Source organism: Xenopus tropicalis, chromosome 5 (genome assembly GCF_000004195.4).
Source record: "Xenopus tropicalis strain Nigerian chromosome 5, UCB_Xtro_10.0, whole genome shotgun sequence".
NCBI classification, from domain to species: Eukaryota; Metazoa; Chordata; class Amphibia; order Anura; family Pipidae; genus Xenopus; species Xenopus tropicalis.
Genome location: NC_030681.2, coordinates 44,887,456 through 45,031,634, shown reverse-complemented (window position 1 = coordinate 45,031,634; position 144,179 = coordinate 44,887,456). Strand labels below are relative to the sequence as shown.

Here is a 144,179-nt window from a genome sequence, read left to right as displayed (position 1 = left end):
CTTCAACTAATATTTGATAGTTATTAATATATTAACTTTTCTGCACTAGAGCTTTCATTGAATGTGTGAGGGGCAAATTTGTGTCACCTATAAGTTACAGAAATAATAACATTTGGGGATCTGCTAAGTAATCCTTGTATCTATAAGTTGCTTATCATGTAATTATCATGAATTATATCATGTAACACATACAGTAAAGATGTCATGAGTGGGTGAAGCCTGAATTTTAAAAACATATAAATGGATAAATCTAATATTTAGTGTTTCACTGTAACCAGAAAAACCCAGAATGCTCTATGAAACAGAGCAGATGTTGAGAATAACAGGGGCTGTGTTCACTTAGGCTAAAAGCCAGTAAAGGTGTTGAAATAATTAGCCATCACCTGTGATAAAGATGTAGGGCTGGGAGGGAGCTCTCTGTCCAAACAGTGAGGGCAAGCCAGTGCAGCTTGACAAGCTGAAGAGAAAAATCAAAAGGACTATGATTCAAATTTTTTTTATTTTTTTTATTTTTTATTATTCATTAGATTAAACAAATACAATTAACACTGAAAAAACAAGCAAATCCCAGACGGGATTAATAAAGTACAAGATATGAGTAGAATAGTGATTCAAATTTGAATTTACCAGACTGTGTTGCACTTATACTGGCTCTATCAAAAAGTGGGTTTCCTAGGCTCACTGCCGGAAAAACAATCTGTTAAGTTTTAGAAGGATGAAGTTTATGTTTTTTGTTTGCATATACTGTTTGTGACATAAAGAATGCCTGATCATGTGGAAAACCCTGCTATGGATAAATTACAAAGGCATACCTGCTTTTTAAACTGGGTTTCTTCCTTTAAAGGAACAGTAACACCAAAAAATGAAAGTGTATAAAAGTAACTAAAATATAATGTGCTGCTGCCCTGCACTGGTAAAAGTTGTGTGTTTGCTACAGTAACACTACTATAATTTATATAAATAAGCTGCTGTGTAGCCATGGGGGCAGCCATTTAAGCTGGAAAAAAGGAGAAAAGGCACAGGCACATAGCAGATAACAGATAAAACACTATTGTATTCTACAGAACTTATCTGTTATCTGCTATGTAACCTGTGCCTTTTCTCCTTTTTTCCAGCTTGAATGGCTGCCCCCGGGGCTACACAGCAGCTTATTATATAAATTATAGTAGTGTTAAGCTGGCCATACACGTGGCGATCTGATGATGTTTCGTGATGTTACTGTAGCAAACACACCAGTTTTACCAGTGCAGGGCAACAGTGCATTATATTTTTATTACTTTAAAGCGCTTTCATTTTTTAGTGTTACTGTTCCTTTAAATAAGGTATTGCCACTTCTGCCATTTTATTTTATCTCTCATATTTAGGTATGAGATCTGTTATCTGGAAACCCTTTATCCAGAAAGTTCCAAAGAAAGACTATCTCCCATAGACTCTATTATAAGCAAATAATTCTAATTTTTAAAAATAATTTCCCTTTTCTCTTCAATAATAAAACAATACATTGTACTTGATCCCAACCAACATATAATTAATCCTTATGGGAGCCAAAACAATCCTATTGGGTTTAATTTCAATGATTTCTTAGTAGACTTAAGGTATGGAGATCCAAATTACTGAAATACCCCTTATCTGGAAAACCCCAAATCCCAAGCAGTCTGGATAATAGGTCCCATACCTGTGTATATATTCCATAATAGAAAATGGCATGCTCCTAAAACAAAAAATGCCTGGGTGCCAAGTGTAGGTAACAAAGCGTAGGCATAGAGATTTTTTGAACTTTTTTTTTGCTAAGTCCTGTGTCAAATCTATGCCTATATATATATATATATATATATATATATATATATATCAGTCCTGATGGTGTCTGCACTCCAATACTCCATACTGTATATATATATATATATATATATAGCAGGTTTGTAGAAAGCACTCACGGCATCAGGATGTAAAGTAAAAAAATTTTTGTTTATTTAATCATCGCATCAACGCGTTTCGATCCTCACAGGATCGTCATCAGGATGGGGAAGGGAAGTGAGGTGCAACCATAAATACAAATATCAACCAATCAGTGCTCCATACTGTATATATATATATATATATATATATATATATAAAACATGTAGATACCTGTTACAGTGCCCTTCATTGCAAATGTAATGGCTTGACCACTATAGTGCTCTCAGGGAAATCTTACACAGTTAATTTACCTTACAAGCTTGGAGATACGTCATATTCATATGAATGAAAAACATTCTGCCTTTGGCAGATGCTGGCCCTGCTCAGCCGGGATTGCACAGCAATGCTCAGTTTGGCATTATGAAGAGGTCACACCTATTGTGTCCTATGCATATAAATGGGAATGGCTGAATATGGTTCTTCCTAAGGGTACCATTGCAGTTAAAAAGCAGTGTGTACCCCTTCATGTGGGTGGGGAACATTCTTGTATAAGGATTAACTATTGCATAGCTAGTTAATCATGAGTTAAAAAGCCAAACAACCCTCAGCCCCACTGAGTAATTAGCCAACGGGGGATGTGATGAACAGGTGAGAGGGGGAGGAGGTGATGAATGGGGATGAGGGCTGGCTTGGACCAGCGCTGAAGCTTTTGTGTGCCGTACCCATCTTTTTGGAAAGAGGTTGCTATCACCAGTTTATTTCCTCACCTGCAGCCTCTTCCCTGAAAAGAAGCACATCTGTGGGGGGAACGCTATTTCCTTCCCTTTAATAGAACTCAGCTCAGCTGGGAGCCCTCCTAAACCAGCTCTGATTTTATGTACTCCCTGTGTGTTCTAGTGCTAAACAGGATGATATTCAGTGAGAAACTACCCACGGCATCTGCAGGATCTCTCTCTTTGGAAAATAAAATACTGTCTCTGGCTTGTTCAATAGGTTTCACACTTCATGCTTCTCTGAATGCTTTTCCTTGTTATATACCAATATTTAGAAATATGCTGAAATGAAATAGGAAGAGCAGGACATGGGACCTTTCAATAAGACAATACTGTACTTTACACTGGACACTTTTTAGGAAAGTTAAAACACCAAGCACAAGTGTTTATTCCTATAACCATATTACCTGCCTCCATGTAATCTCTTCAGGATGTCTTATACGTATGCACACAAATGTCAATGATATGCATTCATCTGCACGAATTCCCAGAGTGGTACATACATGTTTAAACTTGCCAAACTGTATATGGAACAACTGGATTTCAATGATAAATTACATTTCTTTTTCTCATATGGAGCTAAAACATTTGTTGGAAATAAAGCACAGAACGCAGTTATAAAATAGACTCTACACATCTCTGGAAACTGCTTAGGTTTGTGGGCAATGCAGATGGCAAATAAATAAATCATACCTGTCATGATACTTATTTTAAGCATGCACTATAGGCAGAACTGCTGGGAAAAAACTAGTAAGTAGGTATTTGCTTTTCCTGTTATGGACTTTCATAGAAAGTGGAAAAGGAAGGGTATAACCAGCTGTGGCCTCTGCTATGACATCTTTCTTCATGTTTGTACCTGCAGTTTTATTGCAAGGGTCACTGACAGTGAAATACAGTACAGGATGTCTCTGGCCGTAAAATGTTGAGATTTATATTTGAGACATTCCTAGTGCTGGGGTGGATCTACAGGTGCATAGGTAGGTTTAGTTAGGTTTTTGTTTTGCAGTCCTAGTGTTAACTACCTATTGTTCTTAGCCAATAGTATGCTTTTATTCTGCACTGCTGACCAGACCCATTGTCAAAGAAATATGGTTTAAATGCATGCAATTTGATATAGTTTTCAGTGCAAGCTTTCCTCTAACAATTTTGTATCCTTATAATTCTTTATATATTCCTGCTTATAATTCTTTTTCTTGCTCCCTTCTGTGACTGACCAAGCCCATATATTGACAAAGTTCTGGCTTCAGGTGGTTGCTAAGCCACCAGTACAGCAATGTATTGACCAGTTACAAAATTCCCCTCTCGTTCTTCTACCAGTCATGAATTGTATCCTCTTGTAGCCTCAGCTCTTCAAAAAATCATGTGTTAATTCAAACTATTCAAATATATACATTCTACTGAGCGTTCCAACCACCAAAGATAATAAGTCACAATTATTATTAATCAGGGTGTACCTCTTTGTTATATATATATTATACAAACCAACAAAAATACTGAATCTTATACCAATAAATATTCAATATCAATATAGATAAAAGGCAATATTTATTCAAATCCATGCTGGCAGAATATTTTTTTAAAATCAACCCCTAAAACCCCATCAAAAGTCCAACAAACGTCACAGTTCATATGTCTTAAAATATGTTCAGTTTATTGGTGTTTTTATTGACCCAGCCTAAAATATTCTTTTTCAACAATTTTATTAGTTTTCAATATAAACAAGTAAAATTTAATGCAGACAAATGAAGGTAGCATTTCAGAAACAAAAATACTAGATGAGAATGAGAATTAACTGTTAGTGACATACAATGCAACACATTAAATTATACAATCCACAAACAAAAACTGGATTCTCTCTGCTCATAAAACTACAATACACTAGCCATTAATGTTTGCAAATCATGGAATGTAAATATTAACGTTCTTGTTATGGGTTATACTGTATTATATTCCTAGCAGTGCAAAGAGCATGAAGGAGATTGAAATATATCATTTTGGCAATTTGCTGGCAATCCACTATCTTGCTTCTATCCTTCCCTGATCAACATTAATTAATTTCAATATCATTTTTGCTTTCTTTAGGAATGAGAGGGGAGTGTGAATGATGAAATGGACCAACCCCCAGACTTTAACTTGAATGGTTTCAGTGAGTTATAGCAACAGCTGGTTCCATTATCAAGTGTATGAAGTTTCAACATAGCCTAGAATTTCATCCATCATTTGTCTTCCAACAGCCAGACAGGCTCTACTGCAATGCAAAAGCCCACTACCAGTAGCCACTTGCTACCCTAATTGTTTAGCATGACCTTTTGTTGCATTTAATACAGTAGTGCCTGAACTTGCTTTTTATTTTGACCGGTCATAGTAACATGTGATCTTATGCATTATCATTTGAATGACATATTTTACAGCATATTCCAAATATTTTTTCTTTTTGTCTATTCTATATTAACACAAAACTATATCAGAGGCTTGCTAATGTTTTAAGTTCAAGACTCACCATTTGGTTAAACTCTGTCTTATATCAAACCAAGGTTATATTTATACAAAAGGACTATAATATACTGCCTTTTATTATTCCAGTTATTTGAACATCAGTACTTCTCCTTTGAATTTGCCCCTCATGCACAGCACGGGTGCTCTAGGCTGGGTTCTCTACACTAAATGAACAAAACTGCCCCATTTTACCAAATGTATTACAGCCAACGGATGTTTGTCTCTAATTTTTCTTGTGCCAAAGGCATTGGAGTTAAAAGGAGTTTTTTCTTGCACCAAATGCATTGAAGCCAATGGGCTTTTTTTCTTGCGCAAAATACATTGGGTTCAGTGGAAGTTTTTTTCTCACAGTTCTTTACTGTATAGAAAACTGAAAATTATCTGCAATATATTTGCTTTAGGGGTAAGAATAACTTATGAGAACTTGTATATTTACACCACTTGAAAATATTCTTCTTCTGTATATACTTTCAGAGTATATACGCACACACACATACATACATATATATATATATATATATATATATATATAAATATGCAAGGCAATAATATAAGTAAGTTGTCTTGATAAATGTTCTTTAAAAATCCCAGTTCTAGGACTCTGTTACTGAGATCCTGCAGCAGATGGAAAGGTTTCAAGCTATTAGCCGGCCCTTGCAGCATTATGCTAATAAAACTTATTAGGGGCTGTCATGCAGATGGAGTCGCAGTAATGAAAAATCTACTGTTTGTTCTGCTTCTGGATACCGCACGATCAAGTTTCCTTAGTATTATGGGCCAAGTGCCTGTAGTCTGTCGCAATCTACTCTGATGAATCTGGTAGACCAAATTAAATTGTGTCAATCAGATTGATACAGCATAATATTACCTGAGGCAGAGTCCATATAACGCACCATTTGTACCATTTACAGCTGACTAACAGGCTGTTAAGTTTGACAGTTTTTTTTGTCTATACTTGTTTTATTTTAGCCATCCAAATCCACCATACTGCACTTTCATTTCCAATTATCTGCACACTTTGGGATGAGAGTCATTTTTAATGTGACATGAAAAAGAATGAGAGTTGTCATGCCTGGTGGTCTCTATAGAAACAAGCCAAGGATTCACTAACAGTCTTGAAATGTAGGCATCTGTGAAATGTAGCATTTCTTCAGCTTTTCCAAAAGTTTAGGGGGTTATCTAAATGTTGGGTGGAAAGTTGAAAGCTGTCAGCTGCAAGTGGAAAAAACTCAGAAAGAAATAACAAAGGCCAACTGAAAGGTTGTTTAGAGTAAATCAGTAGCGTAACTATAGAGGAAGCAGATCCCACGGTCACGGTTAGGGGCAGAGATCTGGACCACAGGGGTCTGCTTCCTTCACTGCTCTCCTACTTGAGAGCTAGCGGGGGGGAGGGGGCAGTGAGGGAGAAGAGGGTGGGGAGTTGGGACATGAGGGAGAAGAGGGTGGGGAGGTAGGATGTGAGGGGTGGACGTTGAACATAAGGGGAGGATGGGTAGTGCTTGCATTGCACCGTGCCCCTTCAAAAATGTTTTTTTTTTGGGGGGGGGGCGTGTAGTCTATGAATGCTATTGGAATAAATTAATATATAACTAATATAAAAATTAGTACAAATAAAATTTCCACTTTAAAGGAGAAGGAAAGTAATTTTGGCATTTTACTGCCAATAGATTCGCCACATTAGTGCCACTTAGAACACTATATTTATTCTGCAGAAAGCTTTACCATACCTGAGTAAAGAGGCCTAGAAGCTTTCTCTGTTTGCTTAAGATAGCAGCTGCCATTTTAAATAGCTTTCTGTTTGCAGTCTAGCTGTTATATCTCAGATTATACATTCCTAAGGGAGGGGGGAGTGAGTTCTTAGCATTTCGGTGGGAGGGGGGAGCAGGAGAGGGGAGAGAGGAGAGAACTGCGCAGACTCTAGCCCCAGGAATGAAGGGGTTCAGACATCTGAACAACATGTTTACAAAAAAGGACACAAGAAATCCCGTGTTTCTCTCGATAGAGGACTCTGTGAGTGCTTATGGCTGTATTTACATAGACCTTTCTGATAAAGCTTACTTAGTTTTTACCTTTCCTTCTCCTTTAACTATCACTTGTTTATTTATTCACATTATTTCCTTAACGTTTTCAGCAGAATCTAGTTTTTATTCTGTAACCCTTGTTTGTTAAATTACTGTAAGATCCCGTGTCAATCAATGTAAAGCACTATGTAACATGCTAGCATTATATAAATAAATGATGATGATACTATGTTCTCCTTAACATAAAATTTGCAATATATCCCAATTTTCTGGTGCATATCAACTTTTTCGCATTTATCTATATTAAATTGTAGCTTAATTTTTCTTTATGATTTGTATATATAAAATAGATTCCAGCAAGAAGAACCAAACCTAATTATGGATGATAAATCAGCCAGTGTTTCCTCTTAATTATATATTCCCAAAATATGGAGCTGGTTTGCTTGGGAGTCAGGGGCCAAGGCTGAAGGAAAAGTAGGGTGAGATTTGGGGTTACTATTAATTTGCAAATACGCATTATAAACAATTCTATACTTGTTTAGGACCCAAACACTAAACAATAACTTCTTGGTCAACTGAGTATTTCTTTTAGAGCATATTGCATACAATTTCGTGTTCTTAAAATGGCTCAAGTGCCTTTTAAGCTCCACCCATTAGGTAGGGGAGTCACTGGATACATCAATAATATTATTTATTTGACTCCTACTGCATTTTAAGATGAGGTAAGAGGGTGCCATTGACATAACCCATGGCACTGGCAAACACAAATAGTTTTTCTGTTTATATCCACTCTACCCAATCTGTAGTCAATGGGTGAATCAAGCAACTTAAATGGATTCATTCTTTGAACTCATTTAACACTGTTAAAGTTATGGCACAAAGTACTTAATAGTTGATTTAACTGACTCTTAATGCCTTTGACCTCAGGAGTTCAATCAATCAATACTTTCCTTGAGCTACTGTTTGTGTTTAGCCCCCTGCCCTCTTTTGGGTCAAACAATTCAACCTGTGGCCTATGTGTCACTCTAAAATTCATTTTCCTGATTCGGCACGTCATCGTCAGCATTGCTTTTCAAGCAAGTTTGGTTTGCCTTTCATCTGCTGGCAACTTTCCCCAAGAATCACTCAGAGATGTTCTACAAATTATGCTCAGAGTTCTAGTTTTTCACCAATTATGATTGCTATGTTCATTTTTCATGAAGGAAGAATAACAGGGAATTTCCCTACCAGAGTAGTGCACAAATGATTGCACCTCTTTCTTTAAGCAGATCTCTATATGCTTGGCAGCACTGCATACAGTAAGAGTGGGACATGGGTGAGACATGGAAGTCCACTGGCATTCACTTACTACTAGGGGGACTCTAGGTGCTAGTAAAATGAGATTGTTTTCAGCTAGGTGGCACCAACCACTAAGGTTGACCTGTTTGGGGAGTCCCCTTCAGGATCCTATATAAGGTGATGTATTAGTAGAACACCTCATTTTTTTGGCCTGCCCACATACCGAGTCAGACCATGAGGGCACCAGATCCTTGCTAGGCTAGACAGAAAGGTAGGAGCTTGTGACTAGCTCACTCATGAAGTGAGAGGTAGGCAGAACATCTAGCAAGGACAGTCTGAGTCCCAACAAGGAGTGAGTCTGATTGCATGCAGGTGTAGGTTAGGAGTATGTACAAGGCAACTGGAGTGAAGCTTGGGCACTGTAAGGAGACAGGGGTGCATAGCAAGGATGTAATTAGTGGGCCTGCAGCTTCTCCATGTGGCAGTACTATCCTCTGCCAGGTGAACTTAAAAATAATTAAGCACTAGATAAAGGAATAGTGTGAGCTTACTAAAAATGATGTTGTGTCCAGGTAAGCTGTCCAATGTTCATCAGGGAGAGAAAGCAACCCAGAGATATTCTGATGATTTTAAATAAACAAGCAGAACATTAGAGACCACCTTCCTGTGATGTGTGCCTTTCAGTTTTATGGCCCTAGTCCTTGATAAATGAGGCCAACTATGTGTTTACAAATACTGTTGACGTAGCGAACTAATACTGTAAGTTGACCTGTGGACTAAAAGAGCTTGCAGCAAATATGACTCAAATGCTGTAGATTGCAATCTGCAAAGGCACGTTGATTTTTAGAAAATGCTGTCAGTACATCAAACAGCCAGGTGATACAAGCAGATAGCAATCAGATACGCACTTCTTTTAATTAAATTACCTGTGTTTGGGCAAGGATTTCCTACCCAAATCCTGCCCTATTCGATTTTCGCTTCAGGTAATACTGAATGATTCTATTCTGAAAAATCATTGTCTGGTAAAAATGGAAACTTCTAACAAGGTATCTGCTCTAAAATTCCATAGTAACTGAGGCATGGAAAGAACTGATAGCAACCTCTACATACCCGTTTTAACACCCAGACATTTTGTCTCCTGTTCTTGAATCCTTGGGTTTCTGTAAGTAGGCATAATGTCACCAATGGAAAGAAAAACATTTTTCAGTGTTCTATAATGGTTTTTGCTCTACTGAAAAAGTTCTTTCTACCACTTTAACTTGAATAGGATCATTTTAAATGGGAATAGGGTGTAACAGTATTTATCTTATACATTACTGAAGTAACCAGTAGCAACAGGTCCATAGTATGACAATGTAGCACTCCCATATGTTTAAATTGCCCTCCAGCTTATAAAATCCCCTATTAGTTTAAATGACCTCTGTTTTGCAAGTCCTGGTTCCTGTAACCTAGATACCTTGATAGGATAGTTTTCCCAAATTGGCCCAGGGTAACCTAAATACAGTAACTGGGAGCCCATGTGTGTTCCTCGATGGCCCCCACCTGCTGAATAGGTTGATTGCTGCTGGGGAGCCTGGGACACAAGGTCCCGGTAAAGAAGATTACCCTAAAAGAGTCATGCCTTTGGCGTAAGGTAGGGATCAGGGACCCCGTGAAAGACATAATAAGGAAACAATGATTAGCAGCTGTTATAGTACAATCTAAGGCTGATGCCACACGTGGCGTTTTTACGCTGCGTTTTTTCCCAGCCTAAAAACGCCGCACAAGCCACACAGCCCCTGACTTTGGCATTTTTCAGCCTAGTACTGGTGGCATAGCAAATCCCGTTTCTATGGTGCTAATAGTGCAAAATAGTAAAAAACGCTGCGTATTTCTGCTAGGTCTGGCAGCTGCCTTTGTGTATACATAGGAATAGCTTGCAGTGCAAATACTGGTGTATTTCAGCCAACGCTTGAAAAATCCGTGCTAAGGCGTTTTCTTGCGTATTTCCGCATTGTGTGGTTTGCGTCGAGTCTTTTCAAGTTATTTCTATGGATGATGATATCGGGCGTTTTTCAGCCGCTGAGAGAATTAGAAAATACGCAGTGTAAAAACGCCACGTGTAGCATCAGCCTAAGAGTTTTAGCTACAATGTAGAAAGAGCAGGACTCGGAATGGGTCATAACATAACTGTGTTCTAAACCAAGATAGGGATTTCATAGTTTGGTGTTTCAAACAGTTTTGTTGGTATGTGTGTGGGTGGATGACCAACTTTATCCCCTATTATTTACTACTTTAACTTGGTTGTAGTCATCTATAATAACAGTGCCGTAATGAAACATAACATGACTGCAAAAGTTCTGTATGATTATTGTCAGATAACAGTACTTTCACATTTTTACTAGGGATGTAGCGAACCTCAAAAAAAAAGTTCGCAAACCTGTTCGCGAACTTCCGCCGAAAATTGCGAATATTCGCGAACTTTGCGAACCCCATAGACTTCAATGGGAAGGCGAACTTTAAAACCTAGAAAACCCATTTCTGCCCAGAAAAGTGATTTTAAAGTTGTTTAAAGGGTGCCACGACCTGGACAGTGGCATGCAGGAGGGGGATCAAGGGCAAAAACCTCTGAAAAATTGACACACGCCGTTTTTCGAAATGATTGGTAATTTTGCGACTTTTTCGTATTTTCCGGCGCTTTCGTACCGTTATCGTAAGTTTTGCGACTTTTTCGGATCTTTCGTAACGTTATCGTAAGTTTTGCGACTTTTTCGGAGCATTCGTACCGTTATCGTAAGTTTTGCGACTTTTTCGGAGCATTCGTACCGTTATCGTAAGTTTTGCGACTTTTCGGAGCTTTCGTAACGTTATCGTAAGTTTTGCGACTTTTTCGGAGCATTCGTACCGTTATCGTAAGTTTTGCGACTTTTTCGGAGCATTCGTACTGTTATCGTAAGTTTTGCGATTTTTTCGGTGCCGGCGAACCCAAATTGCGAACATCACGAAAAGTTCGCGAATTTGCGGACTTGCGAACACCCGATGTTCGCGCGAATTAGTTCGCCGGCGAACAGTTCGCTACATCTCTAATTTTTACATAGGATGCAGTGTGTATTCTATCCCTATGTATTTGTTGCACGCTAGAAAGCCATTCAATGGCAAGTAAGCCATGGGAAAATGATTAGATGTACAGCAGCAATAATGGGGGTCTGAACGGAATCACACAGAATAGCCATTTGTTTGGCTGCGCATTGGGCATTGTTGTAAACAGAACATTGTGTTCTTTTATATAAAAATAATGGAACATCCCCTCAGTGACTATTAAAGCAAACTGATGTGTTCATCACTGGAAAAACAGTGGAACAGGAAAATAGCTAACACTGTAGACAAAAGGAAAGCTGTTCTGTTTGTGTTAGCTTTAAGGGCATGGAGAGAAATTTGTGTCAGAACCAGAACTGAACTACATCTGTAAACTTTGATCTGTCTGTCACACATGCTCGTTAAAACTGAATAATAATCATTAAGCCACCTAGCTTTAAATCTAATTAGTAGTTAAAAGTTGCCAGTTTATGTTGTCACAGGTCAAATGCCTCCCAATATTAATACAACTGCACATGCAGTCATTTATCAAGACCAGGAAGCCAATGGCATTAATATGAATTTGGAGTAAAATTGGAGTAAAAGGTTCATTTATGCAAGAAAAGGGTTAAACTAAATCTACAGTCATCTGAATGCCGAATTTTTTTATTCTTCACTTTGGTGAATTTCTCCTCACATTATAAAACCAATGTCAGATGTCACTAAAGATCTATGGCTCTAGGGTAGACGCATAATACAGTCGGTACCAGGATAGGTAGGCAGGGTACTATCTAAGCAAGAGCTCAGACCTCAGGATTCCGAGGTGCCCCAGGATCCTACAGATATTTTTCTCTGGTTGGTTAATGCTTTGCATGCTACAGAACATACTTACTGACATAACACTTTAAAGACTCATTTTTATGAAAAGTATTCAATTTGTTAGAGTGGAACTGGAAAGGTGGGACACTGGGAGAAAACGTGGTGGCACCCAGCTCTCATGAGCCCTACTGACCTAGGCCTGCTCCCTGCCAGGACCAGTAGGCACAGGTTTTCAGGGGGAGGGGAAAGGCACAGCAAGTGAGGCATTGGGTGTGTGTAATGCATTGGTCGGCCGGGGAGGTGCATTTGGGTGGGTGGACAGGCGGGTGGGAAATGCAGTGGATGTTTAGGTGAGCAGTTCAGGCAACCAGAAAAACTTTACATGAACCTATAATGGTGCAGCCTTGTTCTATAACTCTCCTAGACTCATTAGATAAGAACTTATTTTACCTTCAAGAAGGTTTGGGATCAGTCAATGTATATTATGAACAGAAGCAGGGTAAATAATTATTTTCTCATAAGAAATCACACCTGAATTTAAAATGCACAAGGAAATGACAGGGAAGGCATGCATTTGATGTATTTGCATTCACAGTCCTACATTGACCTGCTGATGCATAAACATAAAACTGCTGTGATACAGGGGTAATGTGTTTTGCTCTTCTCAGATTACTGGCTTCCCTCTTGTTTATATTTTCCTAACATCATCCCAAAAAGGCTGATTTCCTTACTTGGCCTAGAAACAATGTTCCATTTATTGTGCTGAATATCATGCCAAATCAAATCATTTGAACATATTCTCCAAAACAAGAAGGTGGAAACATAAATAATTAAACATCTGTTTTAATTTCACCAGTCATCCTTCCTTTGACATAAACTCCAGAATTCCCCTTTCTTGAATGCATCTGCAGGTATCGAATCTGTAGTAATGAATAGCTGGGGTTGAGGGTTTTCAGCCACGTAGGGTTTGGGCCAAAAAATATGCATGAAAATGAATTTAACATTAAAGGGGTCTAGGGGTTGTATAGTGTAAGAAAATATAAGCAACTTAAGGGGGGGTTGTAATAAAAATCACAAGTGCTGTGAAAATGGTGTTTTTGCAAATGTTTAACGTTGTTCACAATGTAATACTGTTCACTAAACATTTATTACATTGCGAATGTTTAACGCCTGCGTGAAGATGATGTTATTGTGACCATGACTTTTTTATTAAGAAGTTTAATTACATTCACTGTGCGCGTGTACAACCTAAAACATTTGCGGTCACAAACGTTCTGTCGCTAACAGGTTTTTTTTGCTGTGGTCCCGTTGCAACTGTTAGTGATAAATATTACATTCCCCATTAATATAATATATATATTTATTGATTCTAAATGTTTTCAGTCTTTTTTAAGTTATTTGTAAATGCAATTGTTAGTGAAAGCAATGCAGATATAGGACTTTAGTAGGCTTAATTAATTTTTTAAATATTAAATAAACCCAATAGGATTGTTTTTTTAACTATTTAATCAATTTTCAAACACAGATGGGGGGTGCAGAAGGCAAGAAGGGCAGGGGATTATGTTTGCAACAAATTTTGACCAGCAGACAAAACCAGTGACAAGTCAATACAGCAAGTTTATTTATGTTAAGAACAGGATTGTTTTGCCTCCAATAGGGATTAATTATATATCTTACTTAGGATCAAGTACAAGGCACTGTTTTGTTAATACAGAATACAAGGAAAGCATTTTTAAAAATGTGATTTATTTGATTAAGATGGCCTTCCTGTGAATGGAGCTATCTGGATAATGAGTTTCTGGATAACAGATCCTATACCTGTATCTGCAATTCTCTGTACCCTTGAGCCTATTTGCTTTAGCCCCAATAACGCTGGGTAATACTTGGGATACTAATCCTCCTGCTCTCCTTGTGAGATCTCTAGGTTGCTTTAACAGCTTCAATATGCCTAATTCTCGCTCCTAGAATGAGCTATTACAGCACCTAGCCCAAACATACCTACCTAACCCTATGGTGTTTTTCATCCTGCCTCAAGCTCTTCCTTTATAAATTTGGGTCAACCATTTGATATGCCTGGGCTAACAGGGAATTCTCATCCCCCACATCACAAGCTTAATCTGAATTGGAGCACCTCGCCCCACCAACACCTTACAAACACAACCAGGATGAGTAGACTGGTGCCGGCCTGGACTGACAATCTGACAACTCTGGCAAATGCCAGAGGAACTACTGCAAGATGCCATAGAGAGTCACTCTTTAGTGGACTCGTACGGGCTGGTTGGGCCTCTGTGTACTTTAAATGCCGATGAGAAAAAGAGCTAGCAACCATACCAAATGAATCAGCTGAACTAAGAAACACACAGGTTCATGGGAGAGTGGACTACATGGTTATATTATATCCATGCACAATGGTTGGTTTAGATGGGAGCAAAAAGGAGGAAAGAGCTGTATGAAAGACTGAGTGGCTCAGCTCCACTATGGCCCCCTATACCATCAGTTCTACTAGAAAGCCTTCTGCTGCCCACACAGGTTTTTTTTTTGAGTGTCCAGAAGTGCTTTAAACACTTTACATGTTGTTTCCAAAAACTTGCACAAAATTTACACACACAGTGTAGAAAAACATAATAAAGAAATCATGGTTTATAGTATTAATAGCTGTGACAGCACAATAGTGTATGGGTAGGGATAACTGGTCACTCTGGGATAGGGTGTCAGCTGGAGGGCATCTTTCTTTTGAAAAATAAAAAAATTTTATTATTGCCCTATAACCAACATTATGTATGTCCCTTTTAACTTTTCAGGGGCCCCATGTGAAGACCCTCTAATGTTTTCCATCACCGCTCTACGTGACCCAGTGGTACAGTTACCTTCTATAAATTTCAAAGTTTTAAACGGTGATGGATTTCATTTGCATAAAGGAGGATTTTCTGCATGAAACTGGTTGGTGAATGTGATTCAAAATCAACAGTCTGGAAATTTAGCATAACTGATGTTTTTGGACTTCCAGGGTTGTTTTTTTCCAGTGCAGTGGACAGCTGCAAATACGTATGTCTTCGGAAAGCAAACTGTGGTTTGGGTTAAAATAAGGTGTACATTTATTCTTCTGCAAGCCTGCCAATGTAGTTTTATTTCAGAAGCTGAGCAACCACGCCATGTGTTAGTTACTATTCATTTAATATCTAATATTGTTTATTATGTACAGAAGTTTAACAGAAGCAACGCTGTGTCCCAGAATGGAACTCCATTACTCCGTACCATAAATCTGCTATAGCTTGAAACCATATGAATAGTAATAAGGTCTGTGTTTATATGGAGGCAAGGAAATAATTTAGCTACTTCACAGCACAAATATTGTTTCTGTCAAAATTGAGAAAGCCTACAAAGTTAAGTAGCTATGGAAGTAAAGTGGAAATGTCAATTATTTAATTTAAATGGCTTTGACAGAATTATTGCTGGTTGACCAATTACTAGACACAAGCACATTTTTTCATCTGGTATGGTTTGCATTTTACGTGCAAGTATTTCTACATGCATTTCTACATGCCCATTCATTTCAAAGCATTGGGAGTTAGAAATACCCCCACTGACTCCAATAAATGTGGGGGCAAAAAAAGTATATTGGTTCTAATGTATTTGGCAAAGTTTTGATGAAGTGAAATGGGGCAGTTTTGCTTATTACTAATATTTACATAGAGAGGCCTATATTTTACTATAACTATGCTTGCAGCATATAGATAAACTGCATGTGTGGAAACATATTTAAATCTGCCCAAGTGAGTGGAGGATGATATTGTATATATCAAGCGATGCCTCAAGTTGGCCTCTCTCCCTGAAAGGGTTGGTAGGAGAGTCTCCTCTTAGAGGAGTCATACCAACTGAAGACCCCGTTTTTAAGCAGCCTGTGGTCAGATTCCAGCACACATTTGGACTAATCAACAGCTCTCACTCCCTCTCTCTCCCTTGTTTCCTCCGGGACGCGTGTGTGTGGAGTGCATGTTAGGTTAGCTATGCGCACCAACATTTTTTCAGTGGGCGCGCGTTTTTGCATAGGGTCACATGTGCAATGACGCGTTTCCGGTGCGCTTAAATCAGGAGAGAAGATTTGGCATGCTGGTACCGGGATAAGGAAATATAGTGGGAGAGAGGGGAAGGGGCATATTGATAATGCATGAGATGTGTATTATTTGAGACTCAGCTTTGAGTGTCAAAAGGTAATTCCTTTCTTTTTGCTAGATTGCTCCAATGGAGTCACAAGTGCCAAGTAGCCCAGAAAATGCTGCCCATGATGTAGGAGGTAAGCCATGGTTAGAAGGTAAGTTGTTTTGTCGGTTAGGAAAAGAGTGCAATATTGAAAGGTCATTTTATTTTGCAGTGTGTCTTCACCAAGGAAGAGGAGCAGTAAAGAGAAAAACAGAACATGTATAGCATGTGACAATCCTGCTCAAAAGCATTCAAAAATATGTGACAGATGTTCAAGAAGATTAGCAGGAGATGCAGCTGCAGATAAGGCAGATATTATGAAATGGATTAAAGATGCGGTCACAGAGGGAGTAAAGGCTGCCACTAAAGCTGGCCATACACGTGGCGATCTCACGATGTTTCGTACGACCGTCGGTCGCACGAAACATCGTCAGATCCGCCACACACCATTCAGGGCTGAATCGGCAGGTAAGGAGGTAGAAACAATAGGATTTCTACCTCCTTCTGCCGATTCAGCTCTGAAGGGAGAATTTTGGTCAGGCGCCTTCTATGGCGCCCGATCAAAATTTTCTAACTTGGCCGATCGGCGAGCCGACCGATTTCAGCAGCTTCCTGCGATATCGGTCGGCTCGCTGACATGCCATACACGCACCGATTATCGTACGAAACGAGGTTTCGTACGATAATATCGGTGCGTGTATGGCCACCTTAAGGGAATCAGAACAGAAGTAAATTCAGAACCATGTGGCAGTTATTGGGATACAGCAAGTCCATCTATTGCGGCTGAAGGATCAGATGTATCAGAGGATGAAGATATGAGAGAGGAAGATAGGGCCACTTATTTTGTCTTGTCATTGGTGGAACCATTAGTAAAGGCTGTCGGAATGCAATTGAAGTTGCAAGAAAAAGCAGAAGCTCAAACTTCACTGTTTAACCCCTTCAAGTCTCTAAAAAGGAACAGAGTGAAATTCCCTGTTCATGAGGTGATAAAAGAGATAATTGGAAAAGAATGGGAAAAAACAGATGGAAAGTACCCAATACCTTCCAGAGTACTTAAAATGTATCCTTTTCCTGCAGAGGAGGAACAGGTGTTAGATAGACCCCCAAAGGTAGATTCAGTGGTGGCATGTTTGTCACGGAAGACAGCTTTACCAGTGGAGGATGTGGTCTCATTTACCAATCCTATGGATAGGAAGATGGAGGCATCCCTTAAAAAGTTATATTCTGCACTGGGAGCTACAGTTAAAGGAAAAGTAACACTAAAAATTTTTAACTAAAAAATCTATTCTACCCTCCCCCAATAATTGCCCTATCCTGAAAACCATTTGTTATTTTGAATGCTTTAGTAGAAAATACCTGTAAAAAACTTGGCTTCCTGTCATTTGAACAAAGGCGATATGGCGATGCCGGGGAAAGTATCAGGAGTGCATCAACTATGCGGTGATCGATTGATCGAGCCTAGCCTGACTTCTGTATAGAAGGAGTCAGGCTAGGCTCAATCAATCGATCACCGCATAGTAGATGCATCTCCCGATACTTTCCCCAGCATGCCGTATCGCCTTTGTTCAAATGACAGGAAGACGAGTTTAACAGGTATTTTCTACTAAAGCATTCAAAATAACAAATGGTTTTCAGGATAGGGCAATTATTGGGGGAGGGTAGAATATATCTTTTAGTTAAAAATTTTTAGTGTTACTTTTCCTTTAAACCAGCACTGGCATTAACATCAGTGTCTAGGTAACTTCAGTGTTGGATCCAGAATGTGGAAACAGCCTTAAAAGAAGGTGTAGACAGAGCAAGCATAATGGATGCGTTATCAGAGGTCAAGTTGGCATCAGATTTTATAGCAGAAACTTCGTTAATCTAGTCAGATCATCATCCAGAGCCATGGGGCTTTCTGTGGCAGCATGCAGAGCCTTGTGGTTATTCTCATGGAATGCAGACAAAGCTTCAAAGAAGAGCCTTTGCAATCTGCCATTTGAGGGGTCTATGCTATTTGGCCCTTAATTAGATGATATCATTAAGAGAGTGACGGGAGGAAATGTTCTTGCCATAAGAACGTTCTTCTGCTAGAACTGCTGAGGGCAGTGCAGGAAAGTCATCTTTTCAAGACAAAAGATTTCCTAAGGAGAGACGACAGTTTAGAGATACAAGGCAAGGTGGAAGAAATAATCAATGGAAAGTGGGTCAGAGTTCACTCTTTAAGTGCCAGAAGTATGGAGGAGGTGCTAGACAATCCAAGAAGCCTTTCTGAAATCAGGGCAGCCCAGTCCTCATTGATACCCAGAAGGTTAGAGAGATTTGTGGAGGGTCATGGTCAATAGACGACCAATGGGTATTAAAGACATTGGAAAGAGGATATTACATGGAATTCGAGGAGATTCCGAAACACAGCCTTTTTCAGTTAGCAGAAGTTCCATATCACAAGCAGAAAAAGAAGATCATGATGGATTATATTCAACATTTAATCCAGGATGGAACAGTTGTACTGGTTCTGGAACAGTTCAGAGGAAAATGTGTTTATTCAAAACTTTTTTTACTGAAGAAGAAGACAGGAGATTTTCAGCCAATAAACTCATATTTAAAAGTGGAAAGCTTCAGGATGGAGTCGATTCAGTCTATCATAGCACAGATAGAACAAGAGGATTGGATGTTGTCGCTGGATTTAAAAGATGCGTATCTTCATATACCAATTGCAGGGACTCATAAAAAATTTCTAAAGGTTCTAAAGGTTTGCGGTAGGAAAAAACCCACATTTCCAATTAACATGCTACCGTTTGGTTTAGCGACTTCACCAAGAGTGTTAACAAAGGTCCTGCAAGTCTTAATAGCAGAAGTAAGGAAGTTTGGAATCCAGATTTATCATTATCTAGAAAACATACTTTTAAAAGCAAATATCCAAATATGCTAGCAAGTCACAGAGATTTCATCATTCAGTTTCTTCCCAACAGGATTTGGTGCATTTGGGAGCTAGATTCTTAACAAAGAATGCAGTGAAGTTACCAGAACTGAAGAAAGAAAAGATAAGGAAGGTGTTGATTTGCTACCCTTAATGAAATCTTTGAAAACCTATACAGTTTTGTTTGCAGAGTTCATATGGGCTTTCTATACCAGCACTAGTAGGTACAGTGAAATTGTTATTATTATTATTTATATAGCGCCATCAATTTACGCAGCACTTTACAATGGAGGGGTACAAAAGACATAACAGTTAACATGTACATACAGTGGTGTGAAAAACTATTTGCCCCCTTCCTGATTTCTTATTCTTTTGCATGTTTGTCACACTTAAATGTTTCTGCTCATCAAAAACCGTTAACTATTAGTCAAAGATAACATAATTGAACACAAAATGCAGTTTTTAAATGAAGGTTTACGTTATTAAGGGAGAAAAAAAACTCCAAATCTACATGGCCCTGTGTGAAAAAGTGATTGCCCCCCTTGTTAAAAAATAACTTAACTGTGGTTTATCAATTTCAATTTTCAATTTCAATATCAATTTCTGTAGTCACCCCCAGGCCTGATTACTGCCACACCTGTTTCAATCAAGAAATCACTTAAATAGGAGCTACCTGACACAGAGAAGTAGACCAAAAGCACCTCAAAAGCTAGACATCATGCCAAAGAAATTGAGGAACAAATGAGAACAAAAGTAATTGAGATCTATCAGTCTGGTAAAGGTTATAAAGCCATTTCTAAAGCTTTGGGACTCCAGCGAACCACAGTGAGAGCCATTATCCACAAATGGCAAAAACATGGAACAGTGGTGAACCTTCCCAGGAGTGGCCGGCCGACCAAAATTACCCCAAGAGCGCAGAGACAACTCATCCGAGAGGCCACAAAAGACCCCAGGACAACATCTAAAGAACTGCAGGCCTCACTTGCCTCAATTAAGGTCAGTGTTCACGACTCCACCATAAGAAAGAGACTGGGCAAAAACGGCCTGCATGGCAGATTTCCAAGGCGCAAACCACTTTTAAGCAAAAAGAACATTAAGGCTCGTCTCAATTTTGCTAAAAAACATCTCAATGATTGCCAAGACTTTTGGGAAAATACCTTGTGGACCGACGAGACAAAAGTTGAACTTTTTGGAAGGTGCGTGTCCCGTTACATCTGGCGTAAAAGTAACACAGCATTTCAGAAAAAGAACATCATACCAACAGTAAAATATGGTGGTGGTAGTGTGATGGTCTGGGGTTGTTTTGCTGCTTCAGGACCTGGAAGGCTTGCTGTGATAGATGGAACCATGAATTCTACTGTCTACCAAAAAATCCTGAAGGAGAATGTCCGGCCATCTGTTCGACAACTCAAGCTGAAGCGATCTTGGGTGCTGCAGCAGGACAATGACCCAAAACACACCAGCAAATCCACCTCTGAATGGCTGAAGAAAAACAAAATGAAGACTTTGGAGTGGCCTAGTCAAAGTCCTGACCTGAATCCTATTGAGATGTTGTGGCATGACCTTAAAAAGGCGGTTCATGCTAGAAAACCCTCAAATAAAGCTGAATTACAACAATTCTGCAAAGATGAGTGGGCCAAAATTCCTCCAGAGCGCTGTAAAAGACTCGTTGCTAGTTATCGCAAACGCTTGATTGCAGTTATTGCTGCTAAGGGTGGCCCAACCAGTTATTAGGTTCAGGGGGCAATTACTTTTTCACACAGGGCCATGTAGGTTTGGATTTTTTTTCTCCCTAAATAATAAAAACCCTCATTTAAAAACTGCATTTTGTGTTTACTTGTGTTATCTTTGACTAATAGTTAAATGTGTTTGATGATCAGAAACATTTAAGTGTGACAAACATGCAAAAGAATAAGAAATCAGGAAGGGGGCAAATAGTTTTTCACACCACTGTATAAACAATACGCAAAATGGTTGGCAGTTACACTGGATGAGGATCGGAGACACTAGGGGGAGGGCCCTGCTCGCAAGACCTTACATTCTAAAAGAGAGGGCTGAGACAAAAGGACAGGTTAACTAGCATGGCGTTGGAGTTCATGTAGGTGTGTAAAGTGACAATAAGTGCGGAGTGAGAGGAGGAAACCAGTGGTTAGCGAATGTTTGGGGGTATTAGGTTATAGGCTTGAGTGAAAAGGTGAGTTTTAAGAGACCGTTTAAAGGCTTGGAGAGTCTGGCAGTGCCTAATGGGACGGGGAAGGGCATTCCAGAGGATGGGTGCAGCGCGTGAGAAGTCCTGGATGCGAGAGTGAGAGGAGGTGATGAGTGAGGAGGAGAGAAGGAGGTCATATGTAGAGCGAAGGTTACGTCTGGGGGTGTACTTGGGGATTAGGGTGGTTAAATAGAGCAGTGCGGCACCAATGTTCAGTAAAGTGTTGGTGCTACATCAGCAATGTACTATTGTCTAAAGACACAACACTAACAGAAAACAATGGTTGAAATGGAGCAAAAATCTAATTCTTTAGAGAATGACCATAAGGAACAAGCATAATTTAGAAGATTTCAAGGGTTTCAATTCTCGCAGAAAGTAAAAAGGCAGAATAGGATGGTGGCAGTAACGTGAAGTAGCTATGATGTGAAAGATGTGAGAGAATCAGAACCTTCAGTTGACAATCACATATATGAAAAGTTATAGCGTAGGAAGTTGCAAGAAGCACCTGAAGCCTAAATATCTGATTGCAGGATGATACATAGACCACAGGAATGAGCATTGTGCCATTGTTGACAGTGATGGGAATTATGGTGATGGGAAACAGCCTCAAGGGATTATGCAGAAGCAGCTCAAAGTGCTGATTTTCAGGTATCTACCAGCTATCTGGGATGTGACTAGCCTGGGGTGAATGTAATATCTGAAATTACAAATAAGTATGGGTCAGTAGGGGTCCCCAAACTGTCCAGTGTCGCCTTAGGTGGGGGGGCAAGCAGTTAATGGAGTCAATGCTCAGTTTTATTTAGGATTCTTTAGCAAGGAACTTGTTATGATGATATTTCATATACATTCAGCCTGTAGGACTTGTACTGACAAGCGTTCCTTCCTGCGCTTCCCTGCAGTGGTGTTCGCATTTCGCCCTGGTGGAGTGCAGGAAGAAAAGCATTCCATTTTTCCTCATTTGGATGTTCTAACACAGGTGCATGTACCGCTTTAGGAAGGATAGAATGCGTTTCCTTCTGCTCTCCCCTAAAGTGGAATGCATGAGAATGCCACCGCAGGGAAGCGCTGGAAGTAATGCTTGCCAGTGAGGTGGGCCAATACTAATGTTGGACACAAGGGGGGCCTTGAACACAAACAGAACTAACACCTCTTTCCTGCAAATTAAGTGGTAGGTTACCTTCACATTGGTGGGTTCAAAAGTAAAAACAAAGCACTATGTTTTACAATAAGATGATAATGGCATATAGACCCATAAGCATAATATCCAGGGTTGAAATTACATAGTTACTTAGTTACATAGGGTTGAAAAAAGAGTCCATCAAGTTCAACCCATCCAAGTAACCCCAGCACACACAACCCACACCTACCAATCTATACACTCACATACATAAACTATATATACAACCACTAATACTAACTGTAGATATTAGTATCACAATAGCCTTGGATATTCTGATTGTTCAGATTCAAAAAAGAATAATAATAGTAGGGAACTAGCAGAGAATCATAGATAATAGTAGTATGAAGACCAATCTCCAAAGGATCAATTGAGAGTAATGGAATATTAAAGGTATGATATCAAGATAGTTTATAGAGTTATACTTCCTTCTGTTCAGCAGAAGTTTAATTGCGTTCTCTCAATTTAAAGAAGAAAAATTACTGGAGTTGTTGGATAACTGTGGATCCATTTTTACCTCACAACTCTATAAAATTATTCTACTCCAAACTAAAGGTAAAGCCTTGGATCCTAGGCTGACAGCCCAATGGATGGGAATGTTATGTTTCCTATGCACGTCCTGGAATAGAGAGAGCACAGTGAGTATTATTACTAAAACTGCTCTTATATTCTATTGTGCAGCAATAAAAAAATTCTATGGTCAGACAAGCTGCTGGCATCAAAAACACCTTCCATATGTGACTGCGCATATACCATTACACAGTCTTCCAAAAGGTCATCTCTAACAAGACAAAGAGTCCTATAAAAAGTACTTCCATTACATTTTATATACAGTAAAACCAAAACGTTGCAATAATGAGACAAACTTTATGTAAGTTCTGGTAAACACCAGGCAAACAACAAATGTGGTTTCCAAACTGTGAGCCTAGTTTCCTTAAGGGGATCATAGAGCTGTAGCAGAGGGGCACAATCTGAAGGCCAATTATGGTGAGATTTGTGGATATTACCCGTTTGCTTTTTTAGATGCCCCTAGTCCAGTTGGAAAATCAGTTTGGATAAGATTTCAGGAGAACACATATTTACTTTTATAGATGTTACTGAAACAATGGCAGAAAGGTTGATACACCAATATATTATTGGTAATCTTGTTATGTGATAAGGGGAAGCCTGGGAAAGTCTAGTTCTTCATAGGAGGCTTGAACCCAAAAAACCCAACAATCACTTCTCTAAGCTAAGTGCTTGTACTTATTTCTTGAAATAATATATACATGTATAAACTCATAATAGCAAGTGCAATAGAACATGATTTAGAACATGATTTGTTCCATAAACATTTGCCTAGGACTGGGTAGACTTTTGTTTAACTTGTTCATTAATGACTTAGGGGAGGGTATTATAAGGAATGTATCAGTGTCTGCAGCCCAGTCAATTTTATCCAGGCTTCCTTGCAGCAGGATCTTGACAAACTAGCAATCTGGGCGGCTGAGTGGCAGATGAGATTTAATGTGGATAAATGTAAGGTCATGCACCTGGGATGTAAAAATATGCAAGCCACTTATACCCTTAATGGGACTGCACTAGGCAAATCCATAATGGAGAAGGACCTTGGAGTCCTTGAAGATAATAAACTTGGCTGTAGCAAGCAATGCCAGGCAGCAGCTGCAAGGGCAAACAAGGTTTTGAGCTGTAGTAAAAGGGACACACAGCTTTGTTGGAGGAGGGTGTTAGGCCCCATCTAGAATATGCCATGCAGTTTTAGTCTCCAGTGCTCAAACAGGATATTATTGAGTTAGAGAGGGTACAGAGAACTGAGGCAACTAAGCTGGTAAGTCTCAGCTATAAAGAAAGACTGGCCAAGTTGGGTCTGTTTACACAGGAGAAGAGGCGCTTAAGGGGTGATATGATAACTATGTATAAATATATAAGGGGGTCATATAATAACCTCTCTAATGCTTTATTTACCAGTAGGTCCTTCCAACAGACACAAAGGCACCCACTTCGATTAGAATAAAGGAGGTTTTTTTACTGTGAGAGCTGTGAAGTTGTGGAATTCCCTCCCTGAATCAGTTGTACTGGCTGATACATTATAGCTTCAAGAAGAGGTTGGATGGCTTTTTAGCAAGTTAGGAATACAGGGTTATGGGAGATAGCTCTTAGTACAAGTTGATCCAGGGACTGGCCTGATTGCCATCTTGGAGTCAGGAAGGAATTTTTTCCCCTCTGCAGCTTCAGATGGGGTTTTTTGCCTTCCTCTGGATCAACTAGCAGTTAGGCAGGTTATATATAGGCATTATGGTTGAACTTGATGGACATGTGTCTTTTTTCAACCTAACTTTCTATGTTACTATGTATGTAACTATGTTACAAGTCAATTCAATGGGGGATTGAGCAAAGAATCAGTGTGGGAGCGGAGAGACCACCTTTGTGTTATTTTGTAATCTTTGTGGGCTTATTCATGATTTTGAAAACATTAGTACAATTTATAAAGATTAGTACAAAAGCATCACTTTAACAATGGAAGATTTTCCTTATATTGTGACTCTGGCCTCTAGCCGCCCACATCATGCTGCACTATTAGCATATATTATCATGTGAAATAAAGCAGGGTTTCCTCTCCATAGACCCCTATTATATCTTTCTAATAGGAAAATAAGCAGCCATGCAGGGTCAGAAGCCACCTATTCTTTTGGTCATACTACAGAACAGCAATAAGGAAACAAAGATGTGGTTAGTTTACGATACAGCTGACAAGTTCATTCCATTGCTTTGTTTCATCTGAATGTGGGAGTTGCCATTTAACTTGACCTGTTTACCACTGCATGCTTTATTAGCCAAGCTTTGGGACCACCGTTACTGCATCAGCAATCTGCAACCTCACACGTCTGCAAACGTTTAATTATGTCAATTTTACACATTACACATGGGCAGGGGCTTGCACACAAAAGAGTCTTTTGCTACATACATTTAAGGGTGTGATGACTGTGTATTGAAAGACATATGGTGTCATTTGTGCTTGTGCACACACGCTTGTACAGGTGTGTTTCTGCTGCATTTCATTGCTTTTTATGGATTAAAAATGCACTGCTCTTTGTAAAGACAGATTTTCATGATGTTTTATGAAGAGGAAACTCATGAGCTAATAGAAAAACACATGAAAAAGGATTTCAGGCAAACACCAAGCATTCCAAGCACCGTCATTAACTTTAAAGTGTCTAAAGAACCAGGACAATACTAGCACAGGCGTATCAGGCATAATGACTACCCTAGCAGGTGCCTAACTGCTTACTAAGGGGGCCATATACTAATGCTCAGAATTATTTTTTCATATTCAGATTGTGTAATGCTAAAAGTTGCAGAAAAAACACATGAATTTTTCGAGATTTACTATGTGCAAAAAAAGGCTAAAAACCCAAATCTAACAATTCGGCAGCTAACTCTTGGCAAGATCATGTTGAAGTCAATGGCAGATGACGCTTCCTTTGCCTGGAGGATCCTTCTTTTGCTTTGAGATTTTGGATTTTTGACTCTGGAGTTTTGCAACTTTTCTCCAACTTTTTCCTGCACAGACTTTTTCAGTTCAAACTTTTAGTAAATGTAAGATATTCGTGGAAACAAGTTAATTCAAATTTTTAAATGAAAAAAATTAGAGATTTTAGAGTTTTAGTAAATCTTCCCAGGGTCGGACTGGGGGGTGCAGGACCCACCGGGGCTGCTGCCCCATGGGCCCTGCAGGTACCCCCACCGGCCACGTCCCCCGCAACCCCTAACCCCCCTGCAGGGGCGCCCGCTGAGCCTCCATAACCCCCCCGTCAGGTAATCATTGGGTCTGGGCCACCGGGGCCATCCAGGCTTTTTACTGGCATCCCGGTGGCCAAATCCGACCCTGAATCTGCCTCCACGGGTAAGACTTGTAGGGCGAAGCGTCAGAGCCTGGACTGAAAGAGGTGGGAGCCACAATTAGCTGTGCACAGTAACTTTAGAAAGGTGACTCACTTGGTGTTTTTTTCATATACTTTATTTTTTGCGCATTTATGCTGAGCTGAACATATGGTAACAACCTCCTCCACCATTGTTTTTTATTTTCACCAAAACGTTCACCAGCATTGAGGTGGCAAAAACTTTCTAAAAACTTGCTACAAATTCAGCTGAATATGGTAAAAAGTTCAAAAAAGTGTTTGAGCTGTGACATTTCATTTCATTGCAATATAAATTTATGGGAAATTTGTGCAGCTTTAGAGGAAACTTACATTTGTTCTGTCCCAAAGTCTAGTTAGATTGCTTTTGTCTTTGAAATCATATACCATTCTAAAGGCCAAAAAAGCAGTAATTCCATTCCTGATACCCTTCTGCCTCCAGGGGCCTCCAGCGGCTAGAGGTCTCTACACCCCCCAACACACACAGACACAGGGCTGGAAATCTAAAGTCACTAACTGAAGTGCAGTGTTTGCCAATAAGGTGTACATTACTGCCACCTTGTGCAAAATTTGCAAATCTCACAACAAAACAAAAGTTGAAGAAAATTACAAAAATAATTACAAATAAAATTACAAAATTCAATAAAAAAAAAATTACAGAGAGAAAAGTCCCTCAGAATAGGAATAATTCAGACAATCTAATCCAAGCTTGTTTTTATTCACATGGGTTTTACATTGTTCTATTTTAATATCTGTTTTGAGAAGACTGACACAACTTTGTCAATGGTTGGTTGAAACTTGCCCCTCGATATGCTGCGTTTTTATGGATTTGCTGCTAACACCTTGAATGTCAGACCTTTTGCCTCATAGACTCCTACATGTTTGACTGAGTAGACTAAGTAGAAATGTTTTCTGTTACTAAGTACAGACACATCTGAAAATCATGTGGCATTGTTAAACCAGTATTAGTTTGTTTATAACTTGTCACAACAGCCACAGCAGCAGCAGCAGCAGCACTGAACTGAACTAACATGGCTGCATTGTCACAACAGTCAAAAGGTGTTTGGAAGGTGCAGCAATAAAAGAACTGGTAGCAGGGGCAATTCTAGGGTGCTGCCAGCTAAGGCAGAACCTCCAATGATGGTTTCCAATGCTCTTGTGTCCAGATCAAGGGGGGGTACATCACTAGAGAAGATAACCTAACTGCAGAGAAGGGGGGCAGATGGGGAAGACTAGATGGAGGATAGAAACGGACAAAAGAAAAGAAAAGGAAGAACAAAGGGGAGGTGTCTGATACTGAAAGTGAGAATTGATAGGAAAGAAATTGTTAAAGGAAAGAAGAAATGGAAGCAGTCGGGAAGAATAGAAGAGGGCGGTAAAAGAGAAGAGCAAAGGGAGGCATGAAAGAAAAGAGGGAGATCTATGGCAGAAATCTGCATGCCACAATCATGGGGAAAAGGAGGTAAAAAGATAAAAAAATGAACCCTTAGAAGTGGAATTGATGTTGGCAGTGACGATGTTGCAGAATATTTAGCCTTCAGTGTCTTCAGTCTCCAGCTAATAAGAAAATGAAGTGGCCCTAGTTAAGATGTACAGTTCTTCCAACAATCTGTAATCACCTGTACAGGTGTTATTTTTCACAGACAGCCTACTATCTATAATAGTGTGATTGCTGCCATACGCAATCTAATTTCACAGTATCATAGTAACATAGTAAGTTGGGTTGAAAAATAACGTAAGTCCATCACGTTCAACCATAATGCCTATATATAACCTGCCTAACTACTAGTTGATCCAGAGGAAGGCAAAAAACCCCATCTGAAGCCTCTCTGATTTGCTGCAGAGGGGAAAAAATTCCTTCCTGATTCCAAGATGGCAATCGGACCAGTCCCTGGATCAACTTGTACTAAGAGCTATCTCCCATAACCCTGTATTCCCTCACTTGCTAAGAATCCATCCAGCCCCTTCTTAAAGCTATATAATGTATCAGCCAGCACGACTGATTCGGGGAGGGAATTCCACAACTTCACAGCTCTCACAGTAAAAAATCCTTTCCGAATATTTAAACGGAACCTCCCTTTTTTTAAACAGAGTGTGCCCATTGGAAGGACCTACTGGTAAATAAAGCATTAGAGAGGTTATTATATGATCCCCTTATATATTTATACATAGTTATCATGTGACCTCTTAAGCGCCTCTTCTCCAGTGTAAACAAACCCAACTTGGCCAGTCTTTCTTCATAACTGAGACTTTCCATACCCTTTACCAGCTTAGTTGGCCTTCTCTGTCCCGTTTGGACACTGGAGCCCAAAAGTGAACTGCATATTTGAAAATTTTAGTCGGATAACAATAAAACCTGCGCATGTATTGTGTATCTGACGATATCCTTGGGGGACCTAGAGTGGAAGTCACTTTCGTACGATTGGTGTTTGCCAACTATTTCATGTCCAGAACATCCTCAGATTTTAGAGCTTTATCCTACAATTTCAGGCTGAATGTTAGTGTCAGATCATTGCATTTAAATGTATGAGTGATATCCAAAAGTTTGTTGAAAGAAGACTAAAATCTCAGCCTGAATGATGATGTTGACAAGCACATACAAAATGGCGAAGCTTTGGGGAAAACTAAGTAATAAATGCTGTAATAATGCCATTGGTGACTAGTACTACTAGTGTGGTTTGATTTACAATATATCCCCCCCCCCCCCTTTTCTTTCCTTCTTATTCATGCTACTGCTGCCAAAGACAGGCTTAATTATAAGCACAGGACTAACTTGTAATTTATGCAATATGAAAAATGTAGGTTTCAGATATGCACCCTGCCCCCTAGAATGATGCTTGTGTAATTTTCAGCATTCTTGTATGCCGGCATTGTGACAATCACACTGTTTGTACTCACAACTGATGGCCATGCACAATGTGTTTAAATAGACACCCAGGCCTCACTAACTTTGTAAAGTTATCATAGTCATATCATAGTTTGACTCTGAGCCCTTACTTTTACTAACTACTTTTTGTATCTGTAATCAACCTGCATCCTGACTCTCTCTCTCTTCCTACCATCTAGCCTATATTCCCCTGTCTCTTAAAGGAGAAGGAAAGGCTAATAAAGAGTTAATCCCAAGCTGCAGGCATACCTTCAGTTGTCTCAATAGTGCCCTTAAGTCTCCCCATACTTCACCTGTTCAGAAGATCAGAAGCCAAACAGGATAAAAAACGCTGAGCAGGGTAGAGAAGATTCCCATAATGCATCGCTCCTTCAAGACTTGGCGACTTGTTACTGCAGGCGGCGCATGCGCACAAAGCAGGAGCGTCTGGTTGCTATGGTGACGCAACATTGAAACTCTGTGACAACCAGGTGGGGGGACCGGGGAGCTTGGGGGGGTTTGTGGAGCTTGTGGGGGTTTGTGGCAGGAGTGGGGAGCGGCGGAGGCTTTGTGGCAGGAGCAGGGAGCGGAGGGGGAGCCGGCTTGTGCTTTTCAGCCCATACAGACATGCTGGACAAGATGGCGGCGCTGTTCACTGAAACAAGTATGTAAGTTCTAGTATGTGTATTTCTGTAAATCTTTCATTAGGCAAGCCAGGAATATAGCGTTTTTACACAGCAATAGTAGTACTATTTAATAGTGTGCTTAATAGATTTTGACTTTCCTTGTCCTTTAAAGTAACAAAATTTCATTGCTAGTTATTCTCCCTATACACTCTGTTGGGAGATCTCACACACCCCTGCTGCATCCTTCAGCTCCCCGCCCCATCCTCTCTCTCTTTCTCCCTCCCAGCTTCCCCGCTCCCCACAGCATCCTCTCACTCCCCACTGCGTCCTCTCTCTTTTCCAACTCCCCCACTCCCTGCTGCATCCTCCCCCTCCCCTCTGCATCCTCTCTCTTCCAGCTCCCCTGCTCCCTGCTGCATCATCCCACTCCCCTCTCCATCCTCTCTCTCTCTCCCAACTCCCCCACTCCATCCTCTCTCTCTCTCCCAACTCCCCCACTCCCTGCTGCATCCTCCCCCTCCCCGCTGCGTCCTCTCTCTTTCTTTCAACTCCCCTGCTCCCTGCTGCATCCTCCCCCTCCCCGCTGCGTCCTCTCTTTTTCTCCCAGCTCCCCTGTTCCCCACTTCATCCTCTTTCTCTCTCCCAACTCCCCCACTCCCCGCTGCATCCTCCTGCTCTCTGCTGCATCTTCCCACTCCCTGCTGCATCCTCCCCCTCCCCACTGCATCCTCTCTCTTTCTCCCAGCTCCCCTGCTCCCCGCTGCATCCTCCCACTTCATTCTCTCTCTCTCTCCCAGCTCCCGCACTCCCTGCTGCATCCTCCTCCTCCCCGCTGCGTCCTCTCCTTCTCTCCCAACTCCCCCACTCCGTGCTACATCCTCCCCCTCCCGCTGCATCCTCCCTCTCTCACCCCGCTCCCCGCTGCATCCTGCTGCTCCCCACTCCATCCTCTCTCTCTCTTCCAGCTCCCCCGCTCCACGCTACCTCCTCCTGTCTTTTCATCTCCTTATGTTTTCTTTTTTGTCTTTTTCTGGCACTATGAAACCAAGAAGAACCTCTTTGTTCTTTTGATATTGCAGGGGCCATGTTGTTTAAGTCTGAGGTGCTACCCTTACCATTATGATCTTTTCATGCTCTCTTCCTTCTGGAAGAGCTGGTCCTTGGACCTGCATTGGAATTACTGGGCAAATTTGCACTGGATGATTGACCAGTCACAATGCCAGCATTGGCTGAACTTTAACTGTCACCCATTAATAAATACGCTTCTAAAAATCCCATAGGAATGAATAGAGGTAATTTTACACTGTGATAACTGTCCCAAAGCACTTAGCTTTCCAAGTTATGAATAAACACTTGGATAAACCCCAGGTCCCAACCATTCCGGGTAATGGTTCCCCTACCCATATATATGAATTTTAACTGCTGCCATTGTTACACATTTAATGTCAGGGTCCCCAAACTTTGCAGAGCTCATTACTTGGTGACTATGTTTCAAGTTTAGAAAAGTGGGTGGAGCCAGAAACAGCCAATCACATTTCATCTATAGACTTAAATTGTTTAAAGTTAAACTGGTGCCATTCTGTAAATATTAATACCAAGGTCCCTAAATGCTGCAGAGTTAGTCCCCGGGTAACTATGGTTTAAGGTTAGAAAAAGTGGGTGGAGCCATCATCAGCCAACCAGATTTAACCTATTGATTTTGAATGAGGAAAATAAACCTGCTGCCATTCTTACAGTATTAACACCAGGGTCCCCAAACTCGTCACAGTTGGTCATAGGGGACTGCAGTTTTAGCCACTAACTGCCAATCACAATTCACTTATTGATATTTATTAATTTAAATTTAAACTGCTGCAATTCTTTAAATATTAATGCTTTTTAAACTTTGCAGAGTTAGTTACTGGGTAACTGTGGTTCAAGGTCAGAAAAATGGACGGAGCTACCAACCATGGGGAAATTTAAATTGCTGCCATTCTGACACTATTAAAACCAGAGTCCCCATAATTTGCAGTTTTTTTTTACTATATAACTGTGGTCCAAGGCTGGGTAAAGCTAACAACAGCCAATCAGATTTCATTCAGAGATTTCATGTTTTTCAAACCAACATGAAGTTTGTTCTCGAACTTCCCTTTCTAGTTACTTTTATTATCTCCACAAGTTATTTCTATCTTTCTGTAACGTCCCATTTTATTGCTCAGGAACACTTCTCTCTGATCTAACAGTATATGTGTTGTGCCATTCCAGCTTTCATTTGTTTTTTGCCTGACAATGGGGCCTTAGAGCTCCGAAAGCTTGCAATGTATTTTTATTGTTAGCCAATATAGGTATCATTTCTACAATACTCTTGTGTTTGTGTTTTTTATTTATTATTTTTGTAGTTTCTTAAGAAACAGACAGACTAGATTGTCATTAATTAGCTTGTAAGCATGCATAATAGTAAACAGGCAGTGACTGGAGCAAGAAGGCAAAGGTGTAGTTAACTTTCAATCATCATGGATCAAAAACTACAGTTATAATGCATTAGAAAAATGTTCCATTTTGTCAACAATTTTAAATGATACACAATATTTTTTGCCTTTTTTGACTCTTTTTTAAAATTACACAAGTTCAACAGAATCAATACCCTGTGCTTTAAAAGATCGAGATATCCCTTTTACTAGCCAGGAAGGAAGTGTTCCTATCAGCAGAACTCCCATCTCTGATCTCCGCGTACCAGTCAATATAAGTGACGAATAGATGCCACAGTGTAAGCAGTAGCAGGCCTCCAACGTTACAGAAAGCCAGCCATATTTACTGTCAATGCTTTCAACTGAGCAATTTCCCCTTTGATTCTATAATGCAAAGTCTTGCGTTTTCATGCGTATATCGGCTACATGTGCCTGCACCGGAGCGTATCTCATTCATTCGGGTGCAGGCACATGTAGGAGGCGTAGGGCGCTTTTCCGCTTACCAAAAATATCCGCCCTACGCCTCTTCTGGCTTTAGCCTTAATGCCACTTTCCTGCCTAGAACATTTTCGGGCCAGGTCAGAGCAAGCTGTCTACAATGTGGGGCACCTGTGCCTGCAAATATATGATTTGAAATCAGAGGCTTTTTAACCCCTTCAGTACCCATTACTTATTCAAATAGGCAGAATTGCAGAGATGCTCACTTTCAAGCCACTTTTACTGCCCATAATGGGTTGCATACAATGCAGGGACCCCTACCTGCAAATATACGGGTTAAAATCAATGAGCCAGGGTAATTTAACCCCTTCAGCAACTCTGTTACTTATTCAAATAGGCAGAATTGCAAAGATGCCCACTTTGATGCCACTTTTCTTGCCCAGAACCTTTTCAGGCCAGGCTGGAATGGGTTGCATACAATGAAGGGCACCCTGCCTGCAAATATATAGGTTGAAATCAGTGATCCAAGGTCATTTAACCCCTTTAGCAACCCTGTTACTTATTCAAATAGGGAGAATTGCATGGATGCCCACTTTGATGTCACTTTTCCGTTTCGGGCTTAGTTGGCTCAATATAATGTCTCTGTAAATTATATTTTCTTGGCTTTTTTTATCAAAAGGATCCTTTTGTTCTTTGAGTTTATGGGACATGAATACAATATTGAGGTTTTTATTATTTTATTTTTGTCTTGAATGCTTTAGTTAAAATTCCCCTATTTTTTTTTTTTGCTCTTAGAATTTGATATAAAAGTAACAGTCATTAGGCCTCAGGGTAAGGCAGGTGCAGCCAGCAGATACAAGCTACACTAATGGGTTGCCTGAAGCATCAGTCTGTGCTTCTTTCTGACAGAATGAAATGGCTTATCAGGAGCATGTGAAGTGGATTTTGATTGTGAGACATGAGATTATTTTTGTCCTTAAGGCTGTTGGTCCATAATTTAAGTAAGAAGGCTGTAACGTGTCATTTGACTTCCACTTCTGGTTATACTCACTGTGCTTCAGATTCAGACCAACACATAAGAGCACCCTAGGCAAGCCCCAGCTGTCACATAGTCCAACCCCGTCCCCCTATGGCAACTCTGCCCTCAGTCTGCCAAACCCCTATGATCCCCCTCTCCACCTTCCTGCGCTTGGCACCTCTTATTCTGTGTAAAACTGTCCTATTCATTTACAGCAGGAAGAGGCATTGAGGGTTCATTTATAAAATTTGTGCAGTTATTATTATTAACATTTATTTATAAAGCGCCAGCATATGCAGCGCTGCGCTGTACAATAAGTGGGTTACATACATTGGACATACAGATTAACATATAAAGCAATCAATAACCGATACAAGAGGTGAAGAGAGTCCTGCCCAAAAGAGCTTACAATCTACAAGGAGAAAGGATTGAGACACAAGGTGTGGGAATGGGCATGAGTTGTGAGAGGTGTGGCACAGGGTATTGCTTTTAGCAGCACACTGAGGTTATGTTAAACTAGATTAGGGGAAGCTTCTCTAAATAAATGCGTTTTTAGAGATCTCTTGAAGGCAGAGAGATTGGGAGAAAGTCTGATAGTTTGTGGGAGCGAATTCCAGAGAACGGGGGCAGCCCTTGCAACAAGCAGGTTGGATGGTCCCTAGAGATAAGTTCAGAGATGTAGGGTGGGGCAGAGTTATGAATTGCTTTAAATGTGAGAGTCATTAGTTTGAATTTTATCCTGGATGGTAGGGGAAGCCATTGGGGATTGGCAGAGTGGCATGGCAGAGGAGGAGCGGTTGGAGAGGTGTGTGAGCCTGGCAGCAGTATTCATTATGGACTGGAGAGGGGACAGTCTTTGGAGGGGAAGGCCAATTAATAGGGAGTTACCGTAGTCCAGGCGAGATATTACAAGAGAGTGAATAAGAATTTTGGCAGCATCTTGGGTGATAAATGATTGTATTTTGGAGATATTTCTTAGAGGAAAGTGACATGATTTGATAAGTGACTGGATATGAGGAGTGAAAGACAGGGCAGAATCAAGGATATCCCCAAGGCACCGGGCCTGGGAAGATGGGGTGATGGTAGAATTGTTAACTGTTATAGATACCTCGGGAACAATGTGGGCGTTCGATGAGGGAAAGAAAACCAATTCAGTCTTAGAGAGGTTTAATTTAAGGTAACGTTGGGACATTCAAGTGGAGATAGCAGACAGGCAGGAAGAGACGCGAGTTGGAAGCTCTGGGTTGAGATTAGGAGAGGAAAGATAGATCTGAGTATCGTCAGCATAGAGGTGGTACTGAAAGCCAAAAGAATTGATTAATCTGCCAAGTGAGGAGGTATAGAGAGAAAATAGTAAGGGGCCCAGGACAGAGCCTTGAGGAACCCCGACAGAAAGAGGCAGGGGAGAAGATGATTCCACATTGTAAGAGACACTTAAAAAGGATCGATCTGAGAGATAAGATGAAAACCAGGATAAGGCAGTGTCACGAAGGCCAAGAGAGCGGAGAGACTGGAGGAGAAGAGGGTGATCCACAGTGTCAAAAGCAGCATAGAGATTGAGAAGTATTAGTAGCGAGTAGTGTTTTTTGGCTTTAGCCGATAGGAGGCCATTCTGCAGTGCAGTATTATTTGCACAGTGACCATATTTGCCCTGCCCATGTTTATATTTATTAAGGTGGATAAGACTGGTGCATTTAATGTGCAAAAAAAAAAAATGCTGCGTGAACTTTATAGGTGATCCCCTCTGTATTTAAGCACCCTAGGCAGCTGCCTCTTTCCCATTCACTTCACCCAGAATAGCACAGAAATAGCATTGCCGTATTTACTATGGGATGATAGAATTTCTAAGTTCAGTAGGGCTCAGTTACTGTACTACTTCACCAGAAATTCCCTTTTAGAATACAGGTATGGGACCTGTTATCCAGAATATTCCGGACCCAGGGTTTACCGGATAAGGGATCTTTCTGTAATTTGAATCTCCAACACTTAAGTCTGCTCAAAATCATTTAAATATTGAATAAACCCAATAGGATTGTTTTGCATCCAATAAGGATTAATTATAACTTAGTTGGGATCAAGTACACGGTATTGTTTTATCATTACAGAGAAAAAGGAAATACTTTTTTAAAAATTAAAATTTGCTTATAATGGAGTCTATGGGAAATGGCCTTTCTGGATAACGGGTTTTCGGATAAGGGATCCCATACCTGTATTATGAAAAATAGCATTAAGCAGTAACTGGCAAGTGGTCTTTATTTTTGTGTGTTTTTAATTTTTAACTTATCAGTCTGCAGCTCAGTCCAGTTGCCAGGATCCCACTTACCCAAACAACCAGGCAGCAATTTTGAAGTTACACTGGAAGAGGGATAGAAAAGGCCTCTATAGAAAGATAAGCAATAAGAATGAACAATAACAATAAAAATGAAGCCACATGGACCATAGATTTTTAGCTTTCATGGGACAGTGACCAAAACAACATAGCCTCAAAATATTTACCAAGGAGAATTTAGTGTAGAGTTTGGAGCTCCACCTGTATCTGGGGTTGATACTGTGCCTATAACAAAATAAATATATTTTACCTTACCTTATGTTTCAGGTTTCCTTTATTACGTTTTGTGGCAAGTACAGGGTTAAACTATAGCAGCAGAGTGGTTTCCTGAAAGTATATTCAAATGTTCTCTCCCTGGCCTGAGGGTTACTTTGACATCTGTCAGAAACATTTGCTTATTAAAAATCCAAAAGGCAACGTTTGAAGAGCATTGCTTATTGCTGGAACCTTCACAGGCAGTGACTCCCAGGAATGAAAATATTATAATTCTTGACATTTTTCTGCTTAATAGAAACACCTGGAGCAGAGGTCCTGCATATCTTTGGCTGCCAGTGACCTAACAGCTGTGCAGTCATCTATTCCCGTATCCACATACAGCAGGGGTTTTAGTGCATGGTCTGGGGCCATACTGTTTAGGTTGGGTCTCCATGATCCCTTTGTGTAATGTGAACATTTTACCTCCAGTTAAACACAGTGATTTGGGTTGTGTGGCTGAATCTGCTATACAATTTGGATCCCATGAGAAAAAAGGTTAAGAACCCCTGATGTAATGGTTAGACTTGCTGATTGTTTCCTTGTAACTGAAGTAGGAAATCAAATTAGTCATGGAAATGCATGGAAATATTCGTAGATCCTCTTACAGGAATATGTGAATCACAAGTCAATCTAATTCCATTCTTATTAGCGGGCGAGACATTCTAGAAATAACCAGATTCTGTTTTTCAGGTCAGGTGAGAATGTGATGTCATGGAATAGGGGCGGAAATTGTAGTTTGTATCCCCTTTGCCATAAGGGCAGCTGGGTGGAACAGGACATTTGTACTAACAATTTCACTATGGGCTGACGTGAGGGGTACTGAAATAAAGCTGCAGTCCAACTTAGCTTGTTGGAAAGAGTTCGTAAAAGGAAGGCAAATGATTTGAAAACTATAAAAAAATTAACAAACAATTGAAGCAAATAATAGAAAAGTTGCTAGGAATAGGCAATTCTATAACATACCAAGCTAACATTGTGGAGTGCCCATGCCTTCCTCCCACTATATGTCATTTTATAATAGATTTTAATCAACAGATTGTAATCAACCAGTTAAATTATTCAAATAATGCAATTCTAATGTGCAATTCAGCTGAAAAATGAGCATTAAATTAGTTATACTAATAGAACACTGGGTAGAAGGCTTTATCCGATTTGCAGCAAAATGCAAGAACAATTGCATGCATTTTATTGTATTGGTCACAAGTGCGTCTGGTTCATCGCCCTCTTCATCGCCGTCTTGACTGATATTGTGTTGGAATTATGAAAAAAACACTGCATTGCACATTTTAAAAAAACGGCATAATTACCCTTTGCACACTGCACAATGCTACTACAATTGTCTGTAAATCAACCCTTTATAAGGCAATGCTCTGATTCTGACCCATTTATTTGCTTTTATCAGTTATGCAAACATGCATCTCCTTATATCCTAGTTTTAACTGGTAACTCTCATTGGCTTATTTATCGATTTTCGAGCTTGTGAATTTGAGTTTGTTTTTCTAAATCAAATAAACTCAGATACTTTGAATTTTCGAGTTTACAAACTCAAATAAAACTCGAAAACTGGAATATCTGGAAATGAAAATATGGCTTGACTTTGCCTGGGACAGCTCCCAACGACTTCTATAGAAATTTGCAAGCTTTTCGATGCCGGAGTTTTACATTCGAGTTTTCACATTACTGAACCATAATTCCATTTTGAGTTTTTTTTAGCTTGTTTAGATAAATCACCCCCTTAAATTATTGTAATACCCTGGTTTGCTATAAATTAATGTAAGCGATGTACAACTTGCTGGTGCTGTGCTAGTGATAATGGTGATGATTGCAGCTGCACTGAACCATTAAAAGATAATTGTTGGTTGGTTGAAATAGTTGGTTGCACTGTGGGCTGAACTGTCTGAAAGTAATACCAAGCTGCAAGCACTGGGGAGGGAAGCACAGTGAATATTAGTTAAATAAATACATCTTTTCTATATATGGAAATATTATCAGCATTAAATAATAATGCATCCCTATATGCATTATAATTGTTTATGCACCCATTTTGTGTTCTTTTATATTCCGGCAAGTTTGAGTTTTTAAAAAAAATCCTTCTCCTCCAGATTTACTGTATCTAGCATTCATGTTATTCTGTCTAACTCATAAGTATGCAGATTTTTTAGAAAATTTGCTGCGTAAAAACATTTTTTAGTGACTTCCAGTGTCAACATTTCAGAGATCTTTCAATACATAATAAGAATGATAAGATTCCTCCCTTTGGCTATAATGGTTACTGCCGCCTCCAGGCAGGGGAACAAATGTAAGTGTACAAAAGCCCTCGGGGGGGAACGATTTTAGATACATATCAGAAAGTAAGTAAATACCAGAAAAATATATGTTCTTTAGAGTTCAATGTTTCACAGGGATTGTTTTATTATGATTGAAGCACATTTGATTTATTGAATCTATGAAGTCTAATAATGAACTTTACAGTTATATGGAATTTATAACAAAAGAGAAATACTTTGGTGCTTATACACTAATTTGCAAATAAGGGGAAAGGCCATGTTAATTAACTGAATTGCAATTTTGACTATTTACATGTTAGTGAATGGAAGCATAGAGAGTGTTTATTTTACCAATATTTGAAGCAATTCCCTAAATAAATATTTTCTTTTACAGGCCAGTCTTCTACTTGCATCAATCAAATCATATGGCATAGAATATCCTCTGGTAATCACTCTTATCCCACTAATATATACAGTATATTGTATCCTCTACTGAAATATGTTCTGGTCTTTGGCTTTGAATGTAGTTGTTATATGGTGACACCTTGTGACCAGAATTGGTTATTACAATGCTGTTACATGAAAAAAAGCTACTTGGTTCAAGTGCATTGGTTAATAAGTTCTAGAATCAGCTGAGAGCATGGCAGCTATATTTACTCAGCCGCAATACCTGTCCAAATGGGTCTGAAGTCCTGATGCATCAGAACCCAGGGAGCCTCCTGTTTGGTTGGATCCAATGCTGCCTCCTCTCCCAATCCCTCAATTCTCTTTAAAGTCACTACACAAGTGCACTGTTATAAGTGCAAGAAATCATCTGAATGTCTTACCTTTTGTACATTCTGTCGCACACTCTGCTCAGTTTACACAGACAGTGGGCAGATAGCTGCCCTTTTGCTAGAGCATTGGTGCTAAAGTAAATTTGACCGCAAGGAAGGGGATGCACTGTACCATTACGTGATTGGGGCCACTGTCCTCTTGTATGGAGGGGATACTTTGAATTATTTCATTCTTGGAGGGTTAGTGTATTTATATGTTGCATCTTGATGTAACAATATATGCTGGGAAGAAGTATACCATTATATGCTTGGAGTATTACTGTATTATTATATGGGTGTAACTATATGCCTTGTAAGCTGCACTCATAGGGGCACATTTACTAATGGGCAAATTGTCTATTTTGGGTGAAAATTCACTAAAAAAGCAATTTGTAATGTATTTTCGCTTAAGGAATTAAAGGAAATCCTGCTTTCCCCAAAAAACGTCATATCTGGTGTCAAAACACATGCATTTTTTATTATTTACCGAAGTTTCCTCTCAAGGCAACTTCGGGGAAATCGTATGCCATCCCACCGGCGATTTACATTTTCGCCAGTGGGATGGCATTTTCGGGGAGATTGTTTGGGGTTAATTAAAATCATATGCTGTTTGTAAAGGTATTTAGACAACACAGTTCATTTATCTCTAACATTTTAGGTCATGGTTCACAAAGGGTTAGTTGATATTGTGATGGTCATTAGTTTTTAATTGTTGTTACTCACAATGCTTGTATATCCAACAGTTTTCTGTCCCTGCTAGGGTTAAAGTACCATCGCAACAACACACTACATTGACTCATGTCTAACAAAAGTGTCAAGGTAGGTAAAATTACTGATAGATTGGCTGATTTAAAAATGAAGGGGCTTAATATAAATTGGACTAAACATTGGAGAAGGGCAGCAATGTTAACACAAAAGAAAAAAGCATTTTAGAATAAAATAATGTTCCATACACCCACTGTTTAAAATCAGCCAAATGTTTCTGACATGTCTTTATGGGTTGATTTTGACATCCCACAGCATTGACTGCTGATTGGACTTCAGTCCATAAGAGTGTTTTGCGAGTCATGGAAGTGCATTGGGAATCCTTACCGAAAAGCTTGGCCTAGTGCTTTACAACGTTATGGACTAATGCAGTGTTTTCAGCAAAAGAAAAACAAATACTCCTATGGGCCTTTTCAGAAAGATGTGGATCAAGGGATACTGCACAAGGAGTTGAGGCACAAGAAGTTGCTCCTGAACTGGGTCCCTTAACAGGGTCAGAGGTGGCACACACATGTCCTTTATATACCACACTAATTCATTCAGATTGACTTTAAGACTTTTAAGAAGTCTTTTGCTCAGGCGAAAGATCGCTGACGTTAATACTTCTGCGTTTATTTTCTGTGGCGAAGATTCACATTTTGATGAATTAAGTGAAGTCACTGCGAATTAACACCTCTGGAGTTGTATGAAGTATGGCCAAGCTTTCCGAGGCAAAGCTTCACTTCTTAGTAAATGTGTCCCATTGTGTGAATATGCTGGGGAAGACTGTACCATTATATCTATTTGGTGGGAGGAGTCACTTTATCCCTATAGCCTAGATAGCACTTCAACATATTATGCCTGTGGCCATTGTACTATTATATACTGAGGGTTACTGTCTCATTATATGCTTTTGGCCAGTGTACCATTATGCGTTGAGGGGCCATAGTACCAGTATGTTTAGTGGTACTATGGCCCCTCAACGCATAATGGTACACTAGCCAAAAGCATAGAAGTGTTAGAGTTAGAGTTAGTGTGTCATTATATACTGGGGATGGTTGTGGCTAGAGCAGATGCAGAAACAAATGGGTATATCCTGCTGATAATACTTTGAGCCAGGGCTACTTTGTTTCTCCAGTGCAGCTCTGACTCCAATAAGATGATTACTGTACAAAAATGGCCAAACTAGGAAAAAGTTAATCAAAATAAAGTTAGTGTTAAACACAAGTGCAGACACAACCCTCTAGTGGCTAGAAGAGGGAAATATTACAATGTTTAAAGATTAAGTCCGCAAAAGATCAAAAGTTAAAAATACAAATCTTTATTATAATCCATTAAAAAATCATACCCCATGTATGCAGCCTCCAATAAGATGATGATGTACAATCTCTAAAAAGTGCTGCAGAATATGTTTGCACTATAAAATAAAAAAATAAAATAAAATCAAAGCATAGGTTCCCCCCTTCCCAGGTTCTATGCATAATTCAGTAGGAAACCATAAGGCTATAGTGACCCCTTCAGATAGCAGGTATGGAAAGTGGCACTTAGCGTGTATGTTAGCAGATAGGGTTCCTTTGTGATAGAGAGCTAGGTTTAAGCAGGCTGGAAAAATACCAATTGTGTTGGTATTCTGAACTGGTTTATTTTATAGTATATGCTTCCTAGTCAACAGGTACCAGCCACATATCATATATTAATCAAACTGTGCAGCATGGGATCATATTGCAGTAAGGACTACATTTTTATCCTACATGCAAAAAATATTACCAACGGGGAGAAGGTTCAAAGCTACAATATAAGGATGGTATAAATTAAGGAAGCTGCTTGAGGCCATAGGACACTTTATGTCCAGTGATAATAGCTAGCTAATGAAAGCTGCATTGTTTGCCAACATTTTTTCTACAAGAATCTTACAGAATTCAGAGCAGTGATGGTGCCTACATTCTGCGCACAATGACACACTTCACTGTAATAATTAAATGTGATGTGTGCGAGTATGAGATCTATTATCATGAAATCCACAATATAGAAAGCTCCAAAATACAGGAATGCCATTTCCCATAGTAGCCATTGTAATGATTTCCATTTTCTCTGTGATAACTTAGCAGTACCATGTGCAGCTAAAGTAGCATAAAGCCATATCATTGGCGAAACTATCCTACTGGGTTTTTAATGTTTACATATTTTTAATAGTCTTAAGATGTGATGATCCAAAATATTTAGCATTCCAAGTATTCCAGATATTACAAACCATACCTGTAGGTATACCCACTGGGCCTCACAAGAATTATGATCTATCCACGGACCTCTTGATCCTGTGGGATTTGGGCAGCCTGCACTGGTGCAATGCAATGTGGGTGTACGGCAGCCCTGTGCTTAATCCACCCCCCATGCAGGTGTTTGTTCCCCACAACAGGCAGAAACAAAAACATGGTAAAAGCAAGGGCTTTATTTAACCATATGGTGTTTATAAATCACAGCTGAGCAATATGTACATAAGCAGAATGAAAACACATTTTTAAAACCTGTTGGGCAGCAAGAGGGGTCCACTCAGACTAAACATATTCTGTAAAAACTAAAGTTTGCAGAATTTTCACATTTTGTAAGAACCAGATGACAGTAAAACATATAACACGTTTAACAAAAAAAAGTAAAAGAAAAAACAAAAACAAGTCCCCTCTATCTCATTGGTTTGTAGGGGAAACCGAACGCACACAGTTCAGGTATGTGACCTGTTACAGAAAAGAAAAGCAGGTGTCTTAATAAACTTTATAGTGCACTTAATATAGGTGTATTATTTATAGTAATTTTGGGTAATAATTTAAATGTCACGGTAAACAATAACTTCTACTTCTATTTCCTTAAACCAGAAATTTTGTTAATGGAGGAAGAAAGGCAGCAAACGTTTTTGTTAGGCAAATAAAGTCCAATGGTATATTTTGCTAAATATAAACAGAGATGTTCTAGGGACAGTGGTGGTAATAATACAAAACTCATGCGTATAGACTCTGCTAAACTGCATTCACCTGTTTGCTGTGTTCTTCCTCCTTAATATAACTGAAAAGAAAATATACAGTAAAATGAGATATACACATAAATACATATCTTTTCCCACTCCAGTTTTGGAATAATCATTGGACCATTTCAGGTTTTTGACACCCTACAATCTTTTTATAGCCTTGACTGGCTAATGATTATTCTTTTGATCACTCCTTACATTTTGGCCCTCAAATAAAAATTGTATTTAGGAGTAAAGAACAATTCTGTCTGAAGCTCCTGATGACACCTCAGGATTGTCTAAACAATGTACATTCCATTAAGGGGAGGTCAGATGGATGGTGTTCTTATAATCCAGGATCTTTGGAAGACGCCTTTATCTGGTTACACATTCTGTGTTAATGGCAACACAAGCAGCTTTCAGGTTCTGGTTTCATCAATGTTACTTGATGTGGGAGAGCTGGAAGGGAAAGAGAATAATGTCAGTTTAGTGCTAGTACCATTTAATGTGATTTCTTTGTATTCTAAAAAGTAATTATTTTCTAAACTATAAACATTACATTTGAGATACTTATAATGGGAATAGTACAACTATATGTGAAACTATATGTGAAACATAGTTGTGCAACAGGGAACAGACCAGAGATTCAGAAGCCCTATAACAGCAAGACTGTGGCCCATGGTGCTTGTATATATATATATATATATATATCAGTGATTACATAGACAGGGTTGTAATTACAGGGGAGGAACCAGCAGGATCCAGTAAGGCCCTAATTAATGAGCAATTTAAATATATCTTGGTAGAATGGGTCAAGCCCTTAATTTAATTTTCTGTGGGGCCCAGTAACATTTAATTATGTCACTGTACACAGAGCAAATTTTGACACGAAAAAGATAATGTATGCCTATTTTCTATGAAATACACTCTGACTATTTACAGATGTGCTGGCAGTAACTACACATACAAGGTATAGAAGGAAACAAATCAGCTTTTCTCCACTTGTGTAAATGGCAGAGGAAAAAATGCCCTATGTGCCATTACCCTAAAGTCATGACTTTCCATAAGACTCAAGCCCTCTGAGGACTTTGTATAACACACTATGCTACTAAATTCCCTATGAACCTATCCTTTAGAGGGGACTTTGTAATTAATAATGTCTATTCTTTTTGATAAATACAGGTACCAGTCTTAAGCAGAAGCCAACATGTGTAGGCCCAACAATTGTCATGTTGCTCCATGACCCACTACACTGGTTAGGCTGTTAGTAAGTCTGGTTGTGTGCAGTCAAACCAAAGTTTGCTGATTTGGCCAAACAGCTTGATGGAGGGAGGCAGACATGAGCAAATGATCCTACAGTTCTATCTAAATTAAATGAAACCATATGCACATGTAGCAGGTGACATGCAGGAGGTGGCAGAGGGTGAGGTGGCAAGCTGCAGTAAATTCTACTCACTAATGGATAAAGTACACACCTCAAACAACTAAACAGTTTTCTACTGGTAGATATTAAAATCAAGCTGGAAATAGGTTCTGCTTGTTCCTTCCAGGGTTTTGATTTACAGTAATATTCTATAATAGCATAGCTGTCAATTCTTGATAATTAAAAAATGCCAAGAAAGGACTGCTAACTGGTAAAGATCTGCAACACAAATCTGTAAAATGATTGGTGCATCTGCAGTGCATTTGTAACCTTGGGACTGCACAACCAGTAATCAAATCAATCTTAAAATATAAGCTATTTTTGTACCTTGAAGTGGTATCATTAAAGCTGAAAAAAGCAATACCTGGGACTGGCATAATCTCAAAGAAAATGAAACCATAGAAAGTGATAAGTCACTAGCCTATAAACATCAGCAAAACAAGGGTGTTAAAATTGATATATTCTAATTGTAGGCTATATTGATATTAAAAATGTGCTCATTGTATATAAACACCCTGTTTATATACATAGCTGAATACATTATTAGATATCTAGATCACCTTTATACAGGGGGGAAACTAATTTAGGTGTAGGGAAGCCATCTTGGGGTTAGGAAAAGGAAGGACATTTACCAAAATGCACTACCTGCAAGGTATATTTTGCTCAAACTCTGGGCAATATTTTTTATAAAAAGTGAAAATGGGGTTGCATAGTATTTTTAGGAACATGTTTGTCAAAATGTTAAAAGTGAACTCTCTCTCTGTTTCCTCCTTGATAAATATTCCACTACAATTCACATACAAACAAATAAAAAACTATAAAATGGCCCTCTGGTGAACTGTGGGGAGCAATAATTTCAGCCTTTGATATATATAAACCCTATAGGATTATTTTGCCTCTAATAAGGATTACTTATATCTTGGTTGGGATCAAATACAAGCTGCTGATTTATTATCATGGTGAAAAAGGAAATCATCCTTAAAATGTTAGAATTTCATTAAAATAGAGTCTATAGGAGGTGGCCTTCCCGTAATTTGAGCATTCTGCTCACATGGCTCACTGAAACTTGTATGAGGACATACTTGTTGAAGTTCCATGACCTGTATAAAAGCACTCACCTTTTGCCCGTTGTGCCTTTGAATAGTCATTAAACTCCTCTGTGAATTATAATATCCTTATATTTTACAGAAGGGGGTAGATTATTTACTATATCAACAACCCTTAAATTCCATAAGTTGCATTGCATGACCCACTGACACGTGCGTATCATAACTAATAAAGTACTAGCTTCCATGAAATATGAGGATATTAGAAGTCACCTCGATTTCTATGACCTGTATAATAACCTTTATTTATTTGTGAAATTACTTGGTCACTTTGAATATCCTTACTTTTTTACAAAATGGGGTATTTGTACCATTGATTAACCATTATGAAAGAAGAGAAAGAAGTGGGTAATACCTTACCTTTTGTCTCAGGATTCCACAGTCTGTGAGTCTGCTTGTGTGTTCAACTCAGCACTGTCCTGAGAGACAATTTCTTCTACAGGTTTGCTGATGGACATACTTAATTCACTTTCAGTATGTGTAATCTGCACAGTCATTTGCTCTGTACACTCACTGTCTGCAGGTTTTAAAGATTCCTCATGTGTGTGTACAGGTGTGGTTTCTTTATGCTCTTCTTGCAAGGCACAGCCATCATGTAACCCAGTAGCACTGGCTACTGTGGTGGGTTCAGATTCAGGTGCTGCTGTTTCCTGCAAACCCTGTCTCTCTTCAGCCGTCACTACTACTTCTGTACCCTGAGCAGAAACAGGTACAATCTCTTCAACCTCTAAACTATGCTTGTGTTCTTCATGCTGAAATTCCTGAACTTCATCCCCAATGTGAACATCCTCAGTTATTTGTTCAATTTTTTCCACTGATGTTTCAGTAATCTGTACTGTGCTGATAGTGCTGATAGTAATGGTTTGAACAAGGTTGTCCTCACTAGCATTTTCTTCTGTGCATACCGAGACAGCTTCTTGAATGGAAACACCATTTTCTGCTATATTTTGCTCTAAAGTAGTGGTGGCAGCCTCTACAACCAAACAGCTTGCAGCTGCTTCAATTGCGGCATCAACAATAGCTGCTGCTTTCTGAGATACAGACTGTACCACTGTATGTAGAGCCCCAGACGTCTCACTAAGGTCATCTGCACCTTTTGCGGTTTCACAAGCTTCTGTGGTATCTGCTGAAATCTCAATAGGCACAACAGTTTCTGCTAAAATCTGCTCTTGTACAGCTGCAGTATTAACTGTCTCACATGCTTTGATAGCCTCAGAACTTTCAAACTCTGGGATATTTGTGATCACAGTATCCTCAGTCACAGTGGTTGATTGTTGTTCAACAGGCATTGAATAGATTGTTGGTTCTGGCACAGTCTCTTGTTCACACACTGGGACTTCCTCCTGTGGCACGTGAAGAGCAGTAGATTCAAGGCTCTCTGCCAACACAACAGAGTCTAGGGTTAATTCCTCTGATATGTTTACCAACATGTTTTGCATACTGTGCTCCTCTGCAACCGAAGGGATGGTTTCATTAACAGTCTGGGGGACTTGATATGCAAGATCTCTTCCATCAACCATTTCTTCAGGTGTCTTTTCCACAGTCATAACAACATTGTCCTCTTGCTGTTCTACAACATCATTCAGATCTACAGAACATGGAGCATCCATATCAGCACTAAAAGTCAATGCTTTATTATTTGCGTTAGTGTTTTCTTCATCTAGGATAATTACTTCCTTCTCAGTTGCATCTTTTTCAGGGGCAGCCTCTGAGTAATTTTCCACTCTCTGTTCCATATCTGAAGACTGCTCCTCAGTGTTAACAGAGGCACTTTCTATTACCTGTACTTCAACTTCAGCAGAGGCATTTTCTATTACCTGTACTTCAACTTCAGCAGGGGCACTTTCCTTAGTTACATTGGCAGTGACTTCTACTGCCTGTTCCTCTGTAGGAGTAGTGGCATTTTCTCCAGCCTGCTCATCAGCAACAGCAGTAACAATTCCTACAGCCTGCTCCTCAACTGGAGCAGCCATGCATACTGCAGCTGGTTCCTCAGTTAAACTGGTAACACTTTCTGCAGTCAGCGCCTTTGTACAAGAGATGGTACTTTGGTCAGTTTGCTCCTCAGAACCAGCGGTAACATCTTGTGGAACTTGTTCCTCAGTAGCAGGTGTCTCAGTGTCTGTAGCCAAGCCTTCAGCAGTACTCATGGCATTTTCTGCACCTAGTCCATTATCAACAACGGTAGCACTATCAGTGGCCTCCTCCTGAAATGCAGCAGAAGCAGTTTCTTCAGCTATTTCTTTAGTCACCAAGGGAATAGCTTCTGCAGACTGTTCCTCAACACTAAAGTTTTCTTCAACCAGCTCTTCAGTAGCAGCAGCAGGGATCATTTCTTCAATATGCTCCACAGCAACAGGTGTTACACTTTCTGCAGCTTGCTCTTTATCTACAGCAGTGGAACTTTCCTCAGCTATAGTAGAGGTACTTTTCTCATATGATTCCTTAGCCACACTGATTGCACATTTTGCAGTCTCCTCCTCAACAGCAAAAATAGCACTTTCTGCTGTGTCTTCTACAGTCGCAGGGGTGATACCTTCTGCAGTTTGTTCATCAGCAGAAAGGGTGACACTTTCTGTAGCCTCCTCCTCAGCTTCAGCAGAGACACTTTCTGCAGAGTGCTTTTCATCTACTGAAGCTGCAATCTGTCCGTCAGAATCAGAAATGGCAGTTCCATCTGCCTGTTCCAATTCAGCAACACAGACACTTTCAGTTTGTTCCTCAACAATTGTGCTGCCACTTTCTTCAGCCTGATCCTCAGCCAAACTGGGGGCACTTACTGCATCACACTCCTCAAATGCAAGAGGAAGACTTTCCCCAGATTCCTTTGCCAAAGTAGTAGCACTTTCTTCAGTTTTCTCCAAAGCAAGATTCACGGCACTTTCTGTAGCATGCTCCTCAGCGGCAACTTCTGCAAGCTGCTCATCAGTAACTAGGGTGGCACTCTCTGTAACCTGTACCTCTTTGGCAGTACTTGGACATTCACCAACCAACTTTTCAACAGAGGAAGTTTCTGCATGGTGCTCCAAAGATGCAGCAGAAGCCTTTTCTTCACTTAATTCCTCAACATTTATAGTATCACATTCTGCAACCTGCAGCTCATCCACAGTGGGGGCACATTCTTTAGTCTGCTCCTCGCCTGCAGTGCTGGCACTTTCTGCAACTTGTTCTAGACCTGCAGCAATGGCACTTTCTAAATCCTGCTCTTCAACATCAGTGTTTAGACTTTCTACTTCCTGTTCTTCAGGTACGACAGAAATACTTTCTGTAGCCTTCTTATCTTCATCATCAGTTGTGCTTGCTTTATCATGTCCCTCAGCTGGAGTGGTGACTTCCATGGTCTGCTCTATAGTCAGAGCGGGGGGACTCTCTGAAACCGGGGAATCACTAAAACCTGCCATACTGTGGGGGTATTCTGCATATTGTTCTTCCTTCACAGCATCCTGTTCAGCTACAGAAGCAATTTCTGCGGTAAGTGTTGTAGTAACATGTGTGGGACTTTCTGCAACATGTTCTTTCTCTGTATGTTCATCAAACATAACTGTTGAACATTCTGAAATTTGCTTTTCATCTTCACTTGAAGCATTAATGGCAGCCTTGGCAGCTGTGGCAATATTGTTAGCCTGCTCCACTGGCACCACAGGGTCACTTTCTGTTGCCAACTCCTCTTTCAAAACAGAAACACTTTCTATTGCCTGTGTTGCTACAAAAATTTGTGAACTTTCATCAGTCTGTGTTTCAGTCAAAACAAAAGTACTTTCATTTTCTTTCTTGTCAGCAAAAATCACGGCACTTTCTGTAACCTTTACATAAATGTCCGACCTTTCTTCAACCTGCTCCTCTGCTAAAAAGATAGCTCCTTCTTTAGATTCTAAATCATCTGAAGCGTATGGATGTTCCAGGGTTTCTTGCTCATCTGATATTAAAGCAACTTCTTTAACTTGCTCTTCATGAACAGTAGAGGCACTTATGTTAGATTGCTCTTCACTCAATTCTTTTAGTAGCTCCTGTTCCAAGATTTGAGTATTTCCTTCAACAGTCTTCTCAGGTGCAATGTCTACTTGCTCAACAGCAGAAATTAAGTAATTTAAGACATGCTCTTTTACAGGAGGAGCCTCAACTTCTTTTGAAATAGGTGTGACTTCCTTAAAATTGTATTTTGCAGGAACAGGCTCATTATCTTGTGATGTTATGGAAACATTGGCACATTCTTCAACCGTATTTTCAGACAAAATATGAGCACTTTCATCCTGTTCCTCTGCAGTATCAGCTATTTTATCAGCATGGCTTTCACCAACTTTTACTTCAGCTGAACCAACACTTGTTTCCTCTCTTGCCTCTTCAAGCAAAACAGAATCTGCAAGATATTCCTTTGTGGCTACTGGGGCATCTGTATCAGCCTGATCTGCAGGCTCAACTGAAATGACAGGAATTTCATTAATGTGTTCCACAACAGAAATTAAGTAAGCCCCATCCTTTTCTATCACTGATTTAATTGCTGCTGAAATTGAGGTGTCCTTTTGATCATGACTTTCTGCTAATACAGTGGTGCATTCTTCAATCTGCTCAGCTGAAGTAAGGGTGCTTTCTATACCCTGCTCTTCAGCAGAAATGCAGGTACTTTCTTCAACCTGTTTTTCAACCAAAGCTTGAGTAGACTGCTCTGCCAATTCTGCAGCCTCATTGAGGACTTGATCTGGCACATCCAAACTCTGGCTACCCTCATCTTCCTCTGGAACAGGTGTAACTTCTTCTGTGGGGGTAAATGAGTCACCTAACTGTGAAGCAGCAGATATCATTTCTGTTGTCTCTTCAGCACATGAATATTCAATTGCTTCTTCAAGAGCAGTTAGAGCTTCGGAAGTTAATTCCACCTCATTTATTATAGTGTTTCCGGATCCTACCATCTGTGAAACTTCACCAAAAATAACAGCTTCTTCTACTGTAACTTCAGACTTTATTCTTTCTTTTGTACTGGGCTCTGTAAGTTCATTTGCTTGCTCAACAGTATCTGTGACACTTGCACTTATCCAAGAGGGGGCCCTATCTTCCAGACTGGTAACAGCTCTCTCTCCCTCAACAACAGTAACAGTAATTGCATGAATAAGGTCTTCAGAGGTATTCTCTGGTGTTTTTGCTTCATCTTTTGAGACATCAGTCAAAGCATCTTCAGTTTGCTGGGCTTCACGCTTTTCCTGCTCAGCTGCATCAAATTCAGACAATGGAACTACTGCCGGCACATCAGAATCATCCTCCATTGCCTCACATCCTTCTACTGATTTTCCAGCATCACTTATTGCAGCGTGTTCCTGCTTGCCTTCTGATTTTTTCTTTTTACGCCCAGGGATTAGTTTTTTAAATGATACCCATCCTTCTTCCTTTCCAGCCTCCCCATCTGAAGTTGGCTGTTCAGTATTAGACACTACAGCAGTCTCTTCAGTTTTCTCCTCTGCCCTGGTTCTCGATTTTCTCCTTGGAATAACCAGTCTTTTAAAGGACTGCCAAGTTGACCCGGCATCTCCTTCAGCAGGGCTTGTTGCTTGGTCTGGTGAGGGGCTATCATTTACTTGTTCCTTTTCTTGTGAGCTAACAATAGGGCCTTCTGGTTCACATTCTTTACTTTTATCAACATCTTCCTCTATTTTTTTATTCTCTTCAATGTTTTTTTGTGTTTCTTCCTCATCTGAATCAGATGTCTTTCGTGCTCTTTTCTTAGCTGAGCCAACACAGATTAATGCTTCCCATGACACTGAGTTGTCAACTTTTTTCTTATTTTCTTCTGTACTTTTTTCAAGTTTTTGTTCTTCACCATTTTCTTTGGCTTCTTCTTGATTCTCAACTGAACCAGCACTCTCAGTAGAGGACATAGTAGAAGTCTTTATCTTTTCAACTTCTTCTTCTTTATCACTTTCTGATGGTCTTTTGGGTCGTTTTTTAGGAGTGACTAGTTTTTTAAATGATGCCCATGGTGTAATACCCTCTCTTTTTCTCTCCCCATCAGATGTGGCCCCATCACCTTCTGTTTCTACTGCCTGTAGAGCATCTTCTGGCACTTTTTCTGTGGGTGAGGTCTCAGCTGACTCCTCAGGAGAAGAAGGTGAGGTATTGTCTCCATCTCCTTCAGGCATGTCTGATGATATTGGTACCTCTAAGGTAACTTCTGTCTTAGTGTCATCTTCCTTCTTGCCTTTATGCTTCTTTCCAGAGAGTTTCCTTAAACCAGTTCCACTGAAAAGCTTTTTTAAAGGGCTACCTTGTAGTTTAGCTTTTTCTTGTGATGACAACAGTTCAGTTTCTGTCATTATAGGTTCTGGACATATTTCAGCTTCTGTCCTCTCTGTGTTTATAGCTGCCTGGGCCTGTTCAGCATTTGTTTCTTTGTTATCTTTGTCACAGGTGACTTCAGTGTCAGGTGCCATTTCTGAAAGTGTTTCCTTTACTTCCTCTGTATTAGCAATAGAAGTGCTGACTACTGTAATTTGGCTTACATCTTTATCTTCTGTAGTGTCAGCTTCTTTCTTTTGTTCACTAAACTCAGTTGGCACTGGAACAGCATTGACTACTTCAACAGAAGTTTCTATACTTTGTGTGGCAGATACTTCACATATTTCTACATTTTCTTGTTTAATGTCTTCTTTGGGAACTGACAGTTCATCAGCTGGGCATTCTTCTGGCTTTGCTAATTCAATGGTGTTGGGCTGAGTTTCCTTATCGACAGATGCCTTTAATTCTTCAGTTTCACTTGCATCCTTTGGTAATGTTTCACCATTGACTATTATTTGGTTCTCCCCAGCTTCCTCTTTGGCTTGAGATTCAGCTTTTTCCTGTTCTTCACTTATAATATGCTTTTCTACTTCCTGATGATCCTCCTCCTTTGACTTTCTGAAGCTCGTCTTTTTTCTTAGTCCAGCCCAACCCTGTGCAAAAAATTTCTTTAGTGGGGAAGATGTTTCAACAACAAGTGGGTTGGTTGGAGATTCTGGTGTTTTGACCTGTTCTTTTTCTAATTTAGTTTCTTCTTCACTTTTTGGCTTTTCCCCAGAAACCTCTTCTTGAGTCTCAGATGTTTGAATTGCTGGTTCTACTACTGGTTCAACTACTGTTTCTGACTGTTTCTCCTCTTCTTTGGTCTCTTCTGTCTCCAGCACATTTTCATCACTAACATCATTTTGCTTTTCATGATTTTCTGTGCCATTCACTTCTACCTTCTCCTGTTTCACTGTTAACAGCTGTACAGGTTCAGATTTTTCAACCTTATCTTTTTTCACAGTGAATTTAAAGCCCACAAATTTGAAAACCTTTTTAAATCCAACTTCATTGGACTGGGTTTCATTGGTTTGCTCTGGTGATTCTTCTTTTTCATCTGAAGTTGCATTTGTGGCTTCTGGAGCTTCATCCTGGTCCTGTTCCTTTATTTCAATTTTTTGAGTAGCTTCACTGGGAACAACCTCCATGTTTTCAGCTGGCTCTTCATTTTGTGTTGAAGCTGAGTAATCTTCTTCTACCACTAAAATGAAAACAAATCCCATTAGTATTTACATATTAATATTTTTTATAAAATACAAACAATAATTATTGCTATACTGTATACTGTTTACATGAATATTTAACAGTTTTATCAGACATTTGCGTGTTACTCAATTACTGTGGATTACTAGGTTATTGTGTATAACTGGATCACTAAAATGAGTGGTTTTGTTTGTAGAATTAGAGTAAGGGGCTTATTTATATAACAAGCAACAGTGCGTTATATATATTTATATATTTTATCTGTTATTTCTGTATTAAAAGGAATCTTTGCCCTCTCCAATTCTAGGTCAGCATGAAATTCCAGAAATCTTATTTAATGAAATAATTTGAAATTACTATCTCTTAGGAGAGCAACAAAAAAGATAATGCAACTTCATTTGGCTACTAGTTTCTAGACTCATCTTGCACAACATAATGCATGGGTTTAAGAATTTGAAGCTGCTGGGTTTTCTTCTATAACTTGTGTCACTTTTTAAAAATTGGGCAGTAACCTCTCTTGGAGTCCCTCCTTATTCACATGAATCCCTTTAAATTGACTATTTAGAAACATTTTTGCATAAAGACTTACTACCAAACACAAGAGGCCAAACAGTCTCAGAATAACGAATAATATCTATGTCATATTAAAAGCTTATTTGTAACTGACAACCCCTTAAAAGTCAAGTTAAGGCTTTATAAGAATAGAGCCCAATTAGTTTAATTCTCTACTGGGATACTTCAGCTATCTCCAGAATAGCCCAAAACCATGCTGCCGCATCCTGTTGTATTATGAACTTGGGAGTTTCTGGACTACAAACTTGTACTAAACCATTTTTGGGCTGATAACCACCAATATGAGCGTTCAGGAGGTTCTCATTACAGTCAATGGGAAGTGGCAAAGGGAAGGGTGGTTTTGGATGCTTCTCGTCTGACTAAAGTACGTTGTTCCTGTGTGCCTTCACACAGTGGGCAGTGGGCAAATTTTCTTGCTCCATGTCAGTATGATAACTTTTTTGAAATGTTCAGTAAAAAAAAATCAGTAAAAAAATATATAAATATATATGTATATATATATGTAGTAATAATAATAATCCTTTTGTATCAACTGTAAGTCTAAATATTAAACATTGTACCAGCAAAAATAATATATAATTATGTAGCATGGTTTTTGTTTTTAAATTGTATGGATTTTTTTCATTTGATAATTATACCTTGAGAGAATTACTTTTGTTAGGATCATGTGGACACTGCAAGCAACAAGCAGACCAACAAGGGAACGAATGAAACTACTTGCTGCACAGCTGCCAAAGTCCCCAATGAGATATTAGACTTGCTGAAAGAAGTAGTGGTTAACTGCACATGTATGTCTTGTATGGATGTTGATGAGCAAAATGTTTCACCCGGCACAGATTAACGGCGAATTTCCACGTTTCGCCATTGGCAGATTGTTTCCCAACAATCAAAAAAAAGTATTGAGGGTAAAAAAAAATTGTCTGGGTTTCACAAAGTTTTCAGTGTTTCGCAAATCTTTTCAAAGGTTCGCAAAATTTTCAGAGAACATACACAGGGAAGATTCACTCATCACTGATGTTGACCAAGGTAATATTTAGGATGAGTGGTTTCTTGCTAATTGAAATATCAGACAAACTGTAGCAAGCTAACTGTGTTTTATTTTTAATCAATAGTGCCTTGTTCAAATTTTAGTACAGAAAGTGTACCCTCAGCAAAAGAAGCTTTACTACCTCTGACCTAGGAAAAACATTGGGCAAATGCTGAGAATGAGTAAAAGTCTTTTTGCTTTTAACAAGCTTCAATTTAAGCACAGTTGAGAAGGTCACAGCAACACTAATCTCTTTTCTAATACATTATCTTTAAAGCATGCACATATGGCACTGCACATCTTAAATGGGGAGGGGGAAGCCCATAGATGACATATTGGGGCTTATCATGTTTCTTCATTCATTATACATAAGGTTCTCATTGGGATTGTTTGTTTCTGGCAACATCATTTACAAAAAGAAATGAGAAAACTGCCGTGGGGTTTATGGGTGATGTTTAAAAATATGTCATTTAGCTGCTAAATCTGCCAAATAATGAAGCATGTCTATTAAAAGTAATTTAATTGGACATTAAATTAAAAAAGGAAAGAGGGTTTGGGGGAACAACGGTTAACTCTAGAGCTCTCCATGTGCTTCAAGTCATCTCTGCTGACATCTGGAGCTGCTTGACAATTCTCTCCTGGGATTCCTAGAGTTGCCCTGGCTTTGTTCCAGGAATTCCCAACATTCTACATTCATCAGATATTCTGCGTACACACCCAACTTCCCTCTCCCCAGACCCTTCCAGAGATTTTTACACAGACCACATTTTGCAAAGTATGCAATAACTGTCTGTCTGTTTTAAGTAGAGGGAACTATTTTATTGGGATTAACAATATATAGAATCCTTTGTTTTCAGATTAATTGCCATGTTTTTTGTCCAGGACAGGAGAATAAAGAGCTTGCTGGTATGAGATACACATATAATATACACATATGTATCCAGTTCTGCTTCACTGAGAGGCACTTTATCTTAATAGATAATCTTAGCAAGCAAACCTTTTTCCGCTAGTTGTCTCAATGAAAATATTACAGAGATTTTCCAGTATATTCAGTTTAAGGCTCGTTCAGACTAGCATTTTAGAGCTGACTACAGTCAAGGTGTCTGTCATTACTGTCAGCATGATCAGACTGAGAATTCTGAGAATTTAAGTAGAATAGTGTCGTTTTAAAGTATATAGTTTCGATGGAAGTCACTAGATATGAGTTATATCTGCATGCAGTGTAATTAACAATTCTGTTTTGAACAATGATAGAGCATGTTAATCTAAGCAAGTCTCCAATATACATTCATTCTGCATTACTGGAAATGTAGTTGCAGCTGAAATCAGCACACATTTATCCCTTTCTGTTTGGTGGCTCTGGCTCTTGAAACCATATAGCAGATGTCAGTTTTCCTCCAGGTCACTTTTTGTACATCACTTCTGCTACATTGTTCCAGGAGTCAGAATCAGCAGTTGAAGTGAATGTAAACTGCCAGGTACTTCTTTCAATAGCAATAGCATTTGCAAATAACTCTCAATCTATTAACATTTGTATCTTGCTTACAATTATATATCCTTTCATTATACAAAAAAAACCCGTTTTGGGTGGAGATCACATTAGCAAGGTTAGAAGATTGCAAAAATTAAGTATTAAGCTGGCTATATATGGCCCCTGCAGTTAGAAGCTTCTCTTCCTGTGTATGGGGCCAAAAATCATATCTGTTGGACAAGTTTGAAAAAACAATTGGATGAAAACCATGTCAGTGCAATGATATGGTTCTCAACCGATGGATTGCATTAGGCCCACTCTGTAATCTGACTGATGGCCCTACTGATCAGCCCAATTTGGTCCAGCATGTGGGTGGCCTAATTATACAGAGATCTGGTTGTTTGGTAACATCAGCTAACAAGAGGATCTCACTGTGTATGGTCAACTTTACTCAATAATCTTTACTTGGCCATACATTTACTTGGAGGCCACTGATCAGATCATGCTGCTGGCACAACTTCAAGGACCTGTGAACATGCCAATGAGATCCTTACCTGATAAGACTTTTAAACCTGCTTGATTGGGAGGCCCCGAACATTGTTTTATAAGCTAATTTGGTATGGAAGAACAAAGTCAGCAGCTGTTATAGGCCTGTGTATATTCCCCTTTATGTAACAGCACATAGAGACAACATGGGGCTATGCAGTTATATTAATGAATCCTGGGGCTGATACATAAAACATATATGTAAGTGGATATGGCTGCCTGAGCAACCTATGCAAAAATGTGCTAGTGATCATATACATATACTCTCTTAATAACTCAGTTATATCTTCCCTTTCAGTTCGTTGAAAATTATAGAAAATCCCAGCACTGACCACTAGTATTGCTATATAGGTTTATGGTCAGGCATCACCAGGACAGTCTGGTTATAAGTAAATTGTTGCAAGTTAAATTGAACGTCACTTATTAAGACAAAAACAGGCCCAGGCCCTCTTTACCTCTTGTATTGGTTACTGGTTGTTTTGTATGTTATCTTGTTTGTTTCATGGATAAACCCATTTATTGTACACTAAGGAAAATGTTGATATTTTATAAGTATGCATTATAAATAATAGCATAATAATCTAGTATAAATACTCCAGTGTAAAGAATAAAGACAAGCTCAGTTAGAACAGCTGCTGATTGTCTAGTCTAAAGCATAATGGACAGTGATGTGAACACAAAAAACTGCCTATGGAGCTGAAAAAATATGATAGCAGGGTCATGCAGTCTCCCACCAAAGGAATTAGTGTGTTGGGGGCCGATTTGTGAGGGGCCTAGTAAATTCTAGTTAAATCTCTGCAAGACAGCTGGGAAGTTATCAGAACGAAATGTTTAGTATGACAGAAAGTTGTTTGGTTGAGCTTGAGGAAATCTGAGGGGGGGAAAGTACTGGAAAGAATGTGCTCTTAATGGCTTACATAATGGCAATCATTTGTAGCTCAGCAGTGAGGAAAGGAGAAGGGGGATTGTGACTGTAACTGTCAACTGTAAAAGAGAAAAACAGTATCCTGCATGACAAATGTTTTAGGCCCTCACAATCTAGCTGAATTCAGCATTTTAAGTATTGTTCAAAATATGCACCATCATGCCGCATGTCAATATTAATGTATATTGTAGTGTGGCTTGGAACTAAGGAAAATGTGAGCTGAATGACTGCAATGAAGGTTGTAGATTTACTACTGATTTTTGGTAAGCCATTCCTCCCCTTATATAATGCACAAAAACTGTGTAAAAGGATAGTACGAGGCAAGACTCCCATTCACACTAATGAGAAATCAAACTATGACTTGGGTAGGAGGACCCCTTTTGATGCGTACACACAAACCTCTGGATGTTGCTGACTTGAGCCCAGTGTCAGTATATATATATATATTTTTTTTTTTTTTATTTAATATACTTATGGACTGCTGTAAGTGTACATCCAGAACAACTGTATGCTTGTGGGACCAATCAATCTTTCTGTAAACAGCAGAGTTAGTTTTCATTCCACCACATGGCTCAGATGATTTTAGCATGTTGTCCTTCTTGCTCTCCCATAAGGACCCCTAAAACAAGTAGCATTGTAAAGCCATTAACAAGTCAACCACAGCTGTAACACCACTAGGAGACTTCCTCTGCAGAAATGAACGTAGCTATTCAGCCCGAGTGTGAGCAACAAACAAAATATTACACATTTGCTAAAGGATTCTTTCTACAGTCGGAAGTTAATGGAACTGTTGGAAAACCATCTACCCAAGTCCCAGTTCACATTGAGTTGCAAACCATCTCATTGTTTGCCTTCTGCATGTCACCAGCCTGTCACTTGGACAGGTGACATTACACCAATGTTCCAGACTATTGCCATAATTTCTTCAATGACACAGAACTATGCATTTCCCTTGAAAATATGTTAGGCTTCAATAGAACCCAGTTCAATGAAAATGCTGTGTTATACTGTATATTACAAGAATCAGCAGAAAACCATTCATAAAAAGCAACAGATAAATTGTTTGTATAGTTTTGCACAAGCAGAGTTACAAATTCCAGCCTGCCCCAGACACGCCCAATCTATGAAAATGCTTACTCAATATAAAGGTTCCCACCACGTTCTAAAGAAACAGACATTTGTATAATAAAGATACCTTTCTTTAAAGACCCAGGTAGGTATTAAGAACTCAAAGTTGACATGCCCAGGGGCCAAGTTTTTTAGGTTGTCTTTTTTTTTTTTATTCAGCATACATCCTGTAATTACATTAGGTATCACAAGGGGGGTATACGTGTAAATCTGGATACAGACAGACTAACTTGAGCCCACACAGGATAGAGTGTTGATAGTAAATTTACTGTGGGAGTAAATAGGCCATCAGGTCAGCCATACAGACCTTTACATGTGTACCCACTGCTTAACAAATATATCTGCCTTTAATTGAAAGTCCATAATATTAATTTAGATATCAACTAAAAGTTAAGTTAAAAGGGTTTACCTAAAAATGTTTTTGCACATTAAAACAAAATATCTTCTTAACAACTTTCCAGTATACTATGGTTTTCAAGTTATTAGTAAAAAGGCAGTGTTTGTTTATCCCTTTCTTCTTCCCTACATTGACTCTTAATACAATGTAACAGAAGTCAGATCTCCTCCAGGTTGCTGGCTTGCAACAGCACTTCAGGATTCAGAGCCAGAAGTGCAGAGAGCAGAAAAAGCCAGACAGATATTGATCTGAATAGCAATTACATTTACAAATGACTTATAAACCCTTGAGCATCTATAATTATTGTATATTGGAAAATTGATTAGAAATACATTTCCTTTCGCTGTGCCAAAAAAAAAAAAATTGGGGTGGGGGACCCCTTTAATATTCAATGGAACTACGTATTCCTCCCCAGCAGAGCTGTAGATTTCAACTGAAGTAAAAAAGGAAACCATTGACACCCACCCCTTTCAAGGCAAAAAGAATGGATCACTTCCCCTAACACTTTCACACTAATTCAATTCAAACAAGCCTATGTAAACCAGTCTTATTCTGTAGCAATTGTTCCAATGTGACAAGTAATTACAGCGTGTCAACAAAAACTGCTGAAATTCACCCTAGAACATGTGAAAGTGGTTACGATATATTTTTTTATTAAAAACAGGGATCTGCATGTGCTACTGAACTACAATTAGTATCTGCCCCAGCCATCCCTAGGTTCTAAGTGCTTTATCAGCTGGGTGGCTTCAGTTTTGACATGCTAGAGCTGAGAAACACCATCTCCACTGGACATGAACAGTATCTTCTTAGTTACAATGGAAAATGTGACAGCATAATGCTATAAAATACAGCTGTTGGAGCTGTTATCAGAATAAGGCACTTCACATACATAAACATGAGTAATTATAATTGCTCTGTTGTTCTGTACAGTTTTGACATCACTAAAGTATAAATTCAAAAAGAAAATTTTCCATAATGAAACAATTTCAAGCACCGCTTCAATTTATAATGGTTTTAAAGTAATTTGTAAATGTAATTGCAATTGAACTTAGTATCTGTCTGTCCCTTTCTGCTCTGCTGGCCCTGTCTCTTGAAGCCATGTAATAGGTCAGCCTAGCATGCTCCTTCACAGATCTGGCTTCTGCTACATTGTTTCAAAAGTAAGAACCACCCCTGCAAAGAACAGAAAGGGGCAGATATTACTTTCAGTAGCAATTATATTTACAAATAACTTTAAAACCACTGAAAATTTGTAATGGATATATAATGAAAAGAGGCTTCAAATTGCATTTTATTTAATTAGGAAATATTATTGTTGGGTTTACATCCCCTTTTAATTAAATAAAATGCCAAAATACAGCTCTCAGCAACCAGGATATTGGAATTAACAATTTCACTTCAGCTACAGACTGGACATTGCCAGTGTAAAGATGTAACCTTAGCATCCCCTGACCAAAGGCACAAGCTGAAGGTCATGAGATAACCCATTGTCCCGTGACCCGCATAAATCAGCTGGACTACATCCTCATTCCTTTACATGGTCACGTAACTACTTGGTGATGCCTACTATAATATCATGTACAGTAGGGGGTGCATTATACAACAAATAATTTCAGTAGGCTGCACATTTTCTGACCTGGAAAAATGTTACTATACTAAGGAAAAATATAAAAAAACAATAAAAAAATCACTAACAAAGATCTGCTAGCATTAGCAGGGAGTAGTAACATGCACATAATTCAGGAATAAAAGTGCTGGCAGGTTCTTTGTGGCCAACAGAGGGAGCTAGAAACACACAGCACATCGCAAAATCAAAATGGGTTTTCCTGCACTTTCAAGCAAAATCTGAAATCTTGCAATTCCAGCCACGTGAAGGCATCTCTTATATAGTCTATACACAACTATTACATATTTATTTCTTTTCAAGTTTGCAGCAGATTACACTTTTCTTTTTTAAATCTTTGGATAAAACAATAGACTATTTGACCCTATAGGAGGAAGAACTATTCTCCACAAATGTTATCTCAGCTCCCCGCCCCTCTCATGAAAACTTCAGTTCTGACCCATTTGGTTAAAATGTAGATTTCACAGCATGCAGTGAGTCAGTAAAATAAATTCAATGCATTGTGCAGATTATAATAGCAGCACAGCTTTTACATACCTGCATTTAACTGGAGTTTTGACCAGAAAAGTTATCTAATCTTACAAAGCTAGACACAAATGTGTTACAAACATCCGCTGACCAGCCCAAAATCCCCAAACCTTGGGGCAAAGTCAGGAAAAAGGGGTTACATTTCTGTCACCTCCAAAGTGATATTGGTTAATGTGCTTTCTCTGGCATGGATGTATAGGTGAGGGAGGTGGAAGCTGCATTCATAATTAGCAGGGTTACAGCTAATTTAACATGAATGGCAAGTAACTACTAAGAATGCCAAAGCCAGCAGCTGACAGACCTACTAAGATTAATATTAATATTTCATTTTTAAACACTAGAAATTCAGTACCACAAGACTGTAAATTACATTTAAACGTTCCATCCTGTTTTGCCCACATCCAACATTTCATGGTTCCTGGTGGATAATAATCCCCTAATATCTACAAACCCATGAGAAGAAAACACATATATGATACCACATATACAATGCAGATTACTTGTTAACTCTTACCGGTTAAGGTTATTGTGCCAAGCATGATTATCTGTTTCCTCTAGTGATATCTTGGTTTGTGCCTCGGTGCCCCCTATTTTCACAAGTAATGAAGCTCTCTTCAGGAATACACGTCTGGCCACAAGTAACTAGTTCCTCTGCTATAGAAGAGCAGGCAGCAGATGTCCTGTGTGGCTTGTGCGGAGATGGATAGCCAGCACAAGAATTACATAAGAATCCCAGCTACTTGGAAAGAGGAAAACAAGATATCCCAGTGTAGTCCCCTCTGCTTTCCTTCCTGGCCTCAGTGAAATGAAAGGGAAGAATTTCCTTACATCCCACTTTAACCACTTTTTCTGGCTGTGAGTTGACTGGAGTGGGATACACACCTCCTTCCTCCAGCCCCACCCTGCTCCATTGTCTGCCAGCCCCCAGACCCCATGGAGAGTATTTTAGATTGTTCAGACCAAAGGTGGCTTAGCAATGACTCACCCAGTCTTTGTAGCCAGTCCATTACTTAATTCCCAAAATGCAGAATTAGCATTTGCCAACTAAACACTAACTGCCTTAAGTCTGCATGCGTTACATATGAATAGACTCTTCCTCTCAGCATTGCACAGATGTAAATTGCAATTACCCTTTTCTATTTCCTTGTCACTTGCTTTCATTGAGGTAAAAATACAAATGAAAGGGATTTTTTTCCCTCCATGTCTTTGTAAATCATCATTTGTGGTGCTAAACAGAGAAACAACCCCACAGGCTTTGTTTGGGATAGCTTCAAGGGTTTACTGTATACATTGCAGGATGCAGAATGTGCCTCATATTGAGAAGAGAGAGAATAAAAAGAGAGAAAAGGGAGAACTTTTTTGTAAATAATAAACCAGGTTTGGCACTGAAATGTATGCCTCATAGTCATGTAGTTACTACACCATTTTCAGGGCTGTGTAGATTCTGCCCTAGGCATTGGCCCTCAGCCTCTCCCTTCCTATTGGTGGCTGCTACATGCACAGAACCACAGTGTAGCCTGCACATGTGCCAGTCTTGAACACAGAGATACCCCCCCTCCCCATTTGTCCCTCTCTAATCAAATCAATCACATAGAAAACAGTACTATAGGAGAATATTTTTCATGCTGTGTAAGAAGTGGAGTAAAACATCACCGGTGATATTACTCATAGGGAGTATTTATTATGCTGTGTAAAACTAATTCGCTGAAAAAACGGAGTAAAAAGCTGTGTAAAATAAATGGAAAAGATCGCCATCTGATTGCCGGATATTACGCCGGATATTACGCCGTTATTTTCCATAAGTTCTGGTGGAAGAAAAAACGCATAAGACCAATACGCCGATTTTTCGCCGTTTTTACGCCATTTTTACACGGCGAAGCCTGGCGATGTGTGGCGAATTTTCTCGCCGTTTTTTACACAGCATAATAAATATGCCCCATAGCAGCCAATTAGATGCTTTGCTTTGGTTTTCTAACTGTTGAAAACAAATTGCTAATTGGTTGCTCTGGGCAACATCACTGGTAATGCTTCACTCCACTTTTTACACAGCATAATAAATATACCACTATCTAGGACCATGTTGCCAGCTCAGTTGCCCAGTGTGTCCCTACCTGAAGTAACTACTTCTGGTTAGGCAGGAGGGGAGACAATTCCCAGCCTCCCCCCCCCCCCCCCCCCCCCACAAAGTTTGTAATCTCTACTTGGCAGGGAGCTCCTACATTCTGTGTCTTCTACTGTATATATATATTTTTATTTATTGCAATGTTTGTTCCTGATTTTACTTTTACTGTACTGTAACAGTGCAGTACATACATATTCACAGATAAATACATACTTGTGTCTGGCATGGTGACATGGTCAGGGAGGCACTTATCATAAAACATCCAAACACACAATAGAAGCTGTATAGCTGTATATAATGTAACAGGGTGGGGCCTGCTAACTACAACCATGGCAGACCATGGGGAATTGTCGCCTATGGTAAATCTGCGATACCACCAGGTGCAAATCACCTGGAAATACCTCCCCCTTACATTCAGATTGCCGCATGTAAAACACATTACTCCCAGCAATACAGATAGTTGAGGGGAAATGTGAAAGAAAGGTATTTTCCCGTCAGATCACTATGCATAATATGTTTTTTATGTGGTGATCAGAATATAGGTCAAGAGAAAGGGATTTCCAGGAGATCTGTTGCACACAGTCACACAAATTTATTGCAAGTGAAAAATCCTGGTTTGCCATCACCCCAAGTTATGATGGCCCTGCCTGCACCTCCCACAGCTACAATTACACACAGTCTCAGATAATACCTTCTGTGATGTACAATCATAAGAGCTTCTAGTGTTACACCCATAGTATGTGCTGAACAGCTAGTGCCTCCTGTTGTGCCATAGCACCTAGCCCATATCATTTACTAGCAACATAGGGGCATATTTAAAATTTGGCACATGTTGCCAGGCTTAGCCGTGTAAAAATTGGCATAAAATTTTTTTTTCTTCCACTGGAACTTACGTGAAATAACGGCCTAAAATCTGACGTTCAGACGGTGATCTTCTCTGTTTATTTTACACAACTTTTTGCGCCGTTTTTTATTTTGTCGAAATTCATTTTACACAGCATAATAAATATGCCCCTTAGTGTTCTAAATGTGACTGATCTACACAAATCAGTATGTAATACAAGCAAGGCTGGAACTAAGGGAGAAGTGCAATTCCAAAGTACAAACGTAAGGAGCTAGACAACTATTTTAGCAGAGGTACCTTCTGAAAGGATTCCTCAGATCTCAAACATAGGAACAGCCCTCAGTCTAACCCACACTGTAGTTCTGACAGCTGCTAGAAGTACCCATAGGCCAGTTGCAGGCCCGGGCGGGGTTTCAAAATAGACCCCAACATTTCAATTACACAGAGGCCCAAACGGCCCCCACCAGCCCACTAAAAAGTGACTGTCTGTGGCATCTTACAGCAGCCCCTCTGGCATTTGCCAGAATTCACAGATTGCCAGTCTGGGCCTATGCCATTGCTTTATGTAACTTACATGTTGGAACTGGCCAGCTGCTGGAAATGATAAAAGCCTTTAATGTCTCAAACTAATAATCTCTTGTTTGAGTGAGATGAAAATGTAAAGAATATGTGTTCCCACCAGGGTACAAGGAAAACTCCCGGTGGGCCCAGATGTCAGTGGGCCCTCCTGCTCTTGACCATTTAGCCTGTTTCATGGTCATTCCCTATTTCTGAATGAGAACAAAGAGGAGAAATAGATGGAAGAATAGATGCTAGCATGTAAATAAAAGAGATTAGGAGAATAAAGAGGTTGGGTGAGGAAAGGAGGAAAATTAGTTTGGAAAGTGGGCCTATGGGCTAAGGTTTTCTGGTGTCCGACACTGGTTCCCCCAGATTTAGCTGAAATATCTGCAGGTAACAAGTCAATGATCAACTTTGTGTCAACTTTCCTTTCTGGCCCTTTTACTCTCTTTATGAGCATGATGGTGGTTTGTAACCTAGAAATATTTAATCATCATAGAATAATTGACTGCTGTATAGTGACAAAATTTACCACGCATAGTTCTACAAAACTCAGCAGGGGGCTTGCAGGGGAGACAAAAACACTCATTTATTAACCAGCCTTAAAGCCTTTCCATCCCCACAATGACATTTATTGGGTTCACAAGGCTGAGTGACAACATAATTGTGCCCAGAACAAAGTCTTAGCAGTGTTTTCAGAGTTAATTCACCTGACAATTGGTGGAACAATTAGTCACAGTAACAGGACTGACACCCATCAATTTTGCATCAACCTTTTTGCTCAATCAGTAAAATGTGTGCCAAAGTGGTTTACTAAATAGGCACTGAGCAAATAAACAAGAGAGGATGGGAACTACAGTATAGTAGCATTGATGCTTGAAGAGTAAAGCTGGCCATACACGCATCGATAATGTCGTACGTTAGTTAGTATTACTGGTTGTATATATATAGTTTATGTATGCGAGTGTATAGATTGGTAGGTGTGGGTTGTGTGCTGGGTTTACTCGGATGGGTTGAACTTGATGGACAATGGTCTTTTTTCAACCCTATGTAACTATGTAACTATGTACGAAACCTCGTTTTTTTTGAGTCGACCGATATCGCAGGAGGGTACTGATATCGGTCGACTTGCCGATCGGGCCGGTTTAAAGATTTTGATCACGCGCCATAGAAGGCGTCTGAGCAAAATCTGTCTTCGGGGCTGAATAGGCAGAAGGAGGTAGAAATCCTATCTATCCTATCTATCTCCTTATCTGCCGTTTCAGCCCTGAACGGTTAGTGGCGAGTTGTACAATCTTTCGTGCGACCACGTGTGGCCACCATAACTGTGTGCTTTAGGGCAGTGTCATTCACAGTGTTTTCTCCACTGGGGTAAATCAGCTCCCATCCACCCTGTCTTGTGTATGCAATGGGCAAACTAGAGACCTTTCTCACATACCCTAGCTCTCAAAAATTGAAAAGGTGCCTCCACAATAAAGATTTTTAAGGGCTTGCCCTGCTTGTAGCTCTGAGTGCCAGTGCTTTTCTACTACTTGTGTACGCAATACCACAGGATCAGACTATCAGCATGTATACTGTATATAACACTGCCCTTAGGCTCTACAAAATGTAGTGTATTCCTCACTCATGTTTTTCTCTGAAAGAAACCTAAAAGTAGATACAACATTAATGCAGTACTATTTACAGATATATGTAACCCTCATGTTGGCAGTGATTCTTGTATTGGGTGAGGCCCAGATATTAAAGCCATCAGCAGGCAAGGCTTTTGATGTCAAAGTTTCAGTTAACATGTGCTTACACAGTGAAAATAGCTTCTTGCAGCCCCAGGTGCACGCTGTACCCACTGCCCGGGCAGATAAATTCAAAAATGAAGAAAACAGCAGCACTCCGGTTGTTTTGAAAAATGTGAATCTTTACTTAAGTGCCAAAGGCAACGTTTCGGGCTTCACTCCAGCCCTTTATCAAGTTTGTCATCAGAGGAAATTAAACCCAGTGGCATAACAACAGCGTGCCATGCACAGCAGCCCCTACCTTGCCCTCCACCCGCCTACCCACTTGCCACTCACGTCAAGGTAGGTAAGAGAGCAGCTAGGGAGGGGGGTTACTAGAAACTATAGAGGAAGCCGACCCCACATCCGGCCTCCCCATGACCGCAGGGTCTGCTTCCTCCAAAGTTATGCCACTACCACTAAAGTTATGCCACTGCTACAACCCCAGTGAGCTGTAATCTTAAGGCAGTAGAGCAGGCAAAGCATGCAGCGGATATCCCTACTAAACCTGGAAAAAAACAGAAATACGGGCACACAGAAATGTTCTGAAGTTTTTTGCAAATTCATGCTTACCATTTTGAACACCATTTTCTTCAATAATGCCATTTATATTCTCAGCCAGTATCCCAGCTACTATCTCTTCTTCTTCTCCTCCTCCTTCCGTAGTGCCATTGATGATGGCAATCTGACCATTCTTATGAAGAAGCTGGAAGCACAAAAGATTTCTGTTGATTGCTTGCAGGTAGATAATGTGTGATATAGAATATTGCATCTGTATTATGAACAACACTGCCGAGGGCTTGCCATAAAGTGCAACAGGCTTTAAAAATATTGCTGAATGTAGTACTGACCCAACACCATTATGTTTGCTTTAATTCTCTATAGGTAATTTACAGCCATTCAATAATCAAACTTTACATTACCATGTGTCTTATTTCAACATGCCCAGTACACTTAAGAGTTTCTGCACACACAGTGACAGCAGAAAAATCTGAACTTTTAGGATAGAGCATTTTCGGTTAGTTCTTTACATATTTTGTAAAACAATATTGTTTTATAATAAAAAGTGCCCTTTTCTGTTGACAGTATCCTTTAGTCAAATAATTTTGTAAAAAAAATGACTGTACCCATGTAACCCTATGTAACCCAAATGTACAAAATCCAGCTTTTCTAAGTTGAGGTCACATATTTTCCCTAGATCTGCACTGAAGATGTGTCGATAATTCGATCAGATATGACAATAATTTAATCAGATGTGCCCAGGTGACATTCCTTATCCAAACACATAAGGTGAAAGGGCTCATTAAAAGCTGAATAGGAGACATTAGGCTCAAATTGCTCTTTCCACCTGCAATACACATCTGTGCACTGTTAGCTATACAAGCAGTAATGTGATCTCTATGTGAATCATTCTAACTGAAACCAACGGCCTCCTTTCTATTGCTGTGAGTGACAAAGGCAACAAAATAAAAGACTTAATAAGTATAGAGAGCTTTGGGGCATAATGAAACTCTTCTCGGAAAGGGCAATTTTTTTTAATAGAAATCGTGATATGTTTTCTGGCATTATATCCATATCTTGCTAGTGTTAAGTAACGACTGAATAGATCTGCTGAACCTGAACATTGGCCTATTTTATATCCTATTTTATATAGTCCTGTGTTCCATACTTTGATTCTTTCTTTATTTTAACATTGTAAAAGCCCATTATTATTTTGCTCAGTTATTGATATTAAGGCAAAGGTTTTTCCAACTGAGTCTCTTAATCTTTCCTATGAGAACCGGTCGATGATTTTTTTAAGAGAATGTTTTCCCCTAGAACATTAAAATAAGGCTTTAAGGTGGGAGACTCAAAACACCCAAGGAAGCTAATCATGGTGGAACACCTAGGGATTATAGTCACTTGTTCAAGTAGATTACAGTGCAACTTGAGCAAAGTATCCCAGATTCAAATTCAGAATCAGAGCAGTATGTGGCACTTGGGGCATTATGATCAATGCTACATTGTAGGTTGCAAGCACAGTGGCTGCTTGTGCATTTCCCTGCAGTGAGTTGCATGTAAAACCACTTCATTACAGGTGCTTGCGCCAAAATGCACTCTTAGCACTTTCCTATATATTTGCGCTCAGCGTCGCACAATCCTTCATGCCTTCTGTTCTAAATCAGGTGCTGCTGTGCCAATTATTGCAAGGGAACCCTGGAGCTACCACCACCTCCAGACCAGGCGGAAGCACCATTGGCTGTGCCAATAGGCACAGTGCACTTGTGGAAAAAGAATAGGGTGCATATGTCACTTGTGCACCAAACACTGGAAATGATGCCAGACAGACTTCAAAATATTTGGTGCAAATTTTGATTTGCAAAGAAGCATACACATAGTTGTGTCCATTATGGTGGATTGCAGTAGGCACAGCAGAATTGTGTCAACAGAATTGCCTGTTTGCATCCATAATAACACCAAATACTGGAGAAAATCAGTGTCTTGTGGGAAAAAAACATGGTGATCGCACTCCAGTTGAATTTTGCTCACGACTTAGGGGCCCATTTACTAACTGTCAATTTTTTTTTCTCGACTTGCAGGGAAAAAATGCTGCAACCATTTTGAGATTTACTATTTTGTGTATGAACGGCTAAAAATCCGAATCCGACAATTCGCCAGGTTAAACTTGCGGAGTTCATGTAGAAGTCAATGGCAGATGTCCCTTCTCTTTTCTTGAAGATGCTTCTTTTGTCACAAAACTTTAGAAAAATTTGAGAACTTTGGTAAATGCGAAATTTTCTAGAATATATTGCCATTTCTCAAAAATACTGTGAAATTTAAACGGCCATTCATTTCTATGAATCCTCTTTATTTTGCCCAAACAGGAAGTGCTCCAGCTGCCATTTTATGAGCATTGGCACTCATTCTTGTAAAACAATAATGTGTTTAAGTTGCACTTAAATCTGTGTGAAATAGAAAACAATGATATGATTAACTTCCCCTTGAAAGTGTGTAAAACAGAAATGATAATATATTCTCAAAGATTCCATAAAACTTTCACCAAAATTCTCTTGTTTTTCGAGAAAACTTTTCCCAAACATTTCGGATAAAAATAAAACAAAATTCATAACTTTCATATGATCAACTTACAAATTATTGTGACTATTAATAAATACATCATTGGTCAAATTTTTTTAATTAAAAATACTCTCAAGAGTTTATGCGAGTTTACAAAAACAAAAAGAACAGATTTTTGTAAATCTGCCCCTTTAGTATCTCTGACTGATAATTGTGGGTAATAGGCTATGAAACAATAAAATTCCTGATAATATAGTGCAATCTATTATTTCTATGTCAATAGGACATTGTGGATAGACCTGTAAAAGCAAACCTTAAATGAGTTGCAGAGGCCACTTTCTAACAATAATACTATATGCCTGTGGGTTATTGAATGCCAAGTGTCAAAACAAACCAAAATGGGCAGATCAAATAAGACTGGCTTAACAATCAATCAAATACATGAACCATAATACAAAAGCTCTGGGATTACAATACAGAAATAAGATTGTTTACATAATATAATAAAACAAAATCAAAATCAAATTGACCCTTGCAGGGCAACACTGTATGCATTTAAATTAAACTGCAATCAGCTCAGCCCTGCTGGCTGGATTTTCTAGACATGTCCCTGAATGTTCAAGTGATCTGGTCACCCAAAGTTATCTCCAACAAGTACACAAAAAAAGAACAATGACATAAATGCCTTTTTGTCTCTGCTTTCCTTTCCACTTCTAAGTCTCTTGGTAACATCAGATCACATAACTGCTAAGAACATCTTGCGGATTATGTTATTGTGCAGTAACTTTTTTTCATTTTAAAGACAGAAGCAATTTCAGTGCTGTCCCCTGCATCACACGCTATATCACCTGTTGGCCTACAAATTCCAGCCTTAAAGTATGATTGCCTTGCCACTGGCATCACAGCCATCCTAGTACATCATGACTATATTTCCAGCATTCCACTGACCTGCTGAAAGGAGCTGGAGGGAAAAAATGTCTGTGCATGATATCCCACACAGAGGATCCTATTTAATAAGCCAGGAAGGCATCTACCAGTACTGCAGATGATGAAGTGAGCTTCATACAACTGTGGGTATTTTGTCCTCAAAGAATCCCATTCTTCTGATGCTATCATTCAAAGAACTGTTTTTATCTTCCCCAGTGTCATTCCATTCATTCCTGGTCAGAGACACAACTGCAGTGAAGCTTAACATAGTCATAATTCTTCTCCCTCTCTGCTCAGCGCCTTCACTCATATATCATTTACCCATAACAAACAGAGGCATTAAGTAAAGAGCAATCTGATTAACAGCAACAGCAGATTTAGACATATAGCTAAGTGTGCAGAGATTTTCATATGCTTACATATTTATCATATATATACCAAATGCTGAAAATGCTATTAGTTGTGTTTATTTATTATCTCAATCATTCTGATTAAATTTAATATAAATAATGAAACCACACCCTAATGTTTAGTAAAATTATACTTTCTTATTTTGGGAGATTGCTTGTATGTTTGTTCTGAGTCCAGAACTCACACACTATTACCCCTCAAGCCCTATCATTCATTCCACAAACCAAGGTAAGGCTGAAAGAAAAACTGAGAACAGGTACTGTAAAAACATCAGAAGAGTTGAGTAATGATAATGTCTCTATAAATTCTGCATAGCTAATAAAACATATTTACCCCTGCTCCATGATTTATTTAGAAGAGTTGTGGATTAACCCCTTACATAGCAGTGCACAACTCCCATATTCTTTCACATATCACAGAAATGTAGAATATACATTGCCTGTCACTGTATTTATGATCCTTGGTTTTAATCCACAACTCTTTTAAATAAATCATGGAGGGGTAAATATGTTTTATTAGCTATGCAGAATTTATAGAGTCACTATCCTTACTCAACATTTCTGATGTCCTTACAGTACCTATACTCAATTTTTCTTTCAACCTCACTGGTTCAGTATAAGATGGTTATGCAATAAAAAAATGCAAAGTTTGCAAAAGGTATAATCGCAATGAGCCGATGATGAGCAACTACATCCAACTTGTGTTCTGTAGATGCTGACACAATTCTACAAAATCCCGTTTTTCAAAGGAGCAAATATTTACAGTTAATTTTAAATTTGCCATAAGGCTAGCCATCTTCTTTCTTTCCCAAGTGCCCCAGCCATGTAACTTGTGTTCTGATAAACTTCAGTCACACTGTTGCGCTGCAAGTTGGAGTGACATCACCCCCTCCCTTCCCCCCAGCAGCCGATTAGCAGAACAATGAGAAGGTAACAAAGATAGCAGCTCCCTGGCACTTGCATCACTAAAATGCTCCCACACCCCATCTAGTTGTAGTTATAATTATAGCACTCAATAGTAAAACACCTGAGTCCAGCCATGATCCCCGCAGTTACATTGAGTAGGAGAAACAGTAGGTTATCTGAAAGCAGTTCTAATGTGTAGCACTGGCTCCTTCTGAAAGCTCAGGATCAGGCACAATGATCTGCTATGGCTGCCTACACACCAATATTACAGCTAAATGAGATCTACATTTATAATATTTTATATTGTCAGCCCTAACTGTGAGTATGAGGGTTGGGGATAAAACCTTTAGACCGCTAAGCAGTAAGGTTACAGATTTTTATAAAGTATTATGGGATCGTCATGATAATGTTTTTCCTTTATATTTTAACATTTCCAGACTGTTAAGCATGTGTCTGTGTGCTTCTGAGCAGTGCAAGGTGTGATCTAGTTAGTGAATCTGAGGCTTGCCTTCATTTCAAGGGAATATCCTATGTCGGATGTGTCCAGTTGTTTAAACAGCAGATGTCAGTCACAGCTGTTATTTGCTGAACACTTACTGCAAGAGATACACTAATCGTAGGCCTTATACCTCAAATATTTACAGACCACATAGCACCTGATGGTGATTTGTACATGGAAGGGAATGCACTATGTGTCCTTGCTAGAATGATGGGCAAATCTATGGTTCATACTACAGGACAAAAACTACCAGGAAGGATATGTGATCTGATAATCTGAACACACTAAATAAATGTTTCTTTAGCAATAATTTGCCAGCCCTTACTATTTGCTATAAGCAACTAATAATATAGCAGCTTTTGTAACTGGATGGAACAGCGATATCTCTATGCACATCGTTTGCAGACCTCCACTAGTTATGTAATATCTAAAAAAAAATGAAAGGCTTTCAGCTTCACTACAATGCTTTTAAATTAAAAACATGAAATTATTAAATGGAGTGCGGTTTCTGTTTCCAAACACATTGTACAACAAAAACTTATGAAGCATTAGTTTACAGTGCCAGTCTATAAAAAGAGAAACACATATTCAATCCATGTCCTTCATGCCCTATTTAGTTAATTTAGATACATACTGCTGACTGCACTGGTTTTCTGTATACACCTGGCCCAGTGTTTTTTTTTCTAGAAAGAGCACAAACCCTGGGGGCAAAACATAGTGATTCGATCCACAGGGGTGCGGGTAATATTAGTATAAACAAATACTGTTTGTTTTTTAACTTTATTCAACTTTCCAAGGATTACATCATACATTGTTTGTAATAATGTGCGTAAAGTCACAACTATAGTTGTACAAAGTAAAACACAGAATAATGAAATGAAACAAGAACAAAACTCTGTAGTGACAATGTTTCTTACATCGTACCAATACTGTTTTAATAGCAATTACACTTACAAATAACTATAAGGGCTCTGGTACACGGGGAGATTAGTCGCCCGCGGCAAAACTCCCTGCTCGCGGGCGACTAATCTCCCCGAGTTGCCTTCCCCCTGCCATCCCGCCGGCGACTTACATGTTAGATTAATGTATATTATTAAAATTACTTATGTCTATGATGGTGTATCTATACAGTATCTAGTAAGTCTAAAGCAACAGATGGATATGGAAAACCATTCAATACTCATCCGAGGGGCTCCTTAATTTCAGTGTAAAGTTGCTTAAAATTATATTTTATTTAATCATGTATCATGCGGGGGACCCTTTTAAAGGGGTGAGGTTCAAACCTCACTAGGTTGGGAGCAGAATTAGCAAATCTTTAGCATCCATGTTTAGGCAAACAATTGCTGAAAAACACTATGATTGCTCTGGTTTGTTGAAAAATGGGATTTTAAAATAAAAGCAAGCATTTTCCACAAGCATGTTTTTGACAAAATGTAAAAAACTTACCACTTAAAAACCAAATTAGCTTTTATTTTTGTTAAAAATGCTGTACCTTTTTGTCAAAGAGACTTGATACCATTCAAGTGCTTTGCTTCATATAGGTTCTGAAGTGTGGCTGCTGCTGGCCTGCAAGCTTAGTTGTTCTCAGCAGCTGGTGTACTGGCCATACTGACAGTACTGAAAATGGAAGGAAATATTATGCTGGTGCTAATTAAATAATAAACATGCACTTTGTGCCTTGATGTGCCAATTGTGGTGCTAAACTCAAAGGGACAGACAAGTCAATCATGGCTTGATTTGACCATTCACGCTCAGGGCCAAACCAGGTGAATCCAGTCCATGGCCCCAGGGCCATACATGGAGACCTGTTGGATGAGGACCCAATGTGCCAATGAACTCCTTGTCCAACTAGATTTTCAAACTTGCTAATGATATCTGCCCAATTCTCAACTCATTCTGTATGGACTGCATCAGCAGTTCTCATCAGCCTGTGTATGCCCACTTAAAGGGTCATTTTAGCTCCACCAACTTACACCACTGCATAGATATACAACTGAAAAATACACAGCTTTATTAGCAGGTCCGTCCTCTCCTTGCTTTCCTAACATGTATTTTACAATTAATTACATTCCTTTTATTTTGAGTAACCATGGATGCCACTGAAAAAAATCTTATATATACTTACAAATCTTTTCAAAAATGTTGTAAAATAAAAATAATAATAATTAGTATATCATCCCATAGATGGTAACATCAACACGATGCTTGTTGTTTTTTCGCTAAATCTATACCATGATAACATTTTGCACATGCTTGGAAGATTTCTGCCATAGGAGAGAATAAAATTCAACTGAGCAAATGGGGAAAATGTTTTGATAAATGAGCAAAATCATAACGAAAATCTCAGAACAGCAGGAAAAGGTTAGTAAATGTATTAACGTTCAAACTGCCAGGAGAATACCCGGAATTCCAATTAAAACTTGAATAAATCTCCCCTAGAGGGGCGCGGCTGCCATAAGGCAGGTTGAGAAAAAGCCGCCCCAGGTAACATAAAGAGCCAAAATTCTGATTTTAAAGCCAGAATTTTGAATCATTTAGTGCAGAGAGCCACTCTGACACACAAAAAATTCAGCAGGGTGGGACATGGGTGGGCAGCATTGACCCCTGCTCCCCTATTACTGTATTTGCAGCTGTAACTGTACTCCGAAGGCAATTATTCCCCGCTAAAATTCTTAATAAAGGTTATAACATTAAAAAATCTGCACCACAAGCAGGAGGTGCCGGTGCCATTGGTATCCAATCTATGCTGGGTTGCTGACAGACTCACTTCTGAGCAAACATAAACTATGGAGAACAGTGCTTGTCAGTGCTGTTTTTTCTCTCCAGTCGTGGATTCCTTGCTATAGATATATAAATATTCTCATATTTTGTGTTGGCTCCTTTCCCTTCCCATGTGTTATTTTAGTATTGTATTAAACAATGGTGCTTTCTGTAGCTGTTTAAAGGGCTTCAGGGATGTGCTTCTATCTATAATCCAGATCCAGTGTATATACTACTTTGCACTCTCCTTACTACATGCACTTTTTCTGTAATTAACATCAACACGTTTCATTCCAAGTAGCTACATGGATATGCTATTATTTTGCTTTATCTGATGATGATCGCCTTCACCTAGTCTCGACTTGCTTTAGTTGGATGTTGCTGAGATCACTATGTTGGGTTTGGTACAAGTCAAAAAGGCATCAGAGAAGAATGTAAAGAAAGATGAGTAAACATTCTCTGGGGTCAGAAAGCTCCGGGTTAGTTATATTTATGCTACAAAACCGCATGTTTTACTATTCATCTGAAAAACAAATAACCACTTGTAAAGCACAGCTATTTCCAGTATCTCTGCCAAGCGCAGCTAGCTAAATATACAGTGGCTTTATCCACACAGCAAAAAGATGGGCTAGTATGCTTTGAAATAGGGAAAGTAGAAAACATGATACATACAATTAAACAAAGATATCTTCAGGGGGTTTTACTATGACCCTGGAGACATCCTTTGGTGTATACACTACGGGGGCCATTTACCAACCATCACTTTTTTTTCCAATTTGGATTAGTGCAAAAAAGCAGTGACTTTTCACAGATTTACTATGTATCCAAATCCAACAATTCGCCAGCTTAAACATGCTGAGATCATGTAGAAGTCAATGGCAGATGTCCCTTCCCTGGTGGATCCTTCTTTTGCTTCAAAACCTTAGAGGTTTCTGATTTTTGACGCTGTATTTTTGTGCAACAATTCGTAAAAATGTCACCGTTTTCATGTCAAGTCGAAAAATGTGGAATTTTTGCAACTTTTCCCACATGCTCCTGTGGGGCAGATTTATCAAAAAGTTTAGAGCTTAATACATAAAAATTCACACATTCTGTTCATTCTTATGGGATTTTAAGAAGCATATTTATCAGTGGGAGAAAGTTAGAGTTCACCATTTGATAAATACACTTTTAAAAATCCCATAGGAATGAATAGAATGAGTTTTTATGTATTACGCTTTAAACTCTCATTTTGATAAATCTTCCCCTAAGCAAGGTATGCATGCACAAAGTGTGTGTATTGTTTTGTGCACCATCTGCCCTGGCAATGGATATGCAGCTGAACTAACAGACAGCAAATCACAAGGGACAGTGCTCCTAAAATGGAACAGTCTCTGAATATCAAATGAAGAGAGAAATAGTGCAACATCGACTTTCTCTAAATATTATGGTAAATCCACCAATAGGAGATAACTGGCTAGGCAGTGAGTTATTAAGGGTTGCACAATAATAAAGTACTAGCTGAACCTGCCAATTTTTTTTTTTGTTTTACAGGAATACAACACTCCCACTCCCCGCCCAGCTCAGGTTCCACCCCTGGCCAATTCATCTTTAACAGCAAGCCCTTTTACAATAGATGTTTTATAAACATAGATGCTGTTTAAACTTCCAGTAAAAATAATCATCCATATCAATGTTTCCTGAGAGACTATTGTGTGGCACCAAAAACTGCACATCCTGAGTTGATAGCAAGGTAACCAATTGCAATAAGACAGCTAAAAAATCATTGGGACATAACCTGCCAAATGTCCACTAGGGATAGCTGCAGAGCTGTAAACCTAGATGGGATTGGTACATCACACATGCTTCTGGAAGTGATGTCACGTGCATGCACAGAATCACTACTGAAGCCGGAAAATTCTATGACGTCACCAAATGCTTACTGCGCGTGTGCACCCTGAATTCCCCAAGGGACTTTGGGAGAATTCGTAAAACTCAGGACAATGCTGCTGGGGGACAGGAGACCAGGGGAGAGCCGCCAAAATCAGGGGGAGTGACAGCTTCTAGATCTCTAGATCAATTAGAGCAGTGGTTGTCAAACTTTTTCAGAAGGTCCAATCCAAGGCCAGGGCCACCCTTGAAGGGCCAATCTTAGTTCAGAGAGATCACCAAGTGAGCGGATCTTGTCCTGATATCCCCACCTATGCATACCTCCCAATTGTCCCGATTTACGCAGGACAGTCCCAATTTTGTCTCTCTGTCCCGCAGTCCCAGATAGCCCCCGATTTGTCCCGCTTTTAAAATTCTCTGCTCCCGTGATGTCACACGCGTCTTTCGTTAGCACTGCAGCTTCTGCGCCGCTCAGTTCAGTTCTAACATTTTATGGATTCACTGTGCAGAAGCTGCGGTGCTAACGAAAGACACGTGTGATGTCACGGGGAGGAGAAGAAGAGCCGGGGGCGCAGCCGGAGGAAGCAGGCGGGCGGTAGTACGAGCAGGGGGAGCCGCAGAATGCAGGGGGACGCGGTGGAGGACACTGGAGGAAGGTAAGGGGCAGCTGGAGGACGCTGGGAGGCAGCTGGAGGAAGGTAAGGGGCAGCCGGAGGACGTTTCGGGGGAGCTGGAGGATGTTGGGTGGATGCTGTGGGGAGCTGGAGGATGTTGGGTGGATGCTGAGGGGTCTAGAGGATGTTGGGAGGATGCTGGGGGGAGCTGGAGGATGTTGGGAGGATGCTGGGGGGAGCTGGAGGATGTTGGAGAGGATGCTGCAGTGGGGAGCGGCCCATAGTATGGGGATACTGGGGCTGGCTAGCAATGTTTTAGGGGGTCCCTGCTCTGGCACCGATGCAAAACATAACACCTGGCTACCAATGTTTTAGGGGGGCCCTAACGACCAATGTTTTAGGGTGCCCTGGCTAGCTATGTCTGTCATGAGTCATGATATACAGGTGCCACAGTGCATAATGAAATCCTTAGGTCCACAATATGTCATAAAATGATTGGGGCTACTGTGTCTGTCTTCTGGTGCACTTTTGTGTATTTTATACTTTTCATGTGTGGTTTTGTAAAATGGGCCTGTTGGGGGTGTGGCCACAAAGTGGGCATGGCCTAAAAAAATTTTTGTCCCTCTTTCTACGTTTCAAATGTTGGGAGGTATGCCTATGGGTGGGTGATATCAGGATATGCATCAACGAGCCAATGTGGTCCCCGATCTGTGATCAAACCTGCCTGATCGAGATCTGCACGATTTCAGGCCAGATATCAGCCGGGCAGGCCCGTTGTTAGTGCCCATACACGGGCCGATAAGCTGCTGAATCGGTCTAAGGGATTAATATTGGCAGCTAGAATTGGCCTGTGTATGGGGACCTTTAGAAGAGTCATAACTTGCAAACATGGAGCTGGCATAGTGCTGGATGTGCAAATAAAATTAATTCTACATGAATCACTCTACCACAGAAATATTTCTAAAATTTTCGCTGTTGCACATCCCTAAATGACCTTATACTTTTACCTTTATTATATCTCAAAAGTGAGTATTTAATATGTTTCAGAATAATGGAGTGTGTGTACATTAGGCCCTAAAGGGGTGGTTCACCTTTAAATTAACTTTTAGTATGATATAGACAGTGATATTTTGAGACAAGTTGCAATTGGTCTCCGTTTTTTAATTTTTGTGGCTTTTCAGTTATTTAGCTTTTTGGTTGGCAGCTTTCCAGTTTGGTATTTCAGCTGCTCTCTACTTGCTATGGTCTTATTTACCCTAGCAACTAGGCAGTGATTTTAATGAGAAACTGGAATCTAAATAGTTGAAGGACTGAATAGAAATATATGTTTTTAAAAATTAACAATAACATTGTAGCCTCAGAGAGGCTATAAGCTGGAAGAAGCCAGAAATGGAAGGCAAATAATTAAAAAAAACTAGAAAAAATAAATAGCGAAGACCAAGTGCAAAGTTCCAAGGCATAGGGGTAGGCAGAAGAGGCACCTCCATAAGGTACAGCACTGGTGGGGGGGGCTAGGCTCAGACTCTAGCTCTTCTGCCTACACCTAGGGGCAGATTTATCAAAATACGAGTTTGAATACCGAATGGGAAAAATTCGGATTGGAAACAAAAAATTTCTGAAGATCGCAAATATCACGAAAATGCTTACGAAAAAATCGTATTAGTCACGATACTATCGTATTGGCAATCCGAAAGTCAAAATTTTTCGTACCAAACGATTGTAAACAGCGGCAAAACCGATTTTTTCGTGCTAAAAATACGAAAAAGTTGTGCAAGCGTAGAAAAAGTCGCGGAAAATACGATTGGACTAATCGAACGAACGCTCGGAGCGTTCGTGAATAAGAAAATGTGCCCCCTAGTCTGCACTTTCTAAGCCACATCAGCGCTTCTTACTGCACGCTCCCCCCTGCAATGTCATCGTATATACTCGTTCGTGTATGCACACGTGGGGGGGCAGGTGGCCAGCCAGGTTGCCTAGGGTGTCTGGCCAGCCCCTGGGACATTCTGTAACATACTAATATTAAATTCAAGGTGAACTACCCCTTTAACAGTACATGTTGCAAATTGGTTCAATCTGTTTTTCAGTCACATAAAATCAGACCAAGTGTAAATAGTACATTTGCTGCTACAGACCTTCTTGTAACATAGGAATATATACTGTATATCTGTACATGACCAGTCTTGTAATTATTTGCATAGAAAAAGCCGCTTAATATATGTAAAAATCTCCTATTCAGAAGTAAATATAGCATGTAACAGAATTTTGGCAAGCTGAGCAGTTATTATTCCTGTGTGACAATAACATATTTCAGAGGAATGTAGCAAGCTTGCAAAGTGCCAGTCCCTACTGAGGCCCACCACTCACTGAACTCTCATCTGGTCCAGGAAGTCTGTTCTCAAGAGGATCTATCCTAGCAGAACGCCCCCACACCTCCCAGTAGATTAGTGGGGCACTCTACCTCTGCTGCTACCACTGTTTACTTAACATGCCTAACAGCTGCTTTCAATAGATCAGACTCTGCAGAACGTTGCATTGGGTTCTCTGTATTTCAATACAATAAACATACCCTTTCAGGTTTTATGAAATTTTATAGTCCTTTCATCTCTGTTTATTCCAAGTGATAAATATGATCCATAGTACAAATATTTCTTTTGTATCTATGGAGCAAATATCATTATAAATGATAATTTAAACTGCTGGAAAGATTTGATAAAGCAATCTGGCCTGACTTCATTCATTTTACTGGCATGTAAAGCAACTGTTGGAAATGAGGTTCGGTGGATGGATTCTCTATGTGATGCTTTTAGTTGATTTTTTAAGTAAGTGGGACAGGTCAGAACTGAAGATTAACTGATGTGTGCTGCACTTTGCACCTCATATCTGGCCAAAGACTGCAGCTGTGAATTTCGCAAGGTAGCACTGTCATTTCTGGCTACAATAGTGCAAATGGTTAGTGTAGGGCTCCTTTGCCTGCATAACCCGCATCCGAAGGGCAAGGAACTGCAGTGACAGGCTCAAATTTGAGGGCAGGCCATAAAGGCCCAGGGTAGCAAAGATCTGGGGGGCAGCATGCCATCTGCTGGCTGCATCTGAATTGGGCAACAATTGGTAAAACTGCAGTGGCGGTAGCGGGGAGGTACGAGTGGGGGGTTGTGATTGGCCTAGGGGTGCAGCAGTATTCCGTTAGCATTAGAAGCTATAACTGGCAGGTTGAGGAGGGACAGTCAGGCTTGTGCAGCAGTAGGCCATTAGCATTAGGCTAATGCCAGACGAGGTGTAGGGCGGATATTTTTGGCAAGCGGAAAAGCGCTTGCTGAAAATTCTGCCCTACGCCTCCTACATGTGCCTGCACCCGAATGAATAGAATACGCCCGGGCGCAGGCACATGTAGCCGAGATACGCATGAAAATGTGAGATAATGCAAAGTCTTGCGTTTTCATGCGTATATCGGCTACATGTGCCTGCACCCGAGAGTATCTCATTCATTCGGGTGCAGGCACATGTAGGAGGCGTAGGGTGGAATTTTTAGCAAGCGCTTTTCCGCTTGCCAAAAATATCCACCCTACGCCTCGTCTGGCATTAGCCTTAGAAGCTATAACTGGCAGGTTGAGGGGGGGCAGTCAGGCTGGCAAAACTGTCAGGTTTAGGAACTGCAAGTAACAATTATTTACAAAAGCAGCCCTATCAGGGAAAAATGAGAAACATCAACTATAGGTAACTTTTTCCGTACATTAATATCGTGAAGAGTAGTTTTTTAGTGTCAGTATCACTTTAAATCTACGCTGTAAGAGGCAGTGACAGCGGAGCAGTGTGTAAAATGTAATCTTGGATCTTTGGTGGCACAGATCTATTTTAACTCTGCACTAATGTAGAGAAAACACGCTTACCAGAGAATTTGTAGGGGGAATGGAAAAAAACAAAAATTTTAAAATCTGGAAAAACATAGTCATCGTGTATATACATATCAGTATATCAGTGTTTCTTAATATTTTTTTTGCAGGGGATCCAAATTTAGTTTGAAAACTCTGCTTCATGACCCATAAATTGTTTAGAACCAGTTATACATCACATTTTAATTGGTATTTTGTATTGTGATGGCATTGCTAGGAGATTAGGCGCGTGCGTTAATGAAGATTTGTCACTGGCGACTAATCTCCCCGTGTGTCATTGCCCTAAGGAAAAGACGAGCAACTTTTTGCTGGAACTAGCTTTTTAAAAATTGCAGCAACTAATCTCTCCGTGGGGCAGTAGCCTAATATATCATAATTTTATAAATATATGATAATAAGGCAGAATGTTTCTATAATCTTTCTTATTCTCTCTATCCTTTCTTTCCTTAGTTATGGTTTTAATATATATACTTTACTGTTTTCCCCTCTCTCACCCTTTTCCATTGAGTATATACACCACTATCTTTGTTTAACTTGGTTAATCCAGACAGCACACTACCACTATTCATCAGCAAACTACCCGGCAAAGTGGTTCCCAAAAACCTCAATCTAGCGAGGGGAACTAAATCACCCCTCAAAGACGGGAAACCCCTACTCCGAAATACTGGTTACGATTACTATGCACTGTTATTTTATTATTAGGATTGAAATTAGCAAAGATTGTGCACTCTTTTACTTACCTGCATTGTTAAATAAGAATGTAATACAAGTGTGCTGTCGTGGACTGTTATGCTGTAAACCACAATAAAAATTACAATTTAAAAAAAACAAAACATGTGATAATAAGAAGATAGCTAAAGCTTCCAATACAAAATGGGCAAACTTTTTGTCATGTCTGCCTTGTCTGCAATGTCATGTTGGTATTTAGCAATGAATGAGTCCATCAGACAGCAGAAGGATCAAGTGTAGGAGGAGTAGGTCACACAAACAAAACACAAACAATCATTCAACACAGAAATCTAAACATGGCTTAGTCCAACTGAACTTTGAGTCAAAATTTATAGTAAAAAGAAACAGTGGGAAAAAAAAGTGCTCTGCATTAACCTTATAATGATTAGCTGTGGCACAGAAAGGAATTTTTGTAAAGTTTTCTGCCATTATTAGAAGCTTAGTTTACTGTTTCTTAATGTTATTGCATCTCAGTGCTATATAAAGTATATTGAATACAAAGTGACACATGGCACTCTTAATACATATGCTAAAGGCAGGCTTGTCCAATCCACCTGCTTAGATTGTAAGCTCTATGGGACAGGGACATCATTCCTACTGTGTCTTTTAGCACATGGCACTTAACCTCTGTATGTTTATACTTCTTTATTACTAAGCTAGTTACTTATATACTATTTATTATTAAGCTCCCTGGGTGTACATTTCCTCTCTGCAAAATTGCACAGCACTGTGTATTTATGTAGCACTTTATAAATAAAGTTATATATACATGCATGTGCTGCAAAGTGAGATGAAACACTGCCCCAGGTGGCAGATTCTGATGACAACAAATCACCACCCAAATAGATGAAGAAAAAAAAGGTGCGTCCAGTATTAGGTGAACTGCAAAATCCTTTAATGGACAAATATATGCTAAGGGGCTGATTCATTTAGCTAATATATCAGCCCCTAAATGTAGAGTTTCACCCAGTAACAAGTTTGCTATTAAATCGTAGCTGCCCCATGTAACAGACTGATCACAAAAATTAGTCCAGCCTGATGATTCTCCTTATTAGTGAAACTTGGGTGTCAACCGTATGATATGTTTGTTATTTATCTTTAATATTTGTGACTTTTTGACCGCTATCCACACTTTAATTACCAATATCTGGTTGTTGAATGTATTCATGGGTAAGTCCTTAAATGGAATTTACATGCAATACCAAGGATCACATTTTTTAATTTAAGAGCTGAATTTCTGTTTTGTGTTTTTGTCTTGGGGAGCTGCTGTGAACACTAAAAAACAGTCTGTCCACCATTATTAGCTAGGGTAGGTTGGCATCAGCATCACAGCTACAGACTGGTTTTACTCTTTTGGTTATATTATTATTATTATTATTATTAACATTTATTTATAAAGCGCCAACATATTCCGCAGCGCTGTACAATAAGTGGGTTTCATACATTGGACATACAGAGTAACATATAAAGCAATCAATAACCGATACAAGAGGTGAAGAGGGCCCTGCCCAAAAGAGCTTACAATCTACAAGGAGAAAGTGTTGAGACACAAGGTGTGGGTTATATATGATCTTTAGTAAGCATATGGGAAACTGACTGAGTGATTTTGCAGAGCAGAGCATTTATAATTAGGCAAGCACAATGACCCAAACACCAAGAATTCTGAGAAGACATTTAGATAATGTAAACGAGGAATTCTGAGAAAGAAGTCACATTTTGCTTTAAAGTCTTATATCTTTATGGGTTGCAAAAGCAGGATCAGATCCCAGCCACAGACTGGCTTTGCTCTTGTTGGATGTTTAAAGCTGAACATGAAATCTTTTCCCAAAACCCTGCTGCTCTGCATATAGGAATGATCAGTGTTTCTCTTCGCCTCATTATAAATGAAATGCCTTAACATATGCAGATGAGAAAGTCTGCACCAACATGATGACCCCCCAAACAAAGAAAACCATACCTGTCCCTGGGAACTGCTTAATATCTATCCTGGATCTGCTTTAAAACACATTTGGTAAGTATTATCTTATAATAAATTTAAAAAAAACAAAACATTTTTCCCAGAATTACTGCTGTTTTGTACACAAAGGGGCAGATTTATCAGAATGTGAGTTTAGAAGTTAAAAGAATACTGTCATGGGAAAACATGTATTGAAAATGCATTGAAATCTGTTAATTTTTTTATATTTAATTTTAAAATTTCACACGGGGCTAGCCCACTGATAAACTTCAGTCACACTTTACTGCTGAGCTGCACGTTGAGTGATATCAATCCCTTCCCAGCAGCCAATCAGCAGAACAATGGGAAGGCAGCAAGATAGCAGCTCCCAGTAGATATTAGTATAGCACTCAGTAGTAAAAAAGCCAAGTCTGGATCATGACTCCTCCAGTTACATGGGAGTAGGAGAAACAATAGGTTACCTGAAAGCAGTTCTAATGTGTAGCACTGGCTCCTTCTGAAAGCTCACACTCAATGCACCGATATGGCTGCCTACACACCAATATTACAACTAAAAAAATATATTTGTTGGTTCAAGAATAATATTTTAAATGGTATTTAAACAGTGTAATTTAGAAATAAAAAGTACACCATAAAAAATCATGACAGAATCCCTTTAATACATAAAAACTCCCCCACCTTCTATTCATTGCTATGGGGAGTAGAACTCTAACTTTCACCCACTGATAAATACGCTTCTAAAAATCCCATAGCAATGAATAGAAGGTGGGGGAGTTTTTATGTATTAAACTCTAAACTCACATTTTGATAAATCTGCCCCTAAGGAGGCAGAGCTTTAGTCATTCGTTGGTCTCTCCATATTACAAATGTGCTATTAGCTTCTGATATGCTGAAACCTTAAGCTCTAACAGCAGTAAAGGTCTATAGCTGATATATAAGCAACTTCTATTCTATATGTGTATATGTATATATTCTTTATATTGCCCTGAAAAGTGCGTGAAAAACATTTCTAATTCTGCACTCCTTCCTCCTTGAGAAAGCACTTTATGTTGAACAAAGCTTTCTGGGCACCGATTCAAGAGCTATGTCACCATAATTCTTTGATTAAGTAAGATCAGCTCATTCCCGGATGCTTCGTTTTCTAAGCATTTTAACCCTAAACTACTTTAAATTTTTATTTTGTCCCTTTTCTCCATTTCTGTGCCATTATACATGCACCAGGGAGTTCTGTACTGAACATAAACTAAAGAGCGGAGCTAAGTATGGTCCATTTCAGCCCTGGGGACTTGTGCTCTGCACCTGCCTCAGCCTGTGCAAGATGATCCTGCAGATCTGCACAAAACACCTTCATTATCCACAAGTAATCATCAAGCAGCAGTATACAAATAGGCCTGTAAAATATTTACAGCCAGGCCTGGACTGGCAATCTGTGGATTCTGGCAAATGCCAGAAGGGCTGCTCTAAGATGCCATATCAGTCACTATTTAGTGAGTTGGTGGGGGCTGTTTTAGCCTGTATCTTGACATGCCAGGGTCTGTTTGCAGCCAGTAGAATTTAGCAAAGGAGAAAACACTTGACTCTTAGTTGAAAAAAAGCAGCATGATTAGCAAGAGATAGCAAAACTTGCACTGGGCATAGAAATTAAAGGACACTCCAGGTATGGGATCTGTTATCCAGGAATCCAGTATCCATTCCAAATTACAAAAACCCCATCTTCTTATAGACTCCATTTTTTATCATTTTGATTTTTAAAAATACTTTCTTTATTCTTTCTACTACAGGTATGGGACCTGTTATGCAGAATGCTCGGGACCTGGGGTTTTCCGGATAAGGGATCTTTCCGTAATTTGGATCTCCATAGCTTAAGTCTGCTAAAAATCATTTAAATATTGAATAAACCCCATAGGATTGTTTTGCCTCCAATAATGATTAATTATATCTTAGTTGGGATCAAGTACAAGGTACTGTTTTATTATTACAGAGAAAAGGAAAATAATTTAAAAAAATTAGAATTATTTTCTTATAATGGAATCTATGGGAGATGGCCTTTCAGTAATTCAGAACTTTCTGGATAATGGGTTTCCGGATAAAGGATCCCATACTTGTAATAAAACAGGACCTTGTGTATGATCACAACTAAGATATAATTATTCCTTATTAGAAGCAAAAAATTCAGTTGGGTATATTTAATGTTTAAATGATTCTTAGTTGACTTTAGTTATGGAGATCCAAATTATGGAAAGATTCCTTAATCAGAAAACCCTAGGTCCTGAGCATTCTGGATAACAGATCCTAAACCTGTACTACGTAAAAGAGAATAAGGAGTAGTTCTTATGACAAAGAGCAATATGTTTGGGCTAAGATGGAAATTAAAAATTAAAATGCCAAAAGTCTGATGGACAGCAGAATAACATTATAACAAATTATACTTTTATATTTCTTAATATACAAAATGTGTTTCATGGTCATGACAGCTATGTGCTTCCAGGGTGGCAACTATTTCAGCAATAAATGTGTTAAATATATCTTTGATTGAAATTTTTGAGGGTAAACATTCCATCCTCTGGTTTATTGCTGCCGGACTATCTCATCCCTCCTTTTAGGGCAATGCTCTAACCGAGCAATACATAACAATTAGCACTCCGATGTGAAAAATTGCTGAGGACGGGGCTACATTCCAGCAGTGGGTGACAAAGTTATTTTAACAAGTAAGGTATAATGTAAAATAGACGATCTGCAGCAACATACCAGAAAAATCTGCTGCTGCTCCCAGTTCTTGGAATTTTATCCAATCCAGCATGCAAAACACACTGATATACCGGATGCTGCAGGGTGGAATTCATTAAGCCATATTTTTGACATAGAAAAGAAAGGCATGTCTGTAGTTAAGCAGTGTTTAGTTTATATTCACTGTGCTTTATGAAACTTGCATTAAATATTTCAAGATCTTCTCAGATGAAATGTGACGGTTTTGAGAAAATAGTGGGCGATACAAGAAATTCTTGGTATGGGTTGTAATTATAGAGGTGCAAAGGTTGCAAATATTACCAATCCCTTAGATTCAGGGCCTCCCTAGTAGGGTCCACTGCTTGCAATATGGCTCATCTTCCTAGGCTTTGACAATGTATTGATAAATTGTGGCTGGCAATATCTATATCAATATATAATAATATCAATATCAACACGTGACAAATTTCCCTGTGGGCAGTAGCCCATAGCAACCAAACAGTGTTTTTTTAGCCAGCTACAGGAACCATAAATGCAACAATTTAATTGGTTGCCAATGGTTGCACAACAATGTGCATTTGCACCTTCAACATATGTACTGTGGCAACAGTGTGGGAGCTTTCACAATTAGAGCAGTGGTTCTCAGGAAAAGTTGCGTGTAACTAATGTGACCAGTTGCCATGGTTTGCTGGCTATAGTGATTTTTCAGTGGTTGAAATATAGAGCTAGCAACAAATGTTTGAGTGTTTTGGGTTGGCTTCCTCAGGTACAGTTATGACATTTTCAGATTGTTCTGAAATCTGTGGTTTCAGAGTATAATAATGTATGGCCACCTGAAGTCTGAAGATGTGAAATGTTAGTGAGATAGTGGCACAAAGCTGTCTTTGTTTTTCCCCCATTTTTTTCCTAAATGAAATGCTCGCCTGGGGGAAACTTAGTGATACCATTTACTGTCACCCACAACATACAGTATTGTCACCCCTCGCCCCCCATAATTGTGGCTTTCCTTGCTATTTAAAAGGTAAAGTGAACCACAATACTAAAAGAAATAGTAACCCACAGCATTATTTAGAACAGTGCCTCAGGGGATTAAAAGGCACAGTGATCTCCATAATTAAACAACTTTGAATGGCCCAGCAACTCCCAGCATTGAAAGTTATGGTGACCCACTGGGTTTTTTGCATTTAATTATTTGTTCAGCATCTCCAATTTGTAATAATGTTGGTATATAGAGTTTATGTATGTGAGTGTATAAATAGGTCAGTATAGGTTTGTGTGTGCTGGGTTCGCTTGGAAGGGTTTAACTTGATGAACTTTGGTCTTTTTTAACCCAACTTAACTATGTAACTATGTAACAATCTCCCAAGTTTGGCTGCTAGGGTTCCAATTATCCTAGCAGCCAACATTTAGCAGCATATTAGTATTTGTTTGCCTGCGTTAGTTACCCCAAGAATCAGAAAGATTAAGTTGCATTATGAAAAGGCAAAATAGGAAAAACAATATTTTAAAACACAAAAAATAAAGCCCAACTGCAAGTTTGGTAAAATTGCATCCTCTAAGAGTTGCATCTGCAAATAAAATCTTATGATTTGGCTTATTGCTAGATTCCCCTAATTCTGACCATGCTCTTGTCTCAGATGTCTCATTTTACTACTCCACTATTTTACTACTGCTCTACAGTTTCTACGTAAGTGCGGTCAGATTGAGTGATCACACACACACACATATATATATATTCAGATTCAGTGGCTTGCAGTAACCCCTGATTGCACAACAATTGGACAAGCTTGCTCTCCCACCTCTGTTGCATCATACAGCTTGTAGAAACCTGCCCAATTGCGCTGTCAGAATTCACATTCCAACTTCAATGCAAGTCAGGGGATATGATTTCTAGGGGGCCCTTCAAGTTCTTCCATCTGATCATATATGCAAGCAGTTAGCTGCAACTAACTACACAACCCTAAAGACATTCCTTTGTTTCCTTCAAATTCTGATAACAGGGAGTTCAAAAAGGACCCAGAAAACCTGTAATATTGTGCTCCCATTTATCAAGTGGCACTGTTTCTACCAGAACTTGAATCCTCCCACATTCTTTTATTTATCCCCCAACTAAATAAAGAGATAGGAATGGACTTTTCTATTTGCACAAAAGCACTCCGAACAAAAACGAAAAAGAATCCTCTCTAAAGAAGACTTAAATCAACTAGAATCTTGGTTTGTTTCGACGGTGAGAGCGAGACAAGCAGACAATAGTATCACATAGCACTTCCAGTAACTCAAACCTCTTTATTTTCAGAGCTAAAATAAAACAGACATCGATCCAGGCAGCCACTCCCTAATCTCTCCCCAGCCTTGTGTATCTTCTCCTTCATGTCATATCAGCTAATGGATGGGTGTCCTTGGACAAGGGGCAGTGCAGTCGCAGTGATGGCTTAGCTAGGCATTACAGCAAATCTGCAGTGCCTTTGTTTTTATTAGAAGCACTAATTCAGCAGCCTCTCCTGCTGAACCAGCAAAAAATCTTCTTTTTTCAAAGTGTGAAATATAGTCCTGCATCTGTGGCGTGATGCATCTTTGGTGCAAGTTATAACTATGATATAAGAAGGATTTTAAAAGATTAAAACTGTTTGTATGCTTCAAAGCTCTGCACTGGGGGTCCGTAGCTGCGATTGATGGGGGAGGCCAGGGGAAGGGAAGTGCCCAGGGTTTCAGGCTGGGCCCACCAGGTTATTCCCGGTGTCCTGCAAGTCCAGTCCGACCCTGTCTAAGTATTTCTGCTGCTTTTTTCTAGTTACAAAATAAAGTGATAACAAAGTATAAAAGTAAAAGCAAACATGTATCTTATTTTTTGTACAACTATCTGAAAGCAATCAGGCAGGACTCTAAGTACAGACTATATCTTAGACAGCAGACAAGCAAACTACTGCATACATATAACTATGTCAATGCAAACAGACAACAAAACAACACACTCCTAAAAGCAATACTGACACCTTCGATGAAGTCAATATTTCTCCCATATTTCAATCCTTACAAAGGCAGTTGCTGATAGCTGCTGAGCTGTAGATGACAAGTAGAAGGGACTCATGTCCTGTAGCGTAACACTCACTTAAAGAGGCTCAGAGGAAACATCAAGTGACTACAGTAATACTCAGGAAGTGACCCCCAGAATAAATAAGGTACATTTTAGGATTACACTTTTGGGCAAACAGGCAAAACCACATCTTAGCTGTAGCAGTAGTGATTTTAATTGCTAAATTTATACATTTCTTTATAAATGTTCACTAGGTACAAGTATATTTTGCACAGAGAGCCTTTTTCGAGTGCTATAGGTTGGTTGAGTGCAATAGGTTGGTTGCTATAAGCTACTAGACCTTGTGCAAACATCAAAAATCGTGAATACAATCATTCCCCTTTAAGAAAACCTTCTGAACAGTGATCATCCCTATCCCAAGTTGACAATTCATCTAGTGCTTTATTCCTTCTGATCAGTCCACTGTGTAGCATAATTGTTAGCTTCCATTCCGCCCTCATATATGAAGGCCTTTTTCCCTGACAAAAAGGGAAATTCTAGGGTCAATAAGGAGGGCTGCAAGGTATGTTAAAAGAAGGTCAATTCGTACAGGGTGTAACTGCTAAGCTAAATACACAGGTAACATTCACCCCATCATGCTTTATGGGTTTATCTTATGTTTACCATGAAACAGTGGCTAAAGTGATAAATATATATAAAACTAAAACTGATGTACATGCATTAGTGCAAAGCAGCTAAGCAACTCAAAACATGTTGAAGGCAAATATCAATTTGAAGACTGAGCAGATGAGAAAAGTACATTGACCCCTCCAAAAAGACACACTGTTGTTTGGTTGCACAATTCCCCTCCTTATAACTCTACATAATCTGCTTTCAGAAGTGAAAAGGCACAAAGAACCAGGGCTTCTTTAAGGTATGCACCAGCCCAGGGCAACAATCTGATTGGTAGGAAAGATATAACCTGTAACAGGTATACCTAAATAAAATAAAGCAGACTCTGGTCTCTGCTGATTGAACAACCATAAAAAGTCATAAAAGTGGATACACTGTAATAACACAAGATTAAAAAAAATGCATTTACAAAATTGATCAGGTTTTTGTTAGAAAGATCCCTTGGGGCATATGTTCCAGGAGTAAAATAATGAAAATAATATACAATGCTGATGATGTAGAGCTCCTCCGATCAGTTAAATTAGGGATCTACCATTTCTAGCACATGCTTTCGTCAAAAGTTATACCAGACAATAGTCTGATGGTGGGCCCCATATCCTAGAGGGTCCTGGGCAAATGCCCCTTTTGCCTACTTGTTAAAACAGTTGGTCATAGAACCCATACGTCAACCTATTTTGGTAAGGCCACTTAATCAATATTCCTCTTACACTGATGCCAGTGGAGTGTTTGAGGGATTCCTATCAATAAAGCTCTGGTTATAATGCCTCTATTGACCTGGGTACAGCCCATTTGCACTTCTATGACATATGAAGTCTAGCTCAAAAATCACTTACTGTGCTGCCTTCACTTCTGTTACATAACCCTGGATGCACACCATGCATTATTGACTCTCAAGCAATTGAAGCAAGGTTGCTTTCACTGTATGTACTGTATGGAGCTATATATATTGATTCAGGCTAGCCTAAAGTACTTTGTAGAACATACTTATCCCCAGGAGTTTAGTGATGCTCCCGTTACCTGCCCTTTTATTTAGGGCTAGAGGGCGTTATTTAAATCTTAAGAACAAATATTTGACCAATCACAGACCAGACAGGCAGAGAAGGACACAGCTTGTACAGTTTTAACCTATCTCAAATGGATTTGCCTTTTATGTTGGGTATGCCCTCCTTCAGGGTCACTAATTTTTTTTACTATATCACTGTGCGGCAGACCCCCCTTTTAATAATTTGATGTTACAAACGTCTGTGGGGATGGAACCTTCAGTACGTCCTCTACAGAACTGCAGTACTTATTCCTACCAGCACTAAGGCATCTTGTTATGAAAACCAAACTCTTCTGGCTGCTGGCAGCATTAACTATACAGAAGGGCAATTCTAAGTTTTCCCTTGGGAAAATGTCTATCTTTGGCATTTCCCTAAAAATCTTCACATCTGGTATTTCCTCCTACTTCGCAATGTGTTTTGCACAATGTCTTCGTCTGTTCTAAAGATGTACTTAAAGGTTGCTTCAGTTTCCTTTCATAAAAAGTAAAGTCCGAGGAAAAAAAGAAAACTAAAATGTCCAGTGTGTGATGAGATAAACGGCAAGTCACTGTAAATCAAATCAACAAGCAGGGACGTACAGTATTAGCGCATTTAATTAAGCACAACACTCTGACCTCACGCTCAACAATTCCCACATATTGGAAGTTTTCACATAATTTGACCGTGACCACCCATACAAAGTCGTGGGTCAAACTGTTAGAAACAATTTTATGACCAATATGACATTGAAAATGGAACAAGAAATATGCTTTGTAACTTTCTGGGAACATCTTGAAATGGAAAGTACATAGTGATGTGTTCCAAGTTTTTAAAATGTTTCTTTTTTTTGTGTCTTGAGGATATATCTCAGTTTTTCACACTGAGGTAAAGCAGAAGCGTTGCCCAAAACACTTTAGACCAGTTCCACAGAGAGGCAATAAAACTAACGCAACGTACGTGTAACTAATTTGGAGTTAAAGGAGAAGGAAAGAAAATAAGTACAAGGGCGTTAAAAATGTTAGGCACCCCCCAGTAATTGTAATCACTTTCCTGATTCCCCAGGCCAGAGCCCCTGTTAGCAGACAACTGCCCCTACCTGCTTCTTTCCTTGCACCACGTGCATGCGCAGTAGAGTAAAAAACTGTAATTTAACAAAAACACCGTTTTTTTTTTACTTTACTGTGCATGTCTTGGCACGGGGATCATGAATACTGAATAAGTAAAGAAGATGATCGCTCACTTCCATTTACACTGCGTCAGTGCAGTTTTCTACTAAGAGGAGGGCAGGCCTAGTGGTTACAATCACTGGGGGTGCCTAATATTTGGTGAATAAACCTTTCCTTCTGCTTTAAACAGCAATTGTTGTGTTTACACACCTTTTTGCACTTTCAATTTATTTTTAAACAGGAAAACAGGCCCCCTTGATATATCATGGTTCAAATAACAGAAAAGCTCATTCTTCTAGGCTGTATGCGAGAAAGAGTCTTTCTGCCCAATTTGCAGGTACTACCTAAAGCATACATAGCTTTTTTCCCCCAAAAGTTGCTTTCCTACTCTTTTAGGAGAAATATAGCAGAATTAGCAAACAAATGTCTCCGCTGACATTCAATGGCTTGACTTTCAGCATGAGTATGAAGACACACAGAGCTACTTTGTAGCAGCTACTAGTGATGAGCAAATTTGTGCCGCAGAAAATGTTGTGTGTCAAAATTGTGTCAAATTTTTGATGTGCGCAAGTTTTTTTGACGCACGTAATTTTTTTTTATGTGCGTAACAATCATTTTTTGACGTGGTCAACAATTTTTTTGACGTGCTGCAAAATTTCTTGTGGAAAATTTTGTCACCCGTTTCGTGAACAATCCGCCAATGGTGAAACGCGGAGATTTGCTGCAAATCCATGCCTGGCGAATTATTTCACCCATCACTAGCAGCTACTAAAACACATGTAGAGGCAGTTATCAGTCAATGACCAGCATTGTCTATATTTGTAGCCGTGAAAAGTAGCTGCGTGAAAAGTAGCTGCTACAAGTATCTCTGTGTATTTTCACCCTTAACTGTATTGCTTTGCATTTGCTGTCCTGCAGAATAGTTGATCTCTACAGAATAAAATTCCATTATATTTTTATAATTTGCTACTCCAGGAACATATGGGCAGATCAGTTGGCTCCCACTAGGGAATAAAGTAATGTGTAGATGTACAGTATTTTCTCTTAAAAGTGCTTTGGAATATGTGGGTGTTATATAAATAAAAAATAATAACACTAAGAAACCAGTGGCATTTGGGCAGCTATGTGTGAACAGATATGAAGTAGAAAACAAGCTCCTGTAAATTTACTGCTGATATCCCAAAAAGGCTATTTGAGACTGGGTGCATGCAAATAGCTGTTATAGTTAATGGGGGACTGCTTCCTCCAGCAGGATTTGTCATCCTGTATTGGCTTGTGTTACTCTCAGTCAAGCCTAGCCCTGAGAAAGGCAAAGACAGGTATGGTTGAGGTTATAAGTGATAAACAATGACTTTTCAGTATGAACAAACATAAGAAACAGAGAGTGCACCATCAGTTATCTAGTTCCGTTGTCAAAGCAAAAACTTCCTTAACAAGAGTGTCAAGCAAATCACGAGCAAGAGTTTATTAATAAAACTATGTTAATATGTTCCAGCTTTCTCTCCTAATTCTAGACTACTGAAACAGTGGATCTTACCGTAACCTTCTCCAGACCATGTCCATTATTTGGTCCTCTTGTCTCGCATGACCTCTCCTACAAACTAAACAGTCCACTCTAGGTACCTGTTTTTTCACACTCTTGACATCTCCATCTACTTGTCTCTGACCATGTTCTTTTCCCATATTATTTTACAACTCCCTATTCAACAAAAACATATATATCAACATTGACAGTTGATATCTGAATCTGACAACTTCTTTCCTCTTCCTCATGGGCCTAGGTGATCATTTTACAAATCCCTACCTATTATACACTCACATTTATGACATTTCTCATGTTGTTTTTTCCTATCCATTGCTGTAAAAATACATAGTTTAATGCCAAGACCCTTATCCACCCTATCAACCCTAATTCCACCTGCTCTCCTACCACTTTACCAACTGTATACATTACAAGCGATAACATAAAATGTCTTTCTTCAATGGTTAATAGTATAAACTGTGAAATTACGTAAATAAAGTTATGTCGTTATATATATAAAGGTTTCTTTATTAAATCATGAGCATTATTTTTCAAAAGCTACACAAGCTTCTTTTGAATGCCATGGTCCTCATGGATAGGAAAAGCTCTACCAAGAGAGGATTGCTTGGGAGCATACACAGAGTGATTACTGCATGTCAGTGCAAGCCTCTGATATAGACCATTTACCCGTTCAAATATATGGGAGGCAGCAGTAGCTAAAGAGCGGGGTTTAAGCTGGCCATACACACACCAACAACATTGTAAACCTAGTTTGGTATCTGTATATATATATATATATATGCAGCAACATGAGCAGCACACCATAAGTTTGAGATGTCCCATACTGGGACTTTCATCAGGGATCATCATAAAAAGAACTTTTCTTAATTTATTAATCATAAAAACCATGAAAAACACTAATATAAAACTTTGCTTTCTAAAAGATGGCGAGGTCATGTAGAAGTGAATGGGAGCTGCCCTAGGCAAATTGTAACAATTATTTAATTCCAGGTTTTGGTGGTTTTCTGGGTTTTTCATTGTAAATCCACAAAGAAAATGTAAAAACCAAACAGATTGTGGTTTTCGTGTTTTTTTGTCTTCATTCTGCATTTCAATTTGGTGTGCATTTTTAGTGGAAATGGGTTTAATTGTAGTACAGAAACCTCTAAAACCACGAAAATCAGAATGTTGATAAATCTGCCCCTAAGACTTTCTAGCCCCCAGTTACATCAATGTATGGGAACTTAATATTATCCACTGCTTTAATTGGGTATGCAACATTGCTACAAACAAATAGCAAAGCTTTGGGGATTCATTTATGAAAGACTGACAGGAATAGATGATTTTATTTGCTATATGCCTTCTGCTTTCCAAAATTCCATTTGTTGTTTGCAGTAGTGCCAACTTCAATGTCATGAGCACTCAGGGGCCAACACAGAGAATGGATGTAAGCAGTAACCATAGCTGACAGAAATCAGCGTAAGAAATGATAGATGGTTCTTACTATCAAGCATTTTCCTTAAACCATCTTACCACAACTAGAAAAATGTACAAAATCAGTTGTGAGATAATCAGTTTTCAAAGTAACTTGTTTTTGCAGGTCCTATACCCTACCTACAAATATATTTATGAACTGCATTTACTACATTGTTACACCTCTGCTAGCATTTTTATGTAATCTCCTGTACATGTTACATTATATCAACATAGCAATCCTTAACTGGTCACAGGTAGCCAATTCATTTTCAACTATACAATGCTATCATGCCTCGAGAGCTTGGGCTCATCCACTATTAGCTTTTCCTAAAAAATTATACAACATTATAGGGGAGCTATAGATGGTGATAAGGAAGCCTAAAGCCAGCCAGCCTGGGCAGGACATAAATTGCAAGCTGAGTTACAGGATAGATCTAGGGATAAAGAAAATAAGAATGAACAATTATATGTTCAGCTTTGTCTGTGTGATACTTCATATAATGTTATTGTTTCTTATATTAAACAAAGCATTTTCTCATTCTTCATGATTATTTCGCCGCTGAAGGTCATTTTATTACAGGCTTCGCATAATGCTGCCTTGTCAACGCAATCATGGATGCTGATACTTGTACAAATAAAAGTAAATATGCAGATAAAGATCCTAGCACTGAATAACATATACCATAATAGCTGCAGCAATTTGAAGCTGCTTGGTCAATTGCCATTAAATAAGGCAGATCAATTAAGTATGCTAATGTATTGCTTTTCACAGCAAGGTACTAACCACATGGTGGTAAACATGTCCTCAGTAAGATTACCTTACCTCTGACATGAGAACTAGCAAATTAACTGTGCCTTATTCATTGTATTAGATTTCAACCCATTTATTCCATGTTAGAAATATTTAAAAAAGTACAAATCTTTTCATCATTTTTTAATCACTGCTAATGCACCAATCTATATATTGCTTAAGCTTTATGGGCATGTTGTTAAATTATTAAGAATGACAATAACACCACCGCCATCACTTACAGCTAATGGGCAGACAGTTAGTAGGCTGCAGTGAGGCGCCCAGCAGATTTACAGTGCAGTTCTTTAGCTCTTCAGGCAGAGCTGCTGCATAGGACTTATTTCCAAGAATACTCTGGCATTCCTGGCATTCTTTCCCTACTGAGACGAAGGGGATATTTATCAGGATCTATGCCACAAATGGCTGGGAATCTAGAGCCTCCACTTCCCAGAGAAAGTTTAGATAAAGCTCTCAGCTGGGCCTCGGGGCTAACAGCCATTTCACACAGGAGGCTCTTTGATTCGGATCCAAAAGAAAAGGCAGGATTGTACAAAACTGTTACAAATTAAGGCTCACAGTGGTGTAGTGCTCTGTAATGCTTTGTAGGGCCCCTCCACTGAAACTGGGCTTCCTTTATTTCCTGTTTATTGTAAACTGCAGTGTCTGCTTCAGAGAAACACTAGTACTCTCTCCAAGACACAGAAGAAATAATGAAAAAAGTACCAGGCTTCTGACTGAACAAAGAATGCTATTAGATGTATTCATGTCTAAACATATAAAGCAGGACAAAACACTTGGTTATGTTCCTGAAGGGAAAAACAGACACCAAGAAACAAATAACTGTTATAAACCCTGCACAATATGTTGGAGCAATATAAATACATATTAATAATATTGGGAATAATATTTTTCCTTTATAAAAAATTAATTGATATTAGGAATCACTGAGGACATCAAGGAACTTATTTTACAACAGGTTGTATATTGTTTTTTTTTTTAATACACATGTTTCAGTGAGTCATGTGACAAATTACATCACTGAGCACAGATGATGTTTGATGATGTCACTGATCACCTATATCCTTATAAACTGTGCATAGTTATGTCATCAGTTAAAATCTGTGCTGTTCGGTAAATTTTTTATATGATTCACTGAAATTTTTGTATTTTGTATTATAAGAAATAATTTACCCCTGTTGTAAAATATGAGACTATTAGAAGTCATCTCAGAGTTCCATGACCTGCATAAAAGCACTTGGCCTTTGCCCTTTTGCCTTATTATGGTCATGGAACTCCTCAATGGCTTATATTATTCCTATATTTCACAGTATGGGGTGCATTTTGACTATATAATTCTGTGCAGCTTTGCTGTTGATTGTCAGCTGGTTGACCCCAGTTTGTTGTTCCAGATTATTTGTACATTGAATCTGGGGGTGTTATGTTTAGGTTTTCCAAGAGCTGAGAAAATATCATACAAATCCCTATGGTATTCGCAGGGACAAAAGTGTTCAAGGGCTTGCATTGCAGTCTACCTCCAAGTAGTTTGGTTTTTTTTTGCAATAACTTATCCAGGTCTTGCATTTTAGCCCATATTTCTATATGCTGCCATATGGGATATTAAGTCATATTATATTACAAACCCCATCAAAATATTTTACATTATTTTTAACCTCTAATCCCTATTTGCCTACAGCAAAGGCAAATACATGGGCATTTACAATTGCAGTCAAGTACCTTAGCTTTTTGTATATTCCACCATGGGGAAAGGGAATGCAGTTCTAAATGCCCCTGTGAATGAGCCCTAAAAGTAACAACAGAAGATTAGGGTGAGAGCCCATGGGGACCTTAGTCACCAGTGATTAAATATATGCTACTGCAGATGAGTAATCTCTCCGAAATGTCCTCCCACTGGCAATAATGTGAATTCCCCACTATACATAACCCTTTTGTCATTTATATTGAGTTTTCATGAGATAACCATGAGATCATGGTTTTCTTGCTACAATAGTAAGACTAAAGACCAAAATAACCAAAAAAGTCAGGTCAAATTAGCTCCTAGGCTCCTTTGGGAGCAAGGCAAAGAAGTGCTACAAGTGCTGTGATACCATTGTTAGCTGTGCCCTTACATAACACCTTTTTATCCAAATGCACCTCTACATTCTTTATTTAAACACAAGCGATATTTTATAAATGGAGTAGAATGTAGTCAACTCTTATAGAGAGTTAAAGGACAAGGAAAGGCTAAGTCACTTGGGGGTGCCAAAATGTTAGGCATCCTCATGTGACTTTAATTGCCTACCTTTTACCCTGGGCTGGTGCCCCTGTTAGGAGAAAACAGCACCAGCCCGGGGTACCTGTAGCGAGCGCTTCCTTCTTCCTGCTTCGTTTTGCCGGCAAAGTCCCGGGACCGGCAAATGCTCATTATAGTGAAATGCCGACTTCTCTGTTAAAGTTCGGCTTTTTCACTCTACTGCGCATGCGCGCGTGAGCGAAGCAGGACGGAGGAAGCGCTGCAGCTACCCCAGGCTGGTGCTGTTCTCTCCGAACAGGGGCACCAGCCCGGGGTACAAGGTAAGCGATTAAAGTCACTTGGGGGTGCCTAACATGTGTGAATGCGTACTAGCGCGCCCTGCCAAGAACCCACCTGAAACTCCGCCCACTCCTTCTAACGCGCGTAGGCTTCTAATTGGCTGCACCCGGGCTGCACCCGCGCAATCGCGCATGCGCACTCGTGGGGGGGCGGGGGTGGCCTCGGGGCGCCGAAAAGTTAAATCCGGCCCTGATTAAATGTACACAATGCTTTCAGGTGCCAGACTCTAAGAATACCTTTTAGATTGCATTTAGTCTCTACCAACTACATAACAGCCTTAAATACCCTACCCTGTAATTCCACCAAATAAACCACTATAATTCCATATCTTAATTATAACTTGAAATCAGTTCTCCTGCTTTTGCAACAACTACAACTACCTGGCTTTGCTTTATAATAAACTTTGGCCTGTTCAAGTTATTTACAACCTTTTCCTAGAAAAAAAATCTTCCTCTTAGAACATTTCCCTGACCAACTTAGTATTCCTTTTTCTAACATCACACTAACATCACACTACACCATGTGCAGAAGCATCATGAAAACATCACTTCATAAAGTGTGAATGCGTCTATGTATTAAAGACAAGGAGACTTTGGCAAATGCAAGTATCATTAAATGCAAAATGCCTCCATTTTTTAAACATCTTTTTGTGTACATGCGTATTCCCTTCTGGTAAATGACTAATTTTGTGGTGTATTTACAATTCCCTGGCCTCTAGTAATCCTCGCTAATTTGCAACAGGAAGCTCCGTTTCCACATTTCAGCTTTTCATCTCAGTTTGCAAAGCTTAAAGAGCATTTTGAGGGTGCAGAGAGATCAGCAGCTGTAATAGCTGGCAGCAGAAGGGGATTTTGTGGTCTAAAGTTTGCAGAGGAAATGTGTTTTACAAATCATGGTTAGCACATGGATTCGATTCTTTTACTCTGGCTGAATTCTGAATGGAGGAAGAATATGACTGTAAACATAACAAAAAGATATATGGACCCATTAACTTACATTTAGCCAACTGCCTCAGTTAGGAACCCATAGTAACTAGATTTATGCATTTGGTATTCCACCTGCAGCAGACTATCACAATGCTAATTGCTTATTGGTTACTGCATTTAGTCACCAGACTTTTCAAAGATAAGTACCAGATTATTTATCCATTGCTCCATGACATAATGGCAGCATGTTTCCTACATACAAATTAGCAGCATTCAGAATAAGAGCCCATTACCAATTACCATGGAACTATATATGATCAGAAGATTTATATGCCCGGTCCATGGCATGCTTGGAAGAATGTAATGTTGTTTTCAGTAGTGTAGTTTTAGGGGAGGGCATTCTACTGGTACCGCCTATCTAAACTCCTCATGTCCCAAGACTTGCTGGATAAGAATACACTTTCTGTATGAGATTTGTTATTCAGTAAAATGAGAAAATATTTAAAGGCTTTGCATCCTTGCAATAGTAACACAGTACCAGAGTAAATCAGTTTGGACCATATGGAGTTTATCTCGATGTGCAAATGGTTGGTGCCTTAGAAATGTTATCATAAACTTGCTGAAACATCTGTAATGGAAAATGTATTAACTCACAGCTAATTCATTATTAGCAATGAAGCAGAAGGCAAGGGAATGTACACTGATTGGTTTCTTCTTTGTCTGTGTTTGTAACAATGTTGCTCAGATTAGTAGTATTCATTATAAATCAATTATCCGTGTTGTCCTCCCTTCTATATTTGTATTTAAGCAGGTTCAGTCTACAGCAGAGATCCCCAACCCTTGTTACATAGTTACATAGTTACATAGGGTTGAAAAAAGACCAGTGTCCATCAAGTTCAACCCATCCAAGTAAACCCAGCACACACAACCCACACCTACCAATCTATACACTCACATACATAAACTATAAATACAACCACTAATACTAACTGTAGATATTAGTATCACAATAGCCTTGGATATTCTGATTGATCAAGAACTCATCCAGGCCCCTCTTAAAGGCATTAACAGAATCTGCCATTACCACATCACTAGGAAGGGCATTCCCCAACCTCACTGCCCTCACCGTGAAAAACCACCTACGCTGCTTCAAATGGAAGCTTCTTTCCTCTAATCTAAAGGGGGGGCCTCTGGTGCGTTGATTGTTTTTATGGGAAAAAAGAACATCCCCCAACTGCCTATAATCCCCTCTAATGTACTTGTACAGAGTAATCATGTCCCCTCGCAAGCGCCTCTTTTCCAGAGAAAACAACCCCAACCTCGACAGTCTCACCTCATAGTTTAAATCTTCCATCCCCTTAACCAGTTTAGTTGCACGTCTCTGCACTCTCTCCAGCTCATTAATATCCCTCTTAAGGACTGGAGCCCAAAACTGCACCGCATACTCAATGTGAGGCCTTACCAGGGACCTATAAAGGGGCAAAATTATGTTCTCATCCCTTGAGTCAATGCCCTATTTTATACAAGACAGCACTTTATTTGCTTTAGTAGCCACAGAATGACACTGCCTGGCATTAGACAACTTGTTATCAACAAAAACCCCTAGATCCTTCTCCATTAAGGATACCCCCAACACACTACCATTCAGTAGATAGTTTGCGTTTATATTATTTCTACCAAAGTGCATAACTTTGCACTTATCAACATTGAACCTCATTTTCCAGTTTGCTGCCCAGTTATCTAATTTTGTCAAATCGCTCCGCAAAGCGGCAGCATCCTGCATGGAACTTATAGTTTTGCACAATTTTGTGTCATCAGCAAAAATAGAAACAGTACTGTCTATGCCCACCTCCAGGTCATTAATAAACAAATGAAAAATTGGAAAAAGTGTTGGGGTGCAATACAAGCATAGTTAAAGTTCCTGGGGTTGCAAAGACTACTGTTCTACTTAGCAATATCTCCTATTCCAATGCAAATTTAATTAAATATATGGTATAAAAACTGCTACTCTCTTTCTGTATAGATTTGAATTCTATGACTGAATTAGTAATTTAGTGGTTAGCAGAGTAATGGGTTCTCATCAATACTGCATTTTTACAGATGCACTCCAGCACTGTCTCTGGCTCCTCTGAATATCCATTAACTGTGGCTCACACCGACACACATTATGCTGGCAGCCCTAGCGTGCTGGCTCAGCATCCATCAATAAGTTTATTGCTCAATCCCCTGGCAATTCCTTGAGGAACACGTCAAACAAGTTTGTAAAAAGAAATCTCAACTGAATACCAATTAGCCTGTATCCTACGATAAAATCATTTGCTGTTCTCTGATATGTAAATGTGCAGATAGTGGGAATGTCTGCAGGCTGTGCACCGTTAGCTGTTGGGTTGATGGGATAAGGTGAGGGGAGCATTGTCCCACAGCTGTCAGTCCTTTGGGGCAGGGAATGATTTCTGTGCGTATGATGTGTGACGTCCCAATCTTTTGCACTATAAATCATAATGCATAGGTTTGGGGCTCAATATATCATATATTAGAAATATACAACTTGGCCCTGGAAATTGCAGTTGTGGGCAAACCAATGAAAGAATATAATAAATGTGTGTGTATATATATATATATATATACACTGCAGGCATCTCTAGCAACAAAAGGAAATCGTTAGTGTGTTTGGAAAATTAACAATTAAGTCTTTGGAGTTTGTTTTGATAGAAATGAATGCCATATAAACAGATTGCTGATTCACACTTAATAAGATAATGAGATAATGGTGCAGAGGACGGCGCCCCTATGCAGTCCACTCGCAGGCGGAAGATAAAGGAGAATCTGATCTCCACGTGCTGTAACCTTGAGGGTGGGGAATAACAATGCTGGATACGCAGGGAGCAGGCACACAGGACTGCAGGAGAGGCTGGGGCTGGGCATAGCCACACAGCACAGGGATTAGCTCTCACATCTTACACTCATCTTCTTTATAGCTCTTATTAGCCCTCTCAAGCATAGGAAAGTGGATTAGGTAAATCTAATACAGGGTTTTGTCACTGACGGTATTTTGGTCTCCAGCTTCTCAGTGTCTATGCAGAAAACAGCAGAGTATGGATGTTTTAGTCTCTTTCCCTCTCTCTCATAAATAATACACACTGGTATGTACAAAATGGGAATGACCCTGATTTTGTTGCAATCTTGTTTTGGTTTCCTACGCATTTTTTAGCAGATGTGGAATATACAGAGATTTCGAAAGAACTGAAAACTACAGGTTAACTATGAGTCTCCCAGAGAGAACTATTGTCTGTTCCACAGTCATTCCTCATTAATGCACTTTAAGAAACAAATGCACCCCTATCCCAAAGCACAAACTGTGCCATATACAATCACTTGTCCTTTATCATTCCCTCAGGAACAAATGCACCCTCTCTCCCAGTGCCCACCCTGTATCAGTTCTATACAGCTATTCTCTTTCTTTTTTAATTCCCCTCACTTTCCCAGTGCCCACCCTGTATCAATTCTATACAGCCATTCTCTTTCTTTTATAATTCCCCTCACTTTCCCTAATGCACACCCTGTATCAATTCTATACAGTCATTCTCTTTACTTTATAATTCCCCACACTTTCTCTAATGCCCACCCTGTATCAACTTTATTCTGTCATACATTTTCCTTTCTCATTCAGGAACAAATGCACCCACTCTCCCATTGTACACTTTCAATCAACTCAATCCCATCATACAGTTTCCTTTATCATACCCCTCAGAAATGCATCCCCTGCCCCAGTGCCCAGCCTGTATCAATACCATTACTGTATTTCCAGTAAGTGACATGCAGGTTCCACACTTTCCCACCTGAGCACTGGATATTGAATGCAGGCACAATCCCCAGGTGTGAGCACACAGGTGGGGCAGCCATAGCCAAGCCCACCCTGCAGCAATGTGTGAAAGGCGCACAAGCTCCTCAGACATACTTATACAAAAAGGTAGATTTTGGGGGAGTCAAATGCCTTACCTCAGGGGCACCTTCACTTGCTGCATCCACACTGGGCACATTTTTCTCAAGATCTTCCTGCTTCTCAGCTTGCTCTTCCTTGGTCTTTTCACTGACCTGCGAGGTAGCAGCTCCCATGGTGCCTGAGTCCCAGCTCTTCACTCTCTCCTTGGGACAGTAGCTCCCTGTTGGGATTCTGATTAATTCTAGTCCCTTTATATAGATGTAATATATAGTGCCTTAGAGAAGGAGGACACCCCCTGCTCCTGACAGAACACCTAGAGATCTGCAGCCTGACTAGAATAATGTGGCTGTGACCCAGGCTGAGAGGGGTCAGAGTTATCCCATCCAGGGGAAAGAAGAATTCCACAAAGCCTTCCTTCTCAGCTCTCCTTGTTTAGAGAAGATGCTGGCGAGCTGGCTGACAGCACACTAACTTGTACACCATTGGTTTGGGTCTTATTTTTTAGGTGTGAGCCTGTCATATTCCTCCCTAGCCCTCCCTCCTCTGCTTTACTCCATCACATGAGCCTCTCAGAGCCGACACGCCTTGCAGCAGCAGCAGCAGAGCGGACACAGAGCAGTCGAGAAGGGACAGAGGCAGCAAGGAGGAGCTCTCTCATGGCACTGTACCAAAAGCCAAAGACTTTCACTATATCATAGCAGAGAGGGAGGTAGCTGTTTAATAGCTAACATATATTCTCCTGCTAGAAAAAACTCCTAAGAGGTTGATCAGTGCATAGTATCTATTTTTCCTGTAAATTGTATAGCTTAACCTTTAACCCATTCAGGACTGCCATCAGAAACAACATTTTCCTACTAAGTACAAGTGTAACAGTCAGGGCCCCTCTGCCATAGTAAATATTTCCATCCAGGCACCCAGCAAGGTTTGGAACTCCTACAGTTGTACCCCCAGTACCCCACAATGGCTTCCCTGAACCTTTTGGTTCCCAGATTCATCTTAAACCTTCTGAGATTCACTTCAATGTGTCTGATGCTACCAAATCTAACCCTACTTCATCTATTTAAAGTAAGAGGTGCTTATGTAATATAATGTAAAAGAACAGTTAGCAGGTGCATAGATGGATGGCTGAGGATGATGGGAGTTTGAATTCTAAACAATTTACATTACAATAAAAATGCCTGGTGGAAAATCGGGCAGATAACGATCGGCAAGTTTAAAAATCCTATTGCGCTTTTCTCTCTTTTAATTTCTTACTCGATCCTCTTTTCCTTTTTTTCTTTCTGATACGTCTCAGTACCTTTATATTTGATACTGATGCAATCCATGGCATCACCAATGAAACATATGCTGAAACTGTGAATTTGCATTTGAAATGCTGTAACGTTACTTACTTTAAGTTTCATTTATCTGCTTCAATGGTAAATCCTGTGGGGGCAAGGATTGTATCGGCTTGTTTCCTCACCCTGATGGCCTGCATTCCTGTTGCTATGGTGGGCATATTGGGGAAAGGTCCAATTGATTTACAACCTTGCCTTTTTTCTTAAGGGGCACCTGCTTCTCATATTGCAGGAGTAGCACAATCACAAGTTACTGGGACACACAGCAGAATTTTGGTCCTTGAACCCAAGCAGTTGCAGGAGCTTTGTGCAACTACATAAATTGTTTTACACAGGACTCATTAAAAAATTGCTCAAAGTGCACTATTTTGATTTTATATGTATTTGATCTATTTATATGTTCTACATATCTAGCAGTCTGTTAAACAAGGATAAAGGAAGTTTTAGCTTCATTCCAAACCATTTAAATTACAATCGCACCACTCCTTCTCCAACAGCCAGTAGGTATGTGGCTGCTTACAATAGGTAACAAAGCTGCCTTTTTGTTCTTGTATGTGTCTGAGACCTTTGTCAGGATTAGAGGCAGAATTGGTCTGATGGCAATAACTGGGACACCAGGATCAAGTATCAGAATCAGATTCAGTTATCAAAATCAGGGATCAGGACCAGATTAGAATCAGGGATCAGGCTGACAGTCAAGATAATATGTTTTTTAATTGGTCCTGACACTTAATGATGTCACTACAGTATTTGGGCACCATACATGAGCAGGGTCGCCAGTGGGCCCCGGCAGCCCAGCCTGACCTTTGCCGGCACTCCCCCTACTGACTGTTCCTCCCCTGACGCGTTCAATTTATATGTGCTCGGGGAGGACGTCGGGTATGGGCCCTACAGGGGGTTAGGGGGGCCCTGGGGGGGGGAGGGGACACGACTGGCGGGGGCACCTGCTGGACCCCTGGGGCGGGAGCCCCGGTGGGCGCTGCACCCCCCAGTCCAACCCTGTACATGAGACATATACAGTATTATATGCTATCCTCTAGTGTGTTAGATTCCCTCAGCTCAGTATATTTCAAATACACCAGGCTTCCTTCCATACTGGAAAACAAAGCAGAAATGTTAATGCAGTGCAACCACTGATTTGTTTTATAGAAATCAATAGTTTGCTTCTCAGTGCCAACCAATATGCGCACTGAGACTGACAAACAGATATTAACTGAAAATTTTTATTTCATTCCTTGGCAGCATCGGAAGTTTTGAAATTTGTCTGGAAACCAATGGGTTCAGGGCAGTCATCAGTGGAGTAAAGGCAGTGTGGTGCATAAATGGTACTTCAAATTCATAAGTGGTGCTCAGAGTAACATTAGCACTAAAGCATACAAAAAGGCTGTACCCAAGAGTATTTTGTGAATTTTTTTTACTACTTTTACATTAATTGTTTTTATTCAAGTTTTATTTCATTTCATCCCCACCTAGTGCATCTTATTTCATTAAATCCCATGTCCCGCTTAGCATTTTCAACCCCTAGGTGTCATGACATCAGAAGTCACCATTCCCAGAGTGCCTGAGTTTGCCTGCAGAACACAGACACCACATTTGAATCAATTCAATTGAAACTGAATAGAAATTCAAGATGAAATGTAGATTTGTAATGGCTGCAAGCTGCACTAGATTTTACTGAATCAGATGTCATTTTAAAACCCATGTCCCATACTGGAATAGTGTTTAAAGCACTGGAACACTAGAAATGCATTAGGTATTGAGCATTTCGACACATGACCACAAGCTGCTGACCCATCACCACTCATGATAGAGTAACCCTAAGGACAATGCTGTGAACCACTACAGTAAATGCAAACTCTCAGAAATGAAGTTTTCTTGAGTCAAGTCACTCCTCGACACTAGCTAAGGCTAATACTATATTAGTGTTACACAGGAGAGCTGCATTTTCTGGTAGGGGAATGGCATTGTGCAATATCTTGCTTATAGCCAGCACAATCTATCTAACACAATGGTATTTATTTACACTTGTAAAACTAGTATTGGTGGTGCAGCCAGTCACCATGAGTTTTTTTGCCTGTCCCTGGCATCAAAATCCATTTCCAATGGAAGCTATTTAGTTAATTAGGGCCCTGGCCTGGACTTGGGATGGTATTTCATCAGCCTTGTTGGTAATGTACCTAACGGCAGTATTTACCAGCAATACTTGTCACGCCCCCACCCCCTTTCTGCTCTGCCCATTAATTTATCACATTTAAAAAAGGTGGCAAGCCAAGCCTGGAACGATGCCGAATGGGCTGTTGTAATATGCCAAACAGTCATTGTTTATTGGACCTGTGAGGGGTCCAGTCTTGACCTGATAGGACCCCTAACCTAGAGAGACATAGAAAGGAGTGGCTTAGAAAATGAGGTTAGAAATGAGAGACAGTATGCTGAAAATATACTTTGTATTTAAAGGAGCTTGAGATGGAAATTGACACTCAAGGTTAGGGGAAATCAAAAAATATGTGCCTTCAGAATGTCGTAATTCAGCTTGCATTAATGAGGAAGAAGCACATAAGTGCATTAGAACAGTGATACCACTACCAATATACAGGGGAGGGTTAATGCTATAGTAGAGATGCCATTCTGGCAAACTTTTTTTTTTTTTTTTTAAATGTACCCAAGCTGTCGAGCTGCTCATGGGTCATAATGATCTTTTTTTTAAGATCCAAGTTTTCAAAAAGTTTTCTTAATTTAAATATAAAGATCCATATTATTGTTTGAATGTGTAGTGTCAGTGAAAGTATTGGATTTGAAACAAAAAAAGAGGCTTACTCATCCTGCTAATAAAGTCACTCACTCCTGTAAATCATGGGTTTACTCGGATGGGTTGAACTTGATGGACAATGGTCTTTTTTCAACCCTATGTAACTATGTAACTATGTAACTATGTGCATCCCATCATAACAGCAGTGTATTAATCTACAAATTGATTTTTTTACAGAAATTTAATACTTATTGCTAAAAGACAAGGATTCTCTGAAAAAAAAAATCTACTTAGCAGTGAAGTCAGATAGATGCAGTGACCCAATCAGTCAGTGAGTCAGATCTCAGAGGTTTAGGTTCAAGCTGCCTTTTTGTGTACCATTAGTTGGTCTGGTTACCCTTCAGTCCATAAGAATTTAAAGATGCATACAAACACTGTTACGTTATATTGGTTATATACTGTTATGTTATACTATGTTACTGGTATTTCAGCTGTCTGCCTTCACATCTTAGAGCCCCCCTGGTTTGGAAGAAACAGAATGAAAGACAGGAAACCCTAGGCACCATATCATTTTCTGAATACTCTTTAGCAGTTACATCAAAATCTAGTAGTCACCACTTTTTGCTTTTTTACCTGCAATAGGAAGTAACAAATCCTCAGTATGTATCTGTAACTCATAACTGTAATAGTGCATATTTTGGAGTGACATTGCCAGGTTTAGGATGACTCTAAAGTCTACAGTGGGTGACCTACAGTACTTTCTACTGAATCATACAATTGATGCTATAGTCACTAAAACTGTAATAAACTGCTGGCTAGCAGTGGGTTAATACTTCTGCTGTGTTAGTTCAGGTACAGATACACACTGGAACTTTTGATATATTTATTAGAACATGGCAGGTAGATCTGGCCTGCTCCATGCTTGCTCTCAGCTTAACAGGAAGCACACAACAGGAACAGGAATATCATCATCATCAATTAATGGCAAAACAGCAAGAATGCCATTAACCAAAATGTCTATACAAGCAGGTTACTACATTCCTCCCTTTTTAGCAAAAAGTAGATCTCAAAAATATATATATATTATATATATGTAACCAACAGTTATAACTCAGTTCTAAACATTTTAAGGCAGAAATGTCCAAGTTAACAATAACATAGTGGCATTATAAGTCCAGTCTGTCAGGAGCCTTGCGTGCCCGTATCGGATACCTCCGTTCACCCTCAGAGGCTGTAGCACTGGTTGAATTAGATGGATTGTTGGCATCTGGTAATTCCTGTGAGGGCGCTACAGGTACTTGAAAGTCAATGGTAGAAAATGAAGGAGGTACAGGTGACACACTCTTATCTGGAACCAGATGCTCCACATGGACATGAATATGACGATTACCAATTTGAACCTCATACGTCAGGGGACCCCTTCTATGGCAAATGGTCCCTGGAGACCAAAGGCGCCCTGAGTTTCGGAAGTCTCGAACCAAGACCTTATCACCTGGGTAAAAGTTTCTGATTCTTTGTCTGGAGCTATTATGTGCTTTGACTTGTTGCTTCTGATGTTTCTCCATTGTATCAGCTAAAGAGGGTTTAAGCAAATCCAACCTGCTTCGGAGGTGCCTCTTTAAAAACAGTTCCGCTGGGGTACTTTCAGTGACTGAATGTGGCGTATTCCTATAATTAAACAGAAAACGGCAAAGTCTCAACTCTCCTGTAGTGCGAGCGGACTCACTGGCTACTGAGTGTTTCATCCAGGCTTTTTTAAATGTCTGAACAGCCCGTTCAGCAGCACCATTTGAAGCTGGGTGATAAGGTGGAGTTAATTTGTGCCTGATACCGTTTTGTTTCAAGAAGTACTGGAATTCCTGAGATGTGAACTGAGGTCCATTATCTGAAACCAATTCCTTTGGCAGACCATAGGATGCAAACAAATTACGAAGCAAGGTAATCGTTTTCTCGCTTGTACTCGTTTTAGTGGGTAACACCTCCAACCACTTGGAATAGCTGTCTATAACCACAAGAAATGTTTGCTGGTTTATTTCGGCATAGTCAATATGGATTCTTTCCCACGGCGATGTGGCCCATGTCCATGGGTGAAGGGGTGCAGTGGGTGGCTGATTTTGTACAGAAGCACAAGCAGTACACTGACTTACAAAAATTTCTATATCTTGATCCAGGCCTGGCCACCACAGGTAACCACGAGCTCGTGCTTTCATCCTGTTTACACCTGGATGGCCTTCGTGAAGTTCATGCAAGAGCCTATGACGATATTTTGGGGGAATGACAACCCGTATCCCCCACAATAAACAACCTTGATCTATGGAAAGCTCATCTCTCTTTTCAAAATTAAGGATTTTGTCAGAGCTGTAGTTCGGCCAGCCTTTGGAAGTAAAGTCCCACACTTTTGCAATAAGAGGATCACGACTTGTTGCAGCTGCAATATCTTTGCAAGAAATAGGTAGTTCCTCTGCAAATGAAACTTGAAAAATGACACTTTCGTCATGAACATCTGTTGTATATGGGCACGGAAGCCGTGATAGAGCATCTGCATTCCCATGATCCTGAGAACGTCTATATACAATATCATAGTCATATGCCAATAGGAGTAGTGCCCACCGTTGCATTCGAAGTGCTGCCAATGTTGGAATTGCTGATTTTGGCCCAAGAATGGCCAGAAGTGGGTTGTGATCAGTGACCAGTGAAAACTTCCTTCCATAAAGATATTTATGAAATTTTTTTACTCCAAAAATAATACTTAGTGCCTCCCGCTCTATTTGAGCATAGTTGCGCTCTGTTTGTGTTAGGGTTCTAGACGCAAAAGCAATTGGATGTTCTTCTCCATTAGGCAGTATATGTGATATAACTGCTCCAACTCCGTAGGGTGAGGCATCACATGCTAATCTGAGTGGCTTACTATGGTCATAGTGTGCTAGCCACTTGCTGTTCGTTAGTCTTTGCTTTGCATCCTGAAATGCTTTTTCACACTCGGCTGACCAAGCCCACTTGGTATCTGTCATGTCTCCAGCACAGCTTCCATCATTTTTGCTGTTTATTGTACTCATTAGCAGTGAACTCCCTCTGCTGACTGTTTGCTGCAAATGCAAGTATTAATTTCCTGTGTGACCTATGACCTCATGGAACCACCACACTTCCTGCCATGTGATGTCTGCAATGCTTTGTGGGAGTACAGACTCCATTTTGTAGATCATGCTGCACAAGAAGCACACACTACCCATCTTCTCCCCATGGTAGCATCGCTGGTAAGGATTATGGTCATAAACCCTGGACTGAGCCACCATTAAAAGGCTGCCAGCTCCTCAGAGACACTGTGGCATATAATCAGATCCAGAAATGTTTTGTATGTTGCAGTTGTTTTGTGTTAGCGTATTTCCCATATACTCATTGTACTTTATCTCCTTTGTATTACAGTTTTACCACACATTTATTTCCACAATCACCCAGTAAAGTTCAACAGATTTACCCTTTGCCTCTTTATTGGAGTGTGGGAAGGTTTAGCTGTATGTCAAGCTACATACTACCTCAGGGTAACACGTGGTGAGGACAGAACAGTAAAACAGCGGCTATCCAGCGGGTAGAACTACTGTACCTAAACGCTTTACTGCAAGCGCAGTAAAACAGCAGCTATCCAGTGGGTAGAGCAGTTCAGAGGCTTCACTACAGGCTATAAAACAAGCGCAGCAAGAAAGCAGCTACAAAAGTGCAGTGTACCCCCACTAAACTGCAATAAGATATAGTGAATACACAGAGGCCTGCTATTTTGCAGCTACCTGCACTCAACTATACAGCCGTCCCTGCAAGGGCAAATACCCCGCAACAGCATAATGTCCCAGAAACGGACACCTTCGCTTACAACCAGGTCCCAGGTTTCTGGTTCCTCCCAGCGCTCGTCTGTTATTAATGCTGCCGCCATTGCCCGCGCAAAAGCAGAAGCAGCCAAGGCCCGCGCCTCCTTTGCAGAAAAGGAGATGGAGGCAAAAGTAGAATGGGCACGCCTGGAAGCAGAAAGAGCGCGCCAGGAAGCAGAAAGAGTGCACCTAGAAGCAGAGCGAAAAATAGAAAGCGGTCGCCTAGAAGCATTCCTAGAGAAGCTCAATATAGAGAAGGAAGCTGCAGCAGCCATAGCTGAAGCGGAAGCTCTAGAGGCAATCATATACCCTGACAGTGAAAGACACAGCAGGATGCCAGATCTGGAGACTGAGGCCCAAGACCCGCTACAGCGCACTTCTGAGTACGTCCACTGGCACTCCAAACAAGGTATGGGTTGTCTTTCAGCGCAAGAACCAGACCAACGAGCTACCCAGGAGCCAGACCAAGACTGCCATGCGACTCAACAAGTCAGCAGCAAGCCGCAGATCCACCAAAGAGACAACGCGGAGCAAAGTGATCCTGTCTACGGAACCTACGCCAACCAAGCACCTAAATCTATGGGTAACCCTCCAGCTGCCTCCTCTGCTATGTTAAAGCGGTATGTCACAAATCCGCCTAAAGGAGAGCCTCCAGACAGGTATGATTACACTACACCTTTTCACTATTACACTGGTCCACCCACCTACCCTGGTGCCAACCAGGCCACAATGGACTTTGCCAAGTTCTTTGCCCGGCGTGAGCTAATCACCAAAGGACTTGTAAAGTTTAATGACCGCCCAGAAGGCTTCAGGGCCTGGCGATCTTCCTTCCAAAACACTATCAGAGACTTAGACCTATCATACAGCGAGGAGATAGACCTCCTAATTAAATACTTAGGTACCGAGTCTGCAGAACATGCCAAAAGGATCAGGGTGATCAACATAAACCACCCACAGACTGGCCTCAAAATGATTTGGCACAGACTTAATGAGTGTTATGGCTCAGCAGAGGTAGTAGAGAATGCGCTCTTCAAAAGAATTGATGATTTCCCTAAAATATCTAATAAAGGTTACCAAAAACTTAGGGAACTAAGTGACTTATTAATGGAACTTCAGGTTGCTAAGGCTGAAGGGGACTTACCGGGACTTGCATTCCTTGACACAGCCAGAGGTGTCAACCCCATTGTGCAAAAGTTACCTTACAACTTGCAGGAGCGCTGGATGACACACGGGTCAAAGTACAAAGAAATGCACAATGTTCCTTTTCCTCCATTTACTGTGCTTGTAGACTTTGTATACCAACAAGCCAAGATGAGAAATGACCCCAGTTTTGACCTCAGTCTGCCACACACAACTCCCTTAGTGCTTAATGCTCGCAAAGCAGCAGTAACAGTTCACAAAACTAATGCTTCCCTTTCAGATTCTTCCCACAGATCCGCTGGTTCTACACGTGAAGAGACAAGGAGCAGAGACCCTGGTAAGCAGTGCCCCCTGCATCAAAGGCCTCATCCTCTCCTGAAATGCAGAGCCCTCAGGGAGAAGTCCATAGAGGAACGCAAAGCCTTCCTAAAGGAGAACAACATCTGTTACAAGTGCTGCTCATCAACAGCTCACCTCGCTAAGGACTGTAAGGTCAGTGTAAAATGCACAGAATGTGACAGCACACATCACAACACAGCTCTACACCCTGGGCCAGCCCCGTGGGTTTTACCTCACAACAATGGTGCCAGCAAGCATGGCGGGGAGGAAGGTAACACTGCTAAAGCTACACCAGAGGTCAGTTCACAATGCACAGAAGTTTGTAAAGGAGCAACAGGTGGCAAATCCTGCTCTAAAATCTGCCTTGTCAGAGTCTATCCAACAGGCCATAAAGACAGAGCGGTTAAGCTTTACGCAATCCTGGATGACCAGAGCAACAGATCTCTAGCCTGTCCAGCCTTCTTTGACGCATTCAATATCAAAGGCCCAAGCACTCCTTACTCCCTAAAAACTTGTGCAGGAATCACTGAGACAACAGGGAGAAGGGCATCCGGTTACCAGGTAGAGTCCATAGATGGACAGGTACAATTACCTTTACCAACCATAATTGAGTGCAACAGAATTCCTGACAATAGATCTGAAATCCCTACACCAGACGTAGCACAGCACCACGTGCACTTAAAACCTATAATGCACCTAATCCCTAAGCTTGACCCCAAGGCCCAGATACTGCTTCTCCTTGGGAGGGATATCTTACAGGTCCATAAAGCAAGGGACCAGATTAATGGTCCAAACAATGCTCCTTACGCACAGAAGTTAGACCTAGGATGGGTCATAATAGGAGACGTCTGTCTTGGAAGTGTGCACAAACCAGCTTATGTAAACAGCTTGCTCACAAACACACTAGAAAATGGACGTCCCTCCATCTTCCAACCATGTCACAATAGCTTCCTCATAAAAGAAAGGCCCTTTAATACAAACCTGACTCACACCCTCTTGAACCCCTTTGATGACAACGATGCTTGTGACAGTGATCAAGACCATCTGGGGTGCACAGTGTTTCATAGATCAAAAGAGGATAATCAGATAGCAATGTCTATTGAGGATAAACTCTTCTTAGAAATAATGGAGCAGGGGCTAGTCAAAAATGATGCCAACAGTTGGGTAGCACCTCTACCCTTTAGACCCCGGAGGCAACGCCTACCCAACAACAGAGAGGAGGCCCTAAAACGCTTCAACTCTCTCAAACGCAGCTTTCAAAAGAAACCAGAGATGAAAAGCCACTTCTTTACCTTCATGGGGAAAATATTTGAGAACAGTCATGCAGAGCTAGCTCCCACCCTCACTGACACTGAGGAATGCTGGTACCTACCAATATTTGGAGTGTATCATCCAAAGAAACCAGGACAGATTAGAGTGGTTTTTGATTCCAGTTCTAAGTTCAAAGGTGTCTCCCTAAATGATGTCCTCCTAACAGGCCCTGACCTCAATAACAAACTTCTGGGAGTACTCCTTCGTTTTCGCAAAGACTCTATTGCATTTATTGCTGACATTCAACAAATGTTCCACTGTTTTCTAGTAAGAGAGAAAGACAGAAATTTCCTGAGATTCTTCTGGTACAGAGACAATGATCCTTCCAAAGACATCACAGAGTATCGAATGAGGGTACACATCTTTGGCAACAGCCCTTCCCCTGCAGTTGCAATCTACGGGCTCAGACGCTCTGCTCAGGAAAGTGAGGTGGAGTATGGGTCAGATGTCAAGCAATTAGTTGAAAAAGACTTTTATGTAGATGACTGCTTAAAATCCTTACCCTCAAGTAAAGCTGCAATCTGTCTTCTCAAAAGGGCACAGGAAGCTCTTGCTTGCTCAAACCTTAGGCTTCACAAAATAGCTTCCAACAGCAAAGAAGTAATGCAAGCCTTCCCTTCTCAGGACCATTCAAATGACCTAAGAGACTTAGACTTAGGAGCTGACTCTTTACCTGTTCAACGGAGCCTTGGACTTCTGTGGGACTTACAGTCTGATACCTTTGCCTTCCAAGTAAATGAGGAGGAAAAACCCTTCACTCGCAGAGGTGTCCTGTCCACAATAAATAGCCTATATGATCCATTAGGATTTGCTGCTCCTGTCACTATACAAGGTAAAGCACTTTTAAGAGACTTAACAATGGAAACATCTGACTGGGATGCTCCACTGGCACCCGATAAAAAGAATATGTGGGCAGAGTGGAGAAGTTCTTTGACAACTCTTTCCAGCCTTCAGGTAACACGTCCATATGCTTCAACACCTTCTACAGAAATACAAAGTCAAAAACTGTATGTTTTCTGTGATGCTTCTGTTAAAGCCATAGCTGCTGTCGCCTACATTAGAACCGTGGACATCTATGGACAATGTCACATTGGGTTTGTTATGGGCAAAGCAAAACTTGCACCAATTCCAGAGCATACCATACCCAGACTGGAACTCTGTGCTGCTGTTCTAGCTGTGGAGCTAGCTGAACTTATTACAGCTGAGATTGGCATAGAGCTCAAAGAAACTGTTTTCTACACAGACAGCAAGGTGGTACTGGGCTATATCTACAATGAAACCAGAAGGTTTTATGTTTATGTCACCAACAGGGTACTCAGAATTAGGAGATCCACCTATCCAGAACAGTGGCACTATGTACCTACAGACTACAACCCTGCAGACCATGCAACCAGAGCTGTCACTGCAAGTCAACTTAAAAGCACATCTTGGCTCACAGGACCTGCATTCTTGTGTAGAACTGAACAAACTGCTTCTGAGAACAAAACATTCGAGCTAGTGGATGCAAATTCAGATGCTGAAATCCGCCCCCAAGTGTCTACATGTCACACAATAATCACTAACAACCAACTTAAATCCAGCAGGTTTAATAGGTTTTCAAGTTGGAAATCACTCGTCCGAGCTATCACCTGTCTGACCCACATAGCTCGCTCCTTCAAACATACCTCATCTAAAGATGTAAGTACCTGCAAAGGATGGCATCACTGTAAAAATGTCTACACAGTAGCAGAACGTCAACAAGCAAAGAATATCATTCTTCACACTGTACAACACGAGATTTATTCTAAAGAGATCAACTGCATAGCCAGGAGGATCCTCAACTCCATCTTCTTACAAGTAGGAACTGCAAAGCTCACCCATGAGTCTTTAACCACCTTCATGGCTGAAGTCTCAGCTATTATAAATGCTAGACCCCTTACTTCTGTCTCAAACGACCCAGAAGATCCTTTCTTGCTTACACCTGCCACTCTACTTACTCAAAAGACTGTAACACTGAGTGCTCCTTCTGGGGAATTTACTAATAAAGACTTGTACAAGCGTCAGTGGAGACAAGTACAGTGTCTTGCAAATACCTTTTGGGACAGATGGAGAAAGCAATACATCTCTACTTTGCAGCCACGGAACAAATGGCAAACCGCCAAACCAAACCTTAAGCCTGGTGACGTTGTTCTTGTGAAAGACTGCCAGTCACAAAGAAATGAATGGCCCTTAGGTCTTGTTGCCAAAACATTTCCCAGTGAGGACGGAAGAGTCCGCAAAGTTGAAGTTAAAATCTCCAAACAGGGAGAAACCAAATTCTTCTTCAGACCAGTATCTGAACTAACCTTGTTGTTATCTCCTCAGGAATGAAATGGTGGCATCTATAGATACCAGACGGGGAGTGTCATGTCTCCAGCACAGCTTCCATCATTTTTGCTGTTTATTGTACTCATTAGCAGTGAACTCCCTCTGCTGACTGTTTGCTGCAAATGCAAGTATTAATTTCCTGTGTGACCTATGACCTCATGGAACCACCACACTTCCTGCCATGTGATGTCTGCAATGCTTTGTGGGAGTACAGACTCCATTTTGTAGATCATGCTGCACAAGAAGCACACACTACCCATCTTCTCCCCATGGTAGCATCGCTGGTAAGGATTATGGTCATAAACCCTGGACTGAGCCACCATTAAAAGGCTGCCAGCTCCTCAGAGACACTGTGGCATATAATCAGATCCAGAAATGTTTTGTATGTTGCAGTTGTTTTGTGTTAGCGTATTTCCCATATACTCATTGTACTTTATCTCCTTTGTATTACAGTTTTACCACACATTTATTTCCACAATCACCCAGTAAAGTTCAACAGATTTACCCTTTGCCTCTTTATTGGAGTGTGGGAAGGTTTAGCTGTATGTCAAGCTACATACTACCTCAGGGTAACACGTGGTGAGGACAGAACAGTATCTTTCTGCAAAAGTTCATGTAAGGGTTGTAATAATGTTGACAGATTTGGAAGGAACCGTCCATAGTAATTTAGCAGTCCTAAGAAGGAGCGTAGTTCAGACACATTTGAAGGTGAAGGTGCATTAACAATAGCAGTTAACTTTGTTTCTGTTGGGTGAAGACCTTGTGCATCTATGCGGTATCCTAAGTATTCTACAGACTCCTGGAGAAAGTGACACTTGGACAATTTTACTCGCACCCCAGATGCTTTTAATTTTGATAACACCTTATCTAACAGTGCCAAGTGCTTTTCAACCGTTGAACCTGTAATTAAAATGTCATCCAGAAAACAGACCACATGATCAATTCCTTGAAGAATCTGATCCATTGCATGCTGAAAAATTGCTGGAGCTGTAGATACTCCAAATGGTAAGCGCTGGTATTGGAACAACCCCTTGTGTGTGTTGATGGTAAGAAATGGCTTTGAATCCGGATCCAGCTCTAGCTGTTGATAGGCATTTGATAAATCAATTTTGCTAAAGTATTTACCTCCAGCAAGTGTAGCAAACAAGTCCTCTACATTTGGTAGTGGGTAGGGTTCTGGTTCAATACAGCGATTGACAGTGACCTTGTAGTCACCACAAAGTCTAATAGTTTTGTCCTTTTTTGGGACCACTACAATTGGGGCAGCCCAGCTGCTGTATTTGACACGTGACACAATACCATAATGTTCCATTCTTTCTAGTTCTTTCTCCACAGGTTCTTTAAGAGCATATGGCAAGGGACGTGGCTTATGAAAAATGGGCTTTGCATCTGAATTTACAGTGATAGTTGCCTTTAGCCCCTTAATACTGCCAAATTCTTCCTTAAAGAGGGAGTCATGTTTACTCAGGATCTGTTCCAGATTTTTGTGAAAGGTAGCTTCAGTTTGTTTGATAGTAAATATTTTAGCCCAATTCAGCTTTAGGTGCTTCAACCAATTTCTGCCCAAAAGGGTGGGCCTGTTGCCCTTCACAACCACTAAAGGCAATGTTAATGACTGACCTTCATATGTGACTGGTGCTAGAATCTCTCCAAGTACAGGAATCTTCTCTCCAGTATAAGAAGTGAGATGTAAAAGTGAGTTCTGCAGTGCAATTCCACCTAAACAGTTCTTGTAAACAAACTCTGATATTAGTGATACAGATGCACCTGTGTCAAGTAACATGTTTACTGGATGCCCATCAATTTCCAGCTTAATATGAATGCCATCATCTCCCCCATGCGTAGTATTGACTGTATTCAAGTCTGTGCAGTCACTTTCCTGGCTGTCACAATTAGTCACATATTGCGCCCTGGGCCTGCCTGGTTTGCTTCTGCAGACACGAGCAATGTGGCCTAACTTTCCACAATTTCTACAGGTTTCTGATTTATATCTGCAGTTCAGTTGCTGATGCAGGCCCCCACAGCGGTAGCAGGGTTTGACCCTTTGTGTCTGAAATGCTTGCTCACCTGTAACTGACACTGTAGGTGGCTGTGGTGAATTTTGTGAGATGGGTTTAGACTCTGTAGTTATTTTAGGGATATCTGTAAATGAAGAACTATTTTGCTCTTTGAATTGCTGAGAGTCACTTCTGGTTAATTCTATGGCCAAGGCAATGTTACAAGCAGACTTGAAAGTGAGATCTGCTTCATTTAGCAGCTTATGCAGGTAGAACTCATCATGGAGGCCACATACAAACTTATCACGCAAAGCCTGATCCAGGAATGTACCAAATTCACAGGAGGCAGATAGCCGTTTTAAATCCAAAATATAGTCTGCAAGGCTTTCCCCCATTTTGTGATTTCTCCTATAAAATCTAAAGCGTTCAGCAATGATGATAGGCTGGGGTTTATAATGCTGAGAGAGGGTCTCTGTAATTCTCTCATAGGACAATTCAGTGGCCTTTGCAGGAGCTATAAGAGTTTTAAGGAGACTGTAGGTTTTTGCTGGCAGTGTAGCAAGTAAAATATCTGCTTTCTTTTCCTGACTAACATCATTTGCAGACAGCCATCTCTCAAATCTTTCCAAATAAGACTCAAATTCTTCAGCAGATTCTGAAAACTCTGGGACTTTCCCAATGGCAGACATTGTAGCAAGTTACTCACTGTGCAGAGAAGGAATCATGCAGCCTGTGCAGCCTGGTTGCTCTGCAGCTGAGTCTGTTTCTGAGTCCAAATACACAAATCCTCGTCGCCACTGTAATAAACTGCTGGCTAGCAGTGGGTTAATACTTCTGCTGTGTTAGTTCAGGTACAGATACACACTGGAACTTTTGATATATTTATTAGAACATGGCAGGTAGATCTGGCCTGCTCCATGCTTGCTCTCAGCTTAACAGGAAGCACACAACAGGAACAGGAATATCATCATCATCAATTAATGGCAAAACAGCAAGAATGCCATTAACCAAAATGTCTATACAAGCAGGTTACTACAAAAACAAAAACCTTTGGGAAATTAAAGTCATCCCTCACATGTGGCCATCATCTTATTCTTCAGGGACAAGGCCATATTTTCCAACCCCCTTCTCCCCAGAACTGTAATTTGTCTGACTGATTATGGGATAATAGTTACAATAGGTACCATGTTAAGCCAAATTTTTGGAAAAACTAGGTATATGTAGGGTGGTCCCCTTTGACTACATACTGGCTTAGGGTTGATCTATTCTGGTCATGGCGTCTGTGTATTTTATAGTCTAGACGGATTTTTAACCTTGGTGCTCAAGTCCAGTCCTTGAAATACAGAGTTTGTCTGCTGGCCAGCTGCCTTTCATTCCTTTTTTGCTTGGGAACAACTCAAGCCCTTAATCACCGTATGTGTTCTCTGTATATTGCATCAAGGAAGATTACAGAAAATGAACTCAGCATCAGCTCACTGCAGCTCAGAAATGGTGGCATTTAAGCCTTTGAGTGGCTTTTAGAGAGCAGAGCATACGGTGATAAGATTGCCGAGCAGGATTATGATTTCTTGCAGGTGATAGGGCATGATACAGAGAGGACCATTATTAACAGTGCTTGATTCTAATATAGGAAGTTATAAAAAAAAAATTGTAAATATATATTACAAATCAAGCTACCTACTACTTAACTTTACACATAGATCAGGTCATATAATGTAAATATTGTCCCTTGTGTTTGCTGAATCACCCCTGGGCATCCACCTATTCATACACACAATCTGCCTGATAGATTCACACTAACCAAGAATAAAATCTGTAGATCCGTAGATGCCCTGGCCCAAGTAGAGCTGAATTTAGGGATATATCTATGACATCTGCTAAGCCTTGCATGCATCCCTTCTACTAAACATATGCCTTCCAAGATGTTTATGAGAAAGAATAAAGTACCCTTTGGAAATAAAATGGCTGTGGTTGGTTTTTATACAGTGATTGGGTAGAAGTCAAACATCTAAGCCTACCATTTGCAAGGCATTACTTAAGATACACGCAAACTGCAAAAAAATCCTATATTCGTGCTTGGATTTAGGAATCCAAGCATGAATATGACATTGGCTTGGGTCTGTAGGAGAAGCAGACCAACCTTACTCAACAACTGAATACAGTTACAATTTGCTTTAAAAGTTTCTTTTCTTCTCCCTTTCAAGCGGGCAGCAAAACAAATTGGTCAAGGGTAGCATTAGCTGTACATCCAGCCCTACCTATAGAGTAAAGCTCACCATACATACAGTATAAACATCTGCTCATTTGTTCAGATTACCAAACAAGTAGATCTTTGCCCAATTTGTCCACCCATGAGCAGGGTAGATATTGGTCAACAGCAACATATACAGGTCTATAAGGGCAGAGTCAGCAGCTTCTATTGGTCTGTGCATGATCAGCTTTAGATACCAGGCCTGGATAGATCTTGTCCCACTGTTCTCCTTGGGCATCTGTGGTTCTTATAGGGACTTAATCTGCAGCACATAAACACATTGTATAATGTAAAAAAAAAGCTTTGGTGAAAAATGATTGATTTATTTTACTTAGATTCTGAAACATTATATTCATCTTTATGCCTTTATAGCAGAATGTAATCAAAGGGTTTCCTGTATTTCTTTCTGTCATTGCTGATATTTTAGGGGGCAGATTTATAAAAAAGAAACACAGTGGGCCCTGCCGACCCAGACCAGATACCCCACTGCCCTCCCTCACTTGATCACGGAGAAGTATTAGGTATGTACGTGGGGGGAAGGGGCTGGCAATGGGTGAGCAGGCAGGTGGGTGAGTGGGCGGTCGGGGCCCCTGGAGTAGCAGTCCCATACTCCAGTCCGACTCTGACACTGAGGTGCAGTAAGTAAAATACCCCTATAAAATACAAGTTTCCTATGCCAGAGCAGTGAGCAAATCCTCGGATATATCTCTGGGCAGTTGAAGAATTTAGATGTTGCCTGCAAACTCCTACCCTTGTGCTAGTGATAACTGACAGAGCTCTGTTTACATTCCACAGAGAAATAACTATAAAAGCCAAAAAAAGTTTCCATACAGTCTCTTGTTTGCTGGGGGGAGGATGTTCTGCCTTTTATTATATTTTTAGATTCTTTAGATTTAACTCCTGCCATATACCATTAGCGGAACACAACATGCAGCTGGCACTCAGGAATATTAAAGAACAAATGAATCAATGCTGGGAGAGTGCTTCCTCTTATAGAAACACAACTCCCCTTTGGAATGAAACATTTCCGGACCTAGTCTGTGTGGGAAAAGCTTCTTGCAGCTAATCAAGACACTTATAGGCAGCTACTGAACAAAATACGCATGGAAACATAATCACATTTATCAACATTACCTTTAAAGGGAAAAAAGTCAAGTCAAACCATTTGTTATGTCCGTATGTTATCTGATAGATCAGTGACACGCCCCTATGCCACATGAATTATTTATCATTAAATAAATAATAAATAACATTTAAAATGAACTGCTTTATGAAATCTTTAAGTTGCACAACTATAATTCTAGTGCCATAATCTTTAGGTCAGTGATAGCCTGTAGCCTGCCAGATTGTTTAACTGTCTGTGAGAGTTGGTGGGGTGCAGGTTGCACCTTAAATATTGCTAATATTGCCTTACTTACGGGGTATGTGCAGTAACTACCATACAATTCCAGAGGTGCACGGTCACTGCAACTCCTTGGAATGTCCAGTTTAACAGTTGCTGTGTTGTACCTCCTTTTTGTGTGGAGAGAGAGCTTTTTCCAAATTGACAGCAGATAATCTTCAGGAAGAAGTCACTTCTGGCACATAAAGGTACTGAGTGAACTGATGAGGTGCTGACACTTGGGTCTAAAGCATAACTGTATATTTACTCCTCCTTCATCTGCCAACATGGAAGTACAATGTGCAAAGTGCCAAAATAAAATCCCCATATTTTTCCAGCAATTCCAGTGTGATTTTGGGTAGAAAAGAACATGGGTATTTGAGTCTGCTCTTGAACATTGCACTTAGTAAATGAAACCTCAAGCATCAAGCGTAATTAAAAGGGGACATAGTAATTATATATTACATAGTAACATAGCAGTAACGTAGTAGAAGTTCATTTCCAGGTAAACTTTCCCCAAAATGTTTACTTAAAGGAATAAATATTGTTTGGGAAAGGTAATGCTTTTGTCAAGGATGTTATAATAGAATAAATGAATGTATTATTGTATTTGTACAATATAAATAGAAACGCCTTATCTAAGTGGCGTGGTCATCATTCTTTCAAGTTGGCAGGATTTCTTCTAAAGCCCAGCAGGCGCTGTCAAAAAAAGATGGGTAACTATTCACTATTTCCAGAGTTCTGTTTCTTTTTGTTGCCTTGTGACAACTTACACAACTGCTGACAGCACATTTCCAAGGGTATCACCAAAAGCCCCCTGATGGGTTTTGAACCAGTTTCAGTTTGAGTAGTGGGGGTTCATGTAATTATTGTTTAATAACAAAACCTCAGAAGTGAAATTCTTGTGTTCCCTTCAACACCAAAGTGCCTTTCGCATGTTTTTGTAAAGGCAGAACTACGTTTTCTGAACAAATGTGAAATATTATGAAAATATTTACAACATTCTCGAAAGGTCAATCATCATCTGCATTCCTGAAAAGTGCTTACTACTTGCAAAAAAGAAGAAAATGAAAAGAAAACTATGAACATATTACAAGAGCAATTAGGATTTCTGAGAAGAGACTGGGAAGGATTGGTGAGGGTCACTCAAGCAAAAAGTAAAGCAGCTAATAATAAGATTAATAAGATTTAGTCAGCGGCACTGGGTTTATTATAAAACACACTAAAGCCTTAAGGTGGCCATACACGCACCGATATTATCGTACGAAACCTCGTTTCGTACGATAATCGGTGCGTGTATGGCATGTCAGCGAGCCGACCGATATCGCAGGAAGCTGCTGAAATCGGTCGGCTCGCCGATCGGCCAAGTAAAGCTGGCCATACACGTGGCGATCCGACGATGTTTCGTACGACCATCAGTCGCACGAAACATCGTCAGATCCGCCACACACCATTCAGGGCTGAATCGGCAGGTAAGGAGGTAGAAACAATAGGATTTCTACCTCCTTCTGCCGATTCAGCTCTGAAGGGAGAATTTTGGTCAGGCGCCTTCTATGGCGCCCGATCAAAATTTTCTAACCTGGCCGATCGACGAGCCGACCGATTTCAGCAGCTTCCTGCGACATCGGTCGGCTCGCTGACATACCATACACGCACCGATTATCGTACGAAACGAGGTTTCGTACGATAATATCGGTGCGTGTATGGCCACCTTTAGAAAATTTTGATCGGGCGCCATAGAAGGCGCCTGACCAAAATTCTCCCTTCAGAGCTGAATCGGCAGAAGGAGGTAGAAATCCTATTGTTTCTACCTCCTTACCTGCCGATTCAGCCCTGAATGGTGTGTGGCGGATCTGACGATGTTTCGTGCGACCGACGGTCGTACGAAACATCGTGAGATCGCCACGTGTATGGCCAGCTTAAGGCTCATTTACTAATGCAGCATACTGTGCAAAGTGCACATTTCAGATGCAGTTTTTTCCCACAATTCCTGCACAAATTGCCTTGTTTGAGGGGCCTCTCTCATCACAGAGATGTACAAAGAACAAATGTCAACCCTAAAGGATGGCCTAAAGGCTTTTCTACCTTTAGCAATATTATAGAATACTCTGTCTAGTCATATTATTATGTCAGATCCTATTTATGCTTTCAAGAAGAACTTAGAAGCCATCTTGGAAGAATGAGATGAAGGGCAATATTCAGCACCATTTTAATAGGGTACATATTTTGATTGTTGATAGGAAAATCAGGGCAGTTTTTTTCTGTTTTTGCAGTACAACTGGGAAGAGCCACATTTGTTTCTTTTTGTTGAATCGGCAGCACCAACTGGTACAAAGAAAAGTTGGACTAACAAAATATGTCTTTTTTACTTGACTAACATTGTAACTTTTGATTCCAAATTTAGTAGTCTGCTACCTGGATTCTGCCAGAACATTGCGTGTTGACTCTACCCACAAGGCAAGTACACTACATAGCTATACGTATCAGGACACCTGCCTTTCCAAGATTTCATTCACAAACCAAGGGTATTACCCGTAATATGAAATTGGGCCTCCCTTCGATTCTATAACAGCCGTATTCCACTAACCCACAAAGAGATACAGTGAGCAATGCACATTCCTTATCCCATATATTATTAGTCATTATTAGAACAAGCAAGCTGCTGTGTTCCACTTATCCACAAAGATACAGTAAACAATGTACATACCTTATCCCGTGTATTATTAGTCATTATTAGACTAAGCAAGCTGCCGTGTTCCACTAACCCACAAACAGATACGTGAATAATGGCTATTACCTTACCCTGGGTATTATTAGTTATTACATTTTCTGAAAATGGAAACATAAATAAGTTAAGCCAAAGTTGGACTGGCCTGCCAGGATACAGCCATTTTGCTGACTACTGCATCTTATAATCAACTTTGCCTTCAGCCCACCACTCACTGCACACAGAAAATTCAAGTTGTGTGAACCTCTCCCACTATGTGTGTCACAGACAGAGCATCTCACAGCAGCAGAGTGGGTTTTCTTGCATACGTGGGGTCTCCCTGTGGTTGAGTTCTCTGGTGGGCTCCAGATGCCCCAGTCCAACACTGTGTGAACCATCAGCCAAACAAGGTGCCCCTTTTATAATAACTATTTCCATTTGACTATAATTCCCAGGCTGGCACCTACATGTCTGGTAACATTCCTTTGGAGACATTTCACCCACACTGCTGCATTGGCCTTATCTGCGATCCCTCCTCTTTTATGGCTGTATTGGTATCTCATGATGTAATACTATAAAATACATTTTGTTTATTTTTACATTCTAAACATTGTTTATCTATGATGCATTTTTTTATGGGACTACTGACAAGATTTATAAACTAGGATAGAAACAGCAAGACCATTGAGTTTTCGTTTAATCCATCTACATAAAGTGGTAAATACTCACCTTTTTAAGTGAACTATACCTCTGAGCTGAGCAACAGAATTATGCCTCTGTCTATAACTTAATCTTGCAAATATCTAAACAGTCAAATCATGTGCCTATGAACTAAGAACTAAAACATCTGCTTTCATTAAAAGTTGCCCTTCAGGGTGGATTATTTCCCTAAAGATGCTTGGCAATGCTTTCCCTTTGTTTCAGTGTGAAGTGATCCATGGTGCATAGAGGAGGATGGATCACCATTATTAGCAGTTAATAAGTGCAATTTTAAAAAATACAAAAAGCTGTTTTAGAGACACATTTAAAGGGAACCAACAGCTTTTAGATGACTTGCTCAGTATTAAAGTTCAACATTGCTTTAATAGAAATAGGGCATAGGGTAACTGTGACAGTTCCCACTGCCCACAGATCTATGTCACTGAAGTTTTTTGGCACCCTAATTTTACTGGATGAGGTGCTTCCCAACTACACATCCCATTAACCACCAGTGTGTCCCTCCTCCATCAAATCCAAGACATATTTTGCACACACATACAGAAAAACCATGAAGGGAACTCATTGCACAGGCATCCTGGTATCCTGCAAACCCAAGCAGCCCAGTGCACATGTGCAGTGCCCCTTAAGTCTTAGAGAAGTTTCACCCCATTTAAAAAACTGTGGATAGATACTGTAGTTGGGGAAGTATTAATGGTGGAACTGTGGAAATGGTGGATAGATCTAGCTACGTTCCTAAACCCATCTAGCAGATGATGGGCAACCAAAGAAGGAAATGGTGCTTACACATTCATCTCATAGAAAGGAAGAAGAGTTGGCCACCCTGGATCCATGAAGTTAAGTTTTCAAAAAAGAACCAGCTTGTATATCACCTCTTTGATACTTTGGCGGTGACCAGCAAGCACCTTATGCATATAAATCTGGAATAGTAATCATTTAAGAAGATTTCAATACCAGGTGTAGGGAGTGTGTGGGGGGTCATAATATTATATCTCATAATATACTGTAGGTAATGTTTAACACAAGGAGAACACTACACAACTGTGCAAACAGTTGTTTGGAATTTCTACCTTGAAGGGTATAATAGAAATGCATTTGCATTATGCACTGTTTCCTTTAGGGCTCTGGCACACGGGGAAATTAGTCGCCCGCGACAAAACTCCCTGTTCGTGGGCGACTAATCTCCCTGAGTTGCCATGACCCGCCATCCCACCAGCGAACATGTAAGTCGCCGAAAAAGACTCGTAAGTCTTTTTCGGCGATTTTGGGAAATCGCGTCGCCGCATGTGCCATCCCGCCGGCGACTTACATGTTTGCCGGTGGGATGGCAGGTCATGGCAACTCGGGGAGATTAGTCGCCCCTGATAAGGGAGATTTGTCACGGGCGACTAATCTCCCCGTGTTCCATAGCCCTTAATATAACAAGATCAGAGATTGGCAGAGGTGACTGCTGAAAAGATTATGTCCTAATCTTTTCCATCATATACACCAGACTCATGTGTAAGAGGAGGGTTTTTACAAAGCATACCTTGGGGAAAGTCTCTAACAGGAACCTCTGAAAGAAATAGTCGAGGGGGGTCTGTTCCATGTTCAGCAACTATTTAAGTACAGAAAATTATTTGATGAGAACAGCATGAAAAGAGAGTGCCATTCAAAAAGGAAGGCTTTTTGTGTATGACAGAAATGCATTGGTAGCAAGTCTAAAAGAGCAGCTTGTTCCAAAACTAAAGCCACTGTTAAGGGAGCTAAACAACTCTTGGTTGACTAAGAAAAGTCTAAAAGTCCAGACGTTTATTTATGCTACCAAAGCAGCCTACTGTTTAAGTTACCACGAGTTAAAGCCTCTGGGGTCAAAGAACAAAAAAAACACTGGTTCAGTGAACAATGGAAAGAACACTTTCAAAATCATCTTGGTCGCGACAGCACTGTTTTACTTTTACTTATTGACCAAATGCCCCAAACACCCACGACACACAGGAAGCTCCTAATATGTAATAGGTATTATCCTTACCTTAGCAGCATTTCCTACTTAAGATTCAGAGATTACCTGCTGCCTGATTTGTGACTGCAGAAGAGGGTCTTTGAAGACCATGACTTACAGAAACAAACAGTTACTGTATTTTTCAAACATTATTGTCTTGGGCTGAATGATGGACCACCTACAGCAGACACATAAAGTCCTAGGAACAATACCAGCAAATAGATTCTGTGGATCAGCTGGAAATACAGACACCAGTACCAGCTTACAGTAGGACGTAGGATGGTAGAATGAAAAGAGTTTCCTCTTAATGCACAATTCCAGAAAATCTATTCAAGAGGTAGCTGTGATACATGAAAGTGGTAGCCATGAAAGGAAAAAGAATTAACTGAAAAGTTATAAATGCTAATTATCACCACCACCACTTACCCTTTCATATTTGACTCAAGGGGTCTTATTTATAAAGTTAGATAGGTATGCACGGTCATTCATACTAGAAGCAGGTGCCATAGGGTTGGGGATAAGTACAGGGTTCAATTTCAGTCTGCTCCAGCACTCCCTAACTTATGTATCTGAATGCCATGCAATTTAGGGTTTGGGTGTGGGGGGTGTGGGGTGATACATTGCTCCAGTCTGGAGAGCAGAGACCTGCAGCAATACAGAAAAATACAGGGCAGGGTGAAAATGTGCAAAAACTATAGCAGTTTGCCCCAGGTTTTGCAGTTTGCACCAGGGCTGGAACTAGGGTTGGAAGAGACAAGTGCCCAGAGCTCAATGGTGGTGGGGGGGGGGGGCAGTTGACACGTAACCCTTCTGATACCTACCCTAAGTCAAAGACTGTGGGGCTGATTCACTAAAGTGCAATAAAATTTATTGCGCGCTTTTTTGCGTTAAATTAGTCGCAATAATTAGCGCGCGATTCACCATAGTATTATCGCGTGCGTTAAGTCGCCATATCACATGCGTTACTTTTCGCGCGACCGCATGCGCTAGTTTTAACGCATGCGTTAATTTCCGCTCTGAAAAGAATACGATCGCATGATTCACAATCACTTAGGCGCGCTAAATATCGCATTCGGCTATGCGAAAATTAACACCTACTACAGGCAGGCGATAAATTATAGAAAAGTACAGTAAATGAGTTTTTGGCAATAAAATATGGACTTACAGTGTTATTTATTCAAGTATGTGTCTTTTTACTAAATTTTAATAGAGTCTTGGCATGTATGGAATTTCGCTACTAATATACAGTACTATAGCGGTAAATCTTTAGTCGACAAAATATACAGTACTATAGCGGTAAATATTTAGTCGCCAAAATATACAGTACTATAGCGGTAAATATTTAGTCGCCAAAATATACAGTACTATAGCAGTAAATCTTTAGTCGCCAAAATATACAGTACTATAGCGGCAAATATTTAGTCGCCAAAATATACAGTACTATAGCGGTAAATATTTAGTCACCAAAATATACAGTACTGTAGCGGTAAATCTTTAGTCGCCAAAATATACAGTACTATAGCAGTAAATCTTTAGTCGCCAAAATATACAGTACTATAGCGGCAAATATTTAGTCGCCAAAATATACAGTACTATAGCGGTAAATATTTAGTCACCAAAATATACAGTACTGTAGCGGTAAATCTTTAGTCGCCAAAATATACAGTACTATAGCGGTAAATATTTAGTCACCAAAATATACAGTACTGTAGCGGTAAATCTTTAGTCGCCAAAATATACAGTACTATAGCAGTAAATATTTAGTCGCACAAAATACATTACTAGGTATAATAATTATAGAAAAGTACAGTAAATGAACTTTTGGCAATAAAATATGGACTTTGCAGTGTTATTTATTCAAGTATGTGTTTCCCCTAGAGTGACGCAGCCGCCAGTTTGCAGGAAATGATCATTTTTAATACAGTAATTTTCGCCAAGTATTGGCGTGTATGGCTAACATGGTGTGCGTTCATTCGCACGACTATTTATATGCAGCTACAAGTGATGAAATGTTTTTTTTTGGACGTGCGGCAAATTTTTCCGCGGCAAATTTTTTTTGCGTTTTGCAAAACAATCTGCCAATGGCAAAACGCATGAAAAAATTTGCCACGCAAAAATTCACCGCACGTTCAAAAATTTACACAAGCATCAAAAAATAATAGTCGCAGGCAACAATTTTTTTGCCCGCACAACATTTTTGCCGTTTCGTGGATCTTTCGAAAGATTTGCTAATTTTTCACCAAAGATAACCAGAACACATTTGCTCATCACTAGTGGCTACTATTTATAAGCATCTACTATTTATATGATACCATTTATATGCTACTATTTATATGTGGCGACAATTTATATACACTATTTCTAAGGTACTATTCATATCCGGCGACTATTCGCGTGCGTTATTTAGCGCATGTACCGTCAAGTACCGCTTGAAAATAGTCATTGTGAGTTAAATAACGCATGTAATATCGCGCGTAAAATAGCGCAAGTATGCTTATAGTGAATCGTGTGAAAAGTCGCGAAAATTTAGACGCGATAAAATTTTTACCGCGCGCTATAAATAGCGCACGTTTTATCGCACTTAAGTGAATCGGCCCCTGTGTGTTTTATCTTCCCTCTCCCCACCACTTCGCATGTGCATGTGTGCTGATTTAGCCCAGATACTGCTCACTGCTATATATATTTTATATATATATATTTTTTTTTTATTTAAAAAGTTAAAACTACATCCATTACTTCCAAGTCATAAATAAAAATAATTTAAAGCTTACTAGTTCTAAATGCAGAAATGGACACAACTGTGTATATATATATATATATATATATATATATATATATAAAACCCAGGAAGAAAATATAATACACAAAGGATTTCCACAAAAATATAGAATAAAAATACTATAGTAATAGTACTGTACTTTCTTTAAGTTTTATGCTGAACTACAACACAACACCCAGGTAATTGCTTGTTTTGGGTTGTGCCCTCTTATCCTATACTATATATTTATTTATTTATTTTACAAGAAATGTATGTATGTATGTATGTATATCTTTATTTATAAAGTGCTACTTATGTACGCAGCGCTGTACAGTAGAATACATTATATTTATCTATAATAATAGATAAATACAAAGTATAACAATAAATACAGATAAATACAGCTGCAATAAGTTAAGAGTCGAAGACACAAGATGAAGGAGGTCTCTGCCCCATTGAGCTTACAATCTATATGGGAGGGTAACTTACAGACACAAATAGACAAATATAAGTGCTGTAGGTCACAGTGGGTGACATTACAGTATAAGTGCCAGTTCCCTGGTCAGGTGCTGGGTGAGTGCTCCAAAAGGTAGTCTTTAAGTTTAGTTTTAAAAAGACTGAGGGAGGATTCTCTCCGGAGGAAATCAGGGAGGGCATTCCAAATGTAAGGGGCAGCAAGACAGAAAGGTTTAAGGTGGGAAACAGCAGTAGTAGTGGGGGGGCGCAACCAAACGATTGCTCTGCGAGGAACGAAGGAGTCGGCCAGGAACGTACGGAGAGACAAGGGAAGAGATGTAGTGAGGAGCAGAGGAATTGAGGGCTTTGAAGGTTAGGAGAAGAAGTTTGTAAGATATTCTTTGTTTAATAGGAAGCCACGATAAGGACTTTAGCAGGGGAAGGGCCTGAACTCTCCTGGATGAGAGGAGCAGAATTCTGGCAGCAGAGTTAATGGCAGGTTACAGTAGTCCAGTTGTGACAGGATGATAGCATGCATGAGCAGCCTAGCTGTTGCAGTAGAAAGAAAGGGACGGATTTTGGCAATATTGCGTAAGAAAAAGTGGCAGGTTTTGACAGTGGTGTTAATATGGTCAGAAAAAGAGAGACTGGAGTCAAAGATCACCCCCAAAGAACACGCCGAATCGACGGGGTTGATGAGGGTTCCATCAATAGTGATAGAAAAGGGGGGGGGGTTGGACCAGGCTTAGGCGGAAAGATCATTAGTTCAGTTTTTGTTAGGTTCAGTTTGAGGTGGCGTTGGTTCATCCAATTAGAGATAGCCAGGAGGCAGTTAGAGATTTGACTCTCAGTTTCAACTGTTAACGAAGGGGTCGACAGATAAATTTGGATATCATCAGCATACAGATGGTATTTGAAGCCAAATGAACGGATAAGAATCCCAAAGACAGCATGTAGAGGGAGAACAACAACGGCCCAAGTACAGAGCCTTGGGGTACCCCCACATTAAGAGGAACTGGAGATAAGGTTTTGTTAGCGTAGGAGACAGTGAATGAACGGTTAGAGAGATAAGAAGAAATCCAGGATGCAGCCTGACTACGGATACCAATCAAATGCAGAATTTGCATCAGGAGGGAGTGGTTAACCGTATCAAACGCAGCCAATAGATCTAGGAGGATTAGTATGGAAAAGTGACCTTTGGCTTTGGTAACCTGAAGATCGTTTGTAACTCTGCACAGGGCTGTTTCAGTAGAGTGCGCAGGCCAAAAACCAGATTGCAGAGGGTCTAATAAATTATGGGTGTTAAGACAATACGCTAAAAGATTTAGAAATAAGAAATATGTCATTAAGTCATTAACTAAAACTGCAAGCACTAAGGGCAATGGAGGGAGGCATGTACCACACCCTACCCATCCCCTTACTTGCACATCATTTATCTATAGCAGCTGGTAAGGACAGGACCTGCACCACCAACATTGAGCTCTGCACCCAGCACCAGATTTTTTATCCGACATGAAGTGTTTTCAGAACGAAGCTTAGGTCAATGAAACACACAGCAGTTTAGGCAGAGGGGCAGGTTTCAGTGCAGAATTGCTAACCTTTTCATTTACATGCAAAAATCCACACTGGATGCTGCCTTGCCTGTCAGTGCTCACACAAGTTTGGGAAGGTTGGCCTTTTGTCTGCTGGCATATCTACCCCAGAAGAGAAAACAGTGTGTGTGACACTAATTTTAAAGGGTGCAAGGACTCGGTCCTTAGTGATCATACAGAGACCACTTCTGCCCAGGGACTGGATTTGCTCTGCAGCTTGTGCCGAATAAAAAATTTGACACAAGGTGCAGAGCACGGTATTGGTGAGCACAGGCCAGCCCTGTCCTTACCATAGGGTAGGTGGTAAATACATACACAATCAAAGCTAATGGAACTGTAGATACATAACTATCTATTAATTGTTTCTCTATAAAAAGGATATCATATTATTTATAGCATTCATAAGTAATTTTAAACTAAAAGAATACAATAACCTGAATGTAAGCATGTAGTAATTCTTGCCATATAGTTAACATACCAAATATTTTTACAGTAGGGTGGAAACCAGGGGTTTAACAACAAGGTAAGCAAATTCTGCAACACCTTGGGACCCACTAGTGTAGGGGTCCTGTGGGGTGAAACAACTCACCTTCCTCTTGTTTTGGGGCCCTTAAAGTTATGCCAATAACTGTGGTTGGCAACTCTCTGATACACATTTTTACCAGCCTGCAGGAGGAGGTGTTGCTCTAGGATGTCAGAGGGCAGGGAATGGGACGGTCCATGACATCAGGGGTGGGGAAATGGGTGGATCAGGGGATATGAAAGCCTTCAGAGAAGGTAAGGAGGGTTGAGCAGAAAAAAGCTTTTTACATTGCTGGTAAAGCTCTAGCTTGTGAGTAGTGATGAGCGAATCTGTGCCGTAAAAAATGGTGAACGTAAAAAACGTTTGTCATTTTTTGTATATTTCTTCCCTACAATTTTTTTTGATGCAGACGACAATTTTATTGCCGCGGACTACACTTTTTGACGAGGGCGACAACTTTTTTTGACACAGATCAAAAAATCACAATCTGCCAATGGCGAAACTCACCGCGAATCCATGCCTGCCGAATTATTTCGCCCATCACTTCTTGTGAGTTACCAGCTAGGCCCATCAAAAACTGACCAGTTGGCAACCCCAAAAACACTTGGGGGTGCCTCACAATTTGGCACCACCAAGTGACTTAGCCTTTCCTTCTCCTTTAAGATCAAGTTCATGTACTGTTTTATTATTAAGGAGAGAAAGGATTTCTGGATAACGGGTTCCTGTAATTCTGAGCTGTACTGTTATAAAAAGCAGCTACAAACCCAACCAGCTAGGATGGCAGGATGGCTTTGTAAATGCCATACAGTGTTTCTGCTCCTTTACTGTTTATTTCCCACACCCAAATCAAGAATCTCACTAGATGTAAATAAAGATACTGCGGAATTTCTCAGTAAAATGAAGCATGCAGCACAGTGAGGAGGCCGCTGCCTGTAATAAACAATCTTAGCAGAAAGAAAGGGCAAGGTGAAAGAATCAAGCTAATATTATTCTGCGAAAAATAGAATAAAACACTTTTGCCCCATTTTTAGTTGTGTTGACCATTTTTCAGAATATTTGCGTTATTAATTTTTCCTACTAATAAGAAATTTTATTCAATCTAAGGTAAAGATTTAAACATATTTGTGTTGGGTAGTGAGTTCCATTTGGGAGGCACCCCACTAACTTGGGAGAAGGCACCCCAGTCCCACACCCCGCTAACTTAGGATGAGGCACCCAACTCCTGCCCACTAACTTGGGTGTCATTCAGATGCATGAGCTTTAGAGTATCGGTGGGCACAGGCCACAAAGGAGCCCTGTACTTACCACCTGCTGTATGACAATAAAGCTGGCCATACACGCACCGATAATATTGTACGAAACCTCATTTCGTACGATATTCGGTGCGTGTATGGCAAGTCGGCGAGTCGACCAATATTGCAGGAAGCTGCTGATATCGGTCGACTCGCCAATCGGGCTAGTTAAAAGATTTTGATCGGGCGCCATAGAAGGCGCCTGACCAAAATCTGCCTTCAGCGCTGAATCGGCAGAAGGAGGTAGAAATCCTATTGTTTCTACCTCCTTATCTGCCTGTTTCAGCCCTGAAGGTTAGTGGCGGATCTGACGATCTTTCGTGCGACCGATGGTCGCACGAAAGATCGTCAGATCGCCACGTGTGTGGCCACCTTAAGGGTTTCCCTGTAGTGATGAGCGAACCTTTCCCATTTAGCTTTTCCAGAAAGCTCACAAAACAGCAAAAATTTGCAAAGTGCATTGTAGTTAATCAGAATTTTTGGGCATTTTTTGGGGGCAAAACCTAGTTAAAAATTTGCTCATGACTATTGCCTTGCACTACATTGTGCTCTGCACCTCCCACCAGGGCAGGGCCAGAACTAGGGGTAGGCAGAAGAGGCATCTGCTTAGGGCACAACGATTGGGGGGCGCCAGACAGGAGCCTCTCCTGCCTACCCCTAGTCCTCTCTCTTTAGTCATTGCCCCCGCTGCTTGTCATTACGCGGTGGGGGCAATGATCCATCACAAAACCCCTGACTGATCAGGGGGGCGAGGTGGCTGACCGGGTTGCCTAGGGCGCCTGGTCGGCTTGGCCTGCCCCTGCACAGGGTATTTAAAAATACTTGGAGCAAATGGAGAGATTACAAAGACATAAGGGGACAGGACAGAAAAAAAGAAAGAAGAAAGAAAGAAAGAAAGAAAGAAAGAAAGAAAGAAAGAAAGAAAGAAAGAAAGAAAGAAAGAAAGAAAGAAAGAAAGAAAGAAAGAGGAAAGCAGGAGAGAGCTTTGGAAAATAATAGGTAAGCACTGAATAATTCCCAATGTATTGTATACATTTGCAGTGCTTCTATTCATGGGCATTGGGGAAATGTTTCAGTGATATCAGCAGAAAGCAATTCATTGGGTTCTGATCACTGTTACAACTACCTCATCTGCAATATCCCTTTTTGCTTTATAGATATAATTAGAAAAAAATAAACACAGGTTTACTTAGTCTGTAGTTTGCATCATACATGGTCCAACTGGTATGATATACAGATCTGTTTTCAATATAAATATTTGGAAACATTTATTTTGCTGATTTAATACAAATAAATAAGAAAAACACACATACAAATGACAAGGATAGTGATGTATATCCCAAGCCTCTTGTGTATGCCCTTAATCTGTTAGCAGAGATCTGATTCTTATCTAAACAATCCTAGAGTGGACATGGTCTGTTGTACAATCTCCTTCCTTTTTTGGATATGGCTAAACATCTTGGATAGCAGTTAATGTGTATCATGTGGATTCACTTAGGCATCTTCATGAGCAGCAGGGATATCACAGGAGGCTGCTGTTCCTCTTCTACACAGATGGAAGAATTTTCACACAGCAACACACGATGCTAGGTCCCATGCATATTTTCCTGTTATTACCTGGGGTGTCCAATTAACCAATAATATCATAAATAATATCATGAATATATTGAGAACTATAGAGTAATAAATACATTGAGATACTACTTTGTATAATCACTGGGTGGGAATAATAAAGGCATCATTTATTGTGAAGAATCTGCCAAGAAGATACCATAAGGGCTAAGGGCGGTGACAGATGGGGAGATTAGTCGCCCTGCAACAAATCTTTGTTGCCGCACAATGCCATCTCACCCACAAGAATGTAAATCTGCGGTGGGATGGCATACGCTTTGTTTTCTCTCAAGGCAACTTCGTGTGACGTCGGCAAATAGCGGGACTGTAATGTGTAGACTACATCTGTCAGAAGGGAACGCTGCATGCTGCGTCTGCATCCGAACATATGTCTGATGGTGTCTAAATCCTTTTTTTTCTCATTGAATTTATTAAATATATATATATATACAGTATATAGATGAACAAAACACACCATCTGACTTTATCTGATCCAACTTTACATTACAAGCCTATGGAGATCAGATTTTGCAGGATCCTACAAAATCTCGTGCTGTTGCGTGCTGTTCGGTACTGTTGCATGAAAAGATCAGAAAAAGGTAGGCTGTGCGAAATAAAAAATATTTCTAATATAGTTAAGCTGGCCATTCATGCACCGATATTATCACATGAAATGAGGTTTCGTATGATATTCAGTGAGTGTATGGTGGATTGACGAGGTAACCGATATTGCAAAGCTTTGGGTATCTGTCTGTACTACTGGTGAATTTTCAGAGAATTATTACTAAAGAATCATTATCAGCACACTTGGGAGTGTTAGCAAGATGGGTTGTAATATAATGCATGACATTAACTGGTGGAGTTAAACAAGGAGACAATTTTCCATTGAATACCTGCCACCATCACACTGAACATTAGACACAAAATCCACATGCTGCATGCAGGGGACTGGGGAGTGCAGGGCCCACCAGGCTGCTGCCCCAGGGGCCCTTGCAACCCCCAAGGGGCCCCAACTGCGGCCTCCACACCTCCTGCAGGGGCCACTGCAACCCGCCTCCCCTGAGCACATGTAAATTAAACTTACCTTCAGTGCTTAAGGGGAGGGAGACTGGCGGCCCAGGGGAGAACCCAGTGGGGATCGGGTCTGGGCCAGTCTGACCCTGGCTGTATCGGGTCTGGGCCAGTCTGACCCTGGCTGTATCGGGTCTGGGCCAGTCTGACCCTGGCTGTATCATTATTGTTACCAGTAAATAGCAGCACATGGCTGCACAGAAACCAGAGGCGGGCGCAGCGGCCCAGACCCAGTCAGCAGATGTCCCCTGTACAGAAATCATCTCCCCCAGAACCAAGACAGAAGTAAAAATGAAATAGATTTAATGAATAGATTCACTCTATAAAACAAGTATCACTTGTATGGGCTGCTGATGACTCTGTACCATTTCTTCCATGAGGCACCTTGAAAATATTACTCACACTGGTACCTTAGTAGAGTTTTTTTTTTTTTAACAGGAACTTTGGCTCATTCAGTGTAGAGAGCACATTAGTGCTTTTAACAATATTCAAATGCATACTCTTGTGTTTGGGTGCCAGAATCTGCTCTATGTGCCAGCACCTGGGCCAACACAATGGCTCTGGGTACAGGCGGTGAGAGCTTGATTCTCGGCCTGCAGTCAGACAATCACGCAGTCTGGCATTAGTACTAGAGGGAGCCAATAATGATGTGCATCCCCCAGTGGCTGCTTGTAGCAGCGAGTTCCTTATTAGATAAGGAGGGCATTTATTAATGCTCGATTTCTTTTTAACGATTTGTGGTTTTTGTGCCAAAATACGATTTTGACATGAAAAAAACTGTATTGTTTTGTGATTTATTATGCAGCAAAACTGTGAAAACTCCAAAAGTAAACATACACCATTTAAAAGCAGTTGATGTCCTGCAGAAGTCAACAGCAGGTGTCCCTTTTACAACTGGAGGATCTTTCTTTACCTCGTGGTTTTTTAGGTTTGGGGTTTTTTTGATGCTGGCATTTGTGCAACAATATAAAAAGGTGGCAGTTTTCGCATCTTTTTTTGTTCATGCTTTTCTATTTGGATCTTTTGAGAAATTACTGAAATTTGTGGAAATCCAAATGTTAATAAATGGGCCTCGGTGTTGTATGGAAAAAAATTGAATAACTAAATAAAATGCCACTCTAAGCATCTTTCCAATATACATTAATGATTTTTTGTAGTCTATGGAAGAAGCTATGGTGCAATGTACATCAGGCTGCAGCCAAATGGTATTAGTGGGTGACCGATTCCTGCTTTCAGTACTTATATTTTTTGTTAAATCTCATCAGTTCTGTTTAATTCAGGGTTCCAATGCTTTATTTATTCTATCAGTTATTTCCTGGTGTTTGCCTGTATCCAGAAAGGGTCAGGTCCATAATACTTACAGAAGAGCGTTTGTATCAATATGGGTGCTGCAGTCAAGGAAGCTTCAGATCAGAAGGTGTTTATTGCCCCTCATGAACTCCTGTTCACTAATCTTTCCCACCCCCTACCTACTGAAATCATGCCATTCAGTCCAATAAAGTGTTGAAACAATCGCACAGCCCGGCACTGTTACAGTCATAACTCACAGCAGGTGGTGTGCGTGTTTTTCTATTTTTCCTTTCCTTTTTATACTTAAATTCTGTGGTTTCTACTGAACTTTGCAATGAAATTGAATAGGGAAATCTGGGCAGTGTGTAAGTGGTTGGGTTAGAGGTTTCCTTGCAAAGACAACATTTCATTATAAACCATAGGAATCTTGCGAAAGCAAAGTCGACCTACAGAGCTCTAGGTACACTATTTAACCCTTTAGTGCTGGTTGTGCTGGTTTGCTTTCATGATTGGGTTATGCAAAATCAATATCAACCATTGTAAAAGGGGAGTGCACCTTTAAGTACTCATTGTTGCTACTGTTAGTGCAGTCCTTAGAATTTTGTTTGCAGCTGTTTACTATTAGCAAGCAAAATGCTAGAGGGAAAACGCAAAGAACTAGAATGGACACAAAACTTATCCAGCAGCGAAGCTATACAGAAAAGCATTTCATCCTTGCATGCCCCATGCAACTCCTATTGAGTGCAATTTCACGGATGGATTATATGCAACTGCACAAATATACAAAATATACAAAATATACAAAATTCAGCCTACCACGATGGATTATATGCAACTGCACAAACGTACAAATACCGGTATACAAAATATACAAAATTCAGCCTACCACAATGGATTATATGCAACTGCACAAATATACAAAAAGGTGGGTTGTGGGAGCACTCCAAGGCTAAGTAAAATATATAAGTACAATGGAGGTGCAACTGATCTGGCTAAATTAGCTACAAGCATAGAAAAAAGAGGGCACTGATCTGTGCACGTTCCCTGGTCCCCTGTTTAATGATTAATCTAGCAACTATGCAAGTGCATGTAATTTTAGAAAACAGGGGTTTAGTTACAAAACTATCATAATAACTATCATAATATTGGTAAGCCACCATACAAATTCAAGGTAAAACCTATATGGTGACCCTCACTATTTACCTCTGGTCCTATTTTTTAAAGGCTGGTACCTCCTTACATGGTAGTATTTCTTGGGATGTGTCTCCTGACCTAGGTATTGGTTCCAGTCACTGGGCTTAGTCCACCCCCATGCCATTAGCTTTTATAGGAGAGAGACTGGCAACACCAGAGCATTGGTTCCACAGGCTTACTTACAAAGGAGAAGACTACTGATTGACCAACAGCCATTTTTTAAAGGCATTTTTATTATTATTAACATTTATTTATAAAGCACCAACATATTACCCAGCAAGGTACAATAAGGTTTCATACATTGGACATACAGAGTAACATATAAAGCAATCAATAACCGATACAAGAGGTGAAGAGAGCCCTGCCCAAAAGAGCTTACAATCTACAAGGAGAAAGGGTTGAGACTTTTAGCAGCACACTGAGGTTATGTTAAACTAGATTAGGGGAAGCTTCTCTAAATAAATGTGTTTTTCTCTTGAAGGCAGAGAGATTGGGAGAAAGTCTGACATATTGTGGGAGCGAATTCCAGAGAAGGGGGGCAGCCCTTGCAAAGTCTTGAATGCGAGCTTGTGAGGAGGGAATGAGAGAGGAGTTGAGGAGCAGGTCAGTAGAGGAGCGTAACAAGCGGGTTGGATGGTACCTAGAGATGAGTTTAGAGATGTAGGGTGGGGCAGAGTTATGAACTGAATATTGAATTTTATCCTGGATGGTAGGGGAAGCCAGTGCAGGGATTGGCAGAGTGGCATGGCAGAGGAGGAGCGGTTGGAGGGGTGTATGAGCCTGGCAGCAGTATTCATTATGGACTGGAGAGGGGACAGTCTTTGGAGGGGAATTTTGGCAGCATCTTGGGTTATAAATGATCGCATTTTGGAAATATTTCTAAGGTGAAAGTGACATGATTTGATAAGTGACTGGATATGAGGAGTGAAGGACAGGGCAGAGTCAAGGATATCCCCAAGGCACCGGGCCTGGGAAGATGGGGTGATGGTAGAATTGTTAACCTTTATAGATACCTCGGGAACAATGTGGGCATTGGATGGGGGAAAGAGAACCAATTCAGTCTTAGAGAGGTTTAATTTAAGGTAACATTGGGACATCCAAGTGGAGATAGCGGACAGACAGGAAGAAACATGGGTTAGTGATTATGAGTATCATCAGCATAGAGGTGGTACTGAAAGCCAAAAGAATTGATTCATTTGCCAAGTGAGGAGGTATAGAGAGAAAATAGTAAGGGGCCCAGGACAGAGCCTTGAGGAACCCCGACAGAAAGAGGCAGGGGAGAAGATGATTCCCCATTGTAAGAGACACTGAAAGATCGATCTGAGAGATAAGATGAAAACCAGGATAAGGCAGTGTCATGAAGGCCAAGAGAGCGGAGAGACTGGCATAAGACCATTATTTAAAGGGATGGATGTGGGGGTACTACAAACACATATAAACTTGGCCATTCTTCTTGTAGAGTAACTCTGTTAAAGTATATAAATACACAGAAAGGGGGGTTGAGGGAGCACTTCAAGGCTAAGTAATTTGCTTTTCCTTTACAAGCCGCGAGCTGGGAAGGATTAAGCCTGTGGAACCAATGCTGCGGTCCTGGCTATCTCTCTCCTATAAAAGCTAATGGCGGGGGTGGACTAAGCCCTGTGACTGGAACCAATGCCAAATACCCTTCTGATCCCCAAACCCCTATCCAAACTCTCCCTCTACCCATTCTCAGGCTATCATTAGCCTATTAATCCTCTTCAACCTATTGCCCCTTCTTGTTGCCATGGTTACATAAATCTGGCATGTCTTAAGCCTCAGGTAAAGCTGCATTTTCTATGCGCCACCTGCAGGCCAACAAAGTGATATCAGATAAGTCTACCAAACACATGTATCATTATTATTACATTAACATGTACTGTATATATAAAGCACCAACTTATCCATGACACTGCTAAACTGCGCAGAGTACTAACTTGCTGTAAGTGGGTATGGCAGGTACCAAACTTGTTTATTGGCTACTAACGCTTTTATATTATCATAATACTGTATTGTGATTATTATATAGTAAATAATGTACCCTCTATTGTAAAATATAAGGAAATTATGTCACAGAGGAGTTCCATGACCATATAAAGGAATGAGGCCAAAGGCAGAGTGCTTCTATACAGGCCATGGAACCAGGGCCGGAACTAGGGGTAGGCAGAAGAGGCACTTGGGGCTCAACGGTGCGGCAACTCTAGCAACACCACCACCCTGTGTGTGTGCATCGTGCTGGTGGGGGGGGGGGGGGGGCTGGTTGGGGCGGGCCAAGCCAACCAGGTTGCCTAGGGCGCCCGTTAGGCTAGGCCCAGCACTGTTACAGTCATAACTCACAGCGAGGGGTACCGAGGGGTACATTTTTTATTACATAAGTTCCAATGAGTTGTGTGACATAAATGATGCTCAGTGATATAATGTCTAAGGATATAATTTGCAGGATATTCATGGCTTTTGTGTATTATAATCATTATCTGCTTTTCAATGCCTCTGTTACCATATTTATACATTGTCCCGTTGTTATACATTCACTGGTGTTATTCACAAATCTTCCCACACAAATCTACCGAGCAGTAGCAGCACACTCAATGGCTTAATGCCCAAACACAATGAACACATCAAAATCATTTACAAAGCAATGCGTAATGAATGAAATAAGAAATTAATCCCAGGCGACAGTTCAAGTGTGGGACACAAGTACACTAACTAAACAAATCTTCCCATACATACCATGGGATAAAAGAACTCCAATAACACCTATACATATATCACATATCAGCACTGTGCATATACAGGTATCCCACATTGGGTGCAGGCAGTGACGATACATTCCGCACTGACTCTTTTATGTCAAGCCAGTAAAGAGGCTGCTTTGGATTGGGGGCAACCAGCCAATGTATGTCAGGTCACAGTGAACCATATACAGTAAATAGGGATGGACTAAAGGCAGATATAAAGTAAAGAATGAGTGCCAATATTAACTGCCATATTTAATCTCTTTATAAAGGTTCTGTTTTATATTATATTACTTCTACTACAACACTAACTTGTGACATATTCCATATAGAAGGATAAAAAAAGATTAGCAATTCCAGACCCTGTGCATAGGTGGTCATCTGAAAATAAATGCAATACCCATAGGAGATTCATTTGCACGTTTAAAGGTCCAGCACCACTAGCTACTTGCAAGGTGCAATTTATATTGTGGCTTTTCCAGCTTTCATAAACTGGTGCCCCTCCGGCTGGTGCCATTTTCCTGACAGTGGTGAAGACTTGCACTGCCTAGAAAACTTCTCTGTGGGAAGGCCTGGCCCCCAAATGGACAGGTTTTTAAGAACAAGGTATCAAATTGTGTATATTTACACCATAATAGTGTGCGCATCGGTTGTTTTTTTGTGCTATCCTGTGTACATCATAGAGGGAATGTTAGTTTAGCAGTAGAAAACAGACGCCTTTCTGATATTATTTTAATTACACACAATGAGGTTTAACAAAGGGGATAATAAAGATTTGGCACAACTGGGTACAACACCTGTCCCTAAGGCACACCTGTTAAATGGCACTTTTATTGTATTCGACAAGGTGAGTGAACAATGGATTTATACTCATTTTAAGGACAGGTTTGAACATGTAAATCAATTAAGAATGAAAATGAGCCTCATTCTCATTACTGACCAAAAGCC

General features: G+C 40.1%; 1 protein-coding gene across 2 annotated transcripts; it reads right to left on the bottom strand.

Moving 5' to 3' along the window:
• Positions 1-42,970: 42,970 nt before the first annotated feature.
• Positions 42,971-105,065, bottom strand: akap12 (A-kinase anchoring protein 12). 2 transcript variants are annotated; one of them, XM_002934453.4, is made up of 4 exons: positions 104,635-105,065; positions 67,666-67,798; positions 46,429-53,575; positions 42,971-43,998 (listed from the first exon to the last, which is right to left on the bottom strand). In XM_002934453.4, exons 1-3 carry the CDS (start codon positions 104,749-104,751, stop codon positions 46,437-46,439), a joined length of 7,389 nt encoding a protein of 2,462 aa, XP_002934499.1. In that variant the 5' UTR covers positions 104,752-105,065; the 3' UTR covers positions 42,971-43,998; positions 46,429-46,436. The 2 variants fall into 2 exon arrangements, with proteins under 2 accessions (XP_002934499.1, XP_004914715.1); XM_004914658.3 differs by lacking the exons at positions 67,666-67,798; positions 104,635-105,065 and adding an exon at positions 62,311-62,651.
• Positions 105,066-144,179: the final 39,114 nt, after the last annotated feature.

Coding starts and splice junctions, on each gene's coding strand:
- akap12 (XM_002934453.4), bottom strand. CDS start 104,751: ATGGGAGCTGCTACCTCGCAGGTCAGTGAAAAGACCAAGGAAGAGCAA. Junction 67,799..104,634: donor CAAGTGAAGGTGCCCCTGAG/GTAAGGCATTTG, acceptor TTGTGCTTCCAG/CTTCTTCATAAGAATGGTCA. Junction 53,576..67,665: donor AGAAAATGGTGTTCAAAATG/GTAAGCATGAAT, acceptor TTTTCATTTTAG/TGGTAGAAGAAGATTACTCA.